The 144,179-nt window shown below is 42.8% G+C and overlaps 2 protein-coding genes across 2 annotated transcripts; one reads left to right on the forward strand and one right to left on the reverse strand.

The window, feature by feature from the left end:
• Positions 1 to 6,076: 6,076 nt before the first annotated feature.
• Positions 6,077 to 19,371, forward strand: IL13RA2 (interleukin 13 receptor subunit alpha 2). The gene is made up of 9 exons (XM_050902087.1): positions 6,077 to 6,192; positions 9,960 to 10,111; positions 12,276 to 12,429; positions 12,899 to 13,019; positions 14,857 to 15,041; positions 16,175 to 16,332; positions 17,184 to 17,328; positions 17,994 to 18,096; positions 19,057 to 19,371. Exons 1-9 carry the CDS (start codon positions 6,102 to 6,104, stop codon positions 19,097 to 19,099), a joined length of 1,152 nt encoding a protein of 383 aa, XP_050758044.1. The 5' UTR covers positions 6,077 to 6,101; the 3' UTR covers positions 19,100 to 19,371.
• Positions 19,372 to 33,227: 13,856 nt separating this feature from the next.
• HTR2C (5-hydroxytryptamine receptor 2C) lies at positions 33,228 to 98,081 on the reverse strand. The gene is made up of 4 exons (XM_050901799.1): positions 98,027 to 98,081; positions 78,005 to 78,647; positions 46,872 to 47,072; positions 33,228 to 34,060 (listed from the first exon to the last, which is right to left on the reverse strand). Exons 2-4 carry the CDS (start codon positions 78,387 to 78,389, stop codon positions 33,228 to 33,230), a joined length of 1,419 nt encoding a protein of 472 aa, XP_050757756.1. The 5' UTR covers positions 78,390 to 78,647; positions 98,027 to 98,081.
• Positions 98,082 to 144,179: the final 46,098 nt, after the last annotated feature.

Consider the following 144,179-nt stretch of genomic DNA (forward strand, 5'->3'; position numbering starts at 1 on the left):
GGATTAGTCCCCAACAGTAGCCATCAGCAAAGAAATAGGGAAAACTGAGGTCTTCACTCACCACAAGAATAAATAGTGACATTAGGCATTGCTAGAGAGTCTGGATTCCTTCCATCATTTCCTGAAGTCCCATGGAAACTGTAAGTGTTTATTAATAAAAAGAAGGGATTTTTCTTGTGACAGTCACTCTGTCGCCACTGCCCCGTGCTCCTCTTCCTAGCACGTCTCCTCGTGGTGACATCTTTTTTTCGGTGTAATTCATAACACTGTACTGGAGCCCACAGGTCTGTTTGGAATTGCTGAGTCTCTTATTCTGGTGCCTCGGAAAGAGCTTGTGTAATCCAAGTTGTATAAAAGAGACTGGCTTCCCTGAAACACGAGGCAGTTAAGAGGCTTTTACAAGTCATTGATTTTTCATGCCACTGGAAATTTCAAAACCATCCCTTTGGATCAAATGAAACATGCTGTTCGATACTAAATGGTCTGTTCATAGCTGGAGCCTTTTAGTTTTTATTTTGTCGAATAGGAAGCTACTTCTAAACATGGAGCTGAATTGCAAGGTTGAAAGCTTTTATTCTGAACTATGAGATCCCTATTTTAATATAGGAAGGCAACGGATTGCTTGACAGAACCAATTTAGCACAACTGGGATGAATGTATCAAATATATTTTAACCACAAAGGATTTGGCCCATTTTTTGGACTTAGCTCCAGTAATGATCTTTGCCAATAGCTTTGCCATTTGCAATGAGATGTTTCAGTAACGATGCTGCTCTTCCTTTCTATTTCCTCAAACAAAAGTGGATTTTTACAGAAGTGTTTTTTAATTTCTGCATGCACCTGCCCAGCCTATGTCAGAGGCCAAGGACCCAGCCCAGGGGCTTCTCTGCTCTTTGAAATCTCTTATTCAGCCTGGAGGCACCTTTACAAGTTTGCCTTCCCTGGGCTTTAGCTCTTTTATTAATCTTCCCCCTGCAGAGCAGCTGTGAGGCTCTGGGACCTGGCCAGGCTCCTGGAGGAGGAAGAAGCTCCTGCGAGATGTTCGTGACCACATAGTGACTCCAGGAGTCACTCACCTGGCTGACAAATCCCCAAAAATTTCATTTGTGAGCAAACCGGACAAGTCAGTGGTGTTTCCAAATACAGTTGTAATGGGGAAGGCAGCCACGTGAACAGGAAAAAATCCCTGTGGCTTTGCCCGTTGCTGGGCGCAGGGGTGTCTTGCTGCCGATACCATGGGGCTCCGAGCAAAGGTGGGCGCAGGGCACAGCAGCGGGTGGCTGAGCCCAGCCAGCAACTTTGCCAGCCATGGAGCTTGGGGACAGCTTGGTTGCACGGGGGTTTGCCAGGGCAACCTCCCAGTTGTGTGTGGGGCTTGCTGGTGAGCCACAGCGGGTATATTTTTTTTACTCCCTTCTTCCATGAGCTTGTCATCACCTTATGTAGGAGTTTTTTGCAACTTAACCCTATTTGCAGAATAGTTATTAAGATGCAAATCACCTACCTGTCCCCGCCCTGAGCTCAAAGCCATGATGCTCTGGTCCAGCACGTGCAGGGATTTGCCCTGTGTTTCCCACAGCTTGCTAGGGCATTGCTGACAGCTAAAGCTGGTAAGGTTAGTACAAGCCAAGGTCTGAGCACGTGGCCTTTGCAGAGGTGTACCCTGAGCCACCACTCTCTCTCCCACCCACGGGCAGTGCCTCCACTCAGCATCACTGGAACAGGGCACAGACCCTCCCCAGCTTGCCCTCAGCCGATCTCCTCCTCCAGGACCAGCATGGAGATTGCATTAACACTGGCAGGGGGAAGAACACAGCATGAGCATCAGGTACCAGCACAATGGCGCAAGGAGAGGAAAAGAAAAGTGTCTGTAGTTTGCAAAGGGAGATGGTTTGGGCAGGAGAGCGGTGGGAGGAGGCAGGATGGGCAGGTGCTTTTCAGCACAGAGCTGCACTCGCTGCTCCTCCCTGGGTGCTCCAGCACTGCCGGCTGCGTCGTGGAGCCCTATTGTTGCAAGTCCCAACTATGCTTTATTCCAACCTAATTTTCTAAGGAACTGACCCAGTTCTAGCACTCAGGAACTGGCATTCACCCTGCTGGCAAATGTTTCTCATCTGTTTCAAATGATCTGTCCAGTGTGACCTTTTCTGCTTAAGTAGCTTACATAATGAAAATACATGAATGTTAAATCCTAATCTTGCATAACTCTGAAAGCAGGGCCATACATTTACCAGCAGCAAGGGACTTTTTTTCCCTGTCCTTTGCAGAAAGTAAGAAGGAAACAGCCAGCACTGTGCAATTGCAGTGAAGGGAGAACTCACCCATAACCGCCTCACCCCCAAAATTCACAGGAAGCTCAAGGCAACAGGGTTTGTACTACCCATTTCTGCTGCTTTTTGCTTGAGAAGGATGAAAAGCAAGGGGCTGTTGACCTGTTCAGTGGCCTCCAGCCACGGGCAAAGCCTTCTGGGGCTGTTTTCCAACCAAATGCCACTGCAGGTCAGGACAGTGGTAGGTTATGGTTCCCCACCTCAGAGCTCCCCTTGGCACCCATCAGGCCTAACTGGTCTTCATAGTCTGAGTGCTCTTCCTTGCTCTCATCTCTGTTTTCAAAGCTGTGGTCTCACCCAGCACACAGCAGTTGGTGTCTATTCTGGGAGATAGTTACTATAACCAGACGTATGGGATCACTTTTTATCTTTAGCATAGCGAAAGGTAAAAAGGTTCTGAAATTTTGCTTGCAACTGCCTTGAAAGTACAGAAAGTTCAGAAGTGCAAAGGATGGTCATGCTCTTTCCGTTGGCACCTACCTTCACAGCATCTTATTGGAGCCAGAACCAAAGAGCTATGACGTGATGGGAATGGCTTCACACTTGAAAAGTGACTGTGCCTCCCTCAGGTCTGCACGGCCAGCGCAGCAGGCTGGCAGTGCTGCCCTGCCTGAGCGCGTGTCTACCTGTGCGCGCACAGTGAAATGGAGAGGATAACTGACAGCTGAAAAGGGGCCTGAGCCTGCCTTTGCTGCTCCAAAACATTCCCATTGACTCCAACTGGGAGCAATAACACATTCATTCGGGCATCAATTCAAATAGCGATACCGGAAGCCTTGTACAGGTGCTTGGAGGGCAGTTTTCTTGCTAACTGAGAAGCGCTCCTTTGGTTCCTGATGCTGTTTCTCACGTTCTTAGTATGTCTGAACTGTTTCTCAATATGCCTAAATTTGTCCATGGGAAGATCCAGCCTCAGCCACAGCCCGCTGCTTGTTGGAGCACGCACACCACACCTCCACTCTTTCTGAAACATCCTTTATTTTCTCTCCTGGAGGGGAGTTGCTGCAACCAACTTCCCTTGAGTCACTCAAGGCAACATGGAGATGACCCATCCATGTATTACTGGTCATGACCCTGGCTGATAATTTAGCACAGCAACAGGAATCATGAGACGTTTTTTCAGCAAGGCGTATTCGGTACCAAAGCTCTCACCTGGGGCAAACCAGGTGTGGTTGAAACACCCGCTCCTTGCAAAGGGTGCTCCAGGCTGGGGGCAAGGGAGGGCTCACGGGGTGATGCAGGGAAGGAGGGATGAAGTAAATGGTGACAGGCAAGGCTATACAAGGGCCATGTTGACCAGCTGCGCTGATGTGCCTAGCCCACGGGAGAGGAGTGAGGGAATGGATAATTTTATATATTTCCTGCAGAGCCCTGAGAGGCAGGAGCAGCTGGATTGGCTCCAGAGCCGGCAGAGCCAGCAAGCTCGGGGGGAGGTGCTGTGGTGGGTCAAACCAGGGCCGGCCCTGGGGGACCACCGGCTGGAGCCGCGTGGGCCGGGGTGCTGCGTGGGGCCGCAGCTCCCAGGTGCTGGGGACAGCGGTGGGCCGCCGCCGCTGCGAGGGGCTCGGGCAGCCTCTGGCGGACAGCCTGCACTGATTGTGCCATTTGGTTTTCATTTTACTGAATCATTTAAACATTTCAAACATACCTTTGATCTGCTTGAGCACAGTTCTAGCAACAATTAACACCAACACCTCATAAATCCCAGCAATGTCCTCTCTGGTCGTAGCTTAGTAAAGCCTCTGATCGTGTGACAAGTGCCATAACATTGCAATGTGGTATCTGATCTCTGAAGAGAGCAGACAGGCCTCTTTTTGAAAACCTCCAAATTTCTACAAAATGCGAAGTTTTGAGCAGAGCAGCCATAAGGCTGCTAAGGAGCTCGGCACTCCAGAGGCAGACGGGCTCCCATGCACTTAGAGGTCCAGGTAAGAGCACTTTGCTGGTTTTAAATCTTTCTGTGTAAGCCTTTGTTTATTTTTACTTGCCTTGTGAAACCATATGAATACGTTAAAAAATTAACTGATCTGGAAATGGAAAAAGCTTCCTCCACTAACATTAATGCACAATCCTTGGATGCTGTTACTCACCAGCTGTGAGTTACAGCTGCTGCTTTTCCCAGCACTGTAAGCCGGCTCTCCTTACCATTGCACCCTTGTAGTGAATTATAAGACCTTTCCGAGGCAGAGACTTATGCCAGCTTTGTACTGACACAAGTTTTATGTCATGTTTGATATGTTAAGAAGTAATTCCGGTCATTTCTTCTGACTGGAACTTCTCCATACATTCTCATTTCACAGTGAAACAGAAAAATTACTGGTATTGCTTATACTGATGTGATGGACTTGGGGGGATTTGATATTAATTTAAATTAAAAATTAGCTGTTAAAATTGTGTATTTTTAATTGCTGCCTTGTGTTGCCAGTTAGAATTTCTGGCTAATTTAAACTCCCCCCACCCCCAGCACAACCTGTCTCCTCCGGCTCCCCTGAACCACTTCTTCAAACGATGGGGTTTTTGTTGGCCCCAACCCTCAGACTTCCCAAGGTCCTTCTGACTTGAAGCTCTGCCATTCAGCAGACCCCCAATTTTGTAGTGTCGCACCGTAGCCGCGGGTGCTGAGGGGTAAGCACACGTGCCAGACTATGACCTGGGAGTCCACCTTTTATAGCCAAAGCTGCATGGACAATGTAAAGCAAGTTTGTAATCTGAAAGGAGCTCAGTGATGCATTGTGTGTTCACACAGATGTTGCCATGTTCTTACACAAGCAGAGCTCAAGCAGTGGCCTCAAGCTTTCAGAAAGATTGATATCTGTATCTATATCTAATCTATAGGATCTCTGTCTCTCTCCCCCCCTCTCCCCCCCCATCTCTATCTAATCTAGACATATACCTGTATCTGTATATAAAAATTAAAGAAAAAAAAATTCTTTTTACCTGTAATCCACGTGCTTTCTGGCATAGGGAAGCAGGCTGGGCTGGTGTGTCTGTAGGCAGTGATTCCTACTCACCTTCAGCATGAAATCTGAAGGAAGGAGAAGCCCCCCCCTGGAAACTCTGCTTCTCTCTCCCTCTCAGTTCCCATCTTCCCTCCAGCAGACCTGCTCAAGAAAAGAAATTGCTGCCTTCAAAAATTATCATGACATCTAAGAAGATTTCTCACAAGCATTCCTACCATTTCTTTTTTGTTGGAGGGTGAATTAGAAAGGAAATTACCTCTGTTTTTTTTTTATTTTTAGTCACCAAATCCTGAAACAAGAAAGCCAAAAGCACTGGTGACAGTTGCATAAGACGTGTCTGTTTATCGGATATGGCAAGGCTCAGGCATTCTGTTTTGGGTTTTTTTTAAATGAAAATGTCATTGGTCCAAGGTGCTTCCTACGGCAGGCGGGTCAATTGCTTGGCTGCGTCACTCTTTCCACAGAAGACGTGCGGCAGGCGGCTTGGTGACTGAAGTACAGGCTGACGTGCCTTTGGATAATGTGCTTAGCTAGCCAGAAGCTATTTCAAATTAAGCCAGTCCTCCATGTGTTGCTATCCCCAAAAGTTACAAAAAAAAGTCCTCTGGGAAATGATTAATCAGACTTGGTAAACAAGTAAAAAGGCACTTCTTGTCAGTGCTCACCCTGCAGAGGGAATTCCAGGGCCCCACTGATGTGCTGAAGCCTTTCAACTCTGCTTTATTTCTCCAGCCTCCTTGCACATGTGCCACAGGACTGTTTTTCTGACATCGCACACCTTCCAGTGGGAACCCCTGACGTCCGACCTCTGAATGGCTCTCTGGTGGCTTTACGCTCTCTCTGTGGCGCTGGTGTGGGGCTGCGTGGCATCCTCCTCCTCCTCCTCCTCCTACCACACCACAGGTAAAGCCCGGCATGCCGTTCGTGTCGCTGCCTAACGCATGCTTCACATTAGCTTGGGCCCTTTATGAAGTTAGTCCTTCAACCGAAGCCTTTCTTGCATGTGTGTTACAGTGAGTGGCTGATTTATAATGCTGTAATCAATTGCGTAAATATATTCTGTGTTTAGTGGATATTTTTCTGAGTAACTTCAAAAGGAGCAGAAACCGCCTTTGGTGCACAGCAAATATATTGTTTGATATAGAGTTATCAAATATAAATACCGCTTGGATACATAAATACTCCTGAGCGTGGTCCCAGCTGGACAGACTGTGCTAGGTGTAAGAAACACAAGGCTTATTCATAATTGGAGAATAATACTTTCTTCGAAAAAAATATTGCTCTGCAAGCTATCGTCCATGGCAATGGCACTTCAAGCACCCTTTGCTTCAAGCCCTCAAGCACCTTTTTGGTGCACCGCACCCGCCAGCCCCAGCCTTTTTGGCCTCTGGTAGCTGGGACTTTGCACCCAAAAGCTTTCCTTCTTCAGAGAGACGGCAAGCAGGTCTGGCCCTCCCTGCCACAGCCGGTGCACGGTGGAGAGGTGAAAACTTGGCCAGGAGGGCACTGAGAGGCTCCCTGTCCTGCCAGCCAGCATGCACGGAAAGCTGCCAGCAAGCATGCCGCTGCCACACCGAGCAAAGCAGCATTGCCTTTAAAATGGGCTCCTCAAAACACGGAAGTCGCCTGCACCTCTCTGACCAGCACGGACAAGTGCAGACATAGAAGATATGGGGGGCACCTGGCAGGCTGCCATTTTTCCACTGGCAAAATAGGTGGAAAATTGCAAAACCTCCTGCTGCTTGCACCACCTAAGGCATGGCACAGCATGGGGCGAGGCAGTGGGAGGCAGCTGGGGATAAGCAGGAGGTTCGTCATCAAAGCTGTGATGTTCGACTGAGCGTGCACGGCAGGCAGGAGCGGGTGGCCGTGAGGGCTGCGGCTGCCTAGCCAGCACATCACTACCTGACTCACTGCCATGCAAATCAGGTAAAGAAGTTGTTGGGTTTTTTTTTTCAAGAAACGTTCAGGAGCAGCTTTCCTTCAAGACTCAATAATGAAATAGAGTATTTCTAGTCCTGTGTTCTCTATGAGTGATGTGAGTGAGACTGGTTTGTCATGTAATATTGTGAAAATGAGAAACTGCAAGAGGCAGTGCTGACATTTAAAAAACAATCAAATCCCAGAATGCAAGCCACATGCCAAAAAGAAGCTTTTGCATCCCCTCTGAAATCCCGTCAAAATTTATTTTGCAAGAATTGCTGTTGACAGTTGCAGTTGTTTTGAAAAAATATTACTGTTTTGTTCAAGCTCAGGATGGAAACAAATTTCAGAGTGTTATCATTTCCAGTCAAAAATTCTGTTCTAATCTGAAATTAGATTTCAGATTCTGACCAATTAGATTTTGACCAATATCTAATCCTCTCTTGACAGCTTATCACCAGGCTTATAACAAAGGCTAGTAGCTTTTTGCTTTCTTGTTTGCATAGCTGCGAGGCTCAGCATCTATCCGCTCAGGAGGAGCTCCCCAAGCGCAGGCGAGTCCAGCTCACAGCCCTGCCAGCAGATCTTGGCCAGCCTGTTCTGGAAATTACACATGCCAGCCACCATAACAGGGTTTGACTCTAGGACATGGTGCGCTGGCAATATGGAAGCCCTCCCTCGCACTGGCCCTTCAGGCTCTCAGCCTGGGCTGGCCAGTGGAAGGAACACCCCTTTGCCTTCTCCCTCCTCCCTCCTCAGCACAGCTATAAATGGCCTTTCTGGACAAGCCACTCATTCATTTTTTAGCAGCTGCAGCTCTTCAAGCGCCGTTCCCACAGACTTGCTGTCCCCCGCGCTCCTTCTCCCTTTCCTGGAGCCTTTGCATGTTTGTGAAGACCCAGGAGGTGGATGAGATGCCCTCACCTCGCCCCTGCACCCACCTCTGATGCTCGCCAAGAGCCCAGCTTGAGCACTCTTTGCACAGAGGCAGAGCTGCCCGTGCCCCTATTCCCCCTTCTCTGCCTATGCTGGGAAATCTGTGCCTGTTGTAGTGTAGCGATGTCAGACCCTCACCTCCTGCGGGAACACGGGACTGCTGGATACAAGATACTGCACGTGCAGGGCCATGCCCCATTGCCCCTGGAGCTGGAGCAAGCCCACCACCACCCGCTGAACCCAGGCTGCATTCATGGGACTCGCAGCTGGTGGGAGGGAGAGTGTTTTACTTATTACACAGTGTCGTGGTTTAACCCCAGCCGGCAGCTAAGCACCACGCAGCCGCTCGCTCACTGCCCCCCCACCCCTGGGATGGGGGAGAGAATCAGGAAAAAAAAACTCGTGAGTTGAGATAAAGACAGTTTAATAGGACAGAAAGGAATGAAAAACAATGATAATGATAATAATAATAATATGACAATAGCAATACTAAAAGAATTAAACTATACAAAGCAAGTGGTGCACAATGCAATTGCTCACCACTCGTTGACCGATGCCCAGTTAGTTCCCGAGCCGCGATCCGCGCCGCCCGGCCAACTCCCCCCTGTTTATATACTGGGCATGACGTTCCATGGTATGGAATACCCCTTTGGCTAGTTCAAGTCAGCTGCCCCGGCTCTGCTCCCTCCCAGCTTCTTGCACACCTGCTTACTGGCAGAGCACGGGAAACTGGAAAGTCCTTGGCTGAAGATAAGTGCTACTTAGCAACAACTAAAACATCAGAGTGTTATCAACATCATTCTCACACTAAATCCAAAACACAGCACTGTAGCACCTACTAAGAAGAAAATTAACTCTGTCCCAGCTGAAACCAGGACACACAGAAAAATCTAATTTTTCTCCCAATTATTGTAGTCTATTGTTCCTTGCCCCAGCACCTCCCTAAATACATTGCCATGATATCCTAGTTTTCCGTCTAGTGTAGCAACAAATCTCCCATGGAGCTTTACGTGCTGGGAAAAGTGGGATCTTAAGACTGCTGCCTGCGGTGTGTTTCATTTGGGAGAGTTTACTTAGAAGAAATGTGTGAATGACAGCTCCATACAGAGCTGGGCTTTTAGGAAGCATGTCTTAGTATGGAATTCATCCATAATATATGCTGATTTATCAACATATGGCAGCACTTTACAATAGCTTAATAAAAGCCAGATTGACTGTAAAAACACATTTTTGTATAGCAACTCTCTGCTTTTCTGCTTCTGTATGTTTTTTGTCTTGTTTTTTCATTAATCTTTAATATACTTGAAAGGAATATTTAAAGCGCTATGGGTGATTTGCGTCTGTTATGGTTAAGGAATATAAATTTCCCTGCCAGCATGCTGTGATCTGTCATCCTATGTTGGTGTACGTGCTGAACACAATGTTTGCAAGCATACTTGTCCTGACAGTCGGTAAATATCATGAGTTAACAGTAAGCAAATAGAGGACTTGAAAGGTCATCCCAGGACAGTTGTTTTGCTTAAAACATCTTGAAAAAGAGTGTCAAAGATGTGACATTCTTTGTGCCTTTTCAATGGTCCTTGAGTGTTTTCTCTGAGCATCAGCAAAAACTGGAGGGGTGGGCAGGAGTAGAGCTTGTGCATGTTTGTTGAGAACAGGCTATTAAATAGCCAGGGCTGGACCTGGACCAGCAGTGCTTCCCTCCACATCCAGCAGCTGCCTTTGTCATCTCATCAAATTTCACAACTTTTTTTTTGTTTTCTTTACATCGACACCACTCTGTTTTATCCCCTGCTTTGTTTTCAATTTAGTTGCTCCCCCACAAGACCTTCAGATCACTGATCCTGGACTCTTAGGTTCTCTTGATATAGAGTGGAAACCTCCAGCCAACGTACAAACCTTCAATGAATGCACAGTAAAATACAAGTTTGAATACCGCAACACTGGTGACAGAGACTGGAAGGTAAGACAAAACACGGTTTAATCCTCTTAAATCCAAGCTATTTTTCTGCCTTTAGTTTCCGCATAGGATTATGTTTGCATTTCAAGGAGGAGTGGTACTAAAGCAGTTCCAGCTTTCCATGAAAAGGCCATGCTGTTCCAGTGGTTTGAATCTTTTGCCAGATGGGAGTGTGTTTTGAAATCTAACAACAGCAGCAGCAGTCAAAGAAGGGGCTATTTCTGTCAGAGGGTGTGGTGCTTGCTGCCAAAAAAAATCCAATAATATCTAGTAGCATTCCTCATTGTAAAAGGCACTACACTTTTTAGAAAGTCTTTATGGGGCTTGAACTGAAACTCACTGTCAACAGATCTTAGGGATGCAAAGTGGTGAATAAATAAAAGATTAAATTTCATTAATTATCCTAATGCTCTAACATTTCCTTTATCCAGAAGAGCGTTTCTAATTACCGTTTACTTTTGTCTTTTAGATATGGTTGACTCTAACTCAGCTCTATGATAAAATTGTCAGTCTTCTCTCATTGATGTGTAAGCAGGGCAATAGCAGACAGGCACAGTACAGGAAGGGTTGTAGGAATGTATTTTGGGAGTGCTTAGAAGATGAAAGCTGCTGCAGGGTCAGGAAGGTAAGTGGAGTGGGGAGAGGAGAAACACAGCAGTAGGCTGTTTGATTGGCAGAAGGTACTGAGGAACACATGAAAAATACACTGAGGATGTCCCCAGACAACCCAAAGTACAGATTGGTGTCCTGAAAGAAAGGGAGGTTTTTTAGCCCAATCCTAAAGCAGGAGTGCTAGAGAGCTTGCCAGCTCAAGAGACCAGGGAGAGAGAGAAGGAGCAGTCACATTGGGTTAGCAGTGCTGTGGACCCCAGCCTCTTGCTGTGAATGGTTTCCACATGTCCTGCATGAGCTGGTCATCCGCTTCATCCGCCCGAGGCAGCAAAGCCAAGGCTGCCAGGCTGCGCTCAGCCACCACGGAAATGGGTTTTGGCCCAGCCATCCCATGGGAGCCTGCAGAGGTGGAAGAGCATGGTGCCTCCCACCCTGTTTCAGCTACAGATTGCAATCATCGTGAGGGCATGGGAAGGAGCTCTTTGACCTGACATTGGTCATGATACACATCACACTCCCAGCCATGCAGCAGCGTGCAGCTGTGCAGATTCTTCTATGATGATTTTAACTGGCATTTAAAAAGCACAAAGGAAAAAAAAAAAGCAGTTTTAAAAAACACACCAGAATTGCCTAAATCACAAGTAATAAAGGTGTCTTATACAAGATAGATCTAAAAAGTAGGAAAAAAATCACCTCTGGTACCTTGCCAAAACCTTGACCCCAGATAAGGTCACGAAGAAGAGAGTCTGAAAAAAATCCATGGGACATCAGTGGAAGCAACAGTCACTGATGTCTGTTAGAAACACGTAGCTCAGCACGGCTCTTACACTCTGGGACTGCTGACAAAAAGCCCGACTGTGGGCTGTGCCATTGCAGTTCCTCCTGCAGCACGTGTGTGCATTTTACGGCACGTTTCTTCTGTCCTGCTTGAGCTAATGATGTGACACCTTCTCTCTCTCATCATTTGTTGTAACTCTTGCCAACTTATTTCTCCCTTGCGTAAAGTAAGGGGGAGTAAGTCTGAGGGGAAAAAAAAAAAAGAAAAACCTTCAGAGGGGGTGTTCAAAAAGCCCCACCGCTAAGCCCAGCGGCATGCGGTGGTGAGCCCACGCTGTGCTGCCTGGCTGCTGCTCCATCCTTGCAGGGTGTGGTTGCGCTTCCCATGGGAACCATCGGTTACAAGACTTGTCGTTCCTTCTGTTTCTGATTTTCTCATGTCACAAACAAGTGCCTTTTATCTGGATTTACGGCAGTATCCTTGTCAGACCCTCCCCAGTGCTCCTGGCTGGTGCAGATCCCCTGAACCATAGTCTGCTCTGTCTTGTCGTTGCTGGGGTCCTGTGGGGTGGAGGGACTCAAAGCCAGCGAGGCTGGGCAGAGCAGGTGGCACAAGAGTGCTGGAGAAGCACTGGGCAGGAGAAGCAGGACAGAAATGTAAAGAAACATTAAAGCACACAAATGAGCCGACTCGCAGCTAGAGTGGGAGCAATGGTAGCTAATTCTGCAGCCCACTTAGTGACAAAAGAGGTGCTTATAAAGTCTGTCTTTCAACCAGGTTATTTTTACTAGGAAGCTAAAATTCAGAGTTGGATTTGACCTCAGCAGGACTGCTGAAGTGAAGGTACAGACACTGCTCGAAGGACGGTGCACTGATGACATGGAGGTGCAAAGTGACTGGATTTATGCTACCTTTCAGGTCCCATTGCAAGGTTAGGAGCAGCCTTCGGTACCTGGTGCAGTTTTGCACTTTGCATGAGCCTGTTGCATGAACCGCTGCTGGCCTGAGGGTTGCTGGATGGATAAGCCGTTGCAGGGCTTGTTGAGGTATAAGACACCAGAGCATCTCTGCTTCCACTGGCTGTGGTTCTGGTTACTGGATACTTGGGGCTCATTTCCCTCTGCCCGTACCCTGGCTCTGCTGGGTTGCCCTGCATGAGCTCCACTGCTGAATGAAAAGGTCAGTTATGCATCTTTCTGCTCTAAGTACAGTGAACTGGCTTTTATAGGAAACAGAGCACTTGGCAGCAAAACTATCTAATAATAGTGACTGGCCTTCTTCTCTTTTCTTTTTTTGTCTTTCAACTGCAGCACACAATTTTTCAAAGACGTAAAATGATATTTCTGCTGGGCCTGACTGGTACGTTGCTAAATAGTGGTTATTTCCTTCTCATTTGACAGGAAAACTGGAATCAGAGGTTCAGAATTTCCACTGCATCTATCATGACTGGGAATACCTCAAGTGCACTTGGCAACCAGGTCTCCTTGCTCCTCGCGGCGTACATTATGGACTATATTATTGGTATGTATCAGCAAAATAGAAAAACATCCAGGCAGCAATCAAGTGAACCTCTCAGGGTACTAAAATACCATGGCAAATATGCTTTTATGGCTGGCAATGCCACGATCCACCCAGAATGAACAGAAATAATGCTCCAAGCAACATGTGCCTTCTGGCAAGGAAATACTAAATCCCCACTTCCTTCCTTAAAATCATACTCGTGCTGACCTTCTACAGGGGGTGCCTTCTCCCTTCCTTCTTTCCCTTTTATTCCCCTCCGTGGAGTGCTTTCTGCATGTTGTCTATCATGAAGCCTTGTGCCTTCTCTTTGCTGAATATACCTGGATCATTCTGGTTGCACATTTCCCTTGATCACAGTGCATATATCTCTATAGGATAGGATTCAGCAGGAGGTCACCAAGCTCAGTGAACCCTATACAAAGAGCAGGGCTTCTTGGCAACCAACAGTTTTAGTCGTCAAATATATTTTCATAGCCTCAGCACATCTCATACAAGCAAACATGCTGCCAAAAAGTAGTAATAATGCATGTTTCTCAGTTGTTTCTTTTATACTGCTGCCTAATGATTCTGTTCTACAAGAAAAACAAAGCTAGACTTAAGTGTTTTTGGACAAAGTAAATGCTGTATTTGTGCTTCAATTCCGATGATACTATGGTAAGGATGACTAGTTAAGAAATCATTGGGTTTCATGCCTTTGGGCTACGTGTAGAAAACCATAGCTGCTTTTTAAAAATAGTTTCCATGTAGTTCTTGGAAATAGTCTTCAAAGCAGAAACACTGATGTAAAACCATTTTGCTAAGTACAAAGGTCTGCTTGAAGGAAACCATGGAAATTCATGATTCGCTCCTAAAAAAAAAAACCCAGCAAAAAAAACAACAAACCCACCCTTATTTAACTGCCCTTAACAAAACCAGGCATTTGGATGTGAGTCCCATTGTATAACGAGAGTGGGTGGGAACACAGCCATGGCATCCTTTGATCCCTGTGAGTTAATTTTTATAGCACTACCACATGAAGTTTTTCCCCCAAACATAATGTGCTGTGCAGGGAGACTTTCATTAGGTGTAGAGTACAGAGGCCAGATTCAGCCCTGCCTCAAGGGCACTAACCCAGCAGGAGTCTTAAAGGGTAATACGAAATACCACTTAGTATTTCCAGGATGGGGCCAGCAGCTAAGCTTTGGGGAGTGGCCCCCAAAGACAGGAGGCAGTTTGAGGGGACAGGGTTGTGGTTGCACATTAGCTAATAACCAGCAGACACCTTCCTCGCTCCCACCCCTGGGTTTCCATTACATGCCTGTGCAGATGCATGGGACCTACCAGCAATCAGCTGTAGCAGCTCGTTAACACTCATTACATTCATGGCACATGTCATCTGCCACAAACTGCTGCATTTTGGCTTGGGAGGGGACCTTTCTGCAACTCCAGAGTTGGTGGCTGATGGTGCCGTAAGTGCCCCATGGGAGGATAGGTGTCTCCGTCGTGAGTAGGGGCCAGATCCTGCCCCAGCTCCACTCACACAGTGGCACCTTGTGAGGCCTCTCGTGCTCCAGGAATGGGCTTGGGGAGAGGCTGACACAGCCTACAAACCAACCTGGGAAGCCATCTGTGCATGTGAATTTGTTTTTTTATCCTCCCCACACTTTTCCCATAGCAGAAGTCCAGGTGACCGATGCATAATGCTGTGCTTTGGATCACTTGTGAAAAGCAAAGGGTGGGTAGCATATAGGCGATACTTGAGGTTTAGGTCCAATCTCAAAAAAAAACGCCTTACCCAAGTAGTAACTGCCATTGCTTTGGTTATTTTTTTCTTTCTGTTTTCCTAATACACTGCTAGGTACGAGGGGCTGGGCCACGCAGCGCAGTGTGATGACTATATTCAGGATCACGGTATAAACATCGGCTGCATGTTGCAAAATCTGAGCCAGGCAGAATATAAGGATCTGAGCATTTGTGTCAATGGTTCAGCAGCAGCCACTCTGCTACGGCCGTTGTACGTCACTCTTCGCCTTCACAACCTAGGTAACATGGGCAGGAAAGCAGCAGGGCTCTGGGGACCCGCACGGCCACCATGCACCCAAGGTTAATGTCTTGCACGAGGGGGCTCAAACAAATGTGCGCTCTTGTAGATGGGTGGCTGTAATGTATCTGGGTGGATTTCTCCCCAGAGAAGGGGCTGTCCACACAGGACTTTAGTTTCCAGCAGTGTTTGCAGGTGAGCAACACCACTCGGCACCCACCCTGGATGGTCAGTGGGTGCCTCCAAGCACTGCACTTGGCAGCCTGACAACTTGGGACATAAATGGTCTGCTGGGCAGATGGCAGAGCAGCTATGGGTTTTTTGGCTCTAGCAGCACCGCCACAGAGGTGTCTTCATTTACTCCTGCTGGAATTGAAGCCGCTGCTACACTCCTGCAAGCACAGGAGAAATCTTTGGGCTTTGCTGTTCAAACCAGGCTAAGGGCTGGGGAGAACTGAGTACAAGGTGTGATGGGGTCTGCCAGAGCAAAGGTGGATTTCAAACCCATCAGAGACAGGGAAAGGAAGCAACGCACAGCATGATGTATAACTCGACACATGTACTCGCTCTTTATTATGGGCACTTACCATGCTGATGTATTTACCCACGTGTAAATGTCAGGGGCATAAATAGCTAGTCCTCCAGTTAAGCCACTGGGCTAATAAGCAGGATTTCTGGATTCAATGAGTGCTGCCATGTGCTTCATGGGTGGCTTTGGGCATCTGACATAAACCAGAGCCTCTCCTGGGATACAGAGAGTGTCAGGCCAACACTGTTGCAGTGTCCCACTGCAGCGGCTGAGGCTGCCCTCGCAGCACAGGGAGGGCTGGCTGGCTGCACTGCGAGGGGAACGTGCTGAGGACAGTGCTCACAGCCCAGCGTTTCAAAACCCCTGCACCACAGTCCAGAGCAAGGACCTAGCCCAGCCCACGTGTCAAGTCAAAATAAACAACCCACCCTCCAGCCTCAGTGACATCCTGCTCCTGCAGCATCGTGGCTGATAGCAATGGGAGCTCAGAAATCCCATCAACGGGGAAAAGGGGCAGAGGCTGGTGGTGATTAACTGAAGCCTTTCCCACCAGGAGCTGTTTGATCGCACCTCTTGACCTTCTCTCTTTCTGTTCCCCCCACCCAGCAAAGCCCTCACCCCCGAAGCAGCTGGTGGTTTCCATGTCTGCATCTGAGGAGCTCCACGTGGCGTGGAGCCCGCCGGGTGGCGAAACGCCGCCCCAGTGCCTGGAGTATGAGGTTCAGCTGGCAGAAGATCAGGGGGAGGCCAAGGCTGCCTGGGCGGTAGGGACAACACAGAGCGTGCTGCAGGGAGGGCGAGGGGTGGGGGAGCCCTGCCTGATGGCCGGCAGTGGGGGTGCATGGCGGAAAACTGGGGTTCGCAGCGAGTTGTGGACAGTGTGTTAGCTACCCCGTGATGGACCGTGCAGAGACGTTAGCTGGGGCTGCCAGTGGAAAACGCTGATCAGCTGCTCCATTGCACATGTTCCTACTTAACACCCTGACCTCCAGCTGCAGCATTTGCTTTAGCAGTAACAGATCCCAGCGTTGAGTCTCTGAGCGATCACTTTCTCAGGCCTCCTGCCTGTTATCTCAGAAAGCTGTCATCACAGAAATGTTGTTGTGGTTTGTTTTCTTGAATATGGTGGCACAACTTGGTCCGATGAAACTATAATTCTCATCTCTCCAAAGAAGTGGCCTGGGACACAACACGTCTTTTATGCATGGTGCTTTTTCCTTGTGCATTATCCAGGTGCAGTTTTGATAGCAAAAATGGCAAGAACTAGTTAATCATAGGGGACATCTGGAAGACATTTTTTCTTTAATTGCCATATTCTACACATGAGTCTTCTTAGCTAATTTAATGAAAGATTCCATAAATTAACAGGCATAAATAGCAACATGCAGGATGGTGCCCCCCAGAATGTATGTATTTTCAGTAGATTCATCTCTATAATCATCTTATTGGCATTAGCTGGTCCAAAACTATTATAAAATCATTTAAAACTGCCAAAGCATAATCCAAGGGTTTGCAGAGCCTGGAGAGAATGTTCAGAAACATCAGTCCGTGCCAGAAAGCTACTGGTGGTGGCACGTAATTCCTTGACATTTGTTCTCTCTGTTTTGTTTCTCAGTCTGTGTCAATCCAAACGGAGACCGCTTTAACAATTTCCAGAGCAAATCAAAGCCGCATTTCATGTGTTCGTGTCAGGGGGAGAACAAATATTTTCTGTGCTGACCAAGGCTTTTGGAGTGAATGGACGCAGGAGTGTTTCTCTGGTATGGAACCCACAGTAACCAGCGTTTCTTTTACATCCTTTATAAAGCCTGTTTGGGACCAAGCGCTGATGGCTGCCATGGGCATCTGCTGGTGTCCAGCACTGGAGGTGGGATCCTGGTTTAGTTACACCCTCAACCTACTCCAGCACAGCCATTCCTACAGCTTTGCATCTCCAGTGCTCTTAGCAGGCAAGCCCCAAAATATTAACACTTCTGCACCAGCACCTTTCCCCACTGCATGGGGACAGCTGTGATGGAGGAGTGACTGCTTTGCGAGAGAGGGCATGTGGTACTCGGAGTCTCTCCACAGGGCATCCTCCTGGCTGCCCCGCACCGTGGATCAGCTCCTTTGCACCCCGTAGGCTCTATAGGGCTGTCCCTGTGTGCACTGGCTCTGCTGCAAGATGCAGAAGGCAGGGAAGAGGCACACAGTGGTGGCTACATATATATGCAGGATATATGTTACCCTGAAGGAGTATGTTACCCTACACAGTAACATATACCTGGCATATATCTGTAATAAGTAAATAAATAAATAAATAAATAAATGTAGGGTAACAAACCTGGACACACGGAGTTTGCATCTGAGCCCAAGCTTTGTAAGAGGTAATATGACCCGTTCTGGAAGCTAACGTTTTCTTATTTGCTGTCATTTATCTTTGCAGTGTCCAGAAAAGAGGACAAGCAGCTATTTATCCTCATTCCAGTCATTCTGAGTTTGTCAAGTAGCCTCATAATATTTATGTTGATTGGCCAGTGCAAGAAAAGGTAAGCGCCAAGGCAGCCTGTCTATGCAATGTGCTTTTATGTGGGTGTCTCAGGCTACAGTTATAAATGAAACAACATATTAAATATTAAACAACAATATGAAACAACATATTAAATACTAAGAGCCAGACGTTAATACTAAGAGCCTTAACGCTCTAAGATCGGACACCAAACAACAGTTTATTTTCAGGAAACAACCTTGTAAGTGTGGCTGTTTCTGATATGAAATGCCTCACAACAACCCATAAACTCACAGCAGAGACCCAAATCCTGCTCATACGAGCCCAGACTGCTTCTGTTAAATGCAGCAAAGTTACTTGCATGCACAGCAGCAGAAATAATGTCATTATCTTGCCCCAAACCACTCAGGCAGCAGAGATTTGTGCTGGTTGTGTTAAAGAAGTGCCTCTTTTATGGGCTAAGGCCTCATTCTCTTTGCACTCCTGTCCCAGTTGTTTGCATTCATGTCAATGACAGCACATGGGGAAAGCAGACGCAGTGGATGAATTTGCCCATATCGATATTATTGGTACTGATGACATTTTCTTCAGGTCTGACCGGTCACTTAGAGAGAACTAATCCCCTGGTACTGATAACTATTATCTTTTTCTTACAGCCATATAGTGTAAGCAAGTGGGTACCTTTTCTAATATGCCTTTTAAGGCATCACCGATGAGGGAGAATTGGCTGTAGAAATACCTTCGTGTTGTCCTCAGAGATGAACTAACACCTATTTGGTAGTTGAATGCATGGAGTCTGAGGCACACACTCCTTCATCTTTCCGCCTTTCAAATGTTTTGGTTCGTGAAATTCGAACAAAGTGTAGATGCTAGCAAGAAAACTGTGGAAAGCAAATGCTTCCTGCATTGCTACTGGGATGCGGTGATGTGTGACAGGGATGCTGTAGTGTGTTCCCAGCTGTCTCTTCGTGCTGGGAATAACAGTCTTTGCCCATTTCAGATCCCCAGCAGGAAAGCCATTGCATGCATCGGTGGGATGCTAACTCTGCTTGTGACTGCTGTACCACTTGTGTTTGACGGATTGCTCTTAGAACATCATCCCAAGGACAGCTGAGAAGTCCTGAGCTTCCTATAGCCCACGTGGGTGTTCCCTACCTGCTGCCATTTGCAAGGCTGGTTGTTGCAATTCAAGTCCTCAACAGGCCCAGGAAAACATTGGAGGAGTTTTAAACTGACTCTGGAGCAAGCCGTTTCTGATAACAGGACAAGGGAGAAAAAGGAGGCAGTGGAAACTGCCATGAATAAAGATAACATTGCTCTGTGGGTTTGTCTTTTTTTTTTTAAGGACTCTAGAAATCTCTCAACAGGACACACACTGAAGGGCAGCACCTCAAGCACAATGCTAGGTACAAACGCCTGCATCTAGTTACTGTACCCCACCTCGCTCTCACCACATCTTCTTAGTCCCCAAATACTCAGCCTGCTGAGAGCATCTAAATGCTGAACATGAGCTACTTGAGCTAACTGATATGCCTTATCTGTTGCAAAGCTGAAGTGGGGAGGCCTTGAGAGAAACTTTTGGTGTAAAAAGGTATGATCACAGCTACTGCAAAGGACAGATGCTTCAGAGCAGAAGTGAGGGTTACTCTGGCAAAGGCAGTGTGGGAACTTCTCTAGGAAGCAGGCGCCAGTACCAGAATTCAGTGAAGCACCCAAGATGTCTCTCAACACCATGTATTCAGCTGATGAAATTGCTGACTGATTTCTGATTTTTAAGGAACCATTCCCTACGATGATGATTTAAAAAAAAAAAAAGAAAATCAGCACTAGATGAGACACTGTCCTCAAAACCCATTCTGGTTTTTTTTGGTCAAAGAACTAACCAACCCAAACCCAGAGGTTTAGTGTGCTTTCATTTCATCTGAACAACCCAGAAAACATATTTTCTTGCAGGAGCATTTATTCAAAATGGGAATTTCTAGTGAACAGTGTAAGCTCAGAGAGAAAATCAAGCTTGCGTCAATCAGCTATGTAAAGAGCCATGCTAATCCAATCAGGCACAAAACAACACAGCAAGCGCTGTCTTACACATCCAACTGCAAAATTATTCAATCACCATCAGCTGCTTCCCCTGCTAAATTGGCAACAACCCAGTGTTATTTGGGGAGCAACCAAAGGAGGAAAGCACCAGAAAAAAATGGTTTATGCACAGACTGGAGCAGAAATGAAGTTTCCTGGCTGTTTTTATTTTGATGAGACACAACCTCTGCCTCTACTGTCTCCTGGGGCTTCTGGCCAGCCAGCATGGGATGGCTTTACGTTTAAAAATACCTGTGAGCGTGCAATGGGCACTGAAATACTGTGTTTTACCTTGATGAATGCAGCACGTTAGAACTGGAGAAGGGAGCTGGACTTGCAAGGCACTGACTGATCTAACAGAGAAGGTGAAAGGAACCACGAGAGAGGGAAGGAAGTAGGAATAAAGCTGGCTTGACCCAGAAGCAGCCATCAGCCCCAGCTCAGGGAGACCTGGCCTGCAGACATCTCCAGAACATGCTCATCAGAGCAATTCAAGGGAGTGCACAGTTCATACAACAGGCCAGATGCAGGAGGCTCAGGACAGCATTTCCTCCTCTGTGCAATGGGAGAGAGTAGCTCTTTGCTTGGTGCCCTCCCGCCAGCTGCAGTCCCCTTCCTTCCCTCTCTGGTCTCCAGCAGGATTTTTGCAGCGACAAGGAGCACAGCCCTACACCACGGCTGCCCCTGGCCAGCACAGCGCAAATATTTTGCTCTGACTTGCTCTGGAGGCTGGGCTGTGTGCGCCTCCCTGCAAGAGCGATGGGCCATCAGGGCAGGACAATCTCTGGGAGGACCAAGCCTGGATCTCCTGCTCTGCAAGACCAGGATGAGTAGAGATGCTCAGCCAAGCTAGTTTTAGGGTTTTTGGGTACTTTCAGGAACTAGAGGACTTTGGCACATCCAGAACGAGGTAACATGTGGGTTATGGGTTTTCAGAACTGCCACGAGGGCAACAGTTACTGCACTAATAATAATGGTTAACGTGAGAAAAAGCACTAGAGAAAACTATTGGAAAGAGTCCCATTGAGATTTGCCATTACTGGAAATAACTTCTGGTAGGCCTCTGCAACCTCTTAAACAGTTTAAATGTCTACTAAAAACACAAGTGGATTGTGAACCTCCCCCGGGGGAAAAGCAAGGCAGGCTGCTAGAGCCCACCCTGCTGCCCTGGGTACATCTGATAAGATCTCACCCACTTCATCATGTGAGAACACCGGGCACTGGCATTTGGAGTGGGCCAAATGGTGCAACAACCCCGACCTGCTGGACGAGTTTAAACTGGGTTAAAGTTTCTAGTCTAATTTTGTCCAAAAAGAGGTAAGTAGGGAAGAAGAATTAAAGAGAATGGGCGCAGGTAAGAGATGGCAAAGGAATGGATGTTAGAACATCCATTCTGCAGCTAGAACTCACCCCAAAAAAGATCAGAGCTATTTCAGTAATCACAAAATATGAAAGTTAGGCTGAAGCCTGCCTAGAAACCTGCCTAGTAACAGAGTGATAAATTAAGTACATCTACTTATGGTATCTGTATGCTGCAGGAGAAACAGGAGAGTTTAGGTAAGGATAGCTGGGCTTGGCCCTGGCGTGGGGCTCCCCGCTCACCAAACTCAGCCCTGCAGAGGGTCCTCGTTGCAGCAGCAGCCAGACCCCCCCCACCTGCTTTCTCACAGCATCACATCTGCAGCATGTGCAAAATTTAATCCTAATAGGTGACCAGCTGCTAGTCCTTCCTAACATCCTGAACCTTGCTAGAATTTCAGTAGTATGCTTTTTTTCCTATGTTTATAGAATTACAATAATTATGTATTTCTTTCACACAGTATTTGCATTACAGTGGTTTAATTCATTTGCTGTAGTCCATAATTAATATTTTCAGTAAAGCGCTTTCAGAATCCCTCCTTTGGCATACTCTGCTCTTATTGTTCCCTGCTCATGTCTGGGTTCCCCGGTGTTTTTACTATCTTAGCACCACATGTCTGGTGAGGCATGTCTTTTTGCCAAACATACAAAGAGAACTCTTTTGCATACCCTTGAGTTTGGGGTCTTTTTTTCTGTCTTTGACTGATAAAGTCTTAGAGCCATTTGTTGAAGAATAAAAAGCAACCTTTCCTACAGAGTTTTTTTCCCTAGAGAATGTATGTCAGTACTTGTCAAACATATGAAAGCACGATCCTGTGCATGCTACAGGGAAATGCAAAACCAATTTGCGTGTGTCGTTTGCATCTAACTGCTTTTGGGAAGGAGCAAAACAGGGAAGGCAAATGCCAAGGTCTCTGAACTCACAAAATCGCCCTCCTTCTCTCACTGAGGTCAAGCTGCCAACAAGAGAATAATTTGAAAACCAGTTTACCTTCTGTTTCCCCATTATCCATCCTCATATTTTTTCATTTTTCTGACTGGCCTCTGAATACAAGATTTTGAAGTGTTTCAACCACTATAACCTGCCAATGACTGAAAGACATAAAGCAAGGCTGGCATCTCTCAGGAGCTCTTTACTCCTCTTGCACTTGAGGACATGAAAATGTAGAAGTTGTATCTCACCGGCTGAGGCATCTCTGCTGAAGTTTTCCATCTCGTACAGGCGCTAGAAACTCCATGGCCACTGGGTGTCAGCATCTGTGCTTGGACGCAGAGGAGGAGGAAAGCAGGTGCAGCATCTCTTCCGCCAGAATTCAGTATTTAGTGCATGAAAATTAAATAGAGGGGACAATGGTGCTCTCACTGTAAGACAGATGAGTTTTGTTCTTTTTGTACTGCTAAGCAGAGAAGTGTCACATCTTTGCTCCATCATTCAGCACTGGGCTGACTGCCGGGTAACATCACCGCTCATGACTTGTGGCATCGTGACTGTGGCCACCGGATGACCAGAGCTGCATCTCCCATGGCATGTGCCAGCCAAAAACAGCCCCTGCCCCTGCCCTCCGTCAGTGGCTCGGGCCACTGAGCACCCACAGAAATACCCATCAGCTCAAACTGGAGGCTTGGCCGAGCGGGGACTGCGCCCTGCTGTATGTCCCTGCCTCACTCTGGCATCAGCTCCTGCATCCCTGAGCCACCATGGGTCTCAGCACCCATCCCGGAGCCTCTGCAGGTCTCAGCATCCATCCCCAAGCCACTGCAGCTCTAGGGAGTACCTAGATCTTGAAAGGATGTAAAGTGGTACAGCCCTTCTGGCTTCAGCTTCCAGATGTTGAGGCTTTGGGAGCGCAGTAACTAATGATATCATCTAAAATCTAAAGCACTTCATGGGCCACGGCAGGTTTGCAGCTCACTGCCTTGTGTGGCAGGCTACATTTGAGAGCACTGTCAAGTTCTTTATGTCTATATAGAAGCTGAATTTTCTCAGGAGGATCTGTGGTTCTCATAGCTTCAAGGCAAACAAGTACAGCTGATGCATGTGCTTAACAAAACAATTTGGGGTAACATATTGTGGCTGAGCTGTCTGAACAGCTGAAACAGCTCTGCAAACCGTCTGTGTCAAGATCCTCTTCCCAGAGTACAGAGAGAGAAAACAACCAGCTGAGAAACAACAGCCACCTCAAGGTTTGCACCAAAACCAAGCATTCACCTCCCTGCCATCCTGGGCTGCTTGCCTCCTGTACTGGATCCCCATCCAGACATACCATGGGACTGCTCTGCTCAGGAAATAAAATGGCATTTCAGCAAGTGTTACACTACCGGACACATTTCAAAAAAAAGAAAACTAATTTCAAAATCCGAAACATGGCCTTGACATTTCCTTTTCTGACGGCTCTGCCCAGGAAACAACGTCAATGTTTAAGCAGGTCTCACTCTACAGAGAGCTGAGCGCCGGCACATCCTTAAGCATGGGGGCTTGACAGGCATGGTGGCAGCCCTACTGCAGTCACCAACAATGCGTGCACTCATGTCCGACAGCAAGGAGAGCCCGCACAGCACCTCTGCCTTCTCTGAGATACTGAATTAGGCTGCATTGCCCTGCCTTTGCTGGAAGGTGCGAAAGGTCGCCCCAAGTTCCTGCAGCTGCAGTGGGGGGATTTGAGCCATGGTTATTGGTGACCATCCGCAAACTATATTTTTTCTTTCCTTGCCTGGGAAGCAGTGAATGGAGGTGGTAAAGGCATGTCACCTCATCAAAGCATCAGGGACTTGCAGGAGTCATTTTTATTTAGAAAAAAACCCCAAGTAATAAATGTCAGGATTTTTTTTACAAACCAGGGAACACCTTTAATGGAATTCACTTATCTAGATATCTTTATGATATAAAAACAAACAAAGGGTGGCAGAACATTCTTCATTGGAATTCACGCAGTGGTGGAGAAAACATGCATAACAAACAGAAACATGATGTTCTTGGGAGAGGAAGCTCTATATTTCAAGGCTAAAATATGTAAACACATCAGTCCCTCACATCCAGGCACAGGGTCAGGCTCAGAGCACTGAAGAGCTATTTATCTCCCACATTTGGAAAGAAAGGTTGCACTGGAACGTACGCCAGATAAACCGAAGATGCCAAGTGCCCCGTGTGAACGTGTGCTGCTGTAAGTGTCCAATCGTCCCCAGCACTGTCCTGCTTCAGATCTGCTGTTCATCTGCCTGTGTGCTGACTGCTGCGGCAGTCCACAGCAAGCCTTTTCTGCCAGTCTGCTTGTGCAAAACCTGATCTTCACAAGGATTGCAGCCTCCCGGCCGCCCTCGGACATGTTGACCTCCCCTCCCCGAGCGCCCCTCCCTGCATGGCCATGACACACAAGTGCAACTTCAGTAACAGCAAACAGACGCATGAGGGTGTGTTAAATCATCTGGTGCATACAGCTTTCTCCATGGAATGGCTACAGAAAATTTACACAGGAGAAGAAACCAGAGACAACAGATGCAGGTTCCCATCCTACCTCTAGGTACCTGAACATCCTTTGCACCCTCACAGGGTCTGACCGCAGAGCCGGGGCTGCCCAGGGAGACTGGGAGAGCTGCTGTGCCACCAAGAGGTCCCCATCTGATGCATAAAGCCCAGGAGAGGATAGTCCTTGCCTTTTATCCGGTGATGTTCCAGCTCTTAACTGTTGAACTGGAAATATGTCCCAACCTTTGGGACTCTCAAATTGGTCTTGGCTGGTAGCTGCCCAGAAGTTTGTGCCCATGCTGCCAATTTATTTAGAAACACTCACACTGAGAAAACAATAACCTTGCTGCCTGCCAGGTTCAGCTGAGTCCACTTTTAACAAGAGAGAGCTTAAAAGGCCAACACCACAATTTATTTTACTGAAGCAAAAGCATGAAGTTCCTGGCTGCACAGTTGGAAACACAGTGACAAAGAAAAGCATTAAAAAAGTCAGACAGTGCAAGCACAAAGCAGGCTCTCAGCCCTTAAAGCTGCTTACCAGCATTTTCTCAACTACACCAGCTAATGGCAGCCCAACAGGACACTACCTCAATGCTGCGGCTCTCCAGAGCAGACTGAGACTGGCTCCAATAATACTCAATGTCCACGAAAATGCTGTTGGGGGTAAATAAAACTTACTTACGTGACTGCATGCAGACAGGCTTGGCTGTGCCAAGCTGGACGATTCTGGATGCTTCTGAGAATGCAAATTAAATATTGCTTCATACAATTTGGGGCTGGAGCCAGGTTGGGAACACACAGCCTTCATGATCCGTTGACTTCCGTTGTCCTGCTTGCAGGAGATGCACTGACTTGGCATGGCCTCACCTGCCTTCCTCCAAAATTGTGGCATTTTTCATGGCTTTTCTAGGACTTGGAAGGACCGTAGCACAAAAATAGTGTTCTTGCTTCAAGATGTTTGTTCCTCCCACGCTCTGGGACACGTCGCTGGGGAGGTCAGAGGTGCTGCCGTGCTGATGGCTGGCTTGGTGCCTGAGCTCTGCCAGCCGGGAGGCTGGGGACATAAAGGCTGAGCTGGGCCCTCCCACTGTACCTCTATAGCATAAATTTCTGCGTGAATGCAAGAGCTGAGCCCTCAATAAGCTCTTTGGTTGCTGTTACTGCTGCCTCACAGAAAATGCAGTCCCAGACCTGGAATACTCCACTTGTTAGAAACCTGATTCTAATTCCTAGTTTATTTCTGGCCCTTTTTGTATGCCAATGTTTTCCTCTAGCCTAAATAGCTCCTCTCCTTCCTTAGTCAGAACAAGCACTCCTTGATGTCCTGATGGAGAGCTTTCTTCATCCATCTTTGGCTGCTAGGAGGAACAAGCCAAGCTTTCTATTCTCTTCTCATTAAAAGGGCTCTCTATGCCCCTGCCTGGGTTTGTGTCCCCCCACCATGCCTATCACCAGGGCTGCTGCTCAGGCCCAACACACAGTCCCGTCTATTTTCTAAAGCAGAAGTGCCAACTAACTACAGTGCAACAGGCAATCACGTTCATTTACCCTCAAGGAGTAAAAGGAAAAACACCGTTTGTTAACCATGGTTTGCTGCATCACCTGCTTTGTTGCACGGAGTCAGTAACGCATCCCACCACTTTGCTAAACGCCGTCGTAGGACAGCCTGGTAGAGGATGCAGGCAGTTTTCTCTTCACCAACACCTAGAAAAGGTGCAAGATAGACCAAATGCTCATTTGAGGGTTAGCCCACCTGTGTGCCAGCCCTGTGGCTGTGCTGCAAAAAGAAGGGGGAGACTTAGCTGAGGGGGGCTAAACATTGCCATGGCTTCACGGGTGAGTCACTGCAACCTGTGGATCCTCTCTGAAGACATTTTGGGACATGAACTATTGGTGCCTATAGGGGAGGAAACCCCAACAGAGCTGAGATCTCTGCTGGGCATTTGCACTTACCTGTTGCTTTGAGCAGTATCATGATCTTTGGGAAGTGTGGGCTCCGCAGGAGGGACACTAAAGTCTTCCTCCCCAAAAAGTTGCAGAAGAGCTGTTCTGGCCTTCAGTCAGGGAAAAGGACCCTGATTAAAATCTTCAGTGGCTTTGATGAGCATCCGTCACCAGCATCCGCCTGTTCTTCTGCAGGAGGAGACACTAATTCAGCAGCACACACAAATGTAAAACTGCTCTAAATTTTAACAAATGCAACCAGGCAGTGGTCTAACAGGCACCAGCCTACAGATCTTTTTTACTGTATCAGCAATTTAAATAACTCAAAATGCCACAATTAAATCCTATTAAAAACATATGTTGGATAATTAGGCTGTATTTTAATTAAACATTAATTTATCCAATTTGTTGAACTAATTACTATTCAAGCACAGCAAAGTTCAGAACAGTGGATTTAACATGCCCCTGTGTGATGCTGTGCGATTCATTTGTCAAGTCACCTAAGTGTTGGTAGCCCACTGGAGTGACAAAGCAGCAGCCGTTGTCCCAGGAAACTGCTGGGGAAATTGTATTTATATGCTAAGAGATCCTTTTTTTGGGGGGGAAGCAGAACATAAGGCAATATTCAGGAGAGATGTAATACATAACAAGGATTGCTTCACAGTCTCAATTTTCCACACTAATTTTTCACCCATTGGCTGCTGTAAGCAGTCTGTATAATTCTCTTGCTTTCACCACCCCAGATCAATCAGTTATTGGACTTGTGTCACCGTTAGACACCTATCCACTTGCTAGGCCCCTCCCCAAATCTTTGAAGTTGTGGCCCAGGAGGCCAGGCTTTTACAACCTTTTCTGCAGTTGCACTGTTCGGCACAGAGTGGAGTAAATCCCGCTGGGCAGTGTGCCAGGACACGCTGTGCAAGGTCATAAAACAAGCACCCTCCCGGAGGGAGCGTGTAGGAGGGCTGCACGGAGCAGCGTGCAGTCTGCGCTGTCAGACTCCCTCCCCGTGTACTGACACGCCGTCCTGCTATCAGCAGAACCCACGATTTAGGACAGTTTTAAGCAAAATTTTTCAGTGTGTAGCTCATGCACTTGACTGTTCTTTAAAGATCTTCTGGTGTGGTTCTTTAATCGGCAAGCATGCCTTGCTGCATTGATTGTCTGTCTCATATATATCTAAAATCACTCACCTGAAGACTCTCCATCTCCGTGTTGTTATGGGATTGCAGCACCCCTGCACAGCCGAGAGGGAATGACACATCACATAGAGATATTTTGTCGACTTCTGACAGCTTCAGAGCACAAGTTTCAGTGTGGGTAAAAGCAAACAAGCAGAAGACCTGAGACTTAAAGAAAAATGAGGGAGAGGTAGAACAGTCAATAACAACTTCATAGTTAAAAATGAAAAAATAAAAGCATTTTTTGCTACATGCAACCCCACCACTACCTTATCACTAGAACAGCCCACATTTCACAGTGAGACCTACAGCTGTATTTGATCTCCCCGTCACAGGTTTCCTCCCCAGCTGTTTAGCTATTCCCATTTTTTCAAGGGAAGCCTGAAGCATGATGACATCTCCTGTTGCACTCTGGGGGCTCTGGGATGTGTGTGTTCATGTGTGCAGATGTGTGCGTACATCTGTCCATATCTGTTCTTCTGCTGCACCGGCCCAAGGCTTGGTGGTCTTTGTATGCTTTTTCCCAGGAAAAAGCTTCTGATTCCTTTTCCGCCCCAGTCTGAAATGGAGACAAAGGCAAGTGCAGTTCTTGGCATGTAGCTATTCTAATGATACTATGACCCAGGGAGGAAACCCATCCAAGAGACATCTGCATCTTTATCACGACGGACGCTGCTTTTGGAATGCCAGATTAGCATAATTTGTCTGCAAGAATCTCAGACACCCTTCATTAGCTCAAAGCTAAACAATATTTCTGAAGAGCTGTTTGTGGTTTGCTTTTTTCCTTTAAAATATGTTTTTCCTTTGGAATTTGGGTCACCATATCCAGGGCCCTCGTGGCTCCAGCACATCAGATGACTGCGGTCAGCCTGCTGACTTGGAAGGGAAGAGCACTAGCCACGCTCCATGCCAGTGATGAACCTCTTCATAGGGCTGTCCAGAAAAAAGGCACTAATGGTTGACATGAGTGTCTCTATAGAGAAAAAGGCACTAATCACACTGTTCACATTGACTACTCACACATCATCTAACATTAGCATCTTTATATTATCACTCAGATAAAAACTATTGCTGACTGACAAGTCATTAAAACAAGGAGAGCCATGCTGAGGTGGGATGCCTTGAGGCTCCTCAGCATTGGCTCTGAACTGTATTGCCTCCCAAATGCCACAGCCTCTTGGTAGCTGCTCTTATCTTCAGGGTGAGCACAGGGGTGAAGGAGCAGGCCCTTATCCTCAAAGTACAGCCTTTGAGGCCCTGAGAGGTCCCCAAAGCCACCACAGCTGACTCCATGGATGCTACACCCCAGACTTGGCTGTGTGGGGCAACATGTCACAGATGTAGATGAGCCAGCTCAGGTCTGGAAGCCAGGTTGCTCAGGCACAAGGCTTTGTGCCTGAGCAAACATGGCCAGCCTTGCTTCTGGCCTCTGGTGGGGAAGGCTGCAAGCCCCTACAGCTCAGGAAGGTGCTAGTTCAGGGGTTGACCTCACAAGTAGACTCCCCGATGCAAGTCAAACTGGGTGATCTGTTTGCTGGGTCAGAGCCGCTATGTGCATGCTCAGTCTTGCAGGCAGCCTGCGGGCACATTTCCCATCTGGTTTGGGAAACAAAGCAACCAACACGTTTCAGCCTACGGCACCATTTCCAAGGAACTGTTTTCACTTGTTCAGTCCAAACTCAGAACAAAACACCACCCCACACACTATTCATAAGACAAAACCATACCTGAGCCAAGGTTTGAGGACTCACACAAAACTTCCAGTGGGTACTCCTACCAGGCAGCCCCAGGGCAGGGCTTCTTGAGGCACCACCATGGTTAATGACTACAGCTCAGGAGAAGCAAAGCTGCTGTGGGGACAACCTGACTTTGGTTAAGTTGCAGTGAACTAAATCCATTCTTCAAATTGAGGTAATTTAAAAAATGTCATTTTTAACAGTTATTCCTGGAGGGAGCAAGGAGAAGAAGGGGAATAGTTCATCACCGTCTTCGTATTTAACAAGTTTTGGGGTTGGAAGAGTTGGGATACCTGCTGACACTGACTTCTGTGACTAAGCAACTTTGGGCCATACTTCAAGTGTGGGAGGAGAAATGAAAGTTATACTCATCTTTATCCTCATTTTTTGTTGTTGTTTGTTTTGGTCAGGACATATTTTTCACTCAGGAAAGATTTTAATTGGGGACAGATGAAAGAAAGAGAGGGCACGTTCATTTATTTATTTTCTGATAGACCATGAAAAAAAATTAAGAGTGATTAAACCAACAAACTTTCTTTAATAAATTAATAGCAGCATCACAAAACCCTGATGTGAATGACCCAAAGGAAGTTGGGTAAGTGACAGTATTTAACCCTTCACAAAAATGTCATCACCCGCTGGCCGGGAGAGAACGCAGGCGCTGTAAGGCAGTCCCCTTGTCTGGTTATCTAAACAAGTGACGTACATCAGAACAGGTCCAGCTGAGTAGCCACAGTCGACATATCTACAGTTCTGGTGCTGAATTTTTTAAAAACATTTATAAAAATTCTGTAAATTCTCTGTTCAATTCCCATTATTTACATCCAAATATAGTAGGTTCCCTTTTTGCCCATACAACAGAACTGGCAAGGGTAAGACATGAAGGCTCCTATACGAAGACAATGCCTGTCTATGGACTTATACTGAGGATGCTGTGGAAAATGAGCTATTCACAACATGACCTATTCACACATGCTAGAAGCTACTGTAATTCAACTTATTGCTAAATGCTTTCAAAGTCTGTGGTTGGCTTTTAAATATATATATGTGTATATATATGTACACACTCACACATATATATACACACACACATATACATGTTTGGAAAAAACGTGCTATGAATTCACCCAAGGGAAAAAAAGAGCTTAAAAAGCAATGTGATCTTTCTGATTTTTCTGTACTGTTTGAGATAATCAAATCTGACTCAGAGCAAAGGGCAGTCACTGAAGGCACAAGTTTGTGTCTCTGGCCAGTCCTTTTAACCAATCCTACTGGTTACCAGACCTTTTTAGAGAGGCAAGTGAATTCCCGAGCGTTCAAGCCCGTGGCGGTATCAGCAGGCTGGCACATGGCGCATCTCTGCTGCCTTCTGCAAGCAGTAAACTATGCTCCGCACTGGGATACCTTGCCTGCCTGCATGGAAGTACTATGGATTTTTCCCAGGAGGGGATGAGGGAGAAGAGAGGGCCATCAACTTCAATGCCTCAAGCTGGGAGCAACCCAGCAGCAGATGCAACCCGTATGTTGTGTTTCGGTAGTGGCATCAGCAAGGTTGTTGCTGTACACAGCAATGCAACAGCACAAAGTTACACTAAAGCACTAGCAGAATTTTCCATTTCTTCTACAAGTTAATTTTGGTGGGATGAACACAGCAAGCTTAGAGTACAAGCAGTTCATGTTAGTAAAATGCAATTTATCCATGCCTAGTGTAAGCTTTTCTGTTCCGAGGATTTTCATAGCCAGAGGCTGTCAGTGATGCTAAATGCATCCATGTTAGATGAGCACTGCAGCATTTGTGTATTAGTTAATGAAGATGTAAAAACCTTATGGGTGATATCTGGCATTAGACAATACTCTACACACAGAAAATTGCATGAGAGGCATCACCCCAGAGGCACAGTGCCAGAAAGACACAATGCCTTGGAGGGTTTGTCTACATAGGAACACAGAGAAAAATTAATTCAAATTATACATGGTGTGAATTAAAAGCAGATTACTTAAACTGCATTAAATCCCAATGTGGATGCTTTCATTAAGATGTAAGTGGTGTTAATATGATATACTATAATTTACTTTGGGAGTGAAATGGAATAAATCAAATTTAAAAGTTAATCCAGATTAATCTTCCATGTAGACTAGCTCCAGGTCTGCTTCCTTCCTGTCCCTGGGTCATCATTTGCTTTTGAACCATGTCACCAGCAAATGATTCCAGTCACATACTCTGTCCAGCTCTGCCCGCCCGAGCATGAACCCTCATTTATGCCTCTCTTGCAGCATCCGCCCGGGAGGCGTTATCCTGCACCTCACAGCCTGACCCTGACCAGCACCACACACACAGCAGCTTCTGCTCTACACCCAAAGCAGTGTTTTATCACCAGCACTGCAAGTCCCAGGATGTTGAAAAATAAAAGCAAATGCTAAACAAGCTAAGGAATAAATAGATGTGAGGACCGAGAAGACAGGAGCTCTTACAAAGCCAGAGCACTCTTCTCCAGGTCAACCAAAGACCCTGATCATCCAAGCAATCTGTGAAGGCAGTGCCATCCACACTGAGCACAGCTTGCACCATCCCAGAGCTGATGATTATCTACAAGACCAAAAGAGGGCTTTTTATAAATCTGAGGCCCTCCATTTATAAAATGGTTGAAGTAGATAACTGGGGTTCACTCTGTTTCTCATGCTTCTTCTCCAAGTGTGCAAGTGATCCCAGCCAGGATCACAAAACCACACCAGAACTGCATTCCCCACCTTCCTTAGGGGAGCTGGAGCCTCCTGGGGAACAGAAAGAAAACAGCAGGTTTGGAGAGGGAGTCAAAATTTAACAGAGGTCCCTTGAAGTGCAAGACTGCCCCAGTATGGCAGCAAGCCACTACCCATAACAGGACATGTCTGGTCAGGTGCCTGCACAGCCGCTACGCTTTCGTGATGTCTCTCTGCCAGGTTTCCGTACAGTCTTTACACGGCACAAATAGGGGTGAGGATTTAAAGTATATATTTACTGTCAACTTGAAAAAGAAAGTTATACTGACCAAGTCTAATAGCATGTATTTGATATATAACTATTAACGTGCCATTCTGGACTCCAGCAAATGCCACCTGAGATAAATATTCAGCATTTTTGTTCATGCACTGGAAGAAGAATTCAAACATTTTGTCCATGACATATGCAAAGTAACTAATAGTTCTGATCTAGTATTAACAGTAAATATAGAACCTTAAACTTCACTGCAGTATATTAATATATATGATTTTAAGTACTGGACTGGAAAGACAACTCTTTTTTTTCTTTAAAAAAAAAAAGCTTTGTTCAGAATGCAATATTTACATTGTCCTTTGACCAACACTTACATTTTTACACAATATATTTTGGCTACAGATACACTGTAGCAAAAGGCTGTGTGAGCCACCTTTACACACAGCTCACTCTTTCACTTACAACATTACAGCTGTTTATGGAGAGCTCTGAAGTCCCTGGTTGCATTTCAAGGCCCTCCTCAACTTCGTCTAGTTCCATGCTATTGAATTCATTGCCATTTCGATAACTAGTTAAAGTCAGATCTTTCCCATATAAAGTTGTTGAAGCAACATTCAGACACTGATTCTGCCGCAGCGCTGATTTTTTACTGGTCTTGTATTGGCAACGGATGTAATTGGAAAAAGCCCTGCGGTACGTTTTATTGAAGAGTGTGTATACGAGGGGATTAATCCCAGAGCAAACATACCCCACCCAAACAAACACATCAAGGAGTTCACTCAAGAGGTCTTTATCGCAGGCTTCCTTGCAAAGGACAGACATGACATTAGTGATGAAAAATGGGCACCACATGATGAGGAACAAAAAGAAGACGATGCCCAGGACCTTGGAGGCTCTTCGCTCATTGTTGATGGACTGCATAGTTCCTTTCCGAAAAAGCACTGCCTCCTTATTTACAGGAGAGTTCAAGTGAGATGCCCCCTCATGATTGTGAAGCATTGAAATGTTCTCTGTGTTGTTTTCCTTCTTGAGGCAGTTTACGCTGCTCCTCCTCTGCTTGGGCACCTCTCCACACATGAACACAGTTGCCTGTCTCTGCAGCACCTGGACAGTCAGGCAATATGTGATCACCATGATGATGAGAGGGATGAAGAACGCCATGAAGGATCCAATGAGGACGAAGTTCTCGTCGTTGAGGACACAGGTCCCATTTACGAACACCCTGGAGTCATCCTGCAAACCAATGACCGGAATGGGCATAGATATCCCTGGAAGAACAAGACCAAAAAAGAGACTGTTACGCGGACGGATGGGGCTCCAAAGAGGCAGCAGAGATGATGCAGGTTCTGCATGCATTCAGCCTGCTGCCTAAAGCTGTTCGAAAGAGAAGTTACTACTCCCAGATGGAAGGGAAAACCTTGTTTAACAACACTCCTGGGAGCGCAGCTCCAGGGCATGAACAGCCTCTGCCGGGAACAACTGCAGCTTTGCTGTGCTCCACAGCTGACACAGTGACTGCAGCGTAACTCCTTTCTCAAGTTCTTTTTCTGGCATTAATTGCAATTTGGGGGTGTAGAAAAGGCAGTCATTACCCTGCTCTGTTCCAGCTGGCCACTCCATGCCTGCCAGTTTGGGGGGGGTTTGAAATCACTGACATAGGGTAGATAGTAGCAAATTTTAAAGAGGAAAATTATCAAAATGCAAAACAATTACAGTGATGAAGATTTAGAAGCAAGTTTCTTAAAGACATTAAAATAATCTTGATAGAAAAATGGCTGCTTTTGCCATGGCATCATGGACACATGGAAGAAAAGCTCCTGGCTTTCTGGGTCCTTATCGAATATCTCAGTGCAAGCAGATAGTAATCTCTGCAAACTCTGCCTGCTCAGGCATTTCATCTACAAGCAGTGTGAAACTGAGAAGTACCACAGAGACAGTCTTGTTTGAATTCTTAGAGAAGGCAATTACATAGTCAAATGAAAAGGCTGCAGCATGCATCTGCCTGATTCCTATCCCTCTATCTTGAATACAGGGCTAAAAACTGGAACAACAGACAACGTGACAGTAGAAAAGGTGTAACTAAAATGGTAATCAGATTGACATGACGGTCTGAAATCAGAACCCCAGCTACAAACCCTCTGGCTGAAAGGAAGGAAACTTTAAATGACTCGATTATAACAACAACTAGAGCACAGCTTCCAGCTACTCCTAAGCACTAAGCAGACTAATAAGCCTCAGGAATCACTGCACTTGCCAAGGCAGTTTCTCTTGTATCCTCGTGGCACGGCACTTTTTAGGGTCATGGACTTAATGGCAGACAAGTGAGATGAAGAACATTTTGGATCCCTTTTCCTCTTCAGCATCACCCAGCACAGCTTGTTTGTCCAGGATTTCAGGACATCAGGCCTTTCTGAAGCAGAAGCAGGAGTCCTGCATGGAGGGTCTCTGCAGACGGCCATGTATCCGTGCTGTTTGGCACATGGGCAGAGCACACAGCATGTCAAGCCCAGAGCACGACTGTCCAGGACCGCGCTTAGTAGCCTGCACCCACGGCTAGCCGCTGGCTTGTCCCTCACAGAGTGAAGAAATGAAAGAATGAAAGCATTTTGAATAGCTCTAATTCAGATGATTTACTTAATGTCCTCTAACACTGTTTTCCTCTAAGGAATATATATCTGTATACCTGCTCTAGTCTGCCTTGTGAAAGTTATCAGCAATTTACTGTGGGGACAGAAAGAAGAGGGAATACAGGACTCATGCCAGAGTACTGGATCTCACTCGAATATTTTTCATATGTACTGAGATCCAAACTTTGTTCCTTGATCTGTGGAGCTCAGTCCCACACCAGGACAGACCTGAAACCTTCCAAAGAAATCCATCTAGACACAGCCAAAACCAACAAAAGCAACAACATATTTTGGAATACCACAACCTATGTGTACGTGAGAACATGGAAAAGACATGGTGGGCCAGATCTAATTAGACCATCACGGGTTCATCTAGGCCTGTCTCGTGTCTTTGGCATGTACAAGAGTTTAGGGTCATGGTACAAAATGGGGCAGCTGTCAGCATTATAGCTTAGAAAATTCCACAGCAAGAAGTTGCATCCACACCTCATTTTTAAAATAACCTTTGAGAGGCCTATCTTCTGTGAATTCTTGATCTCATTTATAACTCCACAATACTCAGTTCCACAACCGATCTGTTTGTCATGTGAACAAAGTATTTCTTGCTCATTTTAAATTTGCTGCCTGGTGATTTCCTTTGTCTCCCCTCAGTTCCTCTACTGTGAGAAACAGTGAATAATCACTCTCTGGTCACCTTTTCCACCTTCTCGGTGATTTTATAGATCTTTATCATCCCTACTGTCTTACATCTCTTTTGGAACTGAAGAAAGCTATTCTATTTAATCTCTCTCGTCATGCCAAACTCATGCCTTTGATTATCTTTCTCTGTTTCTTTTCAAGTTCCTCTCTGTCCTTTTAAAGAAAGGAAAAAAACTGCACATCCTGGCAGTTAGAGAGCAGCAAAATGTCTTTTGTTCTACCCTTCCTACCCTCTGGCTGCCCGGCTCTCTGAGAGCACTCACTCTGCAGACATGGCTGTGGGGCTGGCCATGCCCTTCCTTAGCTCCTTCACTCAAGAAATAAGCAATGCTGAGGCCACTGTTGTGTCTGGATTGCCTTTTTTGGGTTGCTGTGAACAGCACAGGTCCTAGAACTAATCCTGTGGGACTCTGAATTTCTAAACAGAAAGAGTAACACACTGAAGAGATTAACCAGGGTATTTTTCCCATTCCAGCTAAGTGTTTTCCAGGATTCTGGAGAATATGTCTGCAATGTGCCATTAGCATAAAATTACCATTTTCCAGTAATCTAGTGAAGAAATGTCTTCTGAAAAGTAATGATTATAAATGCCTTCTGTGATTATAGCATGTGTTTCCTTAGCCCAAGTGATAGGTCCAGGATTGGGTCTTCTTTCCCTCTGCCTGATAATGTTTATTAGTTTACCCTTGGCAAGGCAGTTGCCTCCTTTCTGATATGTTAACCCCTGATACCTTGCCTGTGCCAAATCCCTGTGACTGCAATAACCTTCATCCCATCAAGCCATTGACTCTTTATCATTAAAGACATCTTTCTAATGCCTTGGCTCCATCAAACCGCAGACATTTGGGAAGTGGTGGGAGGTGGACAGAGCAGTCTTTACACAAAGAAGAAATCTGAATTAGATCAATGGCATTACACTGGGATTATATTTGCATGGATAATTTTATGCTTTAGAGCCCTCTATAACACATACCCTTTGAAATAAAACTCCAAAATGAATAGAGGTTCATTCACGAAGCAGTCACCATTGAATTTAGTGTTATTGCTTTAGCCAAGGGAAATGAGATGGAAGTTTCAGGATATCTTCATGGTCACACACATAAAGTACATTTGGGAAGAATAACCTAGTTCTGGGATATGAAGAATATACAAATCAAGAGCACTGATGGCAGCCTAAAACTCTGCATGAACATGAGATACCTCAGCACTGATGACAGGTAATGAGGAGGTAGCTGCTGTGATGGAAAAGTGTCCCTCACCTCTCTCATAACAAAGTGGCATTTCAAACTGAGAAAGCACAGAAGACAGAGAGCACCAGGTCTTTGTTTGCTCTTTCCTCCAATCCAGGAAAATCCCATCGTTAACAGCAGTAGGAAGAAAGATGCCCTCGGAAGAGCTGCCAACACACATTCATTCAGCTGCCAGCTAGCCTACAGCACTGCTGAATGGGCAGCATTACTCTAATCTCAAACGCTTTCTTCCACCTCACACTTCTCCTTTGTACCAAATTCTGTAATATGAGATTTATCACTGATCCACCCCACAATCCAGCCCTAAAGGGAACTAAGTCTGTTACACAACTTGGGCAACAGGCACTAACTCTACACCACGCCAGTAGTGAGAAGTGAGGTGTGGAAGGTCTCAGACACCCCAGAGGGGCTTCCTTCATGGGGGATTACTGCACAATTGCTACTGCCACAATCCCAAATGCACAAATACCTGCTTACAGACACAGCTCACCGCCTGGCCCTGATTTCAATAGGGTTACCCTGATCAGTACATGCTGTGCTTACCACTAAGCATTCCCATGGTGCCTGAACATGGGTAAACATGAATGCCTGCCTTACTTGACTTCAGCTGTTTGAACAAGCACGGAGAAGGCATTCAACTCCACTTGACTCCAGCAACCCACAGTACTAACACTGCGGTTGTAACTGTTCATAATTTAAGAACTAAGGCCAGTTGGTCAGAGAAAGCCAAACTCACTACACCAGCGCAAGGACGGTGAGTGCCAAATCAGGCAAGAGGCTCCAAAGCCTACTGCTATCCAGCCTTACGAGGATGTTCAGCTCTCCGAGCCCCAGTGCAGAGCGTTTCGTGAGCTTTTGTGTTGCACCCAAGCTGACACTTCATCAACAAACGTCAGGCTGATTTAGTGAGCTGAGGTCTCCAGCCTCGGAGGCATTTTCCAGTTGTGTCAAATAACCCTTTCTAACTAAGGCGGCAGCAAATTCCCAAAGAGAGGCAGCGTTGTTCTGAAAACTTGGAAGATAAAAGTTTTGCAAGCTTATTGTATATCACACTTTGCTCTTCAGAGCAAACTTGGTCCTCTTGCTCAATGTTTGAGCAGTGCCTAGGGCAACTGGTTTTGCCCCAGTAAGAAGAGACAACCAGCCACCACCAGCCAGCAAGCCATGAACCAGGTCTCTGCTAGACTCAACACTGGGAGCTCTGTGCACCCTTCTGCCAGGCAGCAGCTTGAGCAGGACATCCCTTTTCACCACAGCAGTTCACAAGGGAGAAGTTGAATGTGATTTTTTCTCTTCTCCCTTCCTTTAGCTTCTGTCTGACAGAGCAGTGGGAAGCAAGACAGAGAGAGATCCTCCAGGTTACAAATCCAATTACAGTTATTGTCCTAACTGCTTCTTGTCAGCTTTATAGATGTTCTTAAGCCAGCAGAATGGTTCACCAAATGGGGCTGAGATGATGCTGTGGACACAAAGTAACAGATGCTCTTCACAGATTCTCAATTAATAAAACAAACCCCAAATGAGTACAAATATGGCTTTGTAAAACATTTACTAGCTTGCTCCAGAGAAAAAGCCGGCTAAAAAGTCCAAATTGACATTCACAGAATTTAGACTTAAATGAAAAACAATAATGTTTTTGTGTTTAATATCTTGTTTTCTTCTGTGAAAGCCCATGAGACTGATAGAGATTACTGGAAAGATGGAGTCTTTGATAGTTATTTCCACTAAGAAAGGAAGTAATTTCCATTCTTTCTCACAACATACAAGAAGATATTTCATTTCCTCCAGGGACAACAAACTCACTAAAGAAAACAGAGGCCTGCATATGGGTTTACTCTGTCTTTCCATGCGTGGGATTCTCAGGGCTGAATACAAGAGGGGTCACATTTTGCTGCAGGTACATGAGCTTGTGAATGCCGGGGACCACCTCTCCTGGTGTCAGTCCTGGATTCAAAGTCCGCTGTGGTCCATGGCAAGCGCTCTGCTGATGCAGGTGGGCTTTGGACCTCACTACCATCCTCCTAGCATTTATATACGATTTAAAAAAAAAAAAAAAAAGCAAAGAGAAAGAGCTGTGTGCCAAACAAGCCTATGGCTGCCACAAAAGCAATCTACGCTGCAAAACCAAGAACTCTGCTGTCAATGCTAAACACTGTGTGTTTAAATCCGTATCTTTAACCTCATATTTATTATTATACAAAATAAACATGGGTTACAACTTTAAGAGACATTCACCTGAATGTTAGCAGCTGCTGTAACTATGCATTAGCATTAAAGTCTGTTAGAGGAAATAGGAACTGACTCTCCTAACCCTCTCAGAAAAGGGAAAAGAAAACTGAAACAAATCTGTTTGGTTTCTTAACAGAAGTGTCTCACAAAGTGTCTGCACATTTCTCTAATAATAACTAACAGACAGCGAGAAGCAAACCCCAACAGACAGTAGTCTCCTGACTTGCATAGTGAAAGAAAAGGCACCGGTTTCAGGAAGCAAAGCTCTTCAGAGGCAAATTGAGGAACAGGGGCTTTTGAAGTGTTCAAAACCACAAAAATTCCATGTATTCCCCATATGCCAGCAGACTAATTGCAGAGGATTTCATGTGCCACAATGCACCTTCAGGGCTGGATTAGGTCTAGTTTTATCTAACTGTTCTAATAAAACAACAGTGCCAGCCTTGTATTGGTTTAAAGTCAAAGATAAAAGGGGGCTCAACTTTGAAGGATCTCCCTGCCTGCAATGAGCACAACTGCAAACAGATGAATGTAATTACTGACTGTGCCTGAACAAGCTGCTGAGCTTTACTTAAACCTTGCGAGAGCACTGAATGACCCGAGCCCAGATGGAAAACCAGCAAACGCCAGTAAAAGACAGAAGAAATAAATTATTTTCCCACTGGCCCTTCTGTTTTGCTAAATTACTTCTCTTGGTTTGCTCAGCCACGTGTTTCCAATGGTGCATTTGAACAAAGGGGGATGGGGCTTCCTGCTCCTGCTCACAGCATACCTGCTACCAGGGCTGGGCTTCCCCAAGAAATCAAACAGTGATGCCTGAACCGATGTTCAATAGCAGTAACCTCAAACAGGAGACACTGGCATCTCCCTTGCCCCTGGGAACAGATGTGGTGGGATGGTCAATCCACCTTCTGTGCAAAACACTTCACAGACTATCACCATCTGCTGCTGTCCCAGGCAAAACATTTCACTGATGTCTGATGACAAAATCAAACCAATCCAGGCACCCGTGCCTGAAATCCCAAGGTAGTTCCCTTGCTACAAATTCAGCTTGTTATCAACTGCTATGATCTTCCTCACCCTGATAACTCTTGCTGATGTCCTAGGGAGATCAATGCCCCTCTTGGGAATCACGGTACAAACACTCAGGCAAAAGAATATCTTTAGAGAAAATAACCTTGCAGTCAATTGAAACGAATGGGAAACAGAGGTAGACGAAGCCTTAGCGTCATGCTCTAGGCCATAAAGCAGGTGTTTCTGTCTCACCCACGACCAGAAGATAGGCCTGAAAAAGTTTCATGAGCACAAACCTGCTCTACTGCTCCACGAGAAGCAAGTAGTAGCCTGGCTTGCAATGCTAACGCCACCTCTATGTTCACTTGAGGCTAACAAAAACTATCGGGATCGCCACCACTGCAGCACCTCTGCCTACAGAAATCATCAACTACGACCCTCATGCTCATGAGGGAAGAATTTCAGTCAAACATATAGTCAGACATTTAATATCAAACATAAAAAGGCAAAAATACATGAATACAATTTTCTCCCAAATCTGGAGAGAAACTAATGTTACCCTCTCTTAGGCTTTACTAACATGCAACCATTTTTCTCAGCAATAGTATTACTGTCTGTCTACCGAAGCAGTGCTCGTAGTCAGGAATGTACACTTTTCCAGGAGGTAAAGGGTGTCTGTCTAACCTTTGCTTTGCCAGAGATAGTTGTCTTAACACCGCTTCCTTGTCTCTAAGTGCTGAGCCACAAGCAGAACCAGCCTGCTCGGTGGGAAAGGTTTGAGCAAAATCCTGGTAACACGTTTTGACCTTCCATTCGTTCTCTTCTCCATTAGCAGTGTTTTTGCCATTTTTTTCCATGAAACGTGTCCAAAGGTTTGTTTGCTAACCAGGGCCTGAAGCCTGCAAAGAAATTCATGAGTGTGTGCTCCTATCCCAAAGCACAGTCTCTCAGGAGCAACTACTGCCCAGCACCGAACAGAGGGTGCTCAGGCGCAAAGGTGTCTCACTAGCAAACGTGCCATGGGAACAAACAAATGCCTTGCTGAATAAGTCACTGATCCCAGAGACAGACCTATGGGCAGAAATGCAAACCAAAACCCTAAGCATGCTCTAAAACCATGACCTGAGGGAGGCTACGTGAATTACTGCAGTCCCCCTTTACCTCCATGCACAACCTGCTCTTAGCCTGTAAGGAGGCTACAATTCCTTTTAATATCAGTGGTGCCACTCCAAGCATGTTCCTCAAACTGAGTGTCATTTGCCACTGGAATTATCCCCAGTGAGATAGGGGAAGGCTTAACTGATACCTGGAGGCTCTTTAAGGACATCATTAGGACAGCTTGGATGCATGGGGCTGCTCAGCCTGTGTGAGAGAGGAACACTCAGGGCAGAAGCAAAAAGCTGTTAGACATAAGATCACTTAATCTGAGATGAGCATTTACTGGTCCTTGCAGCACACGTCTTTCATACTTCTATAAATAGATCTCCTCAATAAAACAATGAAGTATGAAAGTTAAATGGGGATGTAAAATTCCTTTTTAAAGTTGAATGGTTTATTATATACACAAACCCTGAATATCTACCTGAAATCAAAATTATAATATCATTAGTGAGTCAGAGAGAGAATGAAAAGAAAAAATTCCGATTTTAACACAACACATATCATGATATTACCATAATTCAACAGTGCATTTCCTTTTTTTATTACTTATTCTGTTTTCAAACAAACAAACAAAGACATGTGGGGTCTGCTTATGGCACTGATACAAAGAGCAGAATTTAAAGGATGGCCTTATCTCAGTCACTTATCAAGTAAATTGAATTTACACTGTTACTAAGGATGTAAAACTGTGAGCTGGGAAATTGGTAGCATGTGTAATTTTGGCGCTCTCTAGTAAATGACCAAACCTTGAACTTCCTGGGAAGCAGAGGAAAACCCCTTTTGCGCTAGCAGGCACACAGCTGGGCCATGAGGAGCTTCAGAATTAAAATGTTTTACTTATTTTCATATCAGAAGCAATGTTTGTGCACCCTTCCACATCACTGAAGTTCTTTCATTCACATTTCCAAAGTGATATTTCTTTTATATTAGTATTATCCAGTTAACACTTTCTCCTGTATTATACAGTGTGCATTTAGAGTTTGACTAGCTCCTCATCACTCCCGCTGACAGCTGCATGGGGATCTCCTCTCTTGGCCAGGGTGGCCCAAGGCCACCTTCCTCAAAGCAGGACACAGGGAGTCCAGTGAGATGGTTAAGTCCGCATGTTACTAGCGAAAACCTTTTCACTTGCAACCGTGCAGCCTGAAGTCTTGAAACAACATCAAGATTCTGCCAGCAAGCGCACATCCATAATTTATTTTCATTTTCAATTGTGTGGATATTTCTGTTGCCTACATTTCTATTTCCAGCCTCAGCACAGTGCTATCACAAACCTCATTTTTACAAGCTCAGCACTTCACAGCACCCACTTTTTCTCTAACTGAACACAGAAAGTCTTGCTCAGGTTACATTTGCTAAAACACAGGACAACTGGCTCTGATGTACTTTAATCTGGAACAAAGAGAACTTTGGAAAAGACCCATTCATAAAGCAATTGTCAACAGACAGGAGGACTGTGCTATGTTCCCCTGCTTAATAACCTACTCATAGGTTTAGGCTTGTGCAACCTGCCAAATTCATAGCTCAATAAGCAAAGAATCTCTGATATATATTTTGCTGTCAGCATTAGCATTTCAGGAAAATGGAATGCAAAAGCTACTAAATTAAGATACATTACATGCTTTTTACTTCCTATTTTAAATTCTGATTCAGCAACTGAATTCAGGATTCTTTACATGGGATGCATTTAAAAGTTTCTTCAGTCCAACTGAAGCAGGATTTAGGAAATGCAAACTGACCAGCCTACACTTAAGTGCTGCTTTGAATGTGATACTTTATCATATACAGAAATGCACAAATTCTTTTGTGATGCTTAATACTGAAGGGAGGATGAATTTACTTAACCTATTTCATCCTCTTGACAATTGCATGGGATTTCATCAGGCCTTTATAAGTAGGTAAGAGCTGGAAGACAGTAACAATACGCTTTGGGTGAGTTCTTGTTGTGGTTTAACCCCAGCCAGCAACTAAGCACCATGCAGCTGCTAGCTCACTCCTCCCCCTCCCAGTGGGATGGGGAGGAGAATCGGGGAAAAACTCGTGGGTTGAAATAAGGACAGTTTAATAACTAAACTAAAATAAAACATAATACTAACAATAATAAAAATATAGCAATAATAATAATAAAAATGATGATGATGATGATGATGAAAAGGAATATAACAAAAAAAAGAAAGAAAAAGAAATAAAAGCCAAGGAAAAAAACCCAGTGATGCACAATGCAGTTGCTCACCACCCCCTAACTGATGCCCGAGCAGCGATCCGTGCCTCTCAGCCAACTCCCCCCAGTTTATATACTGAGCATGACGTTCTATGGTATGGAATATCCCTTTGGCTAGTTCGGGTCAGCTGCCCTGGCTGTGCTCCCTCCCAGCTTCTTGCACACCTGCTTGCTGGCAGAGCATGGGAAACTGAAAAGTCCTTAACTTAGGATAAGTAAGCGCTACTTAGCAACAACTAAAACATCAGCGTGTTATCAGCATTATTCTCACACTAAATCCAAAACACACTGTACTAGTTACTAGGAAGAAAATTAACTCTATCCCAGCTGAAACCAGGACAGTTCTCTTTCATTCCATGTTCAGTTTATTCCTATGTCCGTCACATTTCTAAATTCATTTATGAAGTAAAAATAGTTATGCTAAAATAAGCTAGATACATACCAAGAGTACTTTTCTTTCTCCATTTAATGCAACCTTCTGGAGAAAGCCCAAGTAAATGGGTAAGCCCTATTGCATGCACTGGGGAGGGTGGAAATCCAACAGCATTTCAGTGCCCTGAACAGACTCTGGGGGGAGTATCGATTCTGCCTGTATCTTCAAAAAAAGGGATGCAAGCAAAGACTCCCCTGGGCCAGCTGTATCTGCATCAAAGAGAACAAACAAAACATAAACAAAGCCCAGACATGCTGTACACCCTCTCAGCTATGATCCCAGCAAAGGAGGGCACGCAGGTACAGCTGTAACGCATCTCCTTTCCCAGCCTGGGGAGCGAAGCGCTACCCGGGGCAGTCCCCCAAAGCACTGCGCACTGCAGACATCCCACTGAGCGACTGCTCACAGCTTCTTCCTAAAGACTTTTGGATGCTGGGGAATAAATGCAGCACCCATTGCCTTATTGAGGGCTGACGAGCCACGTGCCTGCAAAAGAAAAGTGCCATTCCATCTCCTTTCCAAGCTATTTCTTTTAGTGTTCATTATTTCACCTGCTTCACGTCCTATTATAAATGCAGTCTTGTTAAACGTCACCCGAGAGAGCTGGGCAGGGGTGAAGTGTTTGCACTCTACGGCAGCACAAAGTCACCTTGCCTATCCCGGCTCAGGTACTTTTGTCCTTGGGGGACAGTAGAGTCCATAATGTTCCTATTTTCCATCATCCTGAGCCCATTCCCCACCCAGTAACTCCAGGAAGAGGTCTATGGCTGCCTTTACATTTATTTGGTGAGGCCCCAGATTTGCTTTCTAGTCTGCTTACTCAGCGAACCATGCATGAAGTACTCTTTGCCTTACTTTATTCCTTGGACCCATAGTCCAAACCACAACCTAGCCCTCAAGCGCTTGTGCAGGCAGCCACATTCAGCACTAGCCAAATTTCTAAGGATATGTCTGCAACATGTAAGGCAGCACAGGCAAAAATCTGCAATTTAGCTCCAGAAATGGAAGCAGAACAGTCTTATTGCCCAGGTTTTGCGATGTCCTACTTAATGCTGCTGACAGATCTATACGGCTCTGCTAGGGGGGGATACCAGCTGCTCCCTCTGTGTCACAGTGCAACACAGGGCACAGATTCTGTGCCGACTCTGAACTGCCTGTGCAAATCGAGCCCAAGCATCCTGCACGTGAAGTTGTTTGCAAGTGACTGCTTATGCATTGAATTCAGCAGCTTTCTTTCCTATGCCATATAAGCAACACAGAGAGTTTAAAATAATAATTTAAAAAAAAAAATCTTAAATGAATTGATTAAACTCAATCCAATTTCACTGTGGATTATATTACCTAGAGGAACCGTAGCAGACCTGTGGCACATGAAAATTTGTTTCTAACAGATATTCGTGTTATATTCATGAGGAGAAAAGGTATATTTCCCCTATTTTTTTGCTTTTTTCTGTAGCCTTTTTCCATAGCCTTTTTCCATGGCAAGCTTCTTCAAAAGTGGCCCCTGCAGCACCCAGACATCCGGTATCATATTCCACTTCTGAAGCAGGCAAAACCCACGAGAAGTTTAAGCACCTGAAACTTACTTTTCCTTGCAGTACAGTGCTGAAAGTGACAACCGCTTTATAAAAGAAAAGTTAAATGTTAAATCTTTGTAAGACTGCATTTTATTCAAGCAAAAATGGCAATACAGCAGAGGGAAGTGGTCATACAATTCTTCTGACCCTGCCCCAAATGTCTCTTTTATAAAGCACATTGAAAGAGTTCCCCAAAAAATGTTTTTCTTCACATAATTCCTGATATTACAGTCATCTTATCATTCTGCCTTTTCTTCCTTATTTTACTGCTGCTTTATTTATTGCTTTTTATCAAAGTGATACAAAAGTGTCGTCTTTTATGTCTATTCCTCATTTACTATGACTTCAAACTTGCTAGCTCAGTACTAGCAGCAATCCAGCTGTGGCAGAGTATAATATAGGCTATAAAGCCTGTGCAAGAGCAGTAAATACCTCGCTGTTAGCCTGCCTTCACTTAAACCGCTACCAGAATTTGAGCGAGTTTAACTGCAGCAACCGCAGTGTAGACATGTCATTTGTGCTGGCTGGGTTTTTCTTCCAGAGTCTTTGCTCATGCTATTTTCTGCTTTGTTTACACAGCAGTTTTATAGTACAATTTGTCTGTGTTACTGTCGTTATTGGCATATTGATATGTACACAGCAGCAATGCTTCAGCATTGAAAGTGGTGCTATTCTGAAAAATGACTACTTATTTTGGTCACTGACCAACCGCAATGAAAGACTTCTATTTCCCAGTAATCATTTATTATATTCAGGCATGCAGGCCAGGTAAATTAATTTGAGTATCCTCTTAAAAATCCTAAATGAAAATTGGAGTAACACTATTATTCATTAAGACACAGTTACGATCATGAGCCGCATTGCTTACCTATGGATATGGTCCAAACTGCAGCAATTTTCATAATAGCCTTGGTGCGGGAATTGAAGCGGCTGTGCTCAATGGGATTGCGTATTGCTACATACCGATCAAGAGAGATGGCACAGAGATGCATAATAGATGCAGTTGAAAAGAGCACATCTAGGGAAATCCATATAGGGCACAACTGTTTAGGCAAAGGCCAAGCATAATCTGAAACATAGAGAGAAAAGAAATGAAAGGAAAAAAGAAAAGGAAATAATTTGGGAAGCTAGGCCATAATTTCTGAGAAACCGTTGGGATATTTTAACTCTACGATACCACGTGCATGAGCAGTGGACAAAGAAACCTCTTGTGGGGCCTCTCTCCAGGCAGTCCCTGGCTCTGGACACTCCATAAACCCGTAGCCAGTTCCTACACATTGTTTTCCATGACCGGTAGCAAAAGGCAAAGGAACATTAATTTGGCAGTGCCTCCAAGTGACCATTCTAGCTCTGTTCCTCTCTCTAAACCTTTCCCCCATATCTTTACAAAATCAAATATTACATTCATTTATAATTGCCTCATCACATTCTTTTCATGGATTGCATAGCGCTATGTAGCATTAACTTCACTCAGATCCTTTCTAAAGCTCTCTTGATACGTACTCAGTTTCTGTCTGCTGAGGAGAAAGGTAGCAGAAAGTTTTTCTCCATAGTCTAACAACTAGCTAAATGACACTACTTCACCTTAAATATTCTCCCTAGGCAGTGTGCCTTAATAACAGAGGAATACTTGCCTCCTTACAGGGCAGCTGGGATTGGGTGGCTGAAATTTGAAAACTGTTTTGAAGGTAGACAGAGCTGAGTATTATTCTTTACAGAAACAAGTATGCCAGCAAACTGAACAGACTAGATAGCTACATCTGCCAGCAGCCGGCACGCAGCTGATTTGAGCGCTTGCATTTATTAATCAGTTTACTCAGTGCTGAAGTATGGCTTGAGAACAAAAGTGACCCAGAAAGATCCTCAAGGGGCACTGGTATTTAAGTTAAAGCTGAGAGAAAATTGATTTGTGAATGATACTCCCATGTTAATGCCCAGAATGGATTGCATGAGATCAGTAACGTGTCCTGCCAAGCTGGGCTTCTAACACACTTATCAAAACAAATCAACAGTATCTTCAGCAGCTGAAGACATGAGACACTTCATAATAGTTGAATAATGAGATACTCTTGTGTCTTCATTCAGACATGGACATCTAAAGCAATCTTGAAGTTTACCCCAAGGATCAGAAACATCACTCTGCAGAATCAATGTTATATTAAGAACGATGCAGCTCCATCCTACTGATCTCGAATGGAAAGGAAGAAATGTTAGTCTCAGAAAGCATATTTTGAAACAAATTACCCAGCCAAGAGAGACCCAGGATACCTTACATGCAGAAACCCGAGATGAACTGAACCAGAGCAAATTATTACGACTTGTCCCAGCGAAGCCCAGGAACCCTTCACAAAGAGCACGGCAGAATGAGATGGACACATTAGCTCATTTTACCAGTGGGAAACCCACAGAAGTGCTAAGTAACTCATGAAACCCACACAACAAGACCTCAGCTCTGGGGAGATAAACCATTTATTTCAGCAAGTTTCACCACCCCTACTAGATGGACTGAAATCCAAAGCAGCAAGCATTTAAGAGGTCCTTATCGAAGGGAACTAAGCAAAGCACTTTGTGGCTGGAGCATCTTTACTTTAAAAGGCACCTCTGCTGTACAAATGAATTGAACTTGGTTAAATTATGACTCAGCCCGTTTATGAAGCTACGGTCAAATTCTGCACCTCCTGCTCTCGTTCGCACTTTGCAATAGCTTAGGACATCGTTGCCATCAACCTGAAATTGAGCTCAGAGCTCCAGCTAAGCACACTTCTGATTTGCTGGGTCTTTAATGATGCCTCAGTGAATGCTTCTGGGAAGAACAAGTCTGATCTCCTTCAAGTGGTACCTGCGCTCTCTGTACAGCCCCAGGCTTTTGCTGCCAGCCCAAGCTAAAATACATTCAGTCACGCTTTGTCCCTCACTACTTCTCCCTCTGAGTTGCTAAAGCCAGCTGTCTGATACAGGCTGAAATGAGCTATGAGCAGAAGACCTGGAGAAAAGCACCGGGGAGTGTGCCCTGATGGATGAAGCGGTCCCTGTGAATATGCATGAGGTCATCATGACTGTGCAGTAGCCTCTGCCCAGGAGGACGGTGATGGTGATGGCTGCTCCCCCCATCAGGCAGACGGCCAGGAAATCTCCGGTGTCTCCAGAAAGGGACGCCAGGCCTCCAGGCTCCCTGTGCGCGGGAGCATCTCCAATCTGATCTACAGCGCTGCAGTGGGTACAATCTGATTCTTGACATTTGCTACACCTGGAAGAGGTTTCTACAGCAATCACTTTTTCAGCATTATTGAATGATGAATAGCCTCTCTTTCTTCTTCCTTCAAGCTACCCAAACACTTCCCATGACTGATTCCCCCTGGAACAACTTCTGCTATTGACATGAACTAGGCAACAGCATTACAACCAAAAAATTAGCTGAAGCAAAAACGACAGTAAACATTCATACCTAGGTGTCGCCTGCTGTCAGACCTGGCGCTGCAGGAACCACAGCCACCAACAGTTCAAAGTAATGCTGCCCAGAATTACTGCCTGGGCAAACTGTCAGGATGTCTTTGAAGATACAGGTGATATGAGAGCCCTCCTAATGGCTACTCGTTTTAGTCTTTACTGTCCCAAGGCACTCCGTTATGCTTCTAGCTGAAAAGGCAGTTATATAAGGAGACATTTTACTTTCTCAGGAAATTTTCTAAAATGATCTGCAATAATAAAATGTCACTCTGGAAATTTGTAGAATGGCAGCTTGTAACACATGACTATACCTTGATAGGAAGGGCATAATATATATCCTATCTCAAAATGCAATTACTTTTAAGTAAGCATGATGCGTGCATTTGAAAAACACCTACACAGCCTACAAAGCCAGTAATTTGTAAAAAAGAAAAAAAGTTTATTCTTATTCTGTTTCAAATAAGTGTACAAAACATGGGAGATGTGCCCTGTGACTGTGCCAAGATGCAAACAAGGATTACAAAAACAATTCTGTTAACAATGTTGTACCTTTAAAACAATCTTATTCTCAGAAATACTGTATCTGCAGAAGGTAACATTTCTCTAATTTGTTCTATTTTCTCTCATTTCAAACACAAAGAATAGCAATTACCACATATTTAGAAGTGCAGATGACTGAGTGAAATGAATTCTTGGACCCCAGCACTTCTAAGCTTCAGTAATTGCATTTCCAATGGAAAGCATGCATCTCAGTCCAAATTTGGCTCCAGAAAGGATGAAACAGTACTAAACACCTGGGTACGCAAAAACTAAATTCTTTGTAAGAAACTCTGATTTTTGTGCCTTGAATGAATCTGTTCCCTTCAAATCAGTCATACATTTAATGCACTGGCTGGTAGACCAGATAGGAGAGTGCTGAAGGGAATTAGATGAATCCAGCAGGTCAGAACAAAAGACGGTATTTCTTTACCCAGCAGGTAATCAAACTGCACATTTTTTTGCCTCCAGACATTTTGTGGATGCTAGAAGTTTACACCAGACAAATTCATAGAGAAAAGCATATAGAAGACTACTGCAATGATATTACTTCTAGATCAGTGTTAGCTTCTGGCTCTGATCAGGATAAAAACACCATGTATGAAATCCTGGAAGGAAACTTCTGCAGAATGCCTGTGTATATCGCTTCAGCCTCCAACGCTGAATAGCATCTCATGGAACCTGAGAGGCTATCGTTCTTCACAGGAAACATGGGTCAAACACTCATATTTAACCAGGAGTCGTGGTCCATAGGTGGGATTTCATCTCCTGTGCTGGGATGAAAAAGCAAACCACAGTTCCTGCGTGACACTGAACAGCTGAGATGAGCACAAACTGTTGGCAGCAAAATACAGAAACTCAAAAGCATTTTGGCAAAGTCACAGACCATCTCTGTGTGTAGCTAATTTGCTGTCGGATGAGAGTTCCCTTAAATTTTTTGTGCTTTCCATCAAGAAAGACGGCAACAATGAAATTTAATCACTTTTGTCAGAGGTTTTATGCATATGGGTAAAAAGTGTTGTATAACACTGTTATTATGGTCATTGTGCTGTTCACTGCATGAGAGTCAAAATTACCAGCCACTGCAGCAGGAGGTGACTGAATAATCCAAAACACAGCAAATGGAAGCAAAATTCATTATGTTGAATGGTAAAACAGAATTACTCCAGATTGTAGGAGAATGGCTGAACTGAAAAAAAGCATTAGAACCTGCGGCTGCAAAGAAACTGTGGGACTGCAGAATAGACAGAGGCTGATATAAACCCCCTTCCTTCTCCTCAAACCCTTGAACAGAATCTCATGAGCTTTACCCAGCTTTTTGTGCTAAGCTGGAGTAGACAGGAGTTGTGTGTACACATACAGACAAACACACCCCATGCTACAAATGGACTGGCTCACTATATTTACATTTTTAAAAATTACTATTGCTTGTACATATTTATTACTTCTATAGCACAATCTGCCCCAGGATACCTCCTGGGGATATGCAGTGTAACACTCGGGACAAATCTGGAATAGTAGTGACAAAATACCTGCTTAAACCACAATAAAGCGAAGAGTTATGTAAAATTCATCCCTGTAGCTTCAGAAATTTTTCATGGCAAACTCACAGTAAGCTGCAGCAATCATTTCTTTTCCAACCATGAACAGGAATTTGGAAAAGGCTTCAGAACACATTTGTTGTGTTTAGTCAGTGCTTTATATCTATTGTGATGGATAAAAGGGTAAAAACCACCCTTCAAAATCACACAGGAAGAATAAAAGTATACTTTGTCTTTTAGGCTCATGATAACATTTTATATACATATATACATACATGCACACACATATATAATGTATATATACATATGCGTATATATAGAAAAAAACCAGAGCTAAGAGGCGCAGAATAAGAACTAGAGATGTCTATTTGTTCAAATATAGCCTCTTTTAACACTGTTCATTGGCTTGGCCAAAAACTAAAATACATGTAATATTTCTCCTTTTGGGGTTCTGATATTTACTGTATTTACATTTCGCTTTAACTACTAGGAGGCCTTGAACGAATTGAACTAAAAATAGTAGGAAATCATTATGTCTGAATGAATCTTAATCCCAGTACAAAGCGCAATTTCCCAGCAGTTAACATGGCAACACAGCACGTGCTTGAAGCACGTCTTGATCATCCTCTAGCTGCCACGGATCTGTTCCAGGCCATACACTGATCTACTGCTCTGTGTAGTGCTCTGGCTCTCGGAAAGGTCAACGATAAAAATCCAGGAGATGCCTCACCTAATTCCCGGAGAAATGAGGATACAGCCTTTCAAAATGAGAAGAAGGGTGCAATACTCAATAAAGGCGTTTGCTCAGGTTTCCTTGCTGTAACTCAGACCAGCATGCAGATGACGGGAAGCAGCAACCCAGAAGACGTACCCAAAAGCTGTCACTTTCTGATAGATTTTGCAGCCTTTGAAGATTCTTTCACACATTCCAGGGAAATCCACTGTTGTGGGCTGTGGAAAAAAGCCTACCCTTGCCCACTGCTAAAAGTCTTTTTACCACCATTGCACCATTAACATATTGCAACTGAAGCATTTTATACTAACAAGACTTTCCAGTATTCACTTTAAAGTTTCATAGCTGCTACAGGCTTTACAAAAATAGAAAGCAATTACATACAGTTTTAACATTACTGCATTGCATTATTCCCAAGGGAATGGAAGAATTTAAATGCTTCGCTCCTCTCTCTTATCTAGGAAGTAAAGCATTTCTTAGCCTGAAATACCACATCAGTAAGTGTAAAGCTATGTTATCTCTTTTTTACTAATTTATTTCCTTCAGATTTACGTAGACAAATGACTCGGAGGCATCTGTATCACCCTGAGAGTCACACAATCGAGACTGTTGAAAATGTCCATCATGCCTGAGAAGTACGGAACGTCTTGCTTGACCCCCCGCAGTCCTCAGTGATTACCAGCACGTCCACGGAAGGGATCACACGTGTGCAGCCAGGCTTCCTGGCTAGAGGAACGGCTGGTCTCGAAGGCAGCACTGCCAATGCTTCTGATTTTATCATCAATAGAGTGGAATTTAGTGTTTTTTCTGACATATTGAACTCCTGGGCGCTGGGTTACATGAAAAACTGAGTTTAACTTTCTAGCCTGTGTTTTTTAGAGGAAAAAAAGGCTATCCTAAAGCTATCTGGATCCCTTAAATAGCACATATTCTAGCACAGCCAAGCACAGCGACATAATCTACACACAAAGAATGAAGCCTTTTAGGAGAAGGACTGTATTCTTGAATGCTGCAGGTCCAAAAAGGCTTGAGGGTCCCAACAGATGCTCAGCAGAGGATGGGCTCTCAGGTGATATGAGGGCTAAGAGGGTGAGAGAGACCACCAAGTAAGAAAAGGAGCGTGACACTGTGTCCAGATGCGGTGTTGGTGAGACCACTGCTGGCACCCTGCACTTGACTTGAACCTCTGCACCTAGAAGATGCTATTTTGCCATAGTGCAACACCGCACAAAGGATTTACTTGAGTCTGTGCCACCATTCCTGAGCTTCGATTTTCCTCTGAGCTATTCGTTTTTCACCTTATGGAGCTGTCAGCATGGCACAAGTGGCCCTGGGGGAGGGGGCAGCAGGCAATGGGCACAGAACAGTGTGATCTCCTTCGGAAACCCCCCACCATCGAGGGAAACCGTGGCAGAGCTGGATCTGCCTCCAAAGGTCTTTTGGTTCTCGCCTCACGAGTTATAGCGATTAATTGATGTGACTGTACTTTATTGCAAATTAAACAATTGCACCCATTATGCTGTTTTGAGAATTTTAAATAACTGTGTTAGATTTTGCTTTCTATCCAGTATGGCAATGACTTGCAGTCTTGACAGGACTTGTAAGAAAGAAGCAAATTTAAAGCCAGAATGGATGTAATTATCTTATCTAGGGAAAGGTTGCTTGAATATCATTTAAGTAATATTTTAAATGCAAGGAGCCAGCTTTATCACATACTATACTTAAAACAACTCTGCTAATAAAACGGGATGTTTGCTAAGAAGAAAACATAGAGAATGCTGTTGCCATCCCAAAGGCAGCATCTCTTCTCTTAGGGAAATATCCAATTATTCTGGTGCGGTCCGTCATTCCATGAATCCATATGTTACATTCATCTTTTCATTTATTGGTGGAGACTAAAACTATGTTTGAAGTCAGAGGAAAAATTTCAAGGCTCAATAACGTTCTTTGCTCACAGTTTAAGCATCTGCAGCTGCATCTGGAATTTTTACGTTGAGTGATACAGACAGTTAACGGGGCAATGGTACAATTAATTGAATTGTATCACCAACTTCGTATAAAGGGTTCCTTACAGCGTTTTAACTCCAACAGAGATATGATCTCTTCATACAATTCTGAGATGTAAGTTCTTCATAATACTTTATCTAAATGAAACCACAGTCTAATAAAATATTCACATCAGTAAACATTTTCTTTTTACTGATGTTCTGTATGTCAGCACAACAGCAGGACAGTGGCCTCTCCTTTAATTTCCTTCATGCAGGTTATGGACCAGCCTTCACCCGTTATTTAAACAACTAATAAAACAACAGTTGAACCAACACCACACTGGAAAATAAGCCCAGGAGCAAACACAGACCCCAAATATAAATATTTTCCAAAAAACTGTTTCATAACGAACTGCACAAACATGTGACAATAACAGGTGGTTTTCCCTAGTTTTGATGAAATTGAAAAGATCCATTATCACAAGAAATAGCTGCCAAAACATACAGATCATTTGAGGAAACTAAAATTCAGAACTGAAAATGATGTGGTGTTATTCAGAATACAGCAGGCTGCTGAGCAGTTACCTTAGTTGGAACAAAGAAGCCATCTGCTCGAACCCAGAGTTTCTAATATCAAATAAAGTTTAGGCTCGACCCTAGGACTGTCTCTGGGGCTAGTGATAGCACACAAAATCATAGAGAGGGGATTTTTTTAGGTCTTCGGTTTGATTTCAGCATAACTCAGTGGCAATTCAGACATCCGTGCCATCCTGACAGCTGTCTGGGAGCCTACCTGGGATTAATCATCTTTCTCAGCTCGGGCTCCCTCCTGGCAATGCAGCTCAACAAACTGGCCTACGAATCCTGATAGAATGTCTGATTTTGGAAAGAAACATAACAAGGATTTCCTTCATTTGACGTAAAGGGTTCTGTATTCAGAGAGCACAGGTCTGTCATCTTTAACTAGCCAATGCTTTTACTAAATATTCCAGGAAGATGGCCAATTTAATAACAATTGACATACTTGCTCTAAACCAACTTCTGCAAATCACTAGCACTAACTTTGAGCGTACAGATGCAGATGTTTTCAGGAGTTAGTCTGGTATACCTTGCACGCCCGGTCAGTATTTTTTTTCCCCCTATGTGGGGGGAAGTAAAGAATTGCATCTCGGGTATAAAGTATAATGTGAGGCCAAAGCAAGATCTGCAGTTTGAAAAGCAGCGGTGATTTTGCCTCCCGTTTGCTCGCAGGCTGCTGGATGTGACCAGGATACAACCATTGTTTCAGCCCTTGTTCAGCACAGCGCTACACTTGCACCGGTCTAATGCCAACGGAAAGTATAACCCACACTCAAGTGCTTTGATGAATTTAGGGATATCAAAGCAGTTCATTGAGTCAGCTTTCCTTCTTACTGTACAGTGCACCTTTGTCGTGGTTTAACCCCAGCCGGCAGCTAAGCACCACGCAGCCGCTCGCTCACTCCCCCCCCACCCCTGGGATGGGGGAGAGAATCAGGAAAAAACCTCGTGAGTTGAGATAAAGACAGTTTAATAGGACAGAAAGGAATGAAAAACAATGATAATGATAATAATAATACAACAATAGCAATACTAAAAGAATTAAACTATACAAAGCAAGTGGTGCACAATGCAATTGCTCACCACTCATTGACCGATGCCCAGTTAGTTCCCGAGCCACGATCCCCCCTCCCAGCCAACTCCCCCCAGTTTATATACTGGGCATGATGTCATATGGTATGGAATAGCTCTTTGGCCAGTTTGGGACAGCTGTCCTGATGGTGTCCCCTCCCAGCTTCTTGTGCCCCTCCAGCCTTCTTGCTGGCTGGGCACGAGAAGCTGAGAAATCCTTGACTTAGTATAAACACTACTTAGCAACAACTAAAAACATCAGTGTGTTATCAACATTCTTTTCCTACTAAATCCAAAACACAGCACTATACCAGCTACTAGGAAGAAAATTAACTCTGTCCTAACCGAAACCAGGACAACCTTCCTCAACAGCAGAAAAGCTATTAGGGACAGTGGGTTGTCTGGCTGAACTTGATGCCAGTGTGAGTCACAGTTTGCTTGTCTAATGAGGTTAAAAGCCAGTACAAGCAGTCAGTGAGACTGATAATGGCAAGAAATCACTTCAAGCAAGGGAAATAAGCCATATTTTGGTCATGCTCACAGATGTTTATATCCATTTCTGATATTTCTCAGAGCAGAGGACTTGCAAAATGCATTCCCTGTTTAGCTTCCTGCAAGCCGATGGGCATCTCTGATTCTTCGTGATTGTACAGGTAGAAATGCCAGCGTGAGAGTGTTCTGCAGAAGCCACTGTAAAAAGCAATTTTTTGGGGGTTGCTAAGAAGCCTAGAAATTCTGTTCCATATCCTTGAGTGCCATCTACTGTCCTCCTGTCACTGAATACCTTAGATGCAAACCTCCTGCTTGCAAAGCATTTCTGCCACCGTGCCCAGGCTGCTCCTATCTTTCATTATAGGAAAAGTGTCAGGCCGGAGTTTGTCACATTGGAAACTTCCACTGTGGGAGTCTGAAAGGTGATAGAACATCACCTTCAGTGGCTTTCTCAAGGAAATAATTTGCTAATGAACACTATTACATATGCAGTAATCCCAAGGAAATCTGTGAACATGTGAGCAAGCACCACTGTTTCCTAGGATTTTAATGGCCACCACGTGCCAACTCAGCATAGTAATCTGTGCACGTGCAACCTGCCCCGATTAAAAGGCAATGCAATGAAGAATCACTGTCCTTCCCTGAAACAAGAGTGGAACAGAATTCATCCAGTATGTAAACAAGATTCAAATATTTAATTAAATAATTCTAATAGCAATCTAGAAAATGCATGTATTGCTAATGAATTCTATACTCTATAGGAATAACCTGCTGAACCATGCGAGTGTGCAAAAAAACCCCAGACTGAACCCAGAAATGTACAGTTATCCACCAGGATCCTTGTAGTGGTACGACCCAGACTTACACTTTGGGGGAATTTTGCTGATAACTGAGGAAGAGGATGTAGAAATGAGATGAAGCAAACAAGTGCAGCTAAACTAGACCACGTTACTTAACTGCTTGAGCTCTTCTCAAATCTTGCACAATACCTGAAAAATAACATTTCAATAGCCTTGATCTTCCAGTACAATGTTGCAAAGTCTGGAGTCCCCTTCCCTCCATGATCAGCCTTAATTAGCCGGCTGTCCTTCCCCACTTCTTCCCCCTGGTATCCCACAATACTTAAATGTTTCCTCATTTTGCCAGGCTATAGGAACCCCAGAGGCTCCTTTCACAAGCCTGGAAAATAATTTTCCACAGCAGGACTAGGTCTGGAAGTTTCATCGGCAGATAAGCCTGCTGGAAAGCCCGTTTCTCCATCAGCAGCACAGGAGGCTTTCCTAGACAGCCCAGACGCCTGCAGGACATGGACATGCGAGTGAATAGCCCCTGGCGTGATCTGCTCCACTTCTATCACGGCAAGAAAGTATGAACTTTAAAAGCTCATGTTTAACCGAATGTCTCTACAGGGAAGTATGGACAGAATCACAGTCTGGGGATGTCTCTACATTAAGCCTCAGAAGGAAGAAGGCTTGCGGACTTCACCTCGGCATGTTGCATTTCTTCCTTTCTCATCTGCAGACACCTGCAGGCTAATTCTGTCTTCAGCCCAGGAGCAGCCAGTGCTACAGCCGAGATACTCAACTCCTGGCCCTCCTGTGGGATTTGATTCATTCAGCCTAGCTGGGAACCAACCTCCTATCTGGGTATGATACTCGGAGAAGACTGGTTCATCTCAAGCCCCCTTGCCATGAATAGGGCAGGTCACCCTGTCACCAGCATCCAAGCATCCAAAGCAACCCTGGGAAAGCAGGAATCTGGGAAGGCTGCATGCGGCCGAAGCTGCACTGTCCCTCTTGAGAAACATGGGGCTTCTGTACCCCCGCTCACCCCATGCCTGCCCGGCAGAGCTGATACACCCTCAACCAGCCTAATGCAGCGGGATTTTAAATCAGCCCTTTACTCCAAGCAACCGATTTGCTATTCGGTGTGACAGCCCAACTTGTAAAACCACATAATACGGTGTTAAGAATTTGCATTATTGTAAGCATTTTGTACACAACTTGTTACTAATTAAAACTGCTCACTACTAACAGAGTCTACTATAAAAGCCTTGAAGTCGGAATAAGATTTAATCTTAGATTATGGTGCTTTCATACTGCAGCTTTTACAGCCTATAAAATGCCAGATTGTTGTCAAACTGCTGCATGAGGACACATAAGAGTCAACTCAGCACAGCTTTCTTTACAGATCCAAAGATTTAGAAACACCTGAGACTATGCCAACGCATGTACCTTCATCCTCACATCCTGGAAGTCAGATGACATCCCTCAGCCAAAAAGAAAACAAACAGGCAGCAACATCAGTCCTGCCTGACTTTATATCCCTCTCTGACAAATGATGCAGGTATGCAGTTTTGAATCCTGAGAAGGTCTGCGTTGAAAATGGCAATGCAGGACGAGGTGATCCTATTTCCCATACCAACACTTCAGCATGTGGAATGTATTCCAGATGGGTAACATCAGAGGCAAATTGAAACAATATATGACCACCATCTGGCTACAGCTGTACTCCTTTATTTTTGAGTTTTGCAGAAATTGTAGGCCTATTGTAAGTTCCATTAACATGAAGTAGAAGTTTAATTTAATACGGATAAATGAAGTGTGGGCGTACTGATATATTAGAAAGAATACTATTACCCAGAAAATTATAGTGGTCTCATGAGGTGGAAAAGGAAACTAAAGAAATGATATTTAGTTAAGTTATACCATTGGGTTTTTTGATAGACTTGTTTTTGCTTTGTAATCAAGTGCAACGTTATTTTATTATCATGGTTATACTATTATTACAGTGTAATCTTGCACTTGATTACAAATCAAAACCAGTGATAACTATGATAATAATGTGTTAACATAATAATCTAGCAAAACGTAATAAGTGTTGCCGTAGATTTAACAAATGTAAATGAGTAATATGGGTGCCATAGTAGAACTACTTACTCCCAAGATACAAGAGGTACTTATCACAATATGGACTAGAAAAAGCTTGGAAAAATCATTATGGAAAGTAGATAAAGTAAGATGTAAAGGGTATGTTTAAAGGACTTCATCTTGGAAGTTGTTTTTCCTGTGTTCATGCTTGTCAACATCAACTCGCCACGTTATATCAAACGAATAACCTTGTTCTGCTGTTGTGCGTCTAGGATGGAGACAGCTAGCTAGATTTTAACAGCAAAGTAGACTCACGACTTTTGGCTTCTGCTGTGTTAAAATGCAATCTCTTTCCGTTCATTTCAGATCAGCTCATCAGAAGGAATCAACAAAGGCTTAACTGGCAAATTCAAAATTTTACCCAACAAATTCAAAATTTAAATAGTGGAGTGAGAAGTAGTTACCATTCAGAACGAAAGCACAGGCATAAGGACAGACCTCTGCTGCCTCCTAAAACCAGCCATGAATATTCATAGGTGTCAGACACGCATTTACAGTCTTCTTCATCCCAGTGGGTGCCAAATAGGTATGGTAAAAGCCTGTCATACAATTTCCATATCTCAACAACCCCAAGACCTTTTTCTACAGCTGCTGCCTCTGATTGGGGATGGAAACAGACGTTTATAAAAACAAGCAAAACACCCAAAACTTACCTAAAATAAACACATTGCAAAAAAATTTATACATCAGAAGGTGGAAACGGATTGGTCAGGGTAACAACTGGTCTGTCCCGATAACTCCAGCACAGCTGGAGAAGAAAGCCTGCTGCCAACATGTCAACGGGAATGGAAATCAAACCGCCCGAAAAATAACAGAGAATCAACAGAACCTTATTGTCCGTCCTGCCTTGCCCATAAAATCTCATACCTAAGAGTTGATAGAGGAACCAGGTATTTCATGTTTGTGCATTACTCATTAAACTTTGTAGTCCTGAACCTTTTTCATCTAGGAACTGAGACAGCATCTTGGAGGAGAGATTCACTCACTAAACCCACTGCTGTCACTGCTTATCAGAGTTCCTGCAGGAATAGTAAAGTTTTCCAACAACGACACTTATTACAACCAGAAAACATGGAGGAGGCTGGAAAAATGGAATATATATTTGAAACTAATACATGAAACCAAAATATGGATATAGCACATATTGGTAATCACAGCCTAGGCTCCGTGACAGGCTCATGCACAAATTCCCCTCATCTCATTAGCATCTTTAAGGACAATTTTAGCAGAAAAGCTAGTGAGTATCCATTCTGTTTCTCTTGTGAGTTGTCCATTCAGAAAAGGGTTGTAGTGCGTCAATGAGGCAGTGTGCAAATTAGTGCAAGGCAGAGGAATTGGCATGTGGCCCCTCTTCCATCAATGTAATTTCCATTTAATTACCATGCAAGCAGATAAATTACATCAGAGCCTCTTTCCCAGCATGTGCTGATAAAACACAAAGTGGGAACTTAATGCTACTCTCACCATTAGGTCTCAGGGAAGTGAACTAACCTACGAGGGTATTTGTGCATGTTTTAATGAATATTAGACAACTCTAGCACCAGAATTTCAAGGGATATGTCATGTGAATTGGAAAGAGACATAAAATCATAATTTGCTGAGTAGAATTTAATGATATTCAATTCAACAGACAGATGTGAAAGGAAGTAGAAGAAAAATTTGAGTTAATTCTAAGTTAATTGACCCAATCCTGAAAACATTCATAATTCAAACTAATGTATTACATTGGTATATTTGTCTTACAATATATCTAAGTGCTTTTCAGAGATTTCACCTTGCTTCTCTATTTCTTTCCATCTTGTGTAAAGCAGCTGTCTATATATGTATTGGCCTGCATAATGGCAGTGATTTTTCCATACTTTTGAGCTCAAAAGCTGGGTTGGCCCATTACATGCACCTCTTCTAAAAATGCAGTAGTCTGTTCCTCGGGGTCTTGGCATGTCACCGTCACTCAGGTTGAGCCCTTAGGCAAGAAATTATGATATTATTGTATTAATCACATAAAGAACATTAAACTTACCAGAGGCTGAAAAGAAATCATACTTATTTTCACCAAATGCTGCCCATAACACAATACAGTAAAAGCAAAAAATATGATAGAATGTACACAAATACACCAAACAGGAAAATGCTGACATGAGGCACTCATCTGCATGCAACAACAGATTTCCCAAGTGAATACAGGGCATAATTTCCAAACAGAACAAGGAGGAGAGAGTTTTTCAATTACACGTTAAGTCAAGACAGAGTACAGAAATACAGCTGACCATCCTTGGAGTCCCTCTGCGTTTCCCCTTACATTCTCCAATATCTGCAGCTGCAGCCAGCACAGGAAAATGAGCCATATGTTAATCTTTACAACAGACTGCAAGTAGGACCGTTCCTGGAAATTATAACTGCTCGTTGGCAAGTGCTGAGAAACACATGCTACTAACTAGTTCCTCATCCCAGTTTCACTCTGCTGGGGTGAGTGAGAAGAGATAGCAAGTTCTCAGCATGAGATAATACGTCCCAGATATTTGGGGTGTGAAGTGTTGCTAGATTTAGCTGCAGACACCTTCTAGGAGGGGAAGCAAGGGCTTTTATGGGTAAGAGAAGACAGAAGTAAAAGTAATAACTGGTACGGGGTGTTTGGGATGGACAGAATGGATGAAGCCATTGAGATGCACTCCTCTGTCACAGCTCAGGCCAGGCTGCTGTGGTCACATCTGTGTTTTAAAATCCAGGTCACATATATGATGCTTCTAAATGGAGAATATTTTATTTCCCACTTTCCTAAGTTAATTTAATGTTTGGGTAAAGATTAAGAGGAGTTGCTATCCTTTCCACTCTGCCATTCTGTGGAATTTACTATCCCTCTCTCTCTCTTCCCCCCCCCCTTTTTTTTTTTTAAATCACACTGTTTACAAAAATCAATAGAAGCAAATGTCAGTTCACAGGCAACTCCCTTGCTCACTGAGCAGATGCTGCTTGAGCACCTGGCTGTGGCTGGAGAGGCAGTGCACATTTTAACTGGGTCTTTCTCCAGATGGCCAACAGATTGTGAGAATGAGGGAGGCCTGAGCTGCAGCTGAAGCTGAACTCAGGCGAGTTTTGCAAAGGGGCACCTAGGCTGGGACTAGCATCCATATCTAAAATACAGTCCCTGTAAAAAGCTATCACAGGTAAATACATATGTATAATGACATAGACTAAAAAGAACTCAATCTCGGTAAAATGTCTGCAATTCTGGTTAAATTCTTTCTCTTTATTTTAAAATTCAAGTTTAAGAATAGGGGATTAAACATACCTAAGGAAGACTCTGGGTGGCCGTGTCTTACACGGCCCCAGCATCCAGAGGTGGTCCTGTTCTTTCTTTCAGATAAGGCTAAATCTGTCTGTGGGAAACACATTAGCTGTCTTCATTTTACTTGTTATCTCTGTGATCCGCCTGGCACCTTTATAAAGCAGCAAATTTATTGCTGGAACAGTTTATCATCATAGGGTCTTTCTTTTCATATATAACAATTCCGCTTTTCTCATTATCTTGTATCAATTTCTGGTTTGCTACAAAGCATCTAAGTTTATATTTCTTTTCAACTAAACCCATAAAAGTTAATTACAATGAAGCAATGCACTTACAAAGCTACTACTGGATCTAACAGGCTACTGTCATAAAAAGTAAACAACGATTCATGCATTTTAAAGCACATTTTGCTTCACTGATCTAGAATCAAATTGGGCATGAGAAGATTGCACTGACAGCATTAAAACTGCTGCTGTATTTAAACTGACATCAGTACTCCTGTAAAACAGAAATGTAACTATACACACTCCATGTTTTGGGGGCTTTACACTCCTGTGAGTTTCAAAACCCGTTGCATCTTCCAAAAATTTTTAGCAAAAGGATGAAATAAAAAATATAGTTGTATCTAAATCTTTCTTTGCATTAAATAACAGCATTTAAATGTGTGCCACTCAAAATCATTCTAATGAGTCATACTTGAACATAAAAGATTTATTTTGGATGGGCAATTCTCAATTACACCAGGCAGGCAAGACATGCCTGTCCAATTTAGTGTCTAAAATATGAAAAATAGCTCCTTGATTGGATGCAGTATACATGCTGTGAGTAAATTAGAAAACTATAAGGCCATATGCTCAACTAGTGTAAGTAGGAGCTAATCCACTGAAATCATCTAGAGTATTTTAACATTTCCCTTCACCTCTCAGGAACTTGGGAGGAGGACAAAGGTGGACTCTGCCGATCTTTTCTACAACATTTGTAGAGGCTGCATCCAAGGAAACATCCTCACTGAGATGCCTGGGTGATATTTACATGGTTCATGCTTACCTAGAACTGCTTCCATGGTATGTTTTAGGGTGAGACCACATCTCAAGGCGAGCTGTGGAGCTGGAAGTGCTGCAAAAAACCTGCCTCCGCTTAGCAAGTGCCCACCGAGGCTTTGTTACAGAAACCTGCTCTGCAACCCGCTCTCATTACCAATTAGCTTCTGGCTTTATTTCAGACCACAACCTTAAATGGTTTAGAGATGATAGGCCTAACTGACCTAGTGATGACTTCTTGTGCCCTGGTAGAGCTGTGAGAGAGGAAATACGGATAACGGGTTCCCTTGGATAAAACTGCAAAGGGGAAGCAGCCCAGCTTATCGACTTGAAGGAAAGTTGCAAAGCACGTTTACTTCTTGCAAAGTATGAAAGTACATGGAGACTCTGGTTTTTTCACACTGCAGTGTTCGGATTTTCTAGTTAAAAACTACTTCTTGCAAGAAAGTTGAGGTTGGCAAAGACATGAATTTTTGATTTTGTAATAAGGTGCTCAGAGATTTGTCATGGCTTTCTGTTGCTACACACTGACACATACAGATCCTGGCTTTGGCATCCCAACAGCAGGCAGACCTGAAAGGAAACAGGCTCTGGAAGATGTAAGATATGACTGCAGTGGCTCAGTATCTTACTAATACTTGGTAGCAAACAACAGGACATAGCGAATCAGGAAGTCCTTTTCACTCCTGTGTTCCTGTGGGATCAGGAAACTCTCCTTGGAATCTGTTTGTGATTTCATTTTCCTATTTGGATCATGTTGCCCAGCAAAATATGATTTCTTTCACTAAGGTGAATTTTCTTCCTCTGCCTTTTTAAAATTTTTATTTTTTAACCAAAACCAATGAAATAAACAAAAAACCCTCAACAGTCTCAACCAACCCAGAAAAGGGGAGTTCACTCCTTTTCCAGCAGGAAACACAGAGCAAAAGAGAAGGGCCTTAGGGAGAACCAGCCTCTCAAAGCCAATGCAAAGGCAATCACAAGAAGTTTTTCATCCCAAACCACATTAAGGAAGTAAATGCCCACTGAAATACACTTTAGGATCAGGCCCTGCACAGGCTGGGAGCACATTTCAGCACTGTGCTGAATGTTTCACACTGTGCAGCATTAGATCATCTTACTTGGACAAATGCCAGCTCATTTCTTTTACCTATATGTACCATAAAGCCTTAACAGGAGAGCGGCTCGCACTTTGTGTGATGGTGCTGAAATCTAATAAACAGCAATGCCACGAAGGGAGCTGCATTGCAGTGGCAGAAGAGATTTCCTTAGACTCAGAGGAGAGCAGCAAAACATCTGGGACCCTTCTAGATGAAGGATGCTGCCATAGTCATGCCAAGAGCTACAGTCATAACCAGGCAGAAGGAGCGTAAAGAGGGCTGGAGGAAGCAGAGAAGTGCTCTGGCAAAAGCCCTAGCCTCTCTGAATTTGCTGCCAATGTTCCCACTCACTTCAGCATGGTCAGGATCTCCCCTGGTGCATTGTGTAGGAAGCCATTCCCTAGGTCCACCTGTAAACACAGGGCGGGGGGGGGGGGGAAATCACACTAGGTTACCTACGTGCAGCCTGCTGCCACTGATCAAAGCAAAGGAGACAGTAACACATTTAGGAAATAAAATCTAGGGTGTTCTTTAGCATTCCTGTTTTTAATTTTTCTACATTTAGAAAATAAAAAAAAAAAAAAGAGGAAAAAAAAAAAGAAAGGACTTCTCTTTTCTACTTGACAGGTCACCGTTAATCTCAGAAATAGGGATTCATGCTTCCATGCAGCATTTTCCAGATTAGCGCAACCAATTTTGTTCAGGCTTTTCTGCAAGAGGCTTTGTCCGTGAAAAAGCCTGTCAGACCCACAGGGCAAACGATGAGTCTCTGCAGCACCCCTCACAATCCGTGAAAATTGGGGCCACAAGTACATTTTCCTGAAAAAGGCCAGGATTAGCCCTGAGCCTAGCAATGCTGTAATGTGCAGAGACTATTGAACGGTGCACACGTGGCTCGCTCACACCTAACACCCACCACTGCCAGGCCGGGATGCTGGCTGGCACAGCCCCCTGACCTGCTGACGTGCACTCTGCTCTTGAGTGCGTACCCAGGGGCTCCATGATCCCCCTCAACCTCTCTGGAGGGGTGTTGTTTAATTGAATGTAACACAAGCCGATTCAAAGGGTGTGCAATCAATAAATGCTCTAGCAGCCAAGAGAAAGCAGCCATGCAACCTTCTCCATGACCAGCCCTCATGATGGAAGCTACCAGAAACAGAAGCTGCTGGAAGCGTTTGTGCTGTGTTCCTCCGTGCTGGACTGAGCAGCCTGCGCTCCATGTGCAGCAACATCATCCCCATCAGATCACAGGCTAAAGGCTCCATTAACTCAGAGTAGGCAAAATAGCTGGTTGCTTAACAGCAAGAGGTTAGGAGCAGCAAAAAAGCATGTTTACAAATGTGAAATGTTTATTGTTCTCTGGTGTTTTCTCCTAAAGCTGGCATATTGACAAGATCTTCTTGTCAATGGGAATGAACACAGGGAGGGTAATAAAGAATACCTCTGCCTACACCAAGAAGCAGGCTGAAGCCAGAGCTGGATGATATACAGGCGGCACAGAGTGAAGAAATAACAAGCAGGAGGCAGGTGGTAAAAAATTAAATAGTAACAGTTCTGCCTCTGTATCTGACAGCAGAAATTGGTCTTCAGAGTCCCACAAACTGATGCTCCACAATGTGGATTACAGCTGAGCTCAAATTAGTCATAAGGACCTGGCACAAAACTGCCAGGCTCTACCCACAGCAGGTAAGAAAGGTGCCATTCAAACTCTCTCTTAAGGCTGGCATTGATTTACTCAGGGGAAAATCCTCTTTGTAACAGCAAACCCTTTGCTTCATCATCCAGAGCTCAGCAGTACGGGAAGCAAGATTCAAGACCTAAGGCAAGGAGTCCTCTGCTCTCCTCCTGGGAAAAAAAAAAAAGAAAAGGCCTGCCATGTGCAAGCAAATGTGAGCAATGCTGAAGTAACAGGCAAGAAGCTTGTAGGGAACAGATAATGTGTGAGCTGGTGCATCCTGGGAGCTCAGGCATAGCTGTCTTCATCGCTGTCAGAGATGGATGCCCTGAGCTCCTTCCTTGGACAAAGGCACTTGCTGACCACAAAAAAAGGCTCCTGTTTCCCACAGGCTCCAGAGAGCTGCCCAGTTCACAGCACACACCTGTAAACCACAGACTGGATCTCACAGCTGCATAGCCCTGGCGTGGCTTTTGCTGTTTGAACATGCTGAAGGATGGCATTTGAATTTCTCAGCAGTGTTATAGGGTTGGAAATTTGTTTTCATTCAGTATTAGTATAAACATGAGAACTTTTGAAGATTTTTACAACAATAGAGTTATGTTAAAAAATACACATTTTCAAGACAGAAGTTCTACTTTATGGCTTGAAATATAGTCCGATACGCCCTAGTGATTATTATGTTACTGGCTAAATTTTTAATTTTTGTGCAACAGATCATCATGAAGCTGGCAGAATGGGGACTCTGACTCCCACATGCTGCAAAAATACTTCACCAGCAATGAGAATAGTCCCATTCCTCTTCCAGCTTCCCAGGAGAAGTGCTGTAGACATGGATACACTTCTACAGCGTTTTCAGTTTTGGCAACGCACCATATTTTAATCAAAAATGTAACTAGACAAAAGCACTCTGAGCAGTTTTATTTGCCATGACATGCTCACTCAGGATGCTACGTATCTCCAGAGCAGCGTCTGGAGAGAGGCCCTTGCTCCCTGCTTTTCTGCAACGTGAGGCATCAAGTGGTGTGTAGCACAACAGAGTCCAGGCTTCCACAAGCTACAGCAGAGCAGCTACAGGAGAGAGGGAGGTTCACTGAGTAAAGCATTTGCTTCCAGAGCACGTAATGAAGAATAACAGCATTCATTTTCAGAAGGAAAGCGCAGAGCAATAAACCTTGTGGAACGTGACCTTCATGTCTGTAACCGAAGTTAATGAAGCCCTGCCAAGAGCCCAGGAGGGTCGCTTGTGCATTCATTATAGCCAGTTATTAACACCCAGTTCACTTGCCCTACCTCAGCTAACAGATGGCAGTGCAGGTAAGATAGATATCAAAATATCACGGAGGCTGGGTGGTAGTTACGGTTGGTTGCACCTATGCATCGTTGCCCCACAATGCTTGCTCTGACTTGGGCCCCTACGCATTGCACACAGCAAGGAGCGTGGCCTGGGCTGGGATTTGGTGTGGCTGTGCACTCACATGGGTTGGAGGAAAGACTCGAATTGTCCTGCCAGACAAACACGGGGAATTGCTGACACAAGGAGCTGCCTCCAATCCTTTCTTGTGGGGCACGGGATCTTCAAGGATGCAATTCAGACAATACTTGGGGTGTACTACCAGCAAGCCCTGCCTCCTCCTCTCCCTCCCAATATTCTGAAATATATTCCTGGCTGTCATATCCTGCTTGCCATGATAATACTGCAAATTTACCAGCTGCTGTTGCGGCACAGAGGCCTCCTGAGGAAGGGACAGATTTGTCCTGAGGGAGAGAAAAGAGCTTCCATACAGAAGATTTACAGTGGGTCCCATGGAATTTTTTAGGAGGAATTTACAATGCAAGCCAAGGTTTTACTAAAATCTGAATTTTTATAGGGTCAGTTCCTATTATATTAAAAGTGACAAGCTTTCTAAATCTGTCTGTGCAGCTGCACACAGGAAAAACAGCTCAGTTACTAATAAAGGACATTACCATCTGCCCAAAGAAGTGATGGCAGGTCAAACGCCGAATGCTGTTAAAATTTAATCTACTAGAAGACAGACAGATCCTGCAGATGTTAGAAATGATGCAAAACTACTTTCCAGAGGAGCTAAGTGCACTCTGTAGCACTTCTTGCTCTACTCAACTTTAGGTTGAGACACTGTTGAGAAGTCAAATCCAACTCAAAGTAATGCTTTAACATAATTAAAATAAACCTCCTAATTGACAACAGTCTCTGCAGGCAGCAGAGACCTCCCTGACTTGCTTCCTTGAATTTATACAATTTATTTATGGATTGTTCCCTTGCTTGCAAGCCTTGAAACCAAAATCCATGCGTTGTCTCAAAAGGAGAAACATAGCAGAAAGCAAGCCAAGATATAAGCTTGACCAGGAAACTTTTCACTGTCTCCTTCCTAGACCAGAACCTCACCATCAGTGGTGCCTGTTTTACATAGCACAGCAGCAACTCATCATGGAAGAGGTGGAGACCACCCTTCTCCAGTTCTATGGGCTGCCCATTTTTGATCTTTCTCTTACTCAGCCTGATAAGGACTAAAACTTCAAGGGGGCTTAGAAAGGAGTGTAGGAAGAAGGCACTTCAGTCAAATGAATGTTCCCAGACAATAGGAACAATCAGTACAGATGTTACCGGTGACATGTTATTTCACTGAAAATAAAAACAAATTTAAGCATCGTGTCGCTCCATCAAGGAGTAGCTGTGCCCACATAAACACTTTTTGTCACTTAACTGCATCCATGGTTTGACATCATTTGTGCTTCCTCTTCATTCCTAGTCCAACCAGTATTCTTAATTCTCTTTGAATTGTTGCATGACCTCTTGGAGAGGAAGACAACAACAACAACAACAAAAAAATCAAATACCTCAACCCACCTTCACCAAGGGCTAAGAATTTTTTTTTTTTTAAACAATTTTTTATTTTGCATAGCTACTACAAGACTGCAACATGCCTTCCAGAAGAGTGTCCAGCAGTTTTTTCTATGAAATTGAGAAAATGAAGGACACAGAAAGAAAGATAAATACTTTATATGAAATTAGCATGAATGCCTTATCTCAATGGAGAATATTGCACTACAGTCATACACAACCTGCCTGTTGAGAAAGTCCTGGGGATGGGACTGCTCCTTGGATGATCAAGTGGAATTTCATCAGTTAGACAAAAAAAAAGTCCAAATGACTGTATCCAGCTCATATTGGTGCCATTCTGCAAATATCAAATTTGATTTCTCATCTCTCATAACAAAAGAATACAAAAACCTTGAGGAGATTTTCAGACAAGACATCAATAAAAAGACACGTCAAAATAATGAGAAAGAATAACAAAAGGCTAGAATAAGTTAAATTCCTGTGACAATTTTTAAAAACAATTCTGCCTTAATAAGAGTAGCAAGAAGACGACTCTAAAGCACCACAGAGCACTATGATCTTTACTTCAAAGTGTTTTGCACTGCTCAGATGATGACACTTTCCCCCCTAGTCTGGCTTCCAGTCTTTTTTGTGCCAAGTCCAACATTAAGCATTTAACCAAAAAATAAAATAAACAAGATAAAAAGCCAAAAACAAGGCATGGATAATCTCAGATGAGATCAGAAATGAAATTAAGAAGAAATTTATGTGTATGGAGCAAAGGCAGCTTTGAATATAACAATTAAAAGCTAAAGGCTCCTACTCAAAGTGTTTTGGAAGAGGTTGATGCTAATACAAGTGACCAAATTTAATCACTGCTGAAAAGGGCATGTAGCATCACTCCCTCCTCTTGCCAAGTATTGTTACCCTCTCCAGCCCTGAGCTCCTGTGCTGATTTCAGCTCTTCGGCCTTTGACTCTCACTTGACCAGAAACCATCAGTTTTCCGCCAATGCAAGCTAAAGCTACATAGGGTCCTAATGCGATTTCCAAACATGATCAAGCAAAGTGTCATCATAGGGTGCAATATGTTCAGGGGCTATGGAAAACCCTGCAAGTTAACATTTAGCTGCTTCAAAATATTTTACAACCAGGGTCCCATATTCAACAGGATATAGAGAGTATCCAAGAGGCTATTCAGTATTCCCCTCCTCCCCTCTCTCCAAGGAGAATTCAAACCTTGGGTAGCAGAAGAGAAGCTTTTACATGGATTCAGGGCACACCATACAGAGCTTTCTTTCCCAACAGCAACACAGATATGCCACAACTTAATCCCATTTGCCACATTAGGTAAACAGGCAGTTGTTCACATGGAGAAGATTCAGTAGCAGGATACATAAAAAACTTTAATTCAGATATTGAGTAATTAATAATCTGGAAAGAGGGTGAACAGTGATGTAGTGTGTTTTTAGTTTTCACAGAATTATTAGGTTAGCTGAGATTACAAGAAAGCTGTGGGGACTTCAAAAGAGAATAGGTGCTGCTGGATGAGCACATAGCGTAGCAGCCAATGGATTTTACTGATGGCGAAAGATAACAAACTAATACATGCTGTTGGATATAAATTTCATTGCACACATCCCAAGTACAAGGTATCATTCCAGAACAAAAAAATCCCATCTCTGAGTTTATGATGTAGTAGATAGTGCAAGCAGCCTAGGTGTTTCCATTCACTCACACTCTAGCAGAAGAATAAATTGTATTGGTTACTTGGTACAAACAGGAAGGTCATGCATTTAAAATTAACACACATGAAAAATAATTTCTGAAAATAATGCAACTGCCATCTGGAACTTGGTGTAGTCAAGATGCAGCTAAGGCCATGACTTGGCAGGATTTTTAAAATGACTGACCATTTCTGATGGTCATAGATACCTGACCATACCATGACCATAGATACCTGAATATTATATCACAAAGTGCTAAACAAAACCTTGAGACAGACAGATAACAGGGGATAGAATTCTCATAATACAGGGCACAAGTCAAACACCAGCCAATATAGTCTAGGAGGAAACGTCCCCCTTGAGAAGGCTTTTCTGTAACAGTCTGGCACAGGAAAATTCATTGCTTTGCTCAGGCCCCTGTCAGAGACAAAATATTAGTCTAGTTGGACCTCTGGTCTGATTTAGTCTGGCAGTTATACTCCAGACTCATTCTCTAGGGTTTTCCATTCATTAAGACCTTAGTCTATATTTTCCATAACAGCAACCGTTTATATTTTGTCATTTCCTTTCTTATTTTCATTGCAGCTGGTGGTAGGCTTAGGGTCCCTGTAACTATGTAGTTTGGTTTTTTTCCCCCAGAGATTTTAAATAATTCCCACTCTCCTCTCATTGTTGTCTCTTCTGAAGGGAAATGCATCTCACCAGCACCTCCTTCCATGCCTGCAGCTGTCCCCACTGCTCCTGGACCATCTTCAGAGTACCCCTGCCCACAGCAGAGCACATCCCGCTCTCTGAGCATCACCTGTATGAGACTTCAGGGTGCGTATTCAGAACAGCATTTGCCTCTGGGGGTCAGAGAACTAAGGCCCATCTGCATCCCAAAAATAATGTCTTTATAAATGCACCTGAACTGCTGCTGAAATACAATTTTCTCAGGGCAGAGGTGGATGTTTATAAGGCTCTGGGAGGCTCAGCTAGCACTGGTTTACACCGTGGCTGGGCTGGCAGCCCATGGCTTTTACCCTTGCCCCCAGGGTTTTGCTGCAGGCATTTGCCTTGTCTCCACTGCTCTTATGCCAGTCTCTGGCTTTTCTTTTCTCGTCTGTTTCAGCTGCTCTGAGGATCCTGGTTATAAGCCATAAAAAACTTGTTTTCCCTCTGCTCCTTCCCATCATCCCAGCTCACTGATCAGAGGCAACAAACACATATGGGAACTGGTACTGCTCCATACCGGCTCCTTTTGAGTGAAGGTGATGTACCTCTGCCATCATTTGTAAGGGCATTATTTTAACAAGGTGAGATTTCACCTTTCTCCTGACAGTAATCATGTTAATACTTAATATCAATCATATAAATATTTAAAGCCTCACTACAGTATTGAGAGAAGCAATTAGTAAGTATCTGTGTAGCTCTAGAAGGGCCCAAACATTAAACCTGATAAATATTCATGTTAAAAGAGCTCCTCAAGCTTCCACTGTGCCAGGAGATGCTGCTGGTGCTCTCTGGCAATGAAGCCTTGGTGATACTGTGCTTATTTTCACTCCTTTTATCAACATGGTGTTTCTGCTCTCCACTGCCATGACGGCAGCCCTGGCTCCAGGCATCACTCTGCCCATCGGCCAGGCTGGGAGGGCTCCAAAAATCCCAGAACGTCTAAAAATTTCAGCCGACCCCATCGCTAGCAGAGCTGAGCATGGAGCAGCAGTTACTACTGGCAGTAACACAGGCAGTTAAACCAGCTGGAAGAGGAAAGGAACCCCCTCAGTCCTCCCTGAGGTGTGCAAATGCATATCCAGAAGCCCAGAACCAGTGGGACGATGCTGCCCCAGCATAGGGAGGCACTCGGGGTAACGTGGCACAGGGAGGACAACGCCAAAGCAGCACGATGGGTCATGGACAAAGTGTCCGCTGCCAGTTCACAGATTTTGGGTTTACCATTTTTCCAGACCATTGATGGATTTTAAGCACAACTTGTTACATTAAAATAATGCAGGGTGATCTCACCAGTTCACTACATCAGTCATAAGCCAGTGACTAGATTATATAACTAGCTAAAAACTAAGCCAGGAGTTTGTCAGAAGGGGAAGACTTAATCCGGGTGGAATGACACAGTCACACATATACACGACTGCAGTCATTTAACTCACAACCATGAATACACTAAAGGAGTTAAGGAAACTCCAGTATAAGAAACATCACTTCTTATTTAATTTTTTTTTCTTTTGGAGACTGAAGAGCCAAAACAACAACAACTGTATTTAACTCCTTGTATCCTTCCCACACAGCATTTGGGCGCAGGTGCCTGTAGCTGGTTGGCAGCAGTAAATACTAACCTGTACCTCGAGAGTCATTACTAGAAATCAGCAGGGAAAAAAAATAAAATAAAAGTGACAGAGCAGATGGCCCCAGCTGTTGAAGGAGCACATTGCTCCTTGCTGCATCTTCAGAAAATACTAGGTATCATCAAGCTGTGCAGCACACCCTGGCACTGCTGAGAAGATCTGCATTACAAACACCTCAGGCACCCTCTGTCTGTCCTTTTAGGTATCGGCTGCGCCCAGGAACTTATTCAGCAACACCTTGTCCTTGTCTCACCTGATCAGGTCTCTCTGCAAGATGTTCACTGCTGATAGCAAGTGCCACTCTAGAAAGGCAAAGCACGGTCAGGCAAAGTGAGACTGCAGAACAGGCTGCCTGACTGACAGCTCCCCCCCCTTCCCTCTGCAGGGGGAATAAACAGCGAAGTCTGCCACAAGTGCTCAGCACATCTCTGTCACCACATAATAACGATGATAATTATCAATAATAACAATAATCTGGATGTAAAGCTGCTCCAGCAGTTGGGGCTAATGAATGCTGTGTCTAATACCAGCCTTCCTGGAAGCTGTGTCAGGCTGCCAGCATTACAGTGTTTTTTGAAACTCGAAGAGAAGAGAGAAGCCTGGGCACCTGGGCACACAGATGAGTGTGCTGGCTGCTTGTTGGCCACACTCCGGCAACTTGTTAGCAGCTGTGAACCCGTTTCATAGCACAAAGAAATTTTAATACCTTCTGTAATTTCCACTCAGATCAGCTGATGAGATTCGCTTGCATTCCTTCACTAGCCCTAGTAGACAAATAGCAGCCTTCTCTTTCTTGCCCTTAAAGACTACACACGATGCAAACCCACCATTGCTTGTCCCTAAAATGCTCTGAGATGAGGAGACAATCTCCCTGTGTTGTCAGAAGCTCCATTACGTGCAGAATACCTGATGCCTTGTCACACCAGTATTTAATTAATCAGAAGTTTCTCCATTGAGATTAAACACAGTGTTAATTTCTCATTTACTCTCCGCAATACGTGCTTATTAATTAGCATACTAATTTGTTTAGTTCTTTAGGAACTGCATGCCATGGAAAATGTTTTAAGTTGTCCTATGCAACTCATTGATTACTCCAAGACATTTGAGAAAGATTAACTGATAAATATATCAGAGCACTAATTGGTGAAAAATCCAGCATGATGCATCCTGCCATCCCTTCCTTTGTAATAAGATTCTTGAATTAACTGACAACTTTATTTTTCCTTGTTTTAATTAAGAAAACCACTGAAAACCAAAAGTCTTTGTGGAGGGTGTCTATTCAATTTTCTGGTTATGCTTGAAGTGAAATGTACTTCATCTACCTCATTAGCTGAAAAGTAAGGAAATGAACCTACTCTGCAAACTAGAATTTATCATTGGGGCTGAGAGCGCTGATGTGGAAACTTAAGCAACTTCATCACTCTTCTATTTATTACATGTTTTTTTTAAGGTTCCTTTCTGATTACATAAATTTAAAGTGACTTCTACAAATCTGGAAGAGATGTGCTGCATACATTCCTCCATACAGCATATGGCAGCTTTTAAAACAGCCCAGTGTCATAATATGTAGACTACATAGAATGCACAGGGTTAAATATACAGAGTAAAAATGACTGAACATATACAGTTACATCTCCAAGCAGTAACGCTCTCCCTGCTCAGTCCATGGCCATAAACCCCAGTTACTCTCAGAGGAATTCTGTTGTTGTGTGAGTATTTGCCCCCTTAATCACTGATACTGGTTTGTGTGCTACGATGTCAAACAATATAAAGCCTACTAAAGCTTTTGTATATGTTTGGATGTCCTGACCTTTAGCTCTTAGAAAATAAGATAAAGTCCACTGTCTTACTGGCCACTGTAGCATCCAGAGTGCTTGCAGGCTGCTGTAAGAACCACCATTTTTCCAAAATCTATAGCTCAAAGGAAACTAAGCCAAGAAACCCTGTGTTACACAAGAGGCCAAAATTTGTCCTCAAAACCAGTGTGTGCAATAGCGCAGAGATGCTACTTATGACACCAGATAAAACACACTCGGGAATAAGTGATGGATCTTTGGAGGCTGTCAGTTATAACAGCAGCATTTGTTAATGTTGCGACTCTGCCAAGAGCATTTCCAGCTGCTGCCTCATGTTGCCACAAGAACTGGTCCACCAAGCTGAGTATAATATACAAGATACCTGCCTCCCCTCCCTGCCAAAGCTAGAAGTAGGTGTAGGACTCTGAAAAGCTTGATGACTCAGCACATGTGAAGCTGGGGAAGACACAGCTGTATTTGGTCTGAGTTGTATGTAGTGATGAGTGACAGGTTTAACCTGCTTTTCCTCTGTGCTTTTGCATGCATGTTTAATTTACATGAACCATCAAATGCTGAGATTGTTGATGTGCCCTGTTAGTCTTATAGCCTAAATGATTTTTCTAGATGCCCAGAAAAGGGCATCCGCATGTTATGGTGGATTTAAAGAGGAGCAATACCGTTGACACAATCTCAGTCTTTTTCCTTTGGTCCTCTCTCAGACCAGTCAGTCCATGCCCTTTAGCTTCTGGGTATCAAACCAAGTGTTTATTTTCAGTATGGATTAGCAAGTAATCACTTGGGAGAGGGGACAGACTTTCTCTACTCCCTCTGGCAGCCTTCTCCCCTTGCTGCTGGAGTGGCACAGCCATGGCTGCTTACTCCCACAATTAGTAGCTTAAATAATATAGAAAAGTGATTTCACAGGGGTCCTATTCAAATCAGTCCACAAGTTCCCCTGAGGCTCTGTTTTCCCCAAATGGAGGTTTTCCTCCTCCCCTCACAAAGCCTGAATGCCAACTCACCTGCTTTGGTCCAGCCCAGCAAGGGCTACTGAGCCAGCCCAAGGGAGCAGTGCCAGCACCCAGCACGGCTCCAGCAGCCTCCTGGCTCCCCTGAAATAACAGCAGCTATTCTCATTTCTCACAGTATTTCCACAAATTTTCCATGCCTGTTCTGAAATTATAACTTTTGCCAAAAAATCTATTTAGTGCCATTTGCCTGCAGAGAAGTGTTTGGGCCACCAACAGCTAATACTGGTGCTCTGGTAGAAAAGAGGAATAATTACAATTCCTCTTCAGATCAATGATATTTACTTGCCTCTAAATATGTAGCATGCTTTACACCTTTAAACGACCTCAAGTAATCATTTTCTAGGCAGAACAGAAAATCCATTTCCATTAGTTTCCAAAGACTCAGAAGGTATGTATGTAGGGAGATCACTTCCATAAATTCACCTTTTTAGAGTCACTGGGTAACCCAGAATTTATGCAAGTGCAGGTCAATCAAATCATTCAGTATTTATATGCTCCCTTTCAAGCTCCAGGGAACCGGAGTAAAATGCTAAAAATAAAATACACATGTTGTAATATGCAGAAGATTTAGAGATGGAATTATTCTGACAGCCCAAAATAAAAGGCTTTATGCATAAGATCTCAATGGCTAGGTCTGTACCTAAATCACATATTGATTTAACTCACTGTAGACAAGTTATATAAGCTTTGGAATGATGTATGCTTGATCAATGTGTTTTAGAAATGAATATCTGTCTGACTTAATCATTTAGGCAAGTGAAGAAGTCACATAAATATCCCTACATTTTACTTTATAGGACAGTAAACCAATTTCTAATCAAATTTGTAAGTAAACAGCATTATTTGTTTCCAAGAAATATCAATATTAAAATACTTTTCAAAGAAATGTGAAAACAGACTTCAAAAATGACTAAGTGTTATCTATTAAACACACACACACTATATTGATATGCGAGTATACAAACATGATGATCAGAGATACAGAGGCAAACGCAATACCCCTTTGTAATATCCAGGGATGGAGAGTCCTAGCACTGTACTGGAAAAAAAAAAAAAAAAAAAATCGGATTCGGAGTCTCAAACAGATGAGAAAGTTGGATGTGTTTGATTTTTACTCCTTTGAAGTGCTAACAGCGATTCTACACTTGAGTGCAGGAGCAATGCCCCACTTCAGCACAAACACACTGACCCTAATATGGTAGGGGAGAAATAAATGCTTACACCTATACATGCAGGTCTTGAAGTGTTTTAAAACAGAGGGCATTTTCTCAGGTTAGAGATAGGGAAACTGAGGCACAGAAATGCAAAATGACCCCCTGAAAGGCAGAAGGCAAGCTCAGGTGTAAATCCCAAGAGTGAAGGCTTTTATTTGAATGCCAAATCTACTAGCGCAGACCTTTCTTAACCACATTATTGCTCAAATCTCACTGGTATCAGTGGGAGCTCAAAGACTGATTCTGATCTGGCTTAGAGCTAGGTCAGTCACAAACAGACTCCTCAGCTTTTCCCTAAGCTCTTGTGTCCTAGCTAATTTGGGGGCAGTCCAGCCAAACGGTAAGAAGCTGACTCACTGTTGCAGTTTCTCTGGGTGGTCTCAGCAATAAAAAAACCAACGATGCCAACACCATTCACGGGTCATTCCCGGCAGCATGGAAACAAGCTCTGCTCTCAGCAGAGCATTGCCCTCACCCATCAGAGCGTGAGCCTCAGCACAGACCCATGGCCAAGTCCACACTGATATTCCCCAAGCTACCAACACATGAAAAATTGGGCAAAGCAGACTGCTGCAGCCTCAGGGGACTCCCTGCAAAAGCATATAGTCAAACAAGGAGGGAAGCCACTTACCATACAGGACTGTAATGAGCGACACGGGCATGACCAGGATACCCACCAGCATGTCTGCCACCGCCAAGGACATCAGGAAGAAGTTTGTGGCATTCTGCAACTTCTTCTCCAAGGACACAGCCATAATTACCAATATGTTCCCCCCAATGGTCAGCAGGATGACAACCAAGATCAGGAGGGCTGGCCAGTTCTTCTCCCTCACGGACATCCGAGAGACTTCGCCCTTCTCAGAGGCATTAAGAGGATCAGGTGTAGGCAAACTCTGATTCAGAGTCAAATTGCTGCTTAAGGACCAAGCCATCAGACCACCATGCAAACTAAAATCCAGCGTAACAGACACTGTCGTTAAGCTGAGTAATATTCCAGTGCTACTTAAAGTGCTCATCGTCTGGGACTGTTTTTTCTGTCTCTTAACCGTGCCTCAGAGATGATCCCTTTTCCAAATTGCGGGTCCAAGGCAGATGCCGAACTTCACAAAACCTGAGCCAGAAAATCATTTGATCTTCCATAGCGAAACAAGCCTTACAGAAGTTAGCGTGGAGCTCTTCTGGTTTCCTTGGGTGTGTTGGAAGATGACCACTGACCAGCAACCTCAAGGGAAAGGAGACTTTGCAATCTCCAGCTGGTTTCCAGGTCCACCATTCTGAAAAGGAAAGAGTATATTCTTCACTGAAATCACAGTATACACAACACCTTCTTTATCCCCATGCAAATGACATTCTTATTCTCTCCCTTCCTGCTGGCTAGGATGTTCTCCAGACTGGAAGTAATTTATCTTATGGGTACAGACTATGCCTATAATTATGGGGGAGAGAGGGAGAGAATCACATCAGTGTGCTCTGGCTGGTTAAAAGCTGATTATCACTAATTAAATGTTTTGTGAAACCTGCAAAAGCAAGTCTGAAGAGCAAAATATGTTTCAATTGATAGCCACTTCACAGATACTCTGCCGCTGTGTAAAATAGTAATCACGTGAAATTCCAACCAATCCAGATAGTGCAGCCAAAGCACAGTGTAAACCGTCACCTTAAATGGAAGTGTTTGGATATATTTTGCATATTCTGAGATAAAGCACAGGTGTTGTAAAAACCCTCAGATGTTAATGATTAACTCTCCTATAATAATGAAGACTATAGTTTGGTTTTTGTTGGGAAATAAATGGTGGATAAGACGCAATATATATTAGGTAACATTATACGATGCTATGCTGTCAATCTCTCCAAACAAACAGATAACAAAGAGTTAAGAGAAGAGAGAGGACAAACTTTCATAAAAGCTGAGCAGTTATTTCTGCTCTTCATCTGTTTCTGTGCCACTGTGCTTCTGTGCTGATCACCAGCACACAGCTGGGCCAGTAAGCCCAGTCCCGCCAGCCTACTGCCCAGGACTACTGTAAAGCACATGCAAGTATCAGCACCCTCATCGCACACTCTGAGGAAATCTATCCTACTGACTGTGTATCTCACATGATTTATGCTTCTTCACAAATTAGTTGACAGTAAGGGCAAGTCAGATTATGTCCCCTGACTGCCCATGTAATACAGACCAGAAAGCATGATGCTGCTGCCTCTGAAGGAGTCCATTAGCCTCATGCATTGACCTAATTCAGCAAGTTAAACATACTCTTAACTTCAGGCACGTGCCTACACCCACTGAGGCTAAGGGCATGTATTCCCAATCCTGGCTAAATCACATCTTCAGGAACTCAATTGTTTTGACTGCCAGTCCTGTACAACTGATGAAAACAGCAGCTTTGCATTTCCATTGCATCTGAGTCAGGATCCTAACAACCATGTACAGCATAGGACTAAAAGCACGGAATGAAAGTAGTAAGTAGAACAACAAAAAAAAACCCCACACACTGTATGGAAGTCAACCAGTAAGTAGAATAGAGTCAATAGCATGCAACTTATTTTGAGCATACCTCAACTTTTTGTGCAGTCCACAGGAAAAGAGCTGTTCTATCACTGTTAAATAAATAACTAAAGAAAAGCCAGATTTTAGCCCTTGAATACACCGTGGCACACATGTGACTCAGCAATTTGCTATCCAGGGATCAAAAGCTAAATGTAATTCATGGGATTACATTAGATTTTATGTAAAATAAGTAGTACTCAGAGTCCTATAATAAAATGTTTAGCATTCATGGAGGTTTTGGAAACTTTCTAATGGGCTTTGTGCATAAAAACATTTCTTAAATGAGCAGTGTGTACAATGAACCCAGATCTGCTTCTACATTATAGTTAATTACTCCCAAAGGGTCTCTAAACCTCATATTTAGGAAGAAGTTTTGCACTATGTGCACAGAAAATAATTTTGCAGCTGCACATGCAGATGAATTAGCAAGTAGTCACAGGACCATTTATTTTTCCAACTTAGCTAGTCTAAAAAAAGTCTGTAGAAAGTTTCGAAATACTTCAGAGTATTTTTTTCAAGACACAGCTTTTACTTTAAAGCTGTGAACAAAATTAACCATTTTTCCAAGTCATCATTCCACAGTGAAGAAGACACTAGGCAGCTTTGTGGCACTTGAGCTTTGCTGTGCAGGACACCCCCATTAAAGCCAGTCTGAATTTCTGGGTCTCCAGAAATTCTCTCTCTCTTTGGCTCCATGACTCTTGGGCACTCCTAATCATGACACAATAATACTTTGGCAGGATGAGCAGAAAGTTCATGCCCAAACATGAGGGCATGGTCGGACAGCAGGACACCCAGCCTTGGTCTTACTTCTTCCCAGGTCTGAGCTCTTGGAGGTTTTGGAGAAGGTGATGCTACCACCACTCTCGCCACAGATGTGAATGAGTTTGATGTTCCTGGCACATGCTAGTTGGGGTTGCTGAAGGAACTTGGGCAGGGAGATGCCTCAACTCTAGATCATCAAAAAACTCAAAGAACAACCTAACTGCAAGATAAGATTTCTGAATTAAAAATGTCTAATTTTATAACTGTTCAGGACTGAATTCTGACGTAGTCAGTAGGGTCATTCTCTCTTGCATTTCACAAATGTTTTTGCAACAACATTTTCTTCCATGAATGATGTCGCATCAGAGCATGGAGTTAAGAAATCAGCAGGCAGAATTATCACTTGATTATTCATCAGTTTTATTATTAAAAATAAAATGTACGTTATTTGGCTACTAATGTACTGCAAAGCATGGGGTTCTAAAATTATACTAGTCACCAAATACAATTTGCTTTGAATTAAATTATCCTCAGGAGAAAAATCGGTTTTGTCAGGAAGGTCTAAGAAAGGGAGGCTTCAAAATTCATTTGCTTGCTCTAAACGAGCAGTTTTTCAAACATACACAGACAGACTTTGAGCAAAATGCACAAATACACAAAGTAAATTCTGCAAATCTGGTACACACTAACTTCTCAGCTAGAAAATTACATTTTCTAAAGTCTAACAGATTTCTCAATAATCCTCCCCACACACTCCTGTCAGTAGTTAAAAATGTACATGTTCTACATGCAAGAGTAAAATTACGCTATGATATTGAGAAACTAAATTTTTTGCATTAGGACTATAATCATAAAAATGAATCTTAGACTCCAAATTCCATCTTTGCTATTAGAAGGAATTATGATTTCTTTTAAAACTTGGTCCGTTCACCTGTCTATTACTCAGAGTGACTCATGGAGAGCCATTACTATTTTTGTGCCAATACAGAACTAGGAAAAGAACAGGAAATCACAAAGACACCTAAAAAAGTGTTTTCCAGGTGCACTTATGGAAATGCAATACCTGAAATAACTGAGTACATATGTAGGAGAAACGTGTAGAAAAAAGTGATGACACTGGCAGGAGCTCTGCCTCACCCTATAGCCCCCAAATTCCTGGTTTAGATGGATCAAAGATGTTGGCACTGCTCTGTATGTCAGCTCGTCCCTGACAGTGGCCAGAAAGAAGTTGGCAGCCCTCGTTCTCGCTGCCACCAACAGGTGGCAGGGACCTGCAACCAGGTCCCCGCACCCAGGAAAAGGAGGAAGGAAGAGCCACGCTCTCAGACCAGAATAGCATCACCGCCTGTTTTCATGTTCCCTAAATTCAGCCATCATCATGTCTGACATGAACAGTGACAGACCTTCACTTCTTAGCTTGGCATAAACAGAAAGAAAAACATTACGTGGAAGAGAGGCGACTCCTAGGTCTGAGCCAATGCTTCTCACTCCGTTCTACCACATTTCTGTGAAAAACCCTATGCTAGAGTCCTTACCAAGTCTCATTGACACCCTTTTTTCTACATTGCCTTTATTTAATGTTGTATTTTCAGTTTTCACTGCCTGGAGGATCGTTGCTTTCACCCCAGGATAGCATCAGGTTCTCTAGTGGCAGGAATACCTTGGAGAGGACATTAGGATAACGAGGGTTTTCAGAAGTGGTACAGATTTTATCCAGGACTATAACAGTAAAAAACCCATCTCTCTCAACTGCCTTAAGGCATTTAGAGGAAGCATTTTGCATATTCATTTTGAAAAATGATACGTGGGAATTTGACTACAGCAATGCTCAAAATTGGGCTGCACCTTTAGAATTAACCATCCTATTGCTTTGTTAATACCTTTATTATTATTTTACATGGACTCTAGCTTGAAGTCATCAGCTTTCTTTTTCACTGCATCCCTCAGTCTCCACAAGGTAAAACTTTATGACTAATTCCTTCAGCTACAGTCTTCTAAGCACATCACTGTACCAGAAAAATAATTCACATTTTATTCATGAATTCTGCATATATTTAAGAAATATCTCCATAATTTTAAATTAAAACCTGTGCCTACCACAGATTTTTTCCAATGGCTAACTTCAAAGCACACGTACTGAATTTTGTGGTCAATCATCAATTCCAGTTCAATCTACTACCGACAGTCCTTAGAATTATAATTTAAACATTCAGCAAAGCCAAGTTCTTGTCTATGCCACTCTTGCTTTTTGATAGAGGTAAGTAATGAGTTCTTTGGGCACCTTTTTTTCCTTCAGTCTTTAAGTTCAGTTTAGAATAAACTGAAGCTAGAAAAACATTTTTGTTTCTCTCCTATCAAGAACACATGAATTAAAGCAAGAGTTTGATATGCTGAAGTTTCCAGATGTTCCAGAAGGTTAAGTCAAAGGGAAACAAAAGCTACGGTGGTTCATAAGTCTGTACTGGTAGGGTGCTGGGGGGTTCACATGCCTTTGGGAGTGTTTACCGCCATTACTCTTGCTAAAAGGAAAAAACAAACCAACCAGCCTTTCTTGGAATAAACACAATTCTTTTCTCCTTTGAATTAAATGCATTTGTCTTTAGTTGTTTTACCCTTCAAAGCCCAGAACATTTTTTCCTGGAGAAAGTCAGCCACCTGCTGAGAATGAGACATTCCCCGCCCCCCAGCCAGGATCCTGCCTCTCCTGGACAGACTGCAGAGCTCCTGTGCTCTCGTAAATCATTTAATAACTCTCTGGGACTCGTAGCCTGAATGTTAACAATGTGCATTTCAAATTGGGTAAGAAATCAAGGATTGTCAGTTTAGCCCAAAAAAAGAACCTGAGTCTCAGGCAGACTCAGAGGACAATAATACATTAATTCATGGTAAGTCTTGCTGTAAAAAACAAAAGTACTTAATGATCAAAAGTGATGACTTTCAGCAATTCCCTCCCCAAAGAAAAACAAGCAACGTCCAATGGCTTGTCAAAGGCACAAAAGTCACAGGTGAGTTTAGGAGGGAAAAAAAAAAATCTCTTTTGCTATCAGCAGCATTCAATTCTCTGAGTCACATTCACATTTTATTGATAAGCAGATGAAAGCCAACAAGTTGTTAAAGATCAACCATATTTTTAAATCAAAAGTTTTTCCTTCAGCCTTGGCTTTGATGGTAGACCTCCATAAGGGTAAAAATAAATCTGAAGTCTAGTAAACTGAACTGCAAGTACTGCAATTTTTCACAAGAAAACAGTTGCAGATAGTTCACAACTATCTGAGCCAGATAGTCAGCTGACGTAAATTGTTATAGCTCCAGGAAGCCCTTTACAAAATGGCAAATAATTTTAAATTGTATAATAGGATACACAGTTGAGGCTCAAGAAGGCAGATTTAGTGCTTCATTCTTCACTCTAAACTCTGTATTTCCTGCTATTTGCATCTTTACTAATTTATTTTTTTAATGCCTTGCCAAATGAATTTTCATTTTTCTTTGGAACAGAAGGTTGTTTTAAAATACATCTTTCCATTACACCCTTGCAAGGGCCCCTTTAGTTTTAGTGACCAAATAAAATCGTATTTTTTATATTTACAGAATTCTGTATTTTAGGCACTTGCAACTCATCTTTCTCCTTTTTGTAGCAGCACTAAGATGCATCCCGATTTTTGTGCAGATCTATTTTTAAATGGTGTGTAAGAATACAGCAAGTCCAATGGAGACCACCAAGGTGACTGGGGCTGAAGCACATTAACTACTGCGTTTGGTTCAGCCCTGGGTTTGCTTCAGCCCAGAGAAGAGGCATTGAATGGGGATGTATTTGCTGTCTACAGCTACCTGCTGGTGCTTATAGAGAAGACAGTGAGACTCTTCCAAGAGCTGCACAGCAAAACGACAAGAAGCAACTGTCACAGTGATAGATCTAAGGAAATCATGTATAAAACAGGAAAAAAAATAGACAAAAGAAATCACAGCGAGGGTGGTCAGACAAGGGAAGTGGGTCATGGAGAGACTGCGGGATCTCCATCCTTGGAGATGCTCAAAACACAGCTGGGAATTACACTCAGATACCTGATCTAACTTTGAAGTTAGTCCTGCCTTGAGCATGAGGTTGGACTACAGACCTTCAAGAGGTCCCTTCCAGCCTAAATTATTCTATGATTGGATCAGGAATGTGCTTCTGAACAAAGCTGTCCAACCTGGGGGTGTTTTTGAGCTCCTATCCCTAGATACACACCCTATGCTTGTCCCTACTACTCAAGCTCAGGATAAGACCAGCACATCCTGTCCCCTTTTGTTTCCCCAAGGCCAGAAATAAAACTGCGTGCCCAGGCGGGAGAGCACAACCGTGAGGACACCAGTCTGCACGATGTGGGGACCAGGATCCTCCAGCTGCACCAACACATGCCCCTGTCACACTGTGGAGATGCACACAGCAATGCCAAGTCCTCACCTCTGGTCACCTGTTGAGGTCGCAGGCATCCGAGGAACCTACAGTTCAAGTATGTTCTGAAAAGTGGCAATTGTAGAAAGCCCCAATTTGTTTTAGTCACTTGGTAGCATCAGGAAATCTTCCTGTCTTTTGAAAGCAATACATGCACTATCAACAGAGATGCACATTTTCACAATCATTTCAGTGGGAAAAGAAAAATCAAAGCCTAATGATTATTCTGCAGATATCCACTTCAAAACTAACTGAAGATGCAGTCCAGAGAATTGCTTATGCCTAATTTTAAGTATTCAAATACTTTCCAGAGCCACTTTTGAACTGGGGACCATATTACTAGCACTTTCATTAGGGACTTTCTTTCCAAGGAAGTATTTGATGCTCCCTCTTCAGTTTTGCAAGAAATTCTGGAATTTTTCCCAGCAGGTACTGGAGGTAAATCAGTATTAAAAAACCCACTTAATAAAACCTTAGGCAAACCTCCCCAAACACAGCTTTTTACTACTGTTTTTTAATTCCAACACAGAAAATAAGTATTTAATTACTTGCAAACTAAAAGAGTATTTCATTTTTTCACAGCAAGCAGAAAATGGATTTTCTCAGACACAAGCTCAAGTAATGATATTCTGTAGGGTCATAATAATGAATCACTACCATTCTGTCCAAAACCAAATAGCATTAATTTCCCTCTCTATCTTCCCCTCATACTTAGTCGGAAAGGCATTAATTTCTTTTCCAGACATTTCAAGGCAATACAAGCACACAGAAGAGATCTTAATCTACCTTCTGGCAGTAAGACTACCATCCTTATTTTTTATTTTCCCTTAGTGGAAGAGCAGCTGGGAACCTCACAAGAAGACGTAGATACTCTGCCACTCCCTACAATGATAAACTTGCTCTCTCGGCTCGGACATGCAGAAATACTACAACAGAATAAATCTGAGTCTCATCACATACTGTCCTAACTTCTTGAAATGATTACACCATAGTTGTTCATATTTTCTATGTGTAGGTATCATTCCAAACTGCCCCCTTTTTTTTTTTTTTTTGTAAGTTTTTTGTTTGTTTGGTTTTGGTTGTTTTTTTTCTTTTTTTAAATAAGCATGTCCCTAGTGGCTGAAATTCACCTTTGTAAAAAGACCAGCTGAGCTGAGCATTCCTCAGCCTCCTTGGCAGGTATATTTTGGGATTCTTATTATTGTGTTTACCTGCAACTGTGCATGGAGTTAATCATGAATTAAAATTTGGATTTTGCTTCATCCTTATTAATAAATAACTGAAAGCATTCCATACCAGCATTAAAAAGTCAACACTTGCTATAGGTAGGCATCGTGTGTATTTGCTCCCTGGAACACGGAAGTTTGAGAGTTTGTGTAATCCCCCAAGGCAGCTCTTGTGGCTGCAAAGCCCCTGCTTCTGCCACCACTGGGGTGACATTCCCTCAGTCTCTTTTTAATTCAGCCGTACAACGTGGTAAATGTCAGAAGTAACGTTGCTGGAAGATCTTATGTGGTAGGTTTTTTACCCTCAGCTTTTCAGGGTTGTTGTAGTAAAGTACTATCAAACTCTTTCCTACTCACAAGAAAACCAATTTTTCTCTCTTCTTAAATGCTTTGCATGACAGCTCTTTGTTTATAGCATTAAGGTCTGGAAGTGAGCACTTGCAACGTTTGCTCCCAAAATAAAACATAATAAAACAAAACAACAAAAACACTTGCCTGGCTTTCTGTAACTAACTTTTTGCAAGTTTTAAAGCCACACCGATTTAAAAACCAGAAGGCTCCACAGTTTTCAGCAGTTTTTGCAGCACAGTGCTCTATCCCCTGTGTGGTTGAATATCTTCATAATTCTAAGTTACCACATATACGGCATTTGGCAGTATGTATGCACCTGTAGGAAAATACATACATGCATCTAAATAATCATGAAGTGATTTATTTTCAAATTATGTTTTCTGGAAAATCTCACATTCAATACAAATGAATCTGACATTCTTAAGTTATTGTGCATACTTTGCAATAGTAATAGAGAACAGAAGTCAATCTGGAAAGGAAGAACATGAATATTCACCAGGCCAGATCATAAGTCATAGCATGAATGTACACACACCATTACATAAAACACGTGCCCATTTTTAGGGGAATTGTGGTGACTCATCTATTACTTAAGGCAAATTTCTTAATCAAGCAAGCAATCATTTGATGTTGCATTTGTAGCTTTCTTTTCACTCCAGCTCTCTCTGTCTTCTGAAATCACGCCAGTTTGGTAAGATCACTCATTTTCTAATGAAGAAACTGGGATTTATTATGCAGTGACACGGGGCACACCCTGCACCACATGCCACACGTGATCCAGGGAGAATCTCCCCTTCGCTTTGCACATGGACCCTGGGCTCAGGCAGCTTGACCTGTCATGCCTGTGCGCAGCCTGGTACGTCACCAGGATGTGGCTGCTCACCAAGGGGTTCACATGGCTGAAAATCGCTTCTCCCTTAAATTAATTTTCCCAGTAAGCACCTGAACCTGCAGAACCCTCTAATTCAAAGCTCAGAGAGCTCTTTATTTTAAATTATAGGATGTTTAATAGAGGCCTCCTACCTAATGTGGTGGTGCATTATTAATATATGCCAACGAATGCCCCTCCTGTTGTCAGTGCTGCCTGAGCATCTTTAAAATAATCACAGCATCAGAATAGCCAGGGAAAAGCAAAGCAAACGGCAAAGCATAATAAAAAGTGTCCCTGACGAACTGACAAATTGCTCAGGGCTTTTACTATAATAGTGTAATTAAATATGTGTTTTCACGTACCTGTACAATGTCAGAGAAGGGATTATTGAAACATTCATGAGTTACTTGACTTATCTGTATCTCATACATAACAACAGCTGAAATAAGAACAACTACATAGACAATGTAGCTATTCATAGCAAGAATAGCCAAAGGTTACTACTGCATGGATAAAGCTCACGGAGTGATTCAAACCCAGCTCTCGGCAGTATGCAGCCTCTTACGCACCAAAGCTCTGGTCCTATCACTGCACCTTTTCTTTAAGGTCTACGGAGATGCTCTACTGCCTTCCCCAGCAGAGAAGAGGACCATGACCTGGCAGCTGTATTTTTCCTCTTCTTCCAGTTTTACAGGCTCTCACATGGCTATTTAATATATGAGGAATACATTGGATCCTAAAAATGTTAGGGAACAAAGACTAATAAAAGGCAAGTTAAGTAATTCCTTAAAGAGATTTTAAAAAATCCAACAAAAAAGCAAAACACCACAAAACAAAAACCAACAAACACACACCCAAAGAACATTGCAAAAATGCAAGGCTTTTTTCCCTTTTTAGTGTTTGGTTTTGTTTTTCTTTCTTTTTTTTTCCTTGGAAAACTGATCCATATGGACCTGAAAGGGAATGACTGACAGTATAAATTCAGAAAGCCAACACTTCTCCGATCTAAGTATATCACAACTGGATATTTTGGTAAATCAGTACCAAGGGAAACCCTAAAAACAAAAGTAGGTAGAAAAGAAAACTGTTAACAACAGGTATTAAAAAAAAAAAAAAAGGACAAAGAACAACATCAGACTGAAACTGTTAGAAGAGCTGGTCTGCGTGATGCCTGCATTTAAAAACAGAAAATGATCCACACAATTATAAACCTCTTAGTTTGACCTTAACCAGGCAAAATTTCAGAACATATTTAAAAGGAAAATTAAAGATGTGAAGATACATGGAAAGTGCTATAAAATGCGACATGAGTTTCCCAGATGTACATTGTAACAGTCTTGACTTGGTATCTTGGGATTTTGTTTGTTTGTTCTTTAACACCCCATTCTCCAGGCAAAAACAATGCAGTGGTTCTAATTTACACGGACTTCATTAAACCATTTGATATGGTGTCACCAGGGAAATTATTAGGTAAACTCCAGAGAAAAAGACGAACAGAGCAATTGTGAAACTGCCATGGAATTGGCTGCAGAGGAGATGAAAATGGATTAGGCTGAAAAACCAAACCCTGGTCTGGAAGCAAGTTGTTCGTTGAGGTTGGCAAGGCTTGATAGTCATTTCATTCTGATTTTTTTTAAGGATGCTAAAACAAAACATTTACTTTGGGAATTGAATGTACTGATGATTCAAAACCAGAATGCAACACCCACATCGGGAAAGGCTGGAACATCACACAGGAGAAGCTGAATGGCTTTGAGGACTGAACTAATCACATAACTAATAATGAAATGGGATAATACGAACTATATATAACTAACAGAATTTGGCTGTAAACTAAGAGTTTATCAGTTGGAAACAAAGATCATTACTTCAGTGTCTGAGCCATACGTCAGCATGAGAGGGATATGGAAGAAACAAATTAATCTACGCTATATATACACCAAGCAAGGGATTTCTTGTAAAGGTAAGGAGGAATTAGTGCCACTGGCACAAGATACTTGAGTCCTAATACTTGTATTTTTATTCACTAATCTTCTATTTTCAAGAAAGACGATTCAAACAGGAACAAGCCTGTGCATTCATAGGCAGGAGAGTCCTGCCTGTGAGCCAGCTCCAGGCCATGGATATGTTGCACCTAAGATGCATTAGTGCACTGAGAAGTTGAGTAAGCACTGGAGATTGCTGTGCCATACGGACACAGCCATGCAGACCAGCACTGGCACGTACCCAGCCAGCTCAGAGGCTGGGCAAAGCGAGCATGGTTGGGCTGCACTCATCCAAAGATGAGATGCAGAATAAGAGAGTCCTCTGAGAAGAAAAGAATAAAAGGCTTGGCTTGTTTAACCATAGAAGGGGACAGCATGTGGTGGACTCCAACAAAGTGGAACTGACCACCACCACCACCCCCCCTGTGTCCTCATTGCACTTCTTTCTGTAGGCTCCACTGAGGCAGGGTCATAGTCATGACTCTTGCTTTGAAGAAGAGAGACTACTTGCACAAGCAGGTTTGTGATATCTAGGCAAAGCCTCTCATAACACATTTCTGAATTCCAAGTATTCCTCTGCCTTTCTTGGTAAGTTCTGTGTTTGCGAGAAAGTACATTTTCTTCTTCAGCTATATTGATCATCTAACTGGTCTTTAACATCTAAATGACTACATAGTTCTCTGCATACCGACTTGCTCTCACCCCCTCTTCCTCACTCCCACACCATTAGACCTCTTGCCTTGGCTCTCTCCATCAGTTTTTGCCCTGCTGCTTCCTCACCCACAGCACCACAGGGTGGTAACATGGGTTATCCACCGGGGAGGTCACTCACAGGCCTGCTGACCCTACCCTCCCATCGACACGCACCCAGACTAGCTCCAAGGAGGCCGACCCACAGATTCAGCCCAAGAGGCCATCAGCACTCCTCCCTCAGGCCAGCTTTCCTCCCCAAATCCAGGATCCCAAGTTTCACCCATTTTCCATTTTTCCTTCCTTCTCTCTCTGATCAGATGCATTCTTGCACATGTACACAGGCACCTTGCAAGCCTGCTTTCCCTTTACAGCATTGAACAGGGACAGTTTAAAACTTTTTAAAAATTCATTCTAACAACATGGCTTTTTGATTAAATCTTATTATCTAGACTTAAAAAAAAAATGTATTAGCTGGACTTTTTTAAAACAGTATTTTGTTTCATTTCTTTAATTCTAGCTTCTTTCCTTTCCTAGGCCTTACAGCTGAGAGAAGGAAAAAAGGGGCCAGAAATCAAAATGTTTGATCAGCTTTGGGTCTAGTAATAAAGAAAGAAAAAAAATAGAAAGACTGACTATTACAAATCTTAAATTACTTTTCTTTTTTCCTCAAAATTGTTCTGGGGAAAACACACTCCAGTATGAACTAAATTAGCTACTGATTTTCTTAATACAAAGATATTAATTTGAGCTTTTTTCCCCTACTTTGCTTATTGTTATCTCACTTCAGTTAATGCTCTACTATTTCATACTCATAATTCACTGTTAATTCTCCTTAGACTGATGTAGCAACTCTATTATGAACTGTAGGTTTTTCCCCTTCATTCCCCTTCACCCTTTTGAGAAATGTAATAATTAACATCAAATGTTTTTCTGTATGTTCCACCGCTCTAAAAGCAAACAACCCAACCCCCCCATGCTGACTGCTTCATGCCATGAGAATTCACTTTAATCTGGATGCCTGATTCCAGGTAAATTCTGCGTTGTGCTGCTGGTCCCAGACTAAGCCAGGGGTAGATTCTGAGCTCTTACACTATAATAAATCACAAATATCTTCAATGAAACAAGAAGGCCCAATCGCCTCCCTGGTCAGACAGACCTCAGCATAGTCACTCTTGATTTGTACTAGAAAATAGGCCAATTGCATTGAAACATCTTCAGTGAGATTAGAAGCAGGCTCTTTATTTAGAGAAATAATTTAATTTTCAAACCATTTGACAATTTTAATAGACATCATCTATGAATAAGTCAGGGTGTGTAATATGCCTGAAGCAAGACGAGAAAGGCTCATTAACTTTGAGAGAATAGACAGATGGGCACGTTGGGGTAGAGCTCTGACAGCTCCCAAATTATGTAAGAAGTGAAGACCGAGGAGTCGGATGCCACGCGCATGTGTGCAGGAGTCATTTCCATGGGAGCAAATTGCAATGACACAAACTGTCATCTATGACATCAGTAAATGAGTCAGGAAAAAACAAAATGAAGGAGACAAATCATAATGGAAAATACTTCAGTTTCCAGCATGACGTAAAAGGCAAAGGAGGTCTATAGAAGTTGATGCAATTTGGATTAACCCGGTTCTCTTCATGAGAATACACATGAAATAAGGATTTTGTACAATTCGGATTCTAACACAAATAGAGTGCATGAGGCATGCTGAAACTGCAGCAAGGGAAGCAGTCCTGAGATGGCTGATGCTGCAAAGAGCAGGCAGATGCTTGGCTGCATTTAACAAAACAATTAGGATCACAGCAAAGAAAATGAAAATAGGAGAGAAGCTGTAGACAAAACTAGGAACGTAAGAATGGAGAAAATATGAAGGTTAAAGACTAACAAAGAAGCAGACATTGTAATGTAAAGACAACCTCTGGTCTCAATGACAGTCTACAAAGGAAAACTAGCATTTAGAAGTGAAGGAAAACTGGTATTGAGAAGTGGCATCATTCAAACAGGATCCAAAGCAGCCATTTCCTTTTTCAAAGGAATATTTTTCCTACATGTACCTAAAATTTGGGTAAAATTTGTCAGGTGTATCAGCAGTGTTTTCCAGCCAGGCTGGGGATGACTGCTGTGTTGTGGTCAGAGACCCACGTAAGTGATGGGTGACGGGAGACCAACCTCTCCTTACATAGATCACGCTAGCACAAGTATATCAGAGGGAGGTGGTCAAATGCACTTTTGATGAACTCAACTAAGGAAAAATAATGAAACTATCAAAACAATTTATATATGAATCAGGTAGCATCTGCATTTTAATGGCTGGAACAAAGGCAACTGAACTCTAATGGAGTCGATTTTCTCTTGCAAGCGATTATTAAATTGCTTTCACTTTGTCAGCAAGGTAATATCTATGCTAACAGCTCAGAGTTAGGGAAGTAACAAACCGTCAATTGTCAAGTGGGGAAAAACATCTTCCCCCCACCCCCGGATAAAGCACATTTGAAAGAGAAACACTTCTGTTCCTCTGGTAACAAGAAGCCCTTCACAGGAGGGAAATACTCCATCAGAAACAACAGGGCAGGTCCATCACTCCTGGCTTCTGATCTAACAACTTCAGTATCACCACAAACTAAAATAATTTGGGTGCTGGCACCACTGACTATAAGTGAATGAGAGTTTTGCCACTGACTCCAGTTAAGCTGGAATTTAATTCTTTTATGTTTAGTCTCACAAGGAGCAAAAGTGTGTTTGAAGGCAACGGGCACGATACCTTCTCTGACATCTGAAGTCCTTGAGTAAAGAGTAGATCTCTCGCCAGAGAAGTTCAAACAAACTAACAGTTTGAGGCAGAAATTACTTTAGTTTGTAAGTACAACTACAGCACACAGCAAGCACTGCATGGAGAGACATGAACTAAGGTTGGGGAGTCAGCAGCAGAGACATCTCTTTGGGCACACAGCCCATTAATTACTTTGCTGATCAATGTGGGGACGAGTGCGGCACAACCACAGCCAGGCTGTGTTTGGGAGTCAGCTCTGTCTTTGCACAGAGTGTGCTGTGCCACACAGGCACTCCTGCTCCATCAACGGTAGTTTGGGATTCCCAGTACATGCACGCATTGTGCCAAACAGATACAACTTCTGTGCAGGCTGGATTAGTTATGATGGCCTGTTGACCTATTAGCAAACAGGAAAGCCAAGAAACAGAAGCCCAAAGCCTTGATTCCTGTATCATTCCCATTTATTTGGCCACGCCTCCTGCACATCCCAGCTGAAGGGAGATCTTGTCCCCTGTATCAACAGACTGGCATTTGGAACAGTTGCAGAAATGGGGCTTGGGTATATTTGTGCAACAACGCAAACACCTCGAGTTCTGTGACAGTAAAAGTGCATCTTATATTTTCATTTTCTAAACCTACCACCAACTAATACAAAGAAATGATCATGGGAATATTTAAGAACAAGCAGCATCAGGCCAGGTAACCTAATATTTTAAGCAACTTTACACCAGGCAGTGTAACCATTACAAACACATGTTTTGATAAATGGCAGCACTCTAAAAATGAAACAATTATGTTACTTCCATTAATTAACAGGCAATAATAGACTTCCACATGCAGATGAGCTAGTGAATGTCATCATATAATTTTTAAATTACACTGGCATCGTTTTCCTCTCACACACATCTGACCCTCAAGGAAGATTTGCATATAAAGGCCAAAGTAGCAGCAAACACATTTCTCAGTTCCCAGTTTTATTACACTAAAGCAGCACAAATAGCAATTAGAAACACTACCTACTCAGTGAGGCCGAAATCAGCTTCATCCACACAGGTCAACAGGAGCACGTCCCACCCCGTTGATGCTGCCGTGAGCCACAGTGCCTTGCTGGTGGGAATCAGCGTGTAGGGCTGAAATTATGACCATCATACCGGGGGACATGGCATGAATCCCTGCTGCCACCACTACTCGCTGTCTCCTTAATGATTTGGAGAAAAAGGCACTGGGCCAGTCACTCCAGCTGATCTGCAAGGCATACGGTTTTGAACTCACAACTTTAGCTTGCAGGCCCTTTAATGAACTGTCTCAGTAACTCCCCAAAGTAAAAACAAATTCACTCCTGTTGATATGTGATCCTTATGTAATGATGAGGAAGGCAGGATGCAGAAGCCCATAACACAGGGCTACATGAACATCTGAACCTTATGAGGAGAAGCTCCTGTGTGGGGTGTGACCCAAGCCTGTTACCAGTTACAACATAAGTTTCTATGAGATTGCCCTAGGCAGAACTAGGTTTTATGTTCTGCTTCAAAATTAACAGACCTCTCCATGTCATTAAAAATATCTTACTCAAGTGCTTTGTTCTGCAAGTCTGAGCTGTCAGAAAACAAAGGAGTTCAGTACAGATACTGACACAAAACAGGACGATGTTCTCTGCTGGAAAACCCCTTTGGGCAAGAGCAACATCAATAGGTGGTAGATAGCAAAAACTGTGCTGGTGGTGATATGTTACTTTGCAAGAGCTTCAAAGAAAGCAAGAAGATCTGGCAAAACAGGTGGCTGAGCATTATTCCAGACCAAGGCTACCACAACACACACCTGGGAACACCCATCAGCAATATTGCACCAGAAAGGAGGACTGGAGGAAGGCAGACACGTTCACCAAAGTGGGAAACACCATACAGGGATGGAACAGGCAACCAGCAGTCATTAAACATAATGGGTAGAAATACCAGTTTACAGCTCCTGAGCAAAACTGAGGATTTTGAACCTAGCTGCAGTCTCGGTGTTTATGTATGGCTGTGAGAGCTGTTGAGATGCAAAATGTTAGAAACCAAACACCTCTGAAACACTGGAGAAAGTCACCTAAGTTGGGTTGCTCATGCAACCCAAGAAATTCCCTTGCAGTAGTTTGTATCAATCAAAAAAAAAAAATGTTGAACGAAAAGAGGATCCCATTTGAGCCAATGGCAAGTGCAAAGTAAGGCACATCATCCTAAAGCTCTTTCATTACCAGCCAAGTTGTACAATTTCACATTTGCTAAGGACCAAGGGATGGTGTAAGTGTTATTACTATGGCATACACTGACCTAAGGCACAGAAACTTCACTAAATGTGGGGACCTGAGCCCCACAAAACCAGCAGGCAACTCTGCCCTGGGCACAGAACAGAAGAGCTCTGCAAGTCAGCTAACATGAACTTAATTCTGCTTTCACTCCCCCAGCAAAGCTGTGTGGGAGGACAGACATTGTTCAAGCACAGAACTGAGGAGAAAGCAGAAAAAACCCAACAACCAAAACCTAGAGATTGTAACTTTGTTGAGGATTCATAAGGCGTAACAGTACCAAGCAAGTTTTTTTTATCTTTGATGCTTCTATAGCATTAAACTCATTTAGAAGGCTGAAAGACATAATACTTTGCACTTTCTAGATAAAAGCACTATTGTAGTCATTCGGATGTAGAAGAGCTTTATTCTGCCAAAAATATCAGCACCATGCTGCAGCGTAGAAGCCCTGAAACACGAGATCCAGCTCTGAATCACAGCAGCTGATTCATTCAGAAACAAGGGTGCTGCACTTCTCCCCTTGATCCTACTCACCATGCCACTGCAGCCCACTGAGAACAAAGTTCTGCTACTTATATGGCAAGTATAAAGTATGTAAGATATAAGAGATAAAACCGCTTCATTTGACAGCTTACAGAAAGGGTCACTTCTCACCGAGCTCCAGAAGAGCTGTGAGGCTTCAGTGACAACACCTAGGAGTGCAATTGGAAGGGCAGGGTAGAAAAGGCTGGAAGAACAGGGCTTAGCTGTTCAGAACTAGAGACATTTTGGTAGCTTGCTCATTATAATGATATGTATATTTAAAACATAACAAGAAAAACAAGACCCAGGAAAAGCAAGAGCTTACATCAAAGCCAAATAATCTATGTAGCTTGCTCGCAGGAGAGAAACAGAGATAGCACCTCACAGGGCTGAATCTTAACATATAAAGAGGAAAAATACAGAATAAGCTTTTTTTACAGGAACGACTGAAATACAGGACAAAGCTGGAATTTCAATCTTAAAGTTATTTTTTTAAACAACAGTATAAAGAATTCTGATAAACATCTTAAAATACTTCTTGCTCCCACTTACTACTATTTAATATCAAATTAATTCTTTTTACTTAATTTCTTCTAAGCTGCAAAAGCACAGTCTAGTTACGAGAGATAACAGCAGTGTGCGTTACTCAGATTCCTGCTTTCATATTACTTTGGGAAAAATGAAACTAGCCTAGTGTTGCCAACTGTCACAGGTGTTCCTCACAAGCCTTTTAGTATCTTGTGTCTTCGGTTTTTAAATCCCAGCCCTTTGAGACAGTAGGTCTCACAGCTGCAGACAAAAGATGAAAAATACATCTCCTAAAGGCTTCAAAAACAGAAAGCAAAATATAAGCAAACTATATATATAAAAGCAGGATGTATTATCTTCTGAATTTTCTGATCTCAGGCACTTGACTCATGGTTCTAAAAGGCTCTCAAGGCCAGTGACTTTGCACTCAAAAACTTCAATGAGAGATTCTTAAAAAGCTCCACATCCGGAACACTTAAAATTTAAAGAAAGGTTTCAAGCTTTGTATTTGACACCATCCTTCCACCACAACATTGTTCAGAGATGTCCCCAGAATAACACACTGTATTCCCCAAAGCTAGCATTTAAGCTTGCAGGGTTCCACAACACTGCTCTTCCCCAAACCAAACCCACACTCCAACTTGCATGTCTCAGCTGTGCCAAACCTAAGGACAGGACAGGCAGCAGGGAACAAGGCCCCAACTCTCCCGTACACTGCGTTGTGACCAAGCCGTGGTACCTTATCCCTTTCCAGCACGATGCAAGTGGGATCCGCAGTCTGGTTAAGCCACAGCTGAGGCAAGTCAGTCTCTAAGATGAACCAGATCAGGGCAAATTTCTCCTATAACACTATGGACATTTGCTCAGACAGGTAACAAACAAGTTTTTAATATCGTAAGATGGTGACTAATTGCTCTTGGGTGGAGGGGAGCATTCACAGCAGAGTCTGCAGCTGGCCAGCTGGGAGCTAGCCTGCAAGCAGGGCATCCCACAGCACGGGGACATTCTGGCCCGAGAGAGCTGCTGGTGCCAAGACACCTCATTTGCATTGGAAAACTTTTTTTTTTTTAAATATCTACAGAGCATCACAGAAACTTAACATGAGCCAAAGTCCATACAAACTTAGTACATGCACAGTTTGTACAACAAACCTCCTAAAACAAGAATGTTTTTGACATTTACAAGCCTTTTGCCTACAGATATTGTGTCAGCAGTCAGCTGAACGCATTTCCTTACTAGTGAGGAGACCTCACATTGGAACCGTTTTGGAGAGGGAATTAATCTCTGCTGCCAGCATCACAACAGAAATTTAAGTGAAAGGCCAAAAAAAATATTATAGGTACACAGAAAAAAGGCAAAGCCACACATCCTAACCTTCTGTCCTTTAGGCTTATCGAGAACAGCTGACTGTACTGACACCCAGGGGCTGACAAAATAAGCAGACAGGACTGCACTATTTTAACCCAACAGGCTATGCTGCCTGATCACATTTTTCCTAGAGGTGAGCAGCTGATTGCATAATTTTTTTCCTACATTTTTGCAAAGGCAGAAAACAGAGGCTCTCAATGATACAAAATGCATGCAAGTAAGACATGAGCAAAGCTATAATCCTAAATAATTCTTCTGGACAAGACAAGGACATGAAAGACTTCTATAAACATCCTCTTACCTCTTTTCTTGCTTGGATAAATGTTATTTAGAGGATCTCTTTATGAATACAGGCAGCACAAAGCATATTTGCTCTGATGTGCTTCACAGAGCTATCAAAACCAAAGCCATACACACCCAGGTGTGCCTGGTGTGCTGATTTTTATGAGCTTTAGCCTGATTTTTGAGTAACAGCAGCTGTGCACTTAAGCCTCTTCCTCTCTTCCCCCCCATGCTTCAACGTACCTCACTTGCAGAGCTGATACAGTGACAGCAACAAACCATCAGGGAATTCCTCCATGCCAGGAGCATCCCTTATTTTAGGAGATTTTTTTTTTTTTTTTTTTGGTGCTTGTGAGATCTTCTACAGAATACCAAGCTCTACACTGTTTTGTGAGATCTAAGAACAACCCTGCCTGGGCCCTACCAGAATGGCTTGCTGTTGAAAACCAAGATTTCTTCCCAATTTACCACCATCCAGCTCAGGCTGGAAGGTAGTAAGCTTTTTGTGTGTGTGTATATATATATATGTACACAAATATATATATATATATAATCCATGCATGATTTCTATCTCAGTCCATTTGTCAGTAATAAATAACTCAGTATATAATTTCTTTATCTAAAAAAAATCCGGGGGGTGGGAAAAAGGAAAGAGAATAAAAACAGACTCCTGGGTTTTGGGTATTTCCCCTATCACAATCTCTGCCTCAAACCCCTGTTACCTGGGAAAGGACCTTCCTACCTGGAAGAGGGTTTGGGCAGAATTCAGAGCTGAGCACCATCTTCCTACATGACTGAAAATAGTATCTTCCACCCTTCCTTTTCCCAGTGACAGCTGTATCCTGTGGTACCACTAGGTTCTTTGCAAAACAAATGTGGCACAGCTGCTATGATTTATCTTCACAGCTCATAGCTTAGAGTTACAGACAGAAAATACATATAACAAGGGAACATCTCCACTGTATGTTCCTGCATGCTGGAAGAGTTCCCTCAGCTGCAAGGAGGATGCTGCAAATTGCCTGAAAATGTTGAAGCAGCTTCCCCAGCTGACTAGTCCCATGTTATGTTTCTCTGCAAATTTGGGGGGTTATCATTGATTTTGGTGAGTTCTCCGGCTTCTGCAGCAGGAAAAGTTTCCGTTTGCCCTAGGCAGAGGAAAAGGCTTCTGCGAGTGTGAATAAACCAACAGAGAATTGCAGGAAGGGTTTTTTTTCCAAATTACCCCATAAAATCCCTACAGTATATGTCACAGGTGCACAAGCTTTCATAAAACAAGAGTCAGTAAAGCAGCAGCTCTCGCACATAACTTCCCTCTGGGTCCTGGTATGGGCTGTGTGTTGTGTGGGTGCCAGCACCGCTCCAGGATCTTGCTCTGCAGAGCAGCATCACGGATCCCCCACTCCTGCCCACCCCAGTCCTCACACTGCCACAGAGGAGACACCTATGTTTGAAAGGAGAGCAGTCCTAATATGCCCAACCTATAACAATTTCATTACAGAGAAACAAGGTGGGAAATTGCAGATAAAAGGCACCTCTGTAAGTATACCTGTGTGTTTTTAATTCATTTTAGTAGTAGCTAGTTAGTAGTTATTATGTTTTACTTCAGTTTTCTGTGTCATCTTACCTGCAGAATCTGGGGTTCTTCAAAATGCAGAAAGTAAGGCTAGCAAGTGCACAAACCATTACTGTAGACCCTTACTCCTTCTGGCATTAAAAATACCCTTCTCTCCATCTGAGGAGATCAGGCGTCACTGCTCAACAGTCTCCACACCAAGGCTTGGATGTCCTAGGGTATGGAGCTAATTTCCCGCCGTAACAGGGCAGTTCAGGGTGTCACTAAACAGAAATGGGAGTTAAGCCATTTATAACCAGTTCAACGGACTGTGTTGATATCAGGTACATTATAGATATTGGAATGTATTTATTAGGTTTTCTCCTTTGTATAAAGGGACTAAACCAGAGGTGTGAAAAAGTAATTGCTGGCTTCTGGAAATATGAGATGGTTCAGTTCTGCTATGTCTGTTTAATGACTAGTAAAGATTGTTTATTCTCTCATATGCTCTTGTGCCATAAAGACTGCCTTACGTATGCTCGAAGAAAATGAATCCGCTTTTTCTTGACACCTCTGATAAATTCTGGCTCTGTAGCAATCCTGTTTACTTGTTTTGCTTGCAAATGGTAAGATGTAATGAAGAGAATATTTATTACTAGAGTTGGTTGGGAATAGTTCCACAAAACTTTTTTTTCTTGCCAAAAAAATGTGTTAAGTCAACACAGAAACTTTTTCATGGGGAAACAGTTTCAATGCATTTCTCAACAGAAAGTACTGGGGAAAAATGTTGAGAAAATTTCATTTTTACAGTTTCAAAACAAAAATAATCCTGCAGTTTGAAATTACTTTTTCATTTTTATATTTAACAAAGTAGCAGCAAAAAATGTCATCTTAAAAATTATATGGAAATCAAAGATTTCAAGACGTCAAAATGACCCAAATTGACCCAAACTTATTTCTTGTTGAGATTTTTAGTTTACGTAGGCCTTTTGACATTTTTACACTTTCTGAGATTTCACACAGGAAAAAAAATATGGACTCCTGAATAACAGTTGTGGGCTAGAAAAGCTGTTCTCCACCTAGCACTAGTTATGTTATTAGGCTAGCAGTGAAAGAGAGAGAGACACCATGTTACTCTCTGGATCTAACAACTTCTTCTATCATGCTAAGATAAAAATGTGTGAACATCAACCACATGGAATACAAGTTCTTTGTTTTTCTTTTCCTAATGAACTGTGCAAAGAATACAACATAATTATGCCTTCAAAAGAAACTACTACACTACCAGAGATACTAAAAAAGCTCTGTTCTTTGGCTGGCACCCATCTCTGCAAATGCTGTCACAACAGTCTCCAAACTGTCACTTCAGCAACTGCCCCTCACGGGAAAAACATATTTCTTCTAATTAGACAAAATTCTAACTCCATGGTTGAAGAGTATAATTTGATCTTTTCTCTAGAAACTCATTAACCACTTGAGTTTAATTATTAACATTTGCTTTAAAAATTCACTGAATTAACTACCAATTGTGTGACTGCAGCTACTGCTTTGGCGAGATGATGCTTATTACTGTGGTACATGGGCATGCCACCAGGGGAGGTGGTGTGGTCCCATGTCCACCTAAGAAACTCATCCAAACTTCAAAGAGATGTAGCTTCTACCTCTGGGTCTGCCATCAGCTCACTGGATGACTTTGGGCAGGTTAACCCCTTTTCCTTTCCTTTCTAAATCTGTTTAGGATGGTCAGGCCATGAATTGTTTGGAGCATGGACTTCTCCTCCCCTTTCTCCTCCTTCAGTCCCACCATGCTTAATAAAGTGCCCAATACAATAGGACACCAAAGTCATCATTGCAATAATAACTGCTGGCAAGGAGGGAAGGTATCAGTACTCAGGGAACATGCTCCTGATGTTGTGTTTGGTAAAGTGAAGCTCCCAATATGAGAAAAAATTAATGTAAAAATTCATGCCTAGGTAGGGCTTAATGCCAGGGTTACTCATGCTGGCGCTCCCACAGCGTCCAGAGCAGCAAGAAACCTGAAAGCACTTGGTCTTCTGGGATAAAACTGAACGATACTGATTCCTCAATGGAAACCTTTCAAAGAAGTAGAAATCCATGATTTATTCAGTAACAAACAGGTTTTCAAACTGCGTCGCAAACACTGAATGCACAGACACAGGCTTCCACTTGGCCTCAGTTATAAAATGCAGTTATTCACAAATCCAGGACACCCAGGGCACAGCGGGTGATGCAGAGTACAGGAAACTCCCTTTTTTCAAATGCAGAAAGATATCATCAGAAAGCCATTTTCTTACAAAAGCTCTCCACTTTCATTAAAAAACAAACAAACAAAGAAACCCCAAACAACTACTACTTTTGTTTTAAATCAGGTGAGTACATGCATTCAGCTTCTCCTAAAAATAAACAGACACAAGGTTCCATAGGGTTTTTTTGGTCTCATGGAGACCATTTCTCATAGCATCTATGGATGAGTACCTCCATGTTAAGGATTTCCTGAGTCCTTTTAAATTCTCCAGCTGGTATTTGCTGCGGTGCTTTGGATATGCAGAAATGTGTGAAACTCCCCAGGAAACCAAAGGGCTCCAGCACCATCTCTCTGCTATTCGGATAATAACTCCAACATTTTTGTGTCACAGCAAAGGAATGTAACGAAAGTCACTTTTTTGTTACCAGATTTGACACACTTAAGCAGCCTTAAAAAAAATCAGTGATATAAAGGAGCTAGCTGAAAAATATACCTTTCCAAGTTCCCAGTGTCATATTTTCAGATGAATAAAGGCATAAACTTGTACAAGAACTTCTACATAAACTGTAATATCAGTCTGCATGAGACTCAGGTGCTTTTGTTATTTCTGCATTTGGTAAATTCAGGCGTAACAATTCCTGAAGTCCTTCGGCTTTTACAAACAGGTATGATTGACAACCTCTAAACGCTCTGCTTTTCATAACAACCGTGATTGACAGCCCCTTGGTGTATAGCCTAGTCAGCCTAACAATGTTACTGTTCTCTAATAATTACCTGATAATTTTTATTAATGTATTGCTGTTAGTTATGGTTCAGCTAAGTAAGAGTCTTCAGAACTTTTCAAAAGTTTATTTAACTTGCGTTGATTTTGAGCTGCCTTTCGCGAGCCTGATTCTGTGGCAGTGCTGGGATTGCAGACTTTAGTGCCCAAGGTGCATTTGCTGTCGATCTACCTATAATTGATGCTTTCCCTGGAAAACAGAACATAGTAAAGCCCAAATATGTGACAATCCGTGTGTCATTTTGGCATAGATCACTCACACAGTTTTTGTACAAAGGGAAATGTTTCTTAACTTAATAGTCCCTGGAGGACAACAATATAGCTAGCAGTTTGTATGCATCTAGGGCCAGAGCCTTGCATAGGATGCATGCCTGTAGCTGAGCTCAGTTCAGCACAGTTCATTACTTCCAAGCTGCTCAAGATGGCAGCTTGTTTAACTTCTGCTGAAAACAATAATTGAGATTTTTCTGTCTTACAGAAATATAACCCTCAAGAACACTCAACCAGGGGACTGACTTATGTGAATCACTAGCAGAAAATCATGACCCAGTAGGGTCGCTTTTCTGAGTATTTTCTGGTACCTACAAAATAAAATGAATTACATTCTTTTTATATGAAGTGAGTCAACTGTAGCGCTGTATACTAGAGAATGACAATCCTAGTTAGAAAACGCTCAACACTTTTACCCTTGTACTAGGCATAAATCCAAGCTGGTGTTCTTCTGAAATTTGAAAGTGTACCTTTTTCATGTCTGTCTTGATTTTCAGATAGGATGGAAGCAGGCAGGGCGGAAAAATGAAAACCCACATCGTCTCAGATCTCCAGCTGAGGAAGACTCAAGAATCTCCTGGATTTTTGCACACCTATAAAATTGAACTTGACAGAGCAGCTTGAAGTTGAACAAAACGTTACTCCCACATCAAAGTCATATTGGGAATGAACGTTAGTCTGGGTGGCTAGTTTGCCGATTACAAACCACAACACCTATTTCGGAAACTTTGTGAATGTTTTTTTCCTGAGTGTGTTGAAAAAAATGCTAAAACCCACCTACCTTGCAAGAAAGGCAAAAAAAAAAAGATTTCTGTTGGAGGGCTATTAAAAGTATATTATTATATTTAGTTACTCTTAAAAGGACCAATAAAAGAAAAAAGCCCTTGAAGAAGAAAGCACGCTCAGTCTGGGTCTTTCCAAATGTTTCCAGTTCTGCACTGGCGTGCTGAAAATAGTAAGTAGGTACCAGAAGGAGAAAGCTGAGTGTCCTTCTGGGACTTTGCTTTTTGAAACCAGAACTGTGGACCTTGAGCACAGTTTTGTAGTTCACCTGTTTGGTTGCCTTTTCAAGAACTGGTCTAAAGTTTGGCCTCTGCACCAATGTACACTGTGCATCACCAAACATACTATAGATCCAGGGCTTGGATTTGCATTCCTAACACTGGAATATAAAGTTTTCTGTTCACATTTACTGCAAATGAAAGCAAGTACACAATGCACAGATTGTATAGCCAAATGGGCTAATTCTGCTCATAAACATTTGTTCACACAGATTTAGGGGCTACGTTGGGGCCAATTGAACAGTTGGGCCTTTATTCTTTGTTAATTTGCTTTCCAGTACTTCTGAATTTTACCAACATATTTATAGAACTGGCCATTTCAATAATGTATTATCTATGGCCCTGATCCCAACCTCTAATTATCCACAGAGCTAGTTCTGTTATCGAGTGGTTTTCCCATACTGTAAACATACCAGGCATTTTCTAAAAGTTGGTTTCGGGTTGATAAATTGTGTACAGAACGATAGTGAGGTAATGAATCATTGCAATGACAGTGCATTGTCTCACTACAGACTGAGGAAACTACTCATGGCACACTAGATACAAAGCAGAGGACAAAAAATTCAGCCATCTGTAACTTATGCAAACACCATGAGCAAGAGCTAAAACCGGCTTCTCACAGATCTTAAGTCAATGGTATCTTTGACCCCTTTTTTCAGGGATTTTCAGGATGCCTTACTGAGTTCTCAAGCCCGTCATCCTGCCCCTCACCTCCAGCTTGGGCTCAGAGACTCCTGTAATCCAGTGCAATCAACTCAGCATGTCCAAAGTCTGTTTTGGCACCTAAAGCTCTGTTCTTCTACATGCACACAAGCTCTGGTTGCTCACCAAAACGCATGTCAGAGAACAGAATAACCCTTATATTAACCTAATAAATACAGGTAAACCCTTTTTGGGGCACAGAGAGGGTAGGGAGGGCCCATGCTTAATACCTAGGGACCTACCCCACCACCAGCAGCAAGAAAGATGTTTCCAAACAGATGAGCAAAGGGCTTCTCTGCTATCTAAGGCATAGTGATGTGTGGGAAACAGGCACTGAAAAACCAGCATTTTCAAGCTGGCAGAGATGCTGTTTTGCAGGGAGTAAGTCTCTTGTGGATCCAGAACTTTTTAAAATCTTTGAAGCAACTGGACTCCTCCTGGTGCTTCATACAAGATTCCCAGACATTTCCCTAGCACAGACCGACCCCTACCAGGCACCTTGCCTCATGGATCCCCTCATTCCTACACTTCACAGATGCATGGTTGGTCTTGGGGCAATTCCGCTGCACGGAAGAGTAAGATGAAGAAAGTATTTCATGTATTTTTAGGATTAGAAATGAGGAACAGAAGCCACATCAACAGCCAGTTCTTCACAGACCACCAGCTGTCCACAAACAAGCTGAAGATCCTGCATATGGAAGAAGTGTTAGCACCATCTAACAACAGCTCATATCAAACAGCTACATAACTACAGTGTGTGTTGTACTAGATGTATCGAACTAAGACAAATTAATGCTCAGTTTTGAGGTTTCTTCTCTGCAGTGGGTGGGATAAGCTTTTCCTTCAGCTTTTGCTGTGTTTCAGTTCATTTGCCTCATCCCGCTCCCACCAGTTCTATCCCACAATCCCATAAACCCCAGATGAAACTCCAGAGAACAATCAATTAGATAAATTTATTATTTCTTACTCGATACAAGTTACTGATTCATCTAAGTTTATTCAATATGTTCATGGTCCTCATAAGAGTTTTGATGACCCTCACTTTCACTTCAATTTTATAACAGAGAAATCCTTAGCACTGCTTTATGTTTCATTGTGGGGAAAAATTGAGTGCTGTCAGTTAAGGCAATCTTAAATCTTGACTAAATTACTTTTTTCCTCTCTAATTATTACTTTACCAACAGATAAACTTCCAGCACCCTCTTCCCATTCATGTTTCCTTACAATCGCATTCTAAAACCAGATGTTAATGAATCAGAATTTATCTAATTTCCAATTTCACTAATTATTTATTAGATCAGCTAAATCAGTTTCATTTAGAATTATAGGCTTAGTTACATAGACGGATTTTTCTCTCTATTAAAAATGTTAAGCTGCCTAAAAGTAACTAATATACTAAATTTTAATCTCTGTTCAAGGTCCAAATATATTATCAATAAGTGATCTTAAATTGGCAAGAACATGCTTAATTCTAGACATATCCTTTTAGTTCAAAATTAATTAAACAAGAATGGAAAAAGCAAATTGTGTTATTGAGTATAGCAGACCGTGCAAAATCACAATAAAGCATTTTAACATTCCAGAGACAACCCTGAAACCAGCCTGGTTTTGTATCTTCCAAAATGCTGTGAAATATGAACATACTAATCTTGTCAACAAATGAGACAAAAGTTAAGGTGCTGAAAGATGCATAGACCTTCAACTGCCAGCGGTTAGCTCCAGAGATGGGAATGCTGCAGGTATCAAAGAACAGCGTTGGCATCAGAGCCCGACAGGTGGGACACTGCATCGCGTGGTCACACCAGCTCTGGGAAGGGGCCAGCTCCATTGCTTATTGCACACACTTCCTTAATTAGATCCTGAGAACCTTAAAACACTGTTTTTTAAAAAGTGTGTTTGTGTTATTGAAAGAAAATTATCTTCCCCTGTGACAAATAATATGGGACATCTGCTCTTCACAGGTGTGCTCCCAGCCTTAAAACCACAACTGAGCATTTCCCCAGGTGACTCCTGCTGCATTTATCACCTACCCTTACATTTTCCAATCTTTCACACATGGGAAGGCAGACTAAATAACCACAATAACATCTTCTGATACCGTGTCTTCAAAGCAACATCCTTTCACCGTTACAGGTTTCCTAAATCTGAGGCAGCTCTGCAGAGAACGAGCAGGTACGGTGTGCAACTGGGGAGCAAAGCTCCTCGGCTTGAGAGGGAGCAGCTCGTGCTGTTAGTTCGGGAGTCTCCAGCCTTGCTCCCCTGCTGTGCATCACTCATACCCGAGCACGATTTCTTCCCAAGGAAAAATCACACCACTTGCTCTTTGCAGATTAGCGCTTGACTGTTCAATCCATATCTCTCTGCTTCAGTTCACCAAGCAAAGCCAAGTACTTTGGGTTTTTCAGTCACCCTAAATCCCATCACTATTAACAACAGAAACACACTGCTGTTTTTGTGGTTTTGTGGACTGTTTTTCTAGCCTGAGGATTTTGGGGCATTTCAGCAAAGTGGAAGAGAACAGAGCAATGACATTATTTTTGTCCCATTTCCAGGCAGAGAGCCAGTTCTCAGAATTTTTCTGAGAAGCCAATTGATTCATGCTTGTCTCAAGTCCCAGCATCCTTGTGAGAAGCTGTCAGAGGGCAGCCAAAATAGTACAATTGCTTCACCTACTGCCAAACACTGAGATAAAAGGCCACTCTGTTTCAATCATAAACATAACCAGAGAACTGTCACAGAGCAAACAGCCTTCCCCGAAATTCAGATTGCACCCAGAAGTTCATGAATCAGTTAGTCATTGCTGTAAATCAACATGACTAATCAGCTCATCTCCTCATCTTAATGAAACTCTGATGCTTTTCCACCAGCCTCCAGACCTATGGGTTGGTTTGACCCAAGGCAACACCGTTGAACTGCACAGTGGGGTGGAGAGTCATGTTGAAGAAGCCTCCCCACAAGATCCTCAGCAGGTCTTGCTTTAAGCCAGGCTTGAAGGTGTCCTGTGGCTAATACTGCCAACTTTCCACTTACATACCTGGCCGGTGGCAGGAGCCGTGCAAACTGCCAAAATGGGACAGGAAGAAAGAGCAAAATGGAGAACACCACAGCCTAGGTTTCTTTTGGCTTTGCAGTCTTAGAAACCAGCTTGTGTCAGATACAGAGAGAAATGGGACTATGATTTAGACATGTTCTTTCTTTAGGTGAACTAATTCACCTGATCATATTTCAAAGCATCCTTAAGATACCTTAAGATATATTGGTATATCTTCACAGGAGAAATTCTACAGAAAGACTGACAGCTAATTTAGCAGGACTCCCTCATTACAAGTGCTTACACAGCAACTCAATTATCCGCGGACTCTCAGACAGCCTTTCAACCACACAATGTCTGTACAACAGTGGTAAACCCACTTATATTCAATTCACAAGTAGATAAATCAAGACCTACTATCCTGGAAATAAAATCTGAGAGAAGCAGTAGAGCAAACAACGTACCCCAGCTAGGTTCATCCCTGGTTTCTCACTACAGAAAGCCTGGACTGTGCACACTTGAAGTTTTCAAGCTTTTTGCTCAGCCACGAGAGCAAAGCACACCCTTCTGTATAAATTGGAACTCTTTGATAACCACTCTGCTTGCCAGACTAGAAGCAGTAACAGAAAGGCAGAAAATAGAGGGAGATGATAAAATTAGGATAGTCAGGAATGTATTTCACAGAACTTTCATGCTTCAGTGGTGTCCCATCAGACATCTGAAGGAAAGCATGACTTCGGGTATGTTTTGGACTGGCTATTCATCATGCCTGAAATTCATCACTTGGAAGTAAGCTGTATCAGTTCACCAGCCCAGCTTTTTTTTTTTTTTTTTCCCCCAGCTGGGATATTCACTGTCTAATTAGTGAGCTGAATTAGTTCACTAATGGGTTCAGTGAAGGCAAGAACTAATGCAAGAGAATTGCTGGGAACATACAGCCCCGAGTGAAGGCAGGGTGGGAAAACCTGAGCAGGACCACTCCTTTCAAGAGCAGTTAGATGCTCAGCAGTTAGTTGAGCAGAGGAGCTCAACTTATGCAACTTCAGTGTAACTTGAATATCATTGCTGTCCTACGCAGCTGACACGGAAAGATATTCTCTACAGCTGCCTGGCACAGCCTAAGCTAGATGCCTGAATTTCAGCAGTGTGAATGTCTGAAAACCATGTGATGGCTCATGGACCATTTCTGTTGTGAATTTAAAGCAATTGTAATGTCTGAGACAGTTTCTTCAATGCTCATAACTGAATTCAAATTAAAAGCAACAACCAAGAGACACAAGCCTAAGCATCTCTGCCTGAGGCAGAAGAATTGATATATTAACTAAAGGATAAGGTGGAACACACCGTACCTCAGGAAATGCATTTGCTCCAAAACACATTAAGACTGTCAACAACTTGGCTTGGATGTTTACAGCATGGTACACAAAACAAAATCATTACCATGCTAGAGTATGCAATAAAACTGGGCTTTAACACTGACAGTAATGCTATAGAGAGGAAAGGTGCATGGCCAGCACCTAAAATAAAAAGTTCCTGGGTTGCAATTGCAAGGGATTAAATTTTATAGTTTATGTGATGCAAAAAGGTCAAATTAGATCACAAGGTTTCTTCTGGCATGAGAAAGTACTGTTTGATCCTGCTGCTTATCATCTATTACCACTGTTCTTCATTTCTCCATCACCTGTGTACACACACAACATGTACGTTACAATGCCATCTTCATACACACCCTGTCCACCACGGGGAGTCCTTCGGCCAACAGAGCCAGAACTGCCTGGAGAGATCCACGTGAACAGTGTAAGGAACAGAACTTGGGTATGGACAAGAGCTTTGCTGTAAAGGCAGCTGAAGGCTTTGGCAATCAAAATAAATCTTGTACTACAAATCAGGGCTTGGCTACATTTTTTAATTAACTGAAAAATCTATAGTAAAATAATTACTTAGTATTCCAGGACAAAACTTGCTTGTTCTACCTAAAGAACATCAAAGAAAGAACAAATCAAGCCCCAAACAAAAATGCAGTGCATTTTCTATGCAGGAGAATAAAATTTGCTGCTCAATGGCATAGAATACTACTAAATTAGAGGTAAGAGGTGCATTCAAAAGACATCGATATAGGCAAAATTTACATCATCCATAGTTAAAAGCCACAAGTTATATGGTATGTGAACTATTAAGTTCATGACAGCAGTATACTACTGACTGCCCAAAGAATGTATTTCTCTCTCTAGGAAATTCAATAAATAACTGTTCATCTCAAAGGTTTTATATTTTCCCATGAAAAGCTAGGAGTAGTCAATACCAGTGACATGGTGGTAAACTAGAGAAATCCTCCAGTAACCTATAGAAATCCTCCAATACTACTTCAAAAAATGCCCTGTTAAAACCATTGGACTCATTGCCACAGAATGTCATGAATACTAAATTTTAGATGAATTAAAAAAGCGATTAAACAAAAAAAAAATCCATTTGGGGCTATTAAACAGGATAATACCAGATCTGGCTTAGGAAGTCTCTAAGCAGAAATTGCTGGAGCCTAGGAGACTACAGGGGCGAGGACTGTGTGCTTGCCCTTGGCCCAGCGCTCCTCCCTAGGCAGTTTTTACTGGTCACTGTTGGAAACAGGATCCTGGGCTGGATGGACCTTTGGACTGACCCAGTGGAGACACTCTAATACCAAGAGCTCACAAGAGATGGGCAACTCAATATTATGCTGCTTTAACGTGCAAACAGCCAGATTTAGTTCTTGTATACAGAGTCTAATGAAGTCAAGGGAAAATGCGTGTCTGCTACCTAGGGGTAGAGTTTACCACAGCTGAGAACAGAAGCACACTTTGGACATTTAAATGACATCTTCTTTTTGCTACTGCATCCAACCTATTATGACAAAAATTTCACCAACAGAAATCAGTACATGCAGTGGATGACAGTTTTGGGGGGACAGGTGAGGTGTTTTTTGTTGTTGTTTTAAAGAAACTAAACAAACTCATTGAAGCCAAACCAAATCAGAGCCCTCAACTATAAAAATAATTTCCCTCCCTCCCCCAGGCCAAATAGTTTGGTCTCCTGACAAGAGCAAAAAGTCCAAATTCTCAGTCTGAATGTAACAAATGATGCTTGGAGACCACAAGATGAAGCTCACGCTATATTGGAAATCTGTTGTGACCAGTGCCCTGGGAAAAAACTCAGTCTGTTCTCTACATGGTTTGATTCCCTCACCACAAGCTGGAAGCAGGAGAACAATCCATACTGCTGAGTGTGATGTTTTTCACTGCTCTACAGTTCAACTCCTTGGAAGATTATCTTCCCCATTGCTTACTGCTTTAGTGACCTTGGAAAATGTAGATAGAGATAATAGAAGCAGAATACTAAAAGGATTATTGCTTTTATTATCCTACTATTGGGAAGCTGATTAAAAGCACATATCCTTTCACAGACTGCCCTGGGCATTAGCACTCTCAGCTCTCTTCTTACAGAAGGTCACCAGGCAAGATATTAAATGTAGCCTTAAGTATTGAGCACTCTTCACTTCCAGCACAGGTGTCCTTCTCATGGCAAATGTCATAGGGATTTGTCTGTCTCTAGCCCAGGAGTCCTTTTTTACTTCTTACTAAAACACAACAATAGCAACATGGATTTTCATAAGAAAACATCACTGGCCTGCTAAAGAGCCAAAGAATGGTGGTGGGTGATGGATAGTTGCATAAGTAGCTGCAACTTCAACTGCAGGATTTCAGCCAAATCTCTTGTTTGTGATTGTCCCTATGAGCCACTCCCCCACGCCACAGTGAAGATATGCACAAGCTGGCTCCGTCCCCTCAATACTTTCCTGCTGAGTGGCAATACAAAGCCAAAATAACTGTGTGAGAACCACCAGAGATAGTACCTCATATTTTCACAATGCCAAACTAAGGACATTTTACAAGGTCTGAAGATAGGGCCTTTGGTATTTTCCCATGATAATAGCAAGCTGCTTTCTATTGTCATGCCTTATGTATCTACCAGCTGCTTTGGCATGAGGTAGGATCTCCTAATGTCTCCGCCTACGATGTGGAAATGGCAAGGCATGAACCCTAATGACACTCAATGTAAAACAGATTCTCCCAAATGCAGAAACAAGTCAGAGAGGGAAAATATGCTCCAGTCTCCAGCTTGTACAAAGTACCAGTTACAAAATCAGTGTATTTAAGAATAGGTTGCAGTCATCATCTCACTAAGCACCTAACAGTCTTATTGAGTGGTCACACATCTCCTTTAATATAGTAGGTTTTATTTCGTATCTGTTTTGGGTAGTAATGCATATGCTGGAACACCAGGGCAACATAGTGTTTAATTGAGGATAAGACCAAATTGCCAAATGGACACAAATAACTCACAGCAGCTGAAGCTGTTTTCTCTGGTGCCATCTACCTCTACTCTTAATACATCACTGCTTTTATGGAAGAATCCCCCACAAGGTTACAGAGCACGATGAGTCAGAGTCATCGCTCAGAATAAAACCCGGTGAGGGTCAGCTGTTTTCCTGCTGTTATTGGCCCAAAGAAGTGAAGGAGTCCTGCTTCCTGACAGTCATTACGCAACGGAGGTAACCCATCCTTCTGCAGTCATTTGTGGGTGTCAGGAGAAGCTAAGAATAAACCAGGAAAAGCCTCTGGAAAGGTCTGCTGAGAAGTGAGCTGAAAGAAACATCTCTCAAGATACACTGTGCATACCCTCGCTTTAGTTTAAAACACATCCTTATGCAACCTCTACTAGATGACTGCAGGTCATAATCACATATTGCAGTTAAAATTACTGATTAACCTATCCAGGAAGTGTTAAAACAAGCAGAGGAGAGTAGATGTTAGGAACAATAGTTACATCTCTGTTCATATAGGATACACTAGAGTTGCTAAGCTTAAGAAAATAGGTAGGTGCCCCCTCCTGCTCATTACAGGGAGTTATGAAGCAAATGGCAGCAATTTAAATCCTGCTTATTCACAAGCTGGATAAATCAGGATTTCTTTCTTTCTTTCTTTTTTTTAATAGCATGTCTCAAAAGAGCCACAAAAATATGCAAGCATATCCAGCAGAGAAAGCATGTGAGCATTGACCCCTGTTCAGAAGGAAAGCTGGTCAATAAAAAGAAAGAAGCCAATTAGGATGTAATTGGGCACTCCAAGTCAGGAAGATACTAGGGCGAAAAGAAGAGAGAAAAAACATGACTGTCTAAGGATGACCCGTCTCCCCAGCAGAGGCTGGGGCAAATATTCTGCTGTTGTGAATGAGATGCATTTCATGTCCTTGCTTGCACACTGAGGAAGCATGCTATGATCACACCCTGGAAATTAAAAAAATAAACCTGTTTTTGTGCCAGCTTTAAGCTTCTTGTTTTCCTTGTTAATAAGATCAAGAAATTTCCTTGCAAGAGAAAGCTCTATAATTCTGTAAACTTACAAAAGTTTGCGAAAGCCAGGATTACTGACTATCTCCTGAATTAATGCTGAAGCTTTGGGGCAGTCTAGCAGCTATATTAGTACTTAAACTGTACATACAGGTCAGGATTCAAAAAGAACTGTTAACTTTTCAAAGACATGCAAAGCAAGCTTGCTATTAAGGTCTTCAGGAGAAATACAATAGTCCTGGGTTTGGTCCCACTTACTCTAAGCACAATGGAATTGCAGCAATAAAAAAACTGAGAGAACAAGGTTAGAAGCAAGCCCAGGTAATAAAGGGTCATATCAAATGAAAAGCTGACCTTCACTTTGTTGCATCTGAATTTTTGCAAAAGGAAAAATTTGCAATGCCTTTCAAAAGAAAATGTAACATGTAATCTAACCCACATGCTCTCCCAAATCAAAGGTCAATAATACTAATTGTACCTTTTTACATTGTCCCCCAAAACCTGAATATACTGGATCTATTGAAATGTCTAATACCGGCTAGAATCAAGAACAGCAGAAGCCAAATTTGGATGAAAATGACTCTTCTGGAAGTCACCAGATATTGGCTTCTTGCAATATTATCAAAATACCTATAGGTAGAAGAAGCTTTTATTTCAATAAAACTTATTTCCAGGTAAAAAAAAAAAACCAAAAAAGCAAACCTCTGCTCCACATAAAAAGCAACGGTGTTTGTAATGGAGCAGAAAGACTCATCCTCTTCTCTCTTTTCAAAGAAATGAAGCTCCGTAAATGCTGAGCACGTTAGTAACCCGAACCCTCTCAATGCTCTGATTGACTTGGCCTCGCTATCGGTAGGGAGCTGGGAACAAAGGAAGGGCGCAAAACGAACCTGAAACTCAGTAACCCACTTCCAGGCACTACTATTGGTACCAAAAAAAAGTGCTGGTAAATATTTAGCTCATCCGCTTTCACAGTGGACAAGCAACAGCTATTCTGCAGTCCATAAACTCTTAAAAAGACAAGAAACTACCCATCCGCACTGCAGAGCACAGACACAAATCAAGGGAGAGTAATGGGGTCTGACGGTGTGTTTCAGGCCTTTTTGGCACCCAGCGTGGGGCTCAAAGGGTTCGAGATAATGACAGATTTGATTGGAATGTGCCAGATCGAGTTTATAGCTGTCATTGCTGTTTAGCTATTAACTGGCAGGCTCCTATGCTTGCCATGGGGCTTGCTTGCCTTACTGTAAATTAGAGTCTTGTGCTCGTTAGTGGCTGCTTTTTGCTTTCGCTGCTTGCTGTACTGCTGTACTGCTTATCATCTTACTCTGCTGTGCCTGGGAACATTCTGATAACAGCAATGGTGATGCGCCTGGGCTGGCAGATGGCCACGGCATCGCTGCTGTTTCTGTGCTGCTGTACTGGACAGGCTAGAACTCCAGTGTGAACTTGAGTTGAAGGGACTGTGACCCGTGGATGGGTCCACACAGGAGCAGGACACCCTGAAGTGTCTCTGGCCGTGGATAAGCCCATGACAGAGCAGGTACATCTTGAAGCATCTGTGGCTGTAGTTATGTCTGTGCTGCAGCAGGTATACACTTCTGAAGGGATTGTGACCCAGGGATAAGTCCACGCTGGAGAAGGTACACCTCGAAGCATCAGTGGCTGTGCATGAGGTCATGCTGGAGCACCTCAAAGCATGCGGCCATGGATAAGCCCATGACAGGGCAGGTACACCCCTGGAGGGACTGCACCCATGGGTAAGGCCACGCTGGAGCAGGTATATCTCTGAAGGCATTGTGGCCCATGGAGAAGGCCACGCTGGAACAGGCACACCTCAAAGCAACTGTGGCTGTGGCTAAGTCTATGCCACAGCAGGTATACCCCTGGAGAGACTGTGGCTCATAGATAAGGCTCCACTTGGAGCAGATACACCCCTAAGGGACTGCAGTCTGTGGGTAAGTCCAAGCCAGAGCAGGGGCAAGGGGAGGAGTTCATTGCAATGTTAAACTCGATGGTCTGGTCCAAAGGACCAGGGTGGAGGTTGTAATGGAAATACCTTTAAATTGTTGTAACCTGGGACTTGAGTTGCATGTTGTAGGAATTACTACAGCAGGAACCACCTGAACCAATGGAGGACGAGCCTTACAAGAAACAGTGCAAGTGCAGCAGCGACTCGACCTGAGCTGGCTTTGGTGCCCAGTGACTCCACGCAACACACCACCTCTCCTGTCCTGAGTGACCACCATAACAGATGGAGCCCAAAGTCATGGACTAAATGAACTCAATGGACATTTTGTGGACATTTGTGGGCATTTTACAGACATTTCACAAAGGTGGTCCATAGACTAAGGGAATGATATCTGTGTATTATATCAAAGGGTGGGAAGGGGCGTGGTGGGTAATGAGAATGTATTGGATAGTGTGAGACCTGAGCATGATGCAAATGGTATGGAATAAGGGGTGGAGAACGTGCTGGTTTTGGCTGGGATAATTTTCTTCATAGTAGCTAGTATGGGGCTATGTTTTGGATTTGTGCTGGAAACAGTGTTGATAATTCAGAGATGTTTTCGTTATTGCTGAGCAGTGCTTACACAGAGTCAAGGCCTTTTCTGCTTCTCACCCCACCCCACCAGCGAGGAGGCTGGGGGTGCACAAGAAGTTGGGAGGGGACACAGCCGGGACAGCTGACCCCAACTGCCCAAAGGGATATTCCAGACCACAGGACATCATGCTCAGCATAGAAAGCTGGGGGAAGAAGAAGGAAGGGGGGGACGTTCAGACTTATGGCGTTTTGTCTTCCCAAGTAACCGTTACGCGTGATGGAGCCCTGCTTTCCTGGAGATGGCTGAACACCCGCCTGCCGATGGGAAGTAGCAAATGAATTCCTTGTTTTGCTTTGCTTGTGTGCGTGGCTTTTACTTCACTTACTAAACTGTCTATCTCAACCCGTGAGTTTTCTCACTTTTACTCTTCTGATTCTCTCCCTCATCCCACCATGGCGGGGAGTGAGCGAACGCCTGTGTGGTGCTTAGCTGCCAGCTGGGGTTAAACCACAACATTGGGCCAGGTACAAGTCAGAAGGACATGATTTCTCTGGTAATGGGTTTATCATACCTAGGATCTGCTTTTTGGCAAAGCAGAGCACTGCCCAGATTCCCTGAAGACTTAAACCTAGACATTTAATGATTTGAAGGCAGGGCCTGTACTTTCTTTGTTCTGCTCCACCCTAATAACACAGCTGGTTCTACATACCTGGTGATAAAAAAGAAACTGGCAAACCTGTGGGTGTTATACGGAGGAAAAAGAAAAGGGATTAGCATTTCCAGCTTGCTTCTGTTCCCTAGAAACACTGGTTTCCTACCACTGTTGCTTGGCAGAACACAGGAAACTTCATATAATGAAGCAATTAATAATGGGTCAACAATATGTGTAGCCTGAGAATAGGATGGGAACAGAGAAGGAACCTCAGATCAATCTCACAAGCATCAGAAATGGGTTGTGTAGACAAAGAAGCAATAAATATATTTTGCTGGGTTTTCCTTGCACTAATCCATACTGTTGCCTGGAAAAGAAAACTCCAAGTTGTCCTGGTTTCAGCTAGGACAGAGTTAATTTTCTTCCTAGTAGCTGGTATAGTGCTGTGTTTTGGATTTAGTAGGAAAATAATGTTGATAACACACTGATGTTTCTAGTTGTAGCTAAGTAGTGTTTATACTAAGTCAAGGATTTTTCAGCTTCTCATGCCCAGCCAGCAAGAAGGCTGGAGGGGCACAAGAAGCTGGGAGGGGATGCAGCCAGGACAGCTGACCCAAACTGGCCAAAGAGCTATTCCATGCCATATGACATCATGCCCAGTACATAAACTGGGGGAGTTAGCTGAGAGGGGCGGATCGCGGCTTGGGAACTAACTGGGCATCGGTCAATGAGTGGTGAGCAATTGCATTGTGCACCACTTGCTTTGTACAGTTTAATTCTTTTAGTATTACTATTGTCATATTATTATTATCATTATCATTGTTTTTCATTCCTTTCTGTCCTATTAAACTGTCTTTATCTCAACTCACGAGTTGTTTTTTTCCTGATTCTCTCCCCGATCCCAGGGGTGGGGGGGAGTGAGCGAGCGGCTGCGTGGTGCTTAGCTGCCGGCTGGGGTTAAACCATGACACAAGTGTCCATTGTTTCCCCTTGGGTTTAATGAACTACTCACCAGCTAAAAGTTTTCAGCATCACTCCACTGAAGCACAAGGACTGGACCCATTGTTTGCACGTGGTTGTTCCTGCTCCATATACTTCCAAAATTGTGTTGCTCCAAGAAGTTTCCCCAACCAATTTCCATATAGATATTCCTTCAGCTGCAATTGCTTTAGATAAGTCCAAGACTATACATATTTTTTTAATTTTATTTTTTCTTTTTTAGGTTAGAACTAAGGAGCCCTAACTAGAAGTGATCAGAAGACACTACGGTTTGTCCATATTAGCCAGGTCTATCTAAGGCTTTGGCACTTCATTTAACTCTTGGGTTTTTGAAAGGTGAGCCTCAAACTGCGGCTGCACGGTTCAGTCTGTCCAGAAAGTAATCACACAATGAAGAATAAACTGCAAAGAGATATGGATAGAGTTTTAACATTTACAAAAAAGCTGGCCTCATTTTTTTTAACCATCATGTTCTAAGAAAATTTGCTGCAAATAATAAGAGCAAAGTCACTGCCCTGCATAGTTCAGACTAGATGCACAACCTGCTTAGACTTGGCTTCAGAGCAAATCAGGAATAGGACATGGGCTGGTTTATGATGGGCATGTTTTGAATTCAAGGAAATTAACTTCCCCCCCCCAAAAAAAATTATCATCCCACATCTGTATTTGAATCCACAAATGGTTCCTGATAGAATAACACGTTGATTAAGTCATCAAACAAAATACTCTCTGGCACTGATAGCAGCAAGGCAGCAGCTGTTTCTAAAAGCAATTGTACGTCAGGTGAAGAAGCTGGCAAGCTTCAAGTTAACATTTAGCTACCTGACCAGGTTATCTTTTTCAGTAGCAAGAAATGTGGAGTCAGCAGAAGTTTTTCTACCCAAAGTACACAGAAGGAAAGGAACTTTCAATTCATTATTTAATATACTTGATGCAACCCTTATGTTCACAATCTGTAGCTACAGTGAGAAACATAAGTGATCCAAAACCTCCAAGGACCTTAATCATTACAGAACATGCAGGAGGAACTTGTTGACAACAGCAGCAGTAATTTAAATCTGCTGGCACTTTCGGAGACAAATAGCTCTGTATAAAATCCAGCTGGAGGTGACTTCCCCCCCTCTTGGTCTCTGAACACTGATGTCAGGACATCCTAACCTACACCCACTGGGTGATTAGCAGGGCAGTTGGTAAATCCTGTAGATGGTTGCACGGAGCACACTAGTAGGTTAGGTGGGCTTTTTCTCTCCTGAGAGAAGCACGAAGCAATTCTACTGCAGCCATCACAGGGGGAAATGCTCCCCCAGAAACAACCTGTGTGGTTCTTCACAGCATTTTTGCTGCTAGACAGCAACCATGGATTTTTCATGGAAATAGTTACCCTCTCCAAAATTTCAAATCTTCACTATCAAAATCTACAAGCAATAAAGGGTCGGCGCTGTTAAGGCTTTTTTTCTTTGTCCACCAGAAAGTTATTTTCTCATGTATTTCTAGACAAATTCTAACAAATCATTCCCACCCCTGCCAGAAGAAGAAAACCAAATGTTTTCCTTGAGCAGAACTTGCATAACAGCCTCCACATCCTCTTTAATGCCATTTCTGGAATAAACATCTTTTTAGAGTTTGTTCGTTGATGGACTTGTCCAAATACTAGGAATTTCTGAAAGAACAAGAGTCTGCCTTTTGAAACCCTCACTGGTTACCTCTGCTGCCAATGTGAGCCCATTCGTCACTGATTCTTGTCCTACCTATTCTTGAGAAGTCTCTCAAAGTAAACTCTAGCCACTTGGATCTGCTGCTCCCCAAATCTCTACAGAATCAAGGACTCATTGACAAAACTAGCAACCACACAGACCGCTGGGGCAAAAAACATCCCACCTCTACCTGCATCAGAGGAGGATGTGCTGCAGCAGTCTGAGACTTCACAAGTCTCCCGTCACCAGTGAGACCCCCCTGGGGTCTTGGCCTCGTGTGCAGACCTCTGTCTCCCTGCTACCTGCTACAGTGTTGCTCAAAACATCCTCCAAGATTGGTACCTACCAGTTTTGCAGTCTGTAAACTTCAAAACACTTGTCTGGATTTTAAGGGACAAAGGTAGTACATTAAAAATCAAGAGGCTTAAAGACAAGACTATGAAAAGGAGATAAAACATCTTTGCTATAATTTTTTAGATTAAGTCTACAGGAGCTTTTATGAAGCTAGTGAAAATCTTCTAGATGAACCTTTAGGGCTCATCAATTTAAAATTATTTTCTTTCTGCTCCCTCCTCACTAATATTGCTCAAAAAACAATGCTCTAAATAGTTGCCAGCAATGTAATCCAGCCTGTGAAAGGCACCGAAAAGGCTTCTATGCCTACAAGTAACAGCACAGCTCCTCAAGGCACATCACTTCTGCTCCTTGTTGTATTTTTCCATGTTTTTAATTTAAATAGGCAGTAACCTTTATCGCATGAAACCAAGATGGCAAAACATTAGATTTGATATCTATGGTGGGCTGGGACTGCCTCGCTGTGAACTACAGGAAAAAGTGGTGCCTTGAGATTCCCCAAGTTTGAAACAGGAGAACCCGTGTTACTTGTCCTCCTGCTCCCAGCTTCAAGGGAAGCTTTGCCCCACATCTGCTTTCCCACACAGCAGCCTACAGCAACCAAGTCAGGCGAGCAAACCCCTGCAGAAGTTCTCCCTAAATAACAGGTAACTGTTGTGGACAGCAGTGAGCATCTCACCAGCACAGCTACAGGAACTCGATCCTTACCCTAATACTTATGCTTTCAAAATATTATAAACAACTGATAATCAAAACAAAAGCAAAGCTAAAAAACACACAGCCAAAACCTTGGGATTAACATTGCAACTATAGACCAACCTATCCTTCACTTTGTTTTTACGCAGTATTTCACCTCAAATTTTATGTTTGCCAGTAAACTTTTCAAAACAGAAAGCAATATCATTTGTGTTTGTGCAATATCCAGCATCATGGGACCTTGCTGGTTGGAAGGTACAGAAACTGCACTGTTAAATGTGTGTTCAAGAACACAAATAACTATTTTCTCATTTGCAAAAGAATGAGGAAAAACTACAAGATAAGTGCTTGAAATTTGAGATCAGATAAAAGTCCTAAGAGTCACTATACATAGCTAATTAGCAGAATGCACAGAAACACTGATCCACTGATACTTTACGAGACAGTGAGAAATTTCTGTGTTTGGGTGAGATTACCAAGAATCGGCACATCTGGAGGGCAGGGTAGGAGACCAGTGCTATCCCGTCGGCACTGGTGTGTTCCCAGAGACACTTGCAACCTGGCACGTGGTGCTGATTGCACGGGCTGGCAGGCAGGGAGGTGCGGGCAAACAAACACTTATCTGGCCCCTTCTTCCTGTTCGTATAAGAGAGCAGAGACCTGGGTCCTTCCCTGCTCCAGAGGGAGGATGTACAGAGCTGGGAAGGCAACACTTGCTGCCCTGCCAGCAGCATGGCAGCAATGTCTTCCTCACTTCCCAATGGTTTTAGCTGCATTGGTCTGCAGGGAAACGCTCAGAAAAATGTCTCTGCTCAATGTCCAGGTCTGTGGTGTCAATCTCAAATTACAAAGCATTTCTAATGCAGGATCACGAAGAGGATGCTAAAACCAGCTCAGTCCTGTAGTTGCAGGGAAGAAGAAATGCTGGCCATAATGGAAAGGCATCATCAGTATTATTGTGATAAAATGTTTGTAATTACTACACTGGCAATTTTTCCAAATGGGTTGGCTTAGAGACAGGTCTCTTGCACTGATCACTAAATTCTTTTCTTTACAAAGGTCTAAGTGGCTCTGCTTTCCAGATGAATAGCCTGAAGCCACTTGGTTCAGAGCTTTAGTCCCCTGAGATTCACCTTGGACAGTAAAGAAATGAGACAGATGAACACTAAACTGTTCTGTATATGAACCCAGCAGTAGTTTGGCTGATGAGAACACTTTAGGTAAAGTACCTTTCAATTTAAAATAAAGACAGAGATGAACTGGAGCTAGTTTAAAGTTACAAAAAGTCAGAAGCAGTATTTGCTAACAAAGCATTTTAAACCAAGTAAACCTTCCTAAAGACAATCTTGGGTTCACCACATCTCACCTCATCTGCGAGAGCTGCCTTGCCAGGCAAATTAAGGGCAGTGGGTTGGCATTGGCACTTCCCGAATCCAGCCAACCCAGCCACTGCCAGACTTCTAGACTGGCTTCTTCCCCTCGCCTGCCCCCAAGAAGCAGCAATTTTTTTTATCTGAACATACAGTAATACATTTGCCCAGTATTTACTGATGAACACTTACTTTTTTCTTGAAAGAGAGCACCTATGCTCAGGGAGGGAAGCTCTTTGCAGCCACCTGCACATCTGGTGCGTGCTGATGCAGCGCCGCTGGCAGGGACAGAAGCAAGGAGAGGCTGTCAGGGAGCAGGGCGAGTATCTCACTCTCACATGGTACCACCTAGACGCAGGTTTCCATCAGCCTTTGCTAACACGGAAAAGGTCCCAGGCAGCACAGCAGGAAACAGCAAAGTTCAGCCCCTCTGGTAGCTGCTCCAAAGAGGATTTGAGGCCAGTGTATGGTGATGAGCTAGGAAAGTTTGCTCCATCTGTGACTCAGGGTCTTGCTAGCATGCCTTCAGTGTGCTCTTTTCGAAGCACTCTGCACTTGTGTATGGCACCGAGCTGAACTGCTCACTGGGGAGGAGACTCAAATACGCCAGGGAGACCTTTGGGGGAAGAGAGAGAGGGAGAGAGAGGGAGGAATGAAGAACAGTGTTCATACTTGAAATTTAAATCTATCTGTGGCTTCTACACAGTACATTTCAAACATCCCCATTAAATTAGCCCATTAGATAAAATCCTATTAATCAGATGGCTTGGTCAGCTGTGTCTTACTCAGAATTTGTTGTGGTTTTAGTGTTTTATCGTCAAACATAGTTTTGGGTAATTCAAACCTCACAACACCAAGCAAAAATTGCCTATAATTAACAGCTTCAAAAACAAGCAGCTTTCATCACACAAACACCAACAAGAGCGCACACCAGTCTCCACTCCACTTTACTTGTTTATTTAGTCTGGTTTACATCTGAATTTCTTCTCCGGGTTCAAATGATGCAAGCTTGTGCTTTGAGGCTAAGACCACTGACAAGCCCCGAGCCTTAAGCATCAGCATTGCACAGTGACTCTTCTTGTATCTTTTATGAAATAACCTTTCAGGAATGCAATTTCCAAAGTGACTAGTCTTGCTGGTGACACATAGCTAGGGGAAACAGAGAATCTACAGTGGTTAGAATAGATCAGATATATGGACTCACAAGACAGACGATGCAGTGAAGCAAGGAATGAAAAGTAATGAGGCCACGAAAAAATTAAACACGTTATATTCCAGCCTAAACAGCAGTGTACAAATAGACAGGAAACACAATCTAAAACAATCCACAAAATGTTTAGTAGCATTATAAAGGAAAACCAGAAAAGATCTTGTAGCTCTTACAGACTTCATAATACAGAGTAAAAACCAATGGAAGACCTTAAGGCAAGTTAAGAGGTACTGTTGAAACATCTGTATGAAAGGCACAAGGAGCCTTTCAATTTCAGAAGCACTTGTTGTCACATTGAAAAATGTGAGACACTGCCAAGCAGACTTCCAGAAGGTTCAAACCCAATCCTGAAAGATTTCATAGATATCACGTTATTTGGGCAACATTAACATTTTTGCAAAATGAAACATACAGTTACATTAAATCATCCTAAAGCCTGTAGGATCTGATCAACTTTAGCTATGTGACAGATAAATGTGATAGGGAAGGTGTCTCCCTAAATGAAAAGGTGTAGCAGGGAATAAAACTGGCTTTGAGGAAAACAGGAGTGAGAAGCCAAGAGTTTGAACTTGTCCCTGAAAAAGCCTTGGCAGTCTGTTACTCGTGGCTGAACCATATTGGAGAAAATGCTGTGTCAAAGGATATACTGGATTGCCAAAACAATATTGCTGGGGGGAATATTGTGATAGATTTTAACACGAAGAATTTCTTTATAGATAGGAACATCCTTCAGATTGTAAAAATGTTCTTTATGCAGGCTTATACTTCTACTCTGAAAACATTTACATACATGCTTAACTTTATATGCATTGACTAATTAAAATCAACTCGGATAATCATGTGCTTCAATTTAACACGTTCAGCATTACAAAAATGAAGTGGATTGGCATGTTACTATGTTTTCATCTCTCTTTGGTTCACTCTCTATTTTCTGCAGTTGTATTCAGGATAATGGGAAGAACTGCAACTCCCAGAAAGCGAAGAGACGATGTAAGATTTTAAAATACTATCAGAAGTAACAAAATTTTCCTAAACTACTCCTTTTACTTGAGAGCACTCATTTCTAAAGGCCCTCTGTACATTCAACATTATAAAATATTTCCTCAAACACAGCAACTTTTAGCTGTATTCCTGACTAGTTTCTTAATTGGGCTCAGAAGTAAAATTATCATTCAGATGTTAGCAGTTTTGCTGTTCAACATCTAATCTATTTTGAAAGCTTAAACAAATTCTATAATTATTTAAATTAAATATAATCTGCATTTGCTTAGTGATTTTAATTAAGAATTAAGTTGCTGTTCCCCTGAAATGTGTAAATGTTTAAAGCCAGTGCAGTAGCAGGAGAATGTCAGGGCTTTTAAGATTCTGTACCATTATTAATACATTTTTCAGTGTATTGCAGGCCAAGTTTAGTACTGTAGTTGAGCTGCTACACAACTACTCAGAATCATCTTTAAAAAACTCCCCAAAAATACAAAAATATTTGAAAACTTAACTCATTTTTAAACTGCTGCGACTGAGACACAGAACAGGGTTTTACTCAGTTTTTTTCCATTTTTATTTCTACTTTAAGCCCAGTTTCTCTAGACCTTCGCTCCACAGGCAAAACTCCGAGCCTATGACTCTGAGCCCACTGGATTTCTTCTGGGTCTGACAAAGGATCCTCACAGAGATTTATATGGCTTTAGGAAGAAAAGCCACCTATGCTGACTTCACACTATTCTTTTAAAACAAGGAGATTACAATCCTGTTTAAGACAAATATTTATTCCTTGCATGAGGGTACGATATCTGAATCCTACCCATGAACTCCCCTGGTACTAAGTAAATCCAAGAAGACCGAAGGGTAGCCCATCCACCTCAGAGCATGCCCCCTCAAGCACATTGAACCCGCGCCAAGGATATCCGTTTCAGAGCATCCTCCTGAAGCTACGTGCGTGTGCAGGAGGCAGAGATGTCCGTGGTTACTGAACCGGGCTTCACCGGAGGGCACTGCAAGCTACAGGCTGTGTGTGGGAAACAACCTGATGAGACATGCGATGAAGCCGGCATGCAGCTGTCCACACCGCAAAAGGCGACCCTGCAGAACGGCATAGTCAAACCGAATGCACCCTGGGCAGCTCCTGTGTGTTACTGGATACAGCAAGAACACGCGCCTGCTTCCTCTGCAGGAAGGAAAAGCCTTATACTTGGCATTTCCAACCCTACCGTAACACAGCCGGAGAAAAAGCCTCCCACACAAACATGTCTGCGAAGGAAAAAAATACATAAAAGATGCAAGACGCTGGATAGCAACAAATTAGATGCCTAAAATCCGGGACTGAGAATAAAACCATTACAGATATTTAATTAGAAAACTAGCTATTACAGTAGACTGCAGTTGTTTAATAATTGTTTGTCAGTGAACTAATGTAATTAACTGTTGGACAGAAATGGGGACAATACAGTGGTTACAGATCTTGGAAAGAAGTAACTAGAGAAGAATGAACTGCAAAGGTTATAAATCTCAGATTCAACTGCAAATCTTTTTCCCTCTTAGTCCACAAACAATTAAAAGTTTCTTCTATTTGTTCTAATCTTTGAAAGTATGACTGCGTAGACTGCAGTTGCATTTTGACCACAATATAGACACTGTACTGGACAAATTTTTCTCTGCATGGCTCTGCACGTCGGTTTGAGGGAGAGAGCCAGAGGCGGGGGGACAGGCTATGCCTGCCCCTTACCCCAGAACTGCTTAAATGGGATTGAACTGGAACCAGCAAACAGAACCCCAAAAAACAGAATGAAAGAATATTTAAACCCAGTTTCAGTAATACTGGATGCTACTAACTAAAGCAAAAGAAAATTATTATTTTACAGAAAATTACTTTCAGTTTTCCTTTGAATGGCTTCACAGCATGTAAGAAGATAGTAAGAAGACAGCAAGAAGATAGCCGTGTACCTCCAGAGGCCTGATTTAAAACCTCTAATTCATAACTGACAGCACACTTGGTGATTTAGAAAAAAACAACCCACCACAAAAACTCAACCCAACATGCCACAACAGAGCAATTCCCATGCACACATTCACAAGAGGGCAGAAGATTAACTCTCATTTTGATCTTTTGATGAGAAAGAGCACAATTTTGACACAGATCTGCATTTTCTCCAGTGGACACTAAGCAACTCAGAGTAGCACAGACCAAGAGAGCATTTTCAACCTGCCATCCATCTAACTTCAATCTGTTATACCAATTCAACTGGTGACAACCGAAGTCCCAAGGTAGGAGCACATCACTGTTTCCTCATTAAAAAGTCAGCATGAGCAATTTCGGATATGTAGATTTTATAGAACACTCTTAGGAATGAAGATAGAATAGAGCAGAGCAAAGAGTGAATGATTAAGCTTTTTCACAGCCAGAAGAAGCAGGCAATAACGTTCTCCACCACACTCAAATTTTCATCCCGTGGAAGTTGGCCCTGGGCTGAAATTAAACTGGGTGCAAACTGGCAGGTTCTCTGCCACCAAGGTAGGGTACAGCAAACACATTAAACCCACAGCAATTCTACACGGCTTCAGCTTTGCCCTCTGTCATTTTCCTTTTTACTGCAGTCCTTTGCACAGAGAATGACAGATGAAAGCACTGCCTTTCGCTCTGTCCCTCAGACACTTCTCCTCTGACATTGTCTCCAATTAGCATTCCTGTTTGTTATCCGATACATCACTTGTAATAATTTTAGTGCAGTCAACCAGTTCCTCCCCAAATGAGAGGAAGGTTAATGATGCTTTCTCTTACTGTTACTATATGCTTTGCATAAGAAAGGGAATGGATTTCTCAAATAACAGGAGACAACATTCTTTTCCTGAAATGCGTTAGAGCAGAAGACATCCCTTCTTCACCAGTGAGGTTCAACAGGACTGCCCACATTTTACCAGGTCAGGAGTTGCTTTCTGCCCCTGACACACAAGTACCCTGTGGCCAACAGAGAAGTGGCCTAAGTGTCTTTAGTCTAGATCCTTTTCTGCAACAGAGCAAAAAAGTCCCTGAAAGTCCTTGAAAAGATGGAGCCAAATCCACTAGTGACAAAGCTATTTGCATTGGTGCACTGCCAGGGTTGTTTTCTCCCTTCCCCTAGACCACATACTCAGCCCAACACCTCAGTACATGAACCACACACTACCTCCAGCCCTGGGATCGGGCTGGGTGAAGGGAAGGGGAGCTGCCTCTCTGGAGTCAGGAAGGCTGAGAGCGGCGTCAGCTCCCCTCTTCACCTCCAAAGCAATGCATGCTAAACCCAACTTGGACATTTAAAGAGCAGAAAACATTAGAGGGAACACTATGCAAAGCAGAAGTATGATCTAAATAGAAGTTTGACCTAGGAGCCACTGACTGCAGCCAAAACGTTTTTATTTAAGTAACTGATGTTAATCCTATTGTATAATCCCAGTTACCTGTTAATCTTCCCCCAAAGAAAAAGACTGATTCTGATTATCTGGTAACAGTTACCACTGGTTGTGTCATTACAGTAACTTCAAATTTTTTTATGCTAATAGCACATCATGATTAGCAACTATACTTCTTCCTAATTTGTACATTTCTTATTTATTAGATGACTAATTTTACCTGCAATTTGTGTCAAACTACTTTTGGATCGAAGCTGGAATTCAATTAACGATACAGATAAGTATTTTAATAGGTGCACTGGCTACAAAAGAAAACATCAAACATGATTTGCATTTAAATGAGTCATCATATGAAGAAAATTATCTCCATAATTAGTGACTTGAGCCAATTGTTGCTGATCATAATACGATCAAAGGGCTAGAAGAGACCTCACCTCACCTACACCTTTGCCTAAGAAAGGACTGATGATAGCTTCTCTTCTGAACTAAAATGGTTTGCAATTAAGCATAATTTCACACGTTTAGCCAGAGAATTCCCTGGGTTGTAGCTTTCTTTACATGTTAACAGGAAACGTCTAATGCTTAAATATTAGTTTTAGGTAAATTTAAATCTTAATATAGAAGTGACGAGATGTCATTTTAATTCTGAAAGGGATTATTTCAAATGTTTTGATTGCAAGTAGAAATACCAGGTTTAAGTTAAAAAGACAAAAAAAAACCACGACAAAAAAAGCCACAAAACTTCATGCCCCCTGGAGACGGAACTGATCTGAAGGATGCTATCAACAAGAACGAGCACAGGGCAGATCCAAAAACTTAAATCCTCAACGGCACCGAAGCAGATGGGGCAGGAAATGTAGTCCAGCACTCCCACACAACCAATTCACAGGAGCAAAGGGGTCTTATCCAAAATAGGAGACAGTGCCTGGGCTGAGCAGGATGTTGGGCACATCTCAGCTCATCACCAGGCTCAAACACCCACTCCTTCAGTCTCCGTTTCACTGGATCCCACTGACTCGCTTGCCAAAGTGGGAAAACTCTCTGCATGCGACTTGCCCTGGTGATTTTGCCACGTCAGTTTTGCTCAGCATCACAAACGTGACCCATGCTGGTCTCAGGAGGGTCCAGATGCTCAGCAAGACTCATCCCCACATGCCTGGATGTCATCCCTCTAGCTGGCAGTGAAGCCCATAGGCCAGCAGATGCAGGGCAGCCCAAGAGCAAGCTCCTCACGGCCCCATCCAGCAAAACACTACCCCTGCTCAGGTCTGAGCATGCAAACCATCCCACAAACCTGCCGGTGGGCTTGCCCACATGCCCAGTTGAACCCACGCCCTGCGACAAAGTCTGTGAGCTTAGCTCCCTGGTGCTGCGGTCATGGTGCCGGCAGCTGCAGTCCTGCAAGGTCTGGCTTAGGCTTCAAGCTTTAGTTCAAACAGGAATTAATTCAGGGAGGCCCTTAAAGATCTCTCTCGGCTTTAGGATCTCTTAAAGCAAGCATAAATCACTAGTGTTTTGTCTTGGCACCAGGCTTTATACTTACTTTGTGTTACCATGAACGATTGCCAAAAGGGAAGAGAGAGGAACTCAGGTCCATTAGCCATACTTTATTTTTTCATGATCTTCCCAGAAGTCGTTGCCCACACTGTTCTGATGCATCTCTGCAGTCCTCATCCAAGTCACCGACAGCCCTCGCTGCAGCCCTGGGATATCTACAGCTTTTAATCCTGGGTGACAGTAGTACAGGCAGCAAAAAGAGAGCTGAACCTCCAAACACTGTCACTGGGAAGAACAAATTCCATGCTAGCTTGCTCTTTTCTTCACAGAATGACACGCACTATCCAAGCTGCATACATCATATAAGGCACCAATTCTGAATATATGCAAAATGAAGGAAGTGGCATTTCTATCAGCAGGAAACATTTGGGTCGAATTTAAGACAACTGTTTAGGAACGATCAAGTGTACTTACCCCAAGAGTTCATAGTCACAAGTCTAATTTTGTCACCATCTAAAAGTTACTGAGCCATTTCTACTAAAATGGGTGTGCTTATTTCTGTCCCTTCAGGTGGGACTCACCAAAATAATTGCCGAGTGCGCACAGAGAGGTGAAGAAACACACACCAGGGCCTCTGTTACAGCCACTGCCTTCACAAACTGTAATACTTAATGAGGCTACACTTTGCACTGTTAGCTTTGCACTGCTAGCCTACCTCAGACAGGAAAAGTGCAGCTTATTTCATTTAGTTATTAGTCTTTCAAGATAGTCTCAGAGAAAGTTCTTTAAGAACCCTAAGCAAGAACAACTAATAATATCTGAGTCACTGGGCTGGCTTGGTTTTAGATGTTAAGAGGTTCTCTGCAGATTTTCCCATCTATTAGTCTTTTTTTCAGATTAGAACACTATTTTTATAATTACAGTTGTGAAATAAATATCTTATGAGGGTTTTCCCCTTTAATGCAGGGTTCCAAAGTGATTTACATTGAAAATTATGAAGCCTTAAAACTTGAGTTTCCTTTGGGAAATACTGTTACTGCAAGGTCAGTACCAATGAATAATATTTAAAACTCATGGAAATACATTTCTTGTGGGGCAGCCAAAATGCTGCAGTCCCTAATGACCTGTGCCACAGGACTAAGAACTGAGCAGCTGCAACTTCCAGCCAAGTTTTCAACATCACCAATTTGGGAATTAAAAACACTCCTAAACTCATCGTGGCCAAGACTTAGAGTGAGAGCACGATGGGCATCTCTTTCCCTGAAATGTGCCATTACCTTTCATATGATTTGCTCGTATAAAACTCTGCTTTCTATGTTTTAAGATTCCCGAAACCCTTTTACATGAATTGCATGTAATTGTGATAAATGTAATAAAAAAGCATCACAGAACTCATTTACCTTTCCCAATCATTTTCTAATGGATAATTTTGCAGGCACATAGTATCCGCTCCGCAGCAGGGGCCACTCAAATGCAGTTTTTGAACAGCCACAGTCCAGCACTTTGAAAAGCCATCACCCCAGTCCCCACGCCTGCATTCAGTCCAAAATACGATGTTTATTTAAAGGTGTTGCACAATTTCAGAAGGCTGCACAATGTCGCACAGATAAGCTGCACTGTGGAGGAAACAGAGCCAGGGATAGGGCAGGCACTGGGGAAAAGGACCGGCTCCACAAGATGTCTACCACAGCATAACAAACACTGCATGCTTGGCAGGCCCATTGGTGCAAAAAAGGAATTAAGAGCAGCCTTAAGAGCCATAGGACATAGGAGCTGCCTAACACTTCAATTTTACATCTGGATTTACTGATGTTGTAAATGTCCACATCATTATGAGTCTCACAAAACCCATATTCTGTAATCAAACAACCAAGTGGAAATTTCAATTTTCGTAATATTGGGAGCAGGGGGGAGGAAGTTATTCCCCATGGCTGAGAACCAACAACTGAAAATAATATGATCCTAAAATGAATAAAACTTACAGAAGTAGTTAAGAGAACCATTAAAAATCCCTCAATGTAAAGGTGCTGAGTCATGTTTTTTTGAGTGTTTGCCAAGACTGCACTGCTCAGAAAATAGATGAACTCTTTAAAAAAGATCTTGCATAACTTTTCTGAAAATAAATTTTATTTCAATTCACTTGATAAAATTCCCACTGTGGGCAATTGAGAAACACACATCCAATGCTACACTGCGTTATGACAAAGCTGGTCCTACCTAAAGCTTGGTCAGAATCCCTAATGGACATCAATTATTATACAAGGAGTTGAATTAAACATGAAGATTATTTATTTCCATAATACATTTTAAATATGTATTTACTTGTATGTGATGAAACTTTTTTTTTTTGCTTGGGAGATAAAAGGGACAAGATGCCTAGTGGTAAAGTGAATTTTCTAATTGGACTTTAATGAACCTTGTCAAACCTCTTGATGCAGCTTTCTCACTTTTAAAGATCACTCAGTCTCTATCTAAAGATTGGGTCTGCATTAGGATTTAAAGGTCTCCCTTTTAGTGGCAGGGCTGTGCATGCTGAGTCTTAACTTCAGCCAGAGGCAAAATATTTTTCTTTTCAAAATTAAGAGGAATCAAACACATTAGCCAAATGGAATTACTTTACATTATTTTAGATAATGTAAATAATTTATTCACATTATTTCACTTGTGACAGAAAGCACTCAGGAAAAAGAAAAAAACAAACAAACTAAAACACTGCTTGTTGTTGGCAGATTAAAAGCAATAGCAAATTCTACATTCCAGAAGTATTTTTTTCCCTAAAGTTTCCCCTTGAAAAAAAACTATTCTTTTGGCTTTTCAAAAAAGAAATCACATTTTGACTAGTCTGCTGTGACCAAAGTTATGGCAAATGCCTTAAAACTGGCAGTACATTTATGTTATTCACACTGCCAGGAAAGCTGTTACCAGATTTTTTGATTTTTTATTTTTTTTTTAAATGCAAACATTACTATAGCAAAGAAATATTTTGAGTGATTCAAGTAGAAAACAGTTTCAAACTACACTGAAAGTTTGCATGTGTCAATGTCAGTGGAAGCAAAGAGGACAGTGTGGATGTCCTCCTCTCTCATCTGTGCTCTTCTTGGTTCGGTCTCTCCTCCGGGCTGTAACGGGTCCCTAAGCACCGCAGCGGGGCTCCCATAATAGCCCCAAATATTCTTGACAATAAGGCAGATGTGGCTTCCTAGTTTCACAGGCCTTTCGGAAACATTTTCTTCCTCTTAATGTCAACCTTTTCCTCTTATATACGTCTCTTTCTTTAGCCTCAAGGAGGCTTTTATAGCCACTGTGTCTCATATTATGGATCTGAAATGCCAAATCAGGCTACAACATTGCAGTGAATTATTCCCATCAGTCCCATATTACAGACTCAGGAATTCCGATTGCTGTCATTGTCAGTAGCTCCAAAATTAATGAATATAGTTTATGAGCAATCCTCAGTTGAATCTCATTACCTTACACCAAACTTGAGATACGGAAAACCATGGCTTCAATCCAGAAAACAGTGTACTATGCATCACTTTACAGGAACACTCCTAACTGAGGTTGGGCAACCACTTGCTCTCATGCCTCTGCGGTATCAAAGGCTTCTTTCATTGAAAAGATCTTTTCAATTATGTTGTATTCCTATTCTTTTAACAAAAGGCCCCCCAAAGAAATATAAAATCCTCATTTAATTACATCCCTAGCCCTAAAAGCCCCTTGCTGCTTTGGAGGAATAAAAAATTCCTAGATGTTAAATAGTAACATCATTCCAAAGGAAAAATAATGGCAAGGATAAACCTTTATTCATGAAGAAAACTAGAATTTCATTTAGTATTTTAAAGACTTCATTAACAAAACTCTCTGTGGGTATCTACAAATGTTAAATTACGATCAAGACCTTAAACAGTTTGTCAGACAGATGAGCACATCAAAACGTTTCAAAAAGGAAGAACCTGAGACTTGAAAAGCTGTCAGAGAGCAGAAGTGAGAAGAAATAAAGCCTAATGAAGTAACTGCAATGCCTGAAGAAATGTCTAGAATAGGTTTTCCTTTACATTATCATCCTCCGACCTTACGAGGACTAAAAATGAGGCTGAATTCACTTCATGAGGCTGAATTCACTTCATAACATTTGATATTTTATCACACAGAGGTGCAGATTTCTATAAAAACCTGTTCTTCCTTTTTTAATCTCCTCTTCACTCTATACCTGAACGATCTCTTTGCTGTTATTTCAAAATTATTTGTCACACTAGGAAACAGAGGAGAAAATACTGCATACGTTCCGTAAACCTGCTGAAAAGATGCTGTAGTCCTGGTACAATCCCTGGGCCAGCTCCAGCTGCTTGCCGCAGCCCCTGCACCTCCGCATTTGCAGATATACCCACATAGGGAGTTGCTCCTCTCCAAAAAACCCCAGAAGCCTATAACCTATAATAGCCTACATATATCTATATATGTATACCTCAATGGCCATAGCTAGGCATAGAGATCAATCAGAAAGGTCTTCAGATATGTTGCTGGCGATGGAGCGGACTAAGGCAATTCGTGCCAAGCTGTATCCCGGAGGAGATCCTCCTCCTGTGCTGACTGCAGCACAGCCCAAGGTCTCCTGTCTTCACTAGCTAAATCAGACCCCTCAGATGGTGAGGCAAGAAGAAAATAGCCCACTTACTATGAGTAATTTAATGTAATCTCATGTAAATAAATCTCTATAAATATCCAGAACAAATAAATCAAACTTTTCTTAACCTGTAACCTAAGGCTCAAAAACCAACACAACACCCTTGTGGTGCAACGTCTTCACGCTTCAGACACTAGCTGTGGCAAACAAGTACCCACTCTGGCATACAGCATGATACAACTCTGTACATGCACCTCTCATTGCCAGCAAAGGCAGGTGTATGAAGAAGTCCAACAAAAAAATGTCTATTTATTGTTGACAGTAAAGAATTTTTTGGAAGAAGAAAGCCAAGTTAGCAACTGACCCAAACTCTAGAACAGCAGAGCCTGCATGAGCTGTGTAGTCATCCTTATATCTCCTCTGCAAGCTCATAAACAAATGGGTATAATCTGATATAATAGTTCCCTTAAGTTTTCACAATAATATTTTTTTGTAACCATCATGATTTATAATGACTGTCCATTTTTATCTTGTGTAACACATGCTGAGTTTGTGGTCTGCATGTTAATTCTTTTAGAGCAGCAAAGTTTGAACCCCACATGGAAAGGACTAAATCTGCTGTGAGCATTGGGATTAATCCCTCTGACTTGCTAAAATCTAGTCTCAATCCTGTCTCAGGGTATTCATTGCTGTGTTAGCCCCCAACACCACCTGAATTTTAAATGTACTTGCTGCGAGAATATTGAAAGATGATGTTTCAGTTGCTTATTTTGAGTGTAATGCTTTCCAAAATACAATGTTTTTTGATGCATGACTATTTGAAAATGCTGCTCTTAAGATAAAAGCTAAATCAACAAACCAATACATTTCATTTAGCACAGACCGTTTGGGAACACTACTGGAGATGCATATAAAAGCACTCATTTCTAGAGACGCGTATTGTACCTATGTCTGACTGCAGTAGTGAGTGCGTTGCTCTCGGGAAAATTGCCATGGTAAGACTGTGAACTCCTTTCAGCAAAGGGGGCTGCAAACCCCTGAGGGCCAGGGAGGAAACCTCCTGGAGCTGAGGGAGCCTTGGCCACTTGTCCTGGTTTGCAGGCTCAGTGCCACCACTCCAATTTCTTTGCTGGGTTGGATTTATCAGCCTGTGGCCCCAGGAAAGAAAGTCCCTGCACCCCAGGAAACAAGTTTTCATGGCCCAAATCCAGTTCTTCAGGCCCTGGAGCCTCAGCACAGGGGAGCAGAGAAGGTGCTGTTCACTTTCTAAGTCCATTTGATGTGGGAAAAGAAATATTGTGCAGGATGAAGATGATCCCTTTACCACCGATGAGAATTCATCATCATATAGTCATGCATGGGAGGTGCACAGCCACTTCCCCACTGCCATCTCCCACTGCAAGGGTTTCACAAAGAGACTTATACCTGTTTTCAGGGGCATGTTGATACATAAGATACCCCTAAACTCATCTTCCCTCCAGTGGAGCACAGGCAGGGCTCCCAATTACCATAAAGTGTATTTTTTACCTTAATGCTTGGTAAAGCATAAAGCAAACAAACACTATCAGAAGCAAAAATACAATCACAGACCAGTGTTGTTGCCAGTTGGAAATTATGTGATAAGCTGCCTGCAAGCTCATTACCACCCAGCTTCCAAAATAAATTAGGAATTTTCAAAACCAGAAAGATGAATAATCGAGGAAATTCTATAATGTCATTTACTGAGGAAATAGCGTTATGAAACAATCTTTGCTGCTGCTGCAGATTGACTTTAGCCACGGAATTTATTAACCACTGATAAACATCAATCATGTTTTTCCTCCCCAAGCAAAGCAAACCTCTTTGTGCTCACCCTATGCCCCTTAGCTGGCTCACTACCATTGTGCTTAATGCTAGGGATGAAATGGGATTCAAAATACAGTACTGTTTCTAAACCTTAATAAAAGGAAAGCTCCCGAGTACAAAACTGGGTAATTACTTCTACTCAGAAGAAAATTACTCAGGTAGTTCCCCAGTTTAAAGCACTCAGAGAAAAAAAAAAAGTTATGCTAGGGCTTGTTTTTATAATTGGGCTGCTTTGTGAGTGCATGACTAAATAAATAACCTCTGCAAACAAGAAAACGGGATCCATGCTGGACGTGTGCAGCTATCGCTCATTACTTTCAACTGTATTTTACTGTATTTTTATCAATATCTCAATCTTTAATTTAAAATTATATCTTTCACTGGTAGTCCCAGAAAGCTTTTCAGTTATACAAACGTTATTCTTAGTTTGCAGAGTATCGTTGACATTAATAATATCAAAGAAATGTCTCTCACAGTATCCTGAGAAAAAAAGAAATCTTAGTAAGAAGTACTAGATAGCAGTAAGTAAATTATGTTTACAAAATATGTGATATTGCAGTTGACGACAAGTAACAGGTAAGTAAATGTTGTTGAGAAAAGGCACAGGAATATCCCCTTGTCCATTTATTGAAGTTAGAATGATATCAATAGAAATATTTGAATATTGCCTTTGGGGACAAATCTCTATAATTAGGTAATAGCTGTTATTGCTTCCCAAAGGAGTAAAGTATGTTCTTTGCCCAATCGTACCCACCTCAGGAAAGGACCACCCCAACGCAGCGCTGATTTGAGAGCGATCAAGGTGTCCTGGCTGCGGGTCACTGGTATACAAACTGCCAATATGCAGGTGAGGGTGAGGCACTGAAAAAATCCCAGTCTCAAATTTCCATACCTTGGAGCAAGGTGTTACCAGGACAAATCTGATCATAAAGCACACGTCAGGGGTGATCATGTTGTTCTGTGCTTACAGAGCATTTATCACTAACTGCTAGACATTATTGCAAAAGTTGGCTTTACTGTTCTGAGATGGACAGTGGAAGACTTCTGTTTTAAATGCTGCCTGTGACGTTTAACCAGTTTCCAGGTATTGCTTCACAACTGACACCTCGAGGATCAGCAGGTTTATTTGCTGAAAGACAGTTGCACGTGGGAACACTCCGGAGTCAGCGTGATCTGCAGGGTCTCAGCATTTCTTTACAGTCACACAACTTCAAATAATCACATTTCTCCCTGCTGCCAGGCACTGCCAGAGCCACAGCTGGGAGGTATTTGGTGGTACTTCACAAGCAAGCAAGGGCCATCTTCAGCTGCATAGTTCTGGCACCTGGTCTCTTTGGGAGAAAGTTCTCCTCTCATTTTTCCCTTTCAGCCTTTCTGCTTTACTCCTTTGGCCATTTTTCTCTTTCCCCAGCCTCCTCTGCCCTACCCAGCAAGACGAATCAGACACCCCACTAGATGTATCTTACAATGCCACAAAGGCACCCCAAAAATGGTTGGGCTCACTATTTGCCTATCTCAGGAAATCCTCAGCTATCCCAGAGCCTCTAAAACAGCTCTGACTCTAACCACCTCTTGGATGCTACTACAGGGCTCATGCTTAAGGCTCTCTGATCTCCGAGGGAGTCCTATCTGGCCTCCTTGATTTGCTTGGTTGGTTGGTTCAAGCTACAGCTGCCATCAGATGTGCAAGAGTCGCCAAGTGGTTTGGGATCAAAGAGCCCCAAAGACTGTTTATAGCATTAGCAGCTACTGCCGAGAAGCTGAGTGATAGCGCCCACATATTTACAGTTTAATGAAGAAACAGGTCCTCTCAGCAAACTGGAGCCTGCAGGAACGTCGCAGAACATGTCAAGTTCCACTGATGGAGATGGGTCGCATACAGATGAAGTAAGTGATAAAGCAAATAGCTGCAAAATGTATGAGGGCCCCATACACCCACATCTGAAATGTCAACCTGCATATGAAGTAGTTTATAATCTCCCATAATGCCCAAGGAAGTTAAAATGCATGGAAACGTGATTTATTTTAAACCACAACAACCAAAGGAGCTCTCTGAGAAGGGAAAATTTTCAGTTTTTTAAGCAAATCTACTCAAGTATTTGTGCTATTTTCAGGACCCTGTGTGTGCACAGTGGAAAACTACATCATTTCCAAAGTCACTTTGCATGGCACCGTATGTAAACCAGAGCAGTTCAGATGACTTAACACAATCTGCTCTTTAGTGCTCTGTGTTAGCTTTTGTCTCTGTTATTAATTTGACAGCCTGGCACATGAATGTCACCCTTGATCTCAGAATTCGTTCCATTCCTACCTCCTTACTACTATTTGTCCTCCTACTACAGTTTCTTTCACCAGCACACTGTCAATTACACAACTACACTCAACAATTCCCAGGATAAAGAACTTTTGAGTTACAGAAAGGGAGGGCAAATGCCCAGTTGCACTCAGAGCCCCTCCCTCTGAAGTCCGTGCAAGTTTTGCCATTGATTTCTATGGCACCAAAGCAACCTCCTTGCAGCCACATCAGATCCTGAGATCTTCTTTCTGTACTTGGAGAGATGACACCAGTCCATTTCTGCTATCTACTTGTTTGTACTCTTCAAAATGAAAGCCTGTGTTCCAACGCAGGTACACTGCAGCCAGGAAGTCTGTCTTAGAAGTGATTTAATACTGACATTTTCTCAGGCCCAGTATTTAGAAATCAGTCATTAGGTATTCCTCCTCAGTGTATTATCCACTGAATTCACACTGCTCAATAGTACCCTTACTTCTACGTACACAGACAGTTTTCGAATTTCTACTGATGTAACATAGGGCATGCCAAAATTTTTTGTTACACCTACTTCAGTGATGAGTTTCAGTGTACCAGTTTGGTAAGAAAAGAGCATTTGCATGTGAATAGTGCTGTGCTCCCAGAGCAGCCTGCTAGCACTTCACTGCCGCGGAAAACACAGGCCTTTTTGCAGTTGCGTGTGCTGAAGGCTGAAACTATTTTTAACAGTCAATGCTGCTGCGTTATAGAGCATCAAACACATAATAGCAAATGCTAGACACAAAAGCAATGATTTTTCAGCTGACCACCCATACTATCACAATAATTTCCAATACATGCAAGGCTCAAGAAGGAGGGCATCAGCCGCAGATTTATATGAGGAAAGGGCAAGAGTGTTTAATCCACCCATCAGCACTACCCAGGGGAGCAGATCAGCTTCCATGGCTTGTAACCCAGTTCCCGCTGTACAGGCCCTTCCTCTTCATTCAGATCAGGGTCTGTGCCAGAACACCTTTTGAAACCAATACGAAGCCGTACCAGCTGCAGTCTTCTAAAACTTCTGTATAGCCCTTCTAAGGGTCTTCCTACAAAGGGATCTGAGCCAGCCAATGTTAACATATCTGCATTCTCAAAATCCTCTGCAAGCAATGGAGATTTATTTCACAGTTACAGAGAAGGAAACAACAGCACAGAAAAAAATTAAACATCCCACTCAGCATCGCACAGTGCCAGTCTCAGAGGCAGGGGGACAACCCTGATCACAGCTCTCAGCCTTGTGCCTTGATCGCCAGAACTTGCTCAGTCCTACACAGTTAGGGACAAACTGCAAAGGGGATACAGCTTCATCTAAAGCAAGATGCCATACAACACAACACGCAAATACAATGTCTGTAGATAATGAAATGACCATGGTGATGCATCTAATTGAAATGCCTTGCAGGAGTCCAACTGTTAGAGGCTCACTGTCCCCCATCAAGTTGGGTGCCAGCTTACTAGGTAACTTTTGATTATCAGGTCTACAAGAATTTATGGTGTTGTAGGGTATTACAAGAGAGATTATCTTTATATGGTCAGATCTGCAATACTTCCATACAGCAAAAAGGTCACAGAAATGTTCTGAACACTTGTCAGGACCCACAGCTACAGAAAGTTACAACTCTGTGGACAAAATGCAGCACAGGTTTCAAAGGGAACAATTTCCAAGCCCCTTAAATTCCTTAAAAATTACACAATGATGCAGCTTTATAAGGGTAATAATTAAGATGTTTTTCTGTTAGGAAAAAGCCCCAAAATCTTGTTAAGCATATGTATGTTTATAAAAACACGAGGCTAATCTAGGGAAAATGTTAATAATGTCATTTGTTCTGATGACTAGAAAAAGAGGACAAAAGAAGCCCCAGGTTTTCCTCTTACTCTAGGTTGTGCATGGCCTTTGTGGTGCCCAAGTGTTTTATCTAACACCCCATTCTCTCTCACATCAACCTGGTTCTTGGGCACTGACTTCACAATTGAAGGTGAAAAATCTTGAATGAAGGATTAAACTTCTATCCAGAGGGGAAAAAAAAAAGCTGATGCTAGGGCTAGAAAGGGGGAAATATAAGTCTTTCTCTCTGGGCTATAACCTTACCGGTCTTGGTTTCGCCCCCATAGCAGTGGGAGCCCTCAGTACAGCCTCTTCCAGCCATGGCCAGACATGACAATTAAACTAACAATTTGCGCCTTACATGGGCCTTGACCAGGTCAGCAGCTCAGTTCACAAGGTGTACAATTTGCCTCAACTAGTCCTGAGGCAGTAAAATGACACTTACTTAGGCGGCTTCCCAGTTAAGCTGCTACTTAATAATCAAATCGTACCTGTGTTATTTTGATGTTTGTGTAAAATCACATTCTGTAACTTCCATAATTGGACAAGGTAAGAGAATATTCTTTAATTATACAATATAAACATGAAAACATAAAGGATGAAACTCTCCAGCCTTGGACATAATCCAAAATTCAAGTGGATTAGGCCTTGAGAGAGCTCATCTAATCTCACCCTGCTTGCAGCAGGAGGTTGGACCTCCAGAGGTCCTGTCCGACCTAAACTACTTCATGAGTTTATGACTCCAAGTGCTTAGATTTTGCTCATTCTGAGTTTAAATCCAAGTATGCCATAAACTCACTTGGGATTGAGTTTCCCACAACACACAGCAAAGCAGAGCTTTCCTACCTATCATCCATCACCAGCAGTCACCGCCTTACTCTCCTCACTGCAAAGCCAGCTCTCATGCCAGCCCGTATAGTCTGACTGCACTATCCACTTCCTACCCTGGAGCTCAGGAGCTAGAGATTTAAGATGTCCCAGTATCCCAAGTTTATGAATCACCAGATCCTTGAGTGAGAAGTGCCCAGCAGCTGCAATTTCCCACCAATTCCATCACCAGACGAAAAAAATTACATCACTTCAAACATTTTTTTTCCAAAGTTATAAAGAGAGAAAATGAGAAAACATTATGGACACAGAACACAAAAAAAAATCATCCTCCTAAAGCAACTAGCTCACAGCCCTGGCTCTCTGTGGTTAAGTGAGAACTACTGCTGTTGAGGTAAAACCGGATTTCTTTGTTGAGGTGCCAATGCTCTCAGCTCAAGCATGGAACATCTCTTGCCGGCTTAGCAGGGCTTCCTCCTCCCCCATGGCTGATACTGCAGCGCCCGCCCTGGTACTGCACACAACCTGCCTGCCTGCCTTCCTGCACGTGTATTTACATATTGCTTGCTAATTAGCACATTCTCTGCTTCAATTTGCTTGTTTCTGGTGCAGCCTTCCAAAGACAACAGATAAAATTTATGCATCATACAAAATATTAAATGTACGATCACCTCATTAGATTCTTCACTAATATTTTTCCGTAAGCGTGACACAAAACCCAACGATGATCTGGTGAAACTGCCAAGTGGAGACCTTGTGTGATAGCACCTGCCTTTCCTAGTCTTGGCTATACAGACTCTTCCTGGGAACCCTTCATACATGCACTGAAGCCACAGCTTAACACCCTGCAGCCCACCAGGAGCTGAGTAATGGTAGCTGTGTGAATGCATGATTTTGGCCTGCAGTAAAGAGAAGAGAGAGTTAAAATTGCATTTAAAAAACAGCAGCATTTACCAGAGGCTAAGGGCTCATATACCATTATCACAGCTCAGGTGATGCATGGTGAACTGTAAAACTAATCATGAACCTGAAACCTTATCTATTTACATTGTGCCTATGATACCCGTCTGTCCAAAATCCCCTGAAATCAATGCAAACTCTCTCTGCATTCAGTGCCTTATGTTTCCTGCCACAGCCACATTATTTACTTTGATTAATGATCACTTTGTGTACTATTAGCTGAGCAAGCAAAGTGTGACTCCAAGCATCTGAAATAAGATCAGGGAGATATTAAAGCCTATAGCACAATTAAATGACCTTGCCGTTCCCTACCCTCTCCTTTCCAGCTCCTTTTTAACCAGCTCTGAACTACAGGATATATTTCCTAAGAACCTTCCAAAGATCCCATATCTTACTATTGAAATAAACAATAGTATTTAGAGCTCCACTGGGTTGTTATGAATAGCCTTCCCTAGCTTTCAAATTTCTCCCAGACTACAAAGCTAGCAGCACTGGAGAAGTTAGCCAAAACGCACGCGTAGTTTACTGAACAGCATACCATAGACAAATCATCACTTATTGCTTGGAGAGTTTCAAAAGAAAATGATGTGCTAAATGTTCCCATAGTACCAAGAAGAAATGGCCTAAAAATGAAAAGAAGTAGGAAATTCTACCACTACCTATACATATGTAGTTTACGTCAGAGATACAGGGGTTTGGTGTGACAATTCATGAAACCTTCATGACCAGTGCCCTGTGGTCCTGGCAATAACATGGCTGAGAGTCTTAAACAGTTGAACTAAAGTGAACACTCTCAGTGAGCTTGTCTTCCCTTCTCAGCTTATTTCAATACAATATGCAACGATTATTTCCTTCCTCTTCCCCCAAAATAAAAAGTAGCAGAAAGCATCTTTCTGTAGAAGAATTTTAATCAGAAAGTTTGTTAACAGAAAAATAAAACTTTTAAGAATATTTCTCCCCAAACCCACCAGATCACATAAATGCAATGGATATTTATGAAACATGTCAGAGAGATCAGCAACCAGGTCTTTTACTGGGGAAAAAATAATCATGTAATGAAAGCTTTGTCTTTAGTCAGAACCAGGATTAGACTTGCAGTTGTTCTTGGCTACAGTCTGAGCCGTTTCCTTGCCCACGCACACTAGATACTTTGCCCAATGAAGCTTTCTCATGGCTTGGAGCTTTAGACTAGTTCCCCAACTATTTCTTACTAGAACATTTACAGATATAAAAGGTTAACTGTCCTTTTGCTACCAAGGAAAGGAGAGGTGTAGAGTGGAGTTCAAGCTTTTTCAACCTCTATCAAGGAAATCTGCCAAAATCATGCTGCAGATCTCAGCAGCTTGCTGGCTCCAGTTATTAGCAACATATGAAGTGCTAAGGAAAACAAAAGAAAACAACCCCAAAAAACAAACCACCCAAACAAAAAAAACTATTTGCAGAAGTTTTAGTGGTTCTCTGAAACCCAGGAACACAGCTGTACGTGCTTCAAGATCTGATCTTGTATCTAGCCCACGCTGCAGGGGTGTGTTTTACAGAGCAGACCTCTAGCAGCTCTCACTACCACCTCTCTGCTCACCTTTCCCTGCGCATTCAGAGCCCTTCAGATAGCCATAGAAAAGAGGTAGCCAAGAGTTGTCCATAGACTAATGTAGATGCAGACACAGGTAAACGAAAAATCACCTGCATCACATGCATCACTGGGCTGCTGCTGTGATGCAGAGCCAAGATGCTCGCGACAATTTTCAAATCTCAATACTTTGCCGCACTTTCTGGAGCCTGAAAGGCCAGGGCTGTGAGCAGGTGCTCTCCAAAGCCACCTTTGGGAGTGAAACTCAGAGGCTGCAGTGTTGATTTATAGCTACTTTGAATCAGCTTTAAAATTCTCTACACAAAAAAACAATGATTTGGCATTTTGGAGATGGAACTCAGCTTGTAAGATATCAGGATGATTTGTGAAGGATTACCACAACGCAGAGCCTACAGACACATACTTTGTTCAGAACTGCTAAACCTGCACTATGGATTTGCAGAAGAGGTCTGGCACACATTTACAGAATGGGCTGAAAAATAACAGTTTGGACAAAAATAACGCTACAAGAAAAACTGTCAGAATACACGGGATCAAAATCTTTCAGTTTTTAGAAACCCAGCATTTTGTTAAGGTGAAAAACTCTCAAAGTTCTATTTTAAGCTTCAAGAAAAGCAAGCCCTGGAATACTGCAGAAATAAATATCATCCTTTGAGTCACAAAGGAAGTATTCCCCTTTTATTCCCCTGTAATTCACAAAGAGGAAAGCATTTAGAATATTTTCTTCCAAAATAGCATTCACTTGGTTATCTAGATCAGAGGTCTGCCTACAGAAGTGATAATGAAACTGCAGAACTATTTCAGTACAATCTTGGCTCCAATAAATTACATGGCTACTTTAAATAGACATTATGTATCAAACTGCAATTCTCAATCATATTTTAGCATAACACTATATTCCTAGAACATGCTATCCACTAGTTATATATTAAACTTGCAGTTTAAATCAATATATGAAAAAACCCACTGCAAGACTTGGTTATTCTAGTACAAAGCAAAGTGCAGAAGATGAAGTTCCTAGAAAGCAATGTGCTGATAAGAAAGCTAAGAACAGGGGGCTTTTTGCTCATTTGTTCATTTTGAGTTTGGGTTTGATTTGTTTGGCTTTGCATCCCTTGAGTGCCCTCACATGTGGGTTGTTCCAGGAGCTGTTCCCATCCTGAGGCAGAACTCTGGCCCTTGGGAAGGGGACGGGCGTTGGTGCCTTCAGTTCTTCACCTTGCAAACAGAAGCAGTTTTAAAGGGGAGATATTGCTGGTGTTCCTTCTTTTCCAAGAATATACTACATGAAAGTCTAGACAAAATACGCAACTCCTCATGCACAAGATCAAATCCGAACAATTGCCTTTAAACCACACTTTGAAAACCCACTGTCTTAAAGATTAGAGTGGCAGAGCAGTTCAAGCTGCCAAAGTCTGCGGGCAAACTAGAAATCAGGTGTGAACAGGGCAGAACTGAAAACTAACAATTTCCAAATACAAAAGTAGAAAATAAAAAGCCAAAAAGCATTCATTGAAATGAGAAGAGGGTGTTTTCGGTAAGCTTCACAAGTCATCATGCATCACAGAGGTGATATTCACATTCAAAGCGTACGTGGTGGTGGGGGTTGCTTTGTTTTGAGAATTGTCATGCTTTCTTGGCAGAAGACACACCACACAGGGCTTGAAGCTTTGATGCTTCTGCTTGACATAAAGGCTTCAGTACTGCCTACTGCCTTCTTTCCTCACGAAACAGTCTTATG

The sequence above is a fragment of the Gymnogyps californianus genome, chromosome 9 (genome assembly GCF_018139145.2).
Source record: "Gymnogyps californianus isolate 813 chromosome 9, ASM1813914v2, whole genome shotgun sequence".
NCBI lineage: Eukaryota > Metazoa > Chordata > Aves > Accipitriformes > Cathartidae > Gymnogyps > Gymnogyps californianus.

What these genes read in the sequence shown, in the direction of transcription:
- IL13RA2 (XM_050902087.1), top strand. Translation starts at nt 6,102, where the DNA reads ATGGCTCTCTGGTGGCTTTACGCTCTCTCTGTGGCGCTGGTGTGGGGC. An exon ending in CTGGTGACAGAGACTGGAAG is followed by an intron (nt 10,112 to 12,275) that starts GTAAGACAAAAC and finishes TCTTTCAACCAG; the next exon opens with GTTATTTTTACTAGGAAGCT. An exon ending in CATTATGGACTATATTATTG is followed by an intron (nt 13,020 to 14,856) that starts GTATGTATCAGC and finishes ATACACTGCTAG; the next exon opens with GTACGAGGGGCTGGGCCACG.
- HTR2C (XM_050901799.1), bottom strand. Translation starts at nt 78,389, where the DNA reads ATGAGCACTTTAAGTAGCACTGGAATATTACTCAGCTTAACGACAGTG. An exon ending in GCTCATTACAGTCCTGTATG is followed by an intron (nt 47,073 to 78,004) that starts GTAAGTGGCTTC and finishes TCTATGTTTCAG; the next exon opens with ATTATGCTTGGCCTTTGCCT. An exon ending in AGTTTGGACCATATCCATAG is followed by an intron (nt 34,061 to 46,871) that starts GTAAGCAATGCG and finishes TTGTTCTTCCAG; the next exon opens with GGATATCTATGCCCATTCCG.